At 45.9% G+C, this 144,179-nt stretch overlaps 1 protein-coding gene, 1 non-coding gene and 1 pseudogene across 5 annotated transcripts; 1 reads left to right on the forward strand and 2 right to left on the reverse strand.

Annotated features, from left to right (window-relative positions):
* Nucleotides 1-406: 406 nt before the first annotated feature.
* On the reverse strand, nt 407-114,816 carry TNRC6C (trinucleotide repeat containing adaptor 6C). Of its 4 annotated transcripts, XR_009693085.1 has the most exons (24): nt 114,722-114,816; nt 75,956-76,055; nt 75,206-75,227; nt 52,532-52,858; nt 39,800-42,397; nt 33,894-34,109; nt 31,614-31,780; nt 28,466-28,546; nt 27,163-27,220; nt 25,171-25,313; nt 23,628-23,777; nt 21,168-21,314; nt 18,942-19,061; nt 16,078-16,161; nt 15,646-15,874; nt 14,700-14,870; nt 12,887-13,078; nt 12,302-12,445; nt 8,901-9,017; nt 6,854-7,048; nt 6,061-6,131; nt 5,395-5,534; nt 2,866-3,467; nt 407-1,676 (listed from the first exon to the last, which is right to left on the reverse strand). XR_009693085.1 is itself a non-coding variant. In XM_061144704.1 (23 exons), exons 2-23 carry the CDS (start codon nt 76,016-76,018, stop codon nt 3,107-3,109), a joined length of 5,796 nt encoding a protein of 1,931 aa, XP_061000687.1. In that variant the 5' UTR covers nt 76,019-76,055; nt 114,722-114,816; the 3' UTR covers nt 407-3,106. The 4 variants fall into 4 exon arrangements, 3 of the variants coding, with proteins under 3 accessions (XP_061000687.1, XP_061000689.1, XP_061000688.1); XM_061144704.1 differs by having other exon boundaries at nt 407-3,467; XM_061144706.1 differs by lacking the exon at nt 33,894-34,109 and having other exon boundaries at nt 407-3,467.
* On the reverse strand, nt 55,404-56,283 carry LOC133056163 (protein N-terminal asparagine amidohydrolase-like; annotated as a pseudogene).
* A 26,825-nt stretch (nt 114,817-141,641) lies between the features above and the next one.
* Nucleotides 141,642-141,766, forward strand: LOC133058205 (small nucleolar RNA SNORA11). The gene has a single exon (XR_009693308.1). It is a non-coding gene; the product is annotated as a small nucleolar RNA SNORA11 (small nucleolar RNA).
* Nucleotides 141,767-144,179: the final 2,413 nt, after the last annotated feature.

Raw genomic sequence — 144,179 nt, forward strand, 5'->3', positions numbered from 1 at the left:
TATTTTGATGCCCAAACTGGGTCACAGGTGAGAGCAAGCAGCAGTCCTGAGCTGCAGCCATGTGCCACGGTTGCCCCCGACGGTACTGGTTCCTGGATGGAGCGGGTGTGTCCAGGCTGGCAGCTGGCGGGGAGACCCTAGGCTCTACTGCACCTCAACGACTTGTAATACGATTTCGGTGTTGACTGCAACATCCCAAAACAAATGGTAAAATCCCAGGTCAGGCGACTGAAATGTGGAGTGTACCTACTTACATATGTAAACTTTCGAGGATAGCATAAAAAGACATAGGGCATTTCTTACACACAGTAGGACAGCTCTCTCTCCCAAAACATACAAAGTGAATATAGATGACATCCCTCTTTGAAAAATAAAAATAAAAAACACATTTATTCGAACAGCCAAGAAAAAAAGAATTGCCATTTATTAAGATTCAACAAAGCATTGTACTTTTGAAAGCAACTTTCGGTGCATTTTCTTCAACAATCACATTCTATGAGGAAAAACATTAAAAGCCACAAACTTGTCTTTTAATCTCAGAGTTAACAGATGTCTTTAATTCAAAATAAAAGGTCAAAAAAAAAAAAAAAAAAACCCCAACAAATCCCACCCTAACAAAAAAAAAAAACAACAAAAACGGAGAGATTCTTTACTTCCATCCCCAATTAAAAAATATCAGTTTTCTACAACTCAATACTAAATGCAGCATGGGAAGCTGTATGTCTGGGTGCACACGGGCACGCACGCACGCACGTATATTTGGTGTACATATGTGGGTATGTGTACATCAAATATACAGAGCGCATGTAATGGCAAATGAGATGCGCTTACTCTGAGGAAGGTCTGTTTAGCTAAATACACTACTGAACTTGAGAAAAAAGTCTTGAACCAGTTTGTGCATAGTTCATGATCCTCTATAAAACCAGCTTTTGTTGATCTGCAATTTTGCAGGAACTTTTTTTTTTCTTTTCCTTTTTTGTCTTTTTTTTAAACTGTTTTTTGCTTTTTTGTTTTGTTTTGATAAAACCATTAAAAAGCTAATTAAAAAAAATGTAATGCACAAGTTTCCTGATCAAGCAGGCAGGGAGCACATGTTCATATATTTTTTTTTTTTAAACATACTTGAGGGTATGTTACACCATTGTCTTTCTTTCTTGCAAAACAATCAAAACCTTGATCATCTTTTTAAAACATAAAGCAATTTTTAATATATAAAGCACTCTTCGAACATCTATTTCCTTTGAGTCCATTATTTGGTACATACGTAACTGCTACACGTTAGAGATTAGGTATCTTTCTTCTTTGTGTTTTTTTTTTCCTCTTTTTTCTTATTTTTTTCCTTTATTTTTTATTATTTTTTTAATAACATCTTCAGTGCTAGGAGTTGGGTGACAAAATACATGAAATGGTGTGGAGCTGTCCCTCGGGAACCCTGGTTTTCCTGAGAGCGCGTCCGCGTGTGCAAGACAGTGACCACAACTTGTCACCTCGACAAAAGGGACAGTCGACAGGAGTCCACGACGATGGCCGGAGGGGAAAACAACACTGTTCAATCCCAGAGCTCTGAAGTAGCGGATCTGCGTTCTGAAAATAGGTTTCTTTACGACAGAAGTCTTTTTTTTTTTTCTTTTTTTCTTTAAATTCCTTTTTAAAATTTTTTATTTTTATTTTAAAGTCTGAAGGAGAAAAAAAAAAAAAAAAAAGGTCTGTAAACAGGTGGGAGCCCTCACCACTGGCTCCGACGAAAGCAGTCACAACCCACGCCCAAGTGCTTGTCTCCGTTCCTCTCGAGGAACCATCCATCCTCTACAAGTATCTATGGCCACAGTTCAGCGAGTTTTTTTTTTTTTTTTTTTTCTTTTTTCTCTTTAACTTTATATCCCAAATGGAAAAATGGTGCAATACTCTGGTAATAATTTTCTTGCATTAGTCCACGATAAAAAGCTGCTAAAGGTAGGTATACATATTATTTCTCCAGAGATATACACTGTAATTTTTTTAAACGCAATTAACAGAGTCCTTGAGTAAACATTTACACATGAATTGTCACCTGCCCTGTCCTCTGAATTTTCTTGAACCTATAGGATTAGTTAGAGGAAGGGCAGGGACACTCAGTGCAAAGTTAGAAGCTAATAATAAACAATAAACATTTGACCAATGCGCCAAAAAAAAAAAAAAAAAAAAAAAAAAAAAAGCACATACTGAATAAAAGGGAAAACCCACAGTTACACCCCTCACACACTTAACACACGAACACAGAAAGTGCGCAGGCACGCACGCACATGCACACACACACGCTTGTTTCAACACACACACACACACACATATAGGCTGTGAACTTAGAAATGTTTCCTAGAGCCTGTTTCTGCGTACTGATCTCAACCTGGAAGTGTAGAATTAGAAAGTGTTCACATTTCATTATTGGCCTGCTGGATTCAAGTATTTGCATGTTTGATATGTCTTTTTTTTTTTTAAACTTTTAAAAAATATTTTTTTTTTTGGGATTAAAAAAAATGACATGAAAAAGTAATGAAACAAGGGTAATGTGCATAGGCGGATCCGTGGGAACAGAGAACAGATCACAGACCGCTCCTTCCGCTCGGCTCCCGGTCGGGGCCGCCGGGACCGCATCCGAGTGGTGGACGCCAGCTCCCCCTGATTACGGGGCCCGCCTCTGGTAATGTGCATAATCGTCACAGGCTCGTTTTAAATAGGCTTTCTCGTCTCCCTCCCTCCCTCCCCACCCCTCCCTCCCTTGATAAAATAACCCTTTCCAGCCCACAATCTGAAAAGTGCCCTTCATGATAGAACTATTCTAAGCAGCTTTTATACTTAAAAAAAAAAAAAATCAAAATGACAACACACCGTACAACGTAAGACGACACCAAATAAAAAGCTGTGAGAAGCATCCTGTCATGATACGTGACGCTGACCCGGCGCGGCCGCACTGTCTCGGGGACAGTTCGCAAGGCCTGCGTGAGGCCAAGGTTCGTCTTCAGTACTGGACAGAGGTACTCGAAAGGGCTGCCGGCGGCTCCGGTCGGGCGGGGTCCTCAGCAACGCCCGGGCTGGGGAGGGTCAGCGCGTCCTCCTGGAGCCCCGGGGGCTAGATGGACTCCCCACTGAGAAGGTCGCCAGGGAGCAGCGTGTTCAGCGGGGTGGGGCTTCCGATGACCCTGCCGTCGTCGCTGCTGGGGGGGCCCCACAGGCTGCTCGAGTACTGGGGGACCCCGCCCCACAGCAGGTCGCTGCCCCCTTTGCCGGCCAGGCCCGGGGCGTTCCAGTGGCCGGCGTCGCTCCGCACCAGGCCGTGGGCGCTGCCCGAGGCGCCCAGCCGTGTCTGGCTGGTCCCCGGGCTGGGCTGCCAGCTGGAGGTGGGTGGCAGTGCTTGCCCTTGGGCTAAGAAACGGTTCACTTCTTCTTCGCCGGCGAACTCGGCCAAGATGGTAGTGTTTCCCAGGACACACCTGAAAAGGCAGGAAGGCAATGGAAGTAAGAGTGGGTGTTTTTGAAAAGATAACACAAACTTGACAAATCTTTACCTAGACTAACTAAGAAAAAAAAGAGGACACAAAATCAGAAATGAGAGGGAGACATTATAACTGACAGCACAGAGATACAAATAGATACCTGAACTCCCATGTGTAACTACAGCATTATTTATAGATAGTCACGATATGCAAACAGCCTAATAGTCAACAAAGAAAAGGTGAGATTAATTAATCAATCTTGAGGACCTTATGCTAAGTGAGATAAGTCAAAGATCAGATAAATACTGCACGATGTATTTTATTTGGAACCCCAAAAAAGCCCAACTTGTAGAAACGTTTGGGAGTAGAACGGTAGCTTCGAGGAGCTGTGGGTGGGGAAACGGGAGAAGCTGGTCAAAGGGTACAGACGTCTGGTGAGACGATGACGAAGTTCTGGGGAGGTAAGGTACAGCCTGGTGACCACGGTTAACCGTTCTGTATTGTTTAGGTCAAAGTCGCTGACAGAGCAGATCTTAAATGTTTTCACTACAAATGGGAAGTAATCATCACGTGCCCTGATGTCCTGTTAGCTCACATGGTGGTGAGCATGTGGCAGTTATAGAAATGTGTCAGGACAACAGGCGCTACAGCTCTGAACTGACACTGCAGTTGAGCACCAGTTCTCTCTCAAAACACAACAAAAACTCAAACACACAACGGACACAGAAAGCAGGCCGGGGGGCCACGCCAGCAGAGCAGCCGCGCGTCTTCCCGTGTCCCCCTCATTGGCCTTCCCGTGCTGCTGCTTCTCTAAAACGGGAGGACAGCTGGAGGCTTCATGTCACAGGCCACCCAGGAAAAGTCCCGCAGCTCACGCTTTACTGCTGCTGTTTCCAAGGCCAGAGCACGAGCTTTTCCCCCTTGTTTTATATTTCTAGCAGCTGTGTGGTGGTGGTATCGAGAGCACATTCTTAAGGACGTGAGTGAGTGGACCACAGAAGGTGGGCAGCATTTAGGACCAGTGCGGTTCTCCCTGGGCTAAAAACAGGAATGACTGATTTCTGGGGCCCACACCTCAAGTGACACTGCTGAGAAGGCCTACTCACAACACCTTATCGGAAGTCCTTTAATCAAGGGAGAGGAGTCGGCTGCGGGGAACACTACTAGGCCCTGGAGCGGGTACCACCATGTCACATGCCTGGGGACATCCGTGAAGAGAAGCTTCTTTCATCCTTGGGTCTACACGTGCTCTCCTGGGGACCCTCTCCCTCTGGGGCTGGGGGTTGGGGGGGAAGGGGCAGAGCCTTGGCACTTTGGCAGCAGAAGAAACTGACATGTCACAAGATACCTCTCAAGGGGTGAATTGTGTCCCTTCAAATTCATATGCTGAAATCCTAAGCCCCGAGATCTCACTGTGCCTGTTTGGAGAGAGTCTTTAAAGAGTGAACTGAGGTAAGATGTGCTTTTGATCAAGAATCCACCTGTCAATGCAGGAGACTCAAGAGATGTGGGTTCGATCTCTGGGTCGGGAAGAGCCCTGGAGTAAGAAGTGGCAACCCACTCCAGTATCCTTGCCTGGAGAATCCATGGACAGAGGAGCCTAGAAGGCTATCGTCCATGGGGATGCTAAGAGTTGGGAGTGACTGAGAGCACACATGCTCGAGGTCATGAGGGTGGCCCTAATTCACTTGGACCACTGTCCCTAGAAGGAGAGGAAGTCGGGACACACTCAGACGGGGCAATGTGAGGACACAGCAAAAGGCAACTGTGTGCAAGCCGAGAAGAGTCCTGGGGGGAGGTGACCCTGCCCACACTCCGCTGGACTGGAGCTTGCTGTGCCTCGGAGGCCCCAGGACCCTCCCAAGACCCAGGCTGAGCACCGCGGGCCGCGGCCAGGGCGGTGCGGGGCAGGGGAGGGACATACATGTGCAGGGACTTCTGGGCCTTGGCAGCTTCCTCCTTGGAGCTGTAGCGGACCACGGCGTTGCCCTGCGTCAGGTTCAGGTGGAATGTGATGAGGGGCCCGTGCTGCAGGCACAGCGTCCGCAGGGTGGAGCCGTCGATCTGAGTGAGGAAGAGGAAGGGCGGTCATGCTAGTCCTGGGAGGTCGTCACGCCGCACTTCAAAGACGAGCTTTATGAAACCTGGGTCCACAGTACCCCGGGACGATGCCTGTCTTAAGAGGGCTTCATATACTGACTGTGATATTAACCTAGTGCACCTTGTCATTTACTATGTAATTTACAGTCTTGGGCATTTCCCTCTAGCTCATGAGCTGGGCTGCCAAGAGGAGGAGAAAAACCTGCTACAGCTCTGACCACCCCCGCACCAGAGCGCTTCACCCCGAGCCTTGCGGTCCCGGAGCCTGGGCACTCGGGCTCAGGCCACATCGTCCTGGAGCCGGTGCAGGTGAGGGCGAGCCGCTCTGGTTATCAGGGTGCACTCTTCAAGCCTCAGAGAGGTGAAAAGTAAACAGTTCACCAGAACACGGTTAAATGACCACCGCTGCCCGCACTGCCTGCGGACCCAGCGCGGCCTCGGGTTATGGACGAGGCCCTCGGGCCTGCATACCCCCACCAGCGGCCTGTACCTGGGGTGTGAGGTTGCGGAGAACGAGCCAGCTGCTTGTCCTTCCTGAGGCGTCGGTACTCCAGGCGGAACCTGCGCCCAGGGGGGAAGCCGGTCACCAGGGCTGCGCCGAGTCAGACCGCTCTCCCCAGCGCCCCCGGCCCCCACACGCGGCTCGCAAAAAGCCTGCGCTCCCAGCCTTCTCACCCCTGGAAACCAACCCAGACTCGGGGTCCCTGCAGACCCTCAGGGGCGGGTGTGGCGGCAGGGACTCGAGAATTGCCCGGAAGTCTTGGTCTCCTCCTCTGTCCCCTGCCCCCCTCAACTTTAGAATCAATGCTCTCAAACCCCACTTGCTGGCAAAACAATGCAGACTCGCAGGCTGGCTTCACTCTCAGGGTCGTAAATGCCCTGTGCACCCCCTCATCCTCGCAGTTCAGAGGGGGCCCGAGGAAGCCCCCTGGGACAGGGCAGTGTGCTCACACTGCACATGGAGTCCCTCATGCTGGGTGAACGGGCCTCTCCGAGGGCCCAGTGCGGCCCCTCAGTGGGTGCCGAGACCCCTGGGACCTCCTGGGCTCAGAGCAAAGCTGTGTATGCTAACACCCAGGGCTGGTGCTGAAACACGGGCAGCAGAGCCTGGGGCTGGACAATCCCCGAGAGTCTCGGTACACCAGCCCCCCTAAGCCCTCTGAGGGTCCTTCTGAAGAAGCTGCAGGACAATACGGTAGGCACCTACCTTCCCTAAGGGGAAAGTGGGTTAGGCACGGACACTCCCACCCCTCGCCCTTCTGGATGCGAGAATGGACGCGTACCCGAGGAGTAAGAGCTGGTCCAGCCGAGGGGACTGGCTCCCCAGGCGGAGGAAGGCTTGGGGTTGGTTAGCCCTGGCGGGGGCCTTGTGGGTGCAGTAGTGTTTCTGGGCACCTTCCACAGTTCGTGAGACAGGGAGGCTTGCGTGTGGGAGGCAGAGCCAGAGGACCACGTCGATTTGATGTCTGACAGCTTACCTAGAAAGGCGGAGAAACGGAGCACGGGTATTCTTGAGACCGAGAAGTCTCATGGGGACTCATGCCAGGAGAGCTCTGGCTGCAGCAGACTGTGGGGCCCGAGGGAGGCACCCAGTCAAGCCCCCCAACGTGAGGACAGCAGGCACTCCTCTGAATTTTTGCCCAGAGACACAGTCTGCCGGTGGCTGTATAGATCCTGCCAGGATTGCTGATACTCAGTTTGCTACATGCGTCAGACATGAGCTCGCCAGAAAAATAGCACTTTTTTGTGGTTCAGTGCTAAAGCTAATTTCACAAATTCTGCTGGGACACGTCTTATCACGTATCAAATTAATCAAGATCGAGGCCCTCACATATATACACGTGTGTGTGTGTATCCTTTGTGCTATTTCTTTAGGTGTCAGTCTCCTATCAGAGCAACACGCCCTTTGACGTAACCCGCCTGAACTTGCATCTCCTAGCACTATCTTCACAGCTTCGAGACTCGCTCTCTGTGCCTGCAGAAGTGGGTGTGGGCCAGGTGTCCCAAGGATTGGCATCTGGGCACCTTGGCTGGGGAAAGCCTGCTTTAAGGCTCTTTGCGGAAAAAAAAACAAACAAAGCCCGCGATGACTGCCAGCCCTGGTCCCTCCTGTGCCCGGGGACCTGCCACACAGACGCCTCGGGAGCCCAGCGTGCCTAGGGCAGCAGGCAGGGTGGTTGCCGTCGCCCTGCTCCTGGGCCCGTGCTGCAGCACCAGGTGGGCACCAGCTCCGTGGGGCGCGCCCCTTCCACCCTGGCCGCCGGGGGCCAACTGCAGCTTCACGACAACAAAGGCTCATCTGAGCACAGGAGTCCCTGATCAGAAAAACTGAAGCGCCAGAAAAAAATGGCCCAAGATAATGGAAGACGGTTTTGTTTGCTCATCTCTTTGGCCAAATGACTGGGAAGTATTAACGGCCTAATACATCCCCTTTGTAAATATGAGAAAGGATAAACATTAGAAGGACTAGAAATAATCCAGAAGCTCTTGCTCTCTTTTTTAAATAAGATGCTAAATTTCAGCGGAACTACTTTCTCCCCGAGGCACTGGTATAAAGAGAATTCCTATAGCATTTTGACGCTGGTTTAAACAATAGCTGGACAAGAAGGTTGGTGGAATGCAGAAACGCAGTTGAAGAAATTTATAAACAAACTCTCTTTACTTAAATTCCACATCTTTCTGCAAACCTGTCCACATTGTATGTGTATCCACATCTCTTTATATCCTTGTCTTGACATTTCCAGGTAAAAATTCCTTCAGAGGTGTTATGACAAATTAATTCTCAATTCTCCTTTAAGCCTAAAAGAAATGTCTTACTGGAAAGACTTGTAAAGCCTACAGTGAGAGAGGAATAACTCAGGCACCGCATGGATCTGAGCGATGGGAGTTAAGCTTGGGGCTTCTGGGGCCTCCTGGTCCCTGGTGGCCAATGCAGATAACAGCAGTTCCCAGCAGCTGCTGCCTTCAAGTCTGTGAGTTTTATACACCCCTGGTTTTGTGGTCATAAGAGGGTGGTTGCGGGGAAGTGGGAGGTGTGGGAGGAAGCAGATACGTTTAGGCAGTAGCTATGGTGTGTCTTGCTCTGGGGAGCTTCTATAACCCCAGGATCTTTGTGATAGGAGGTGTCACCATTCCCACTTCCCGGAGACGGGGTGAGTGGTGCCCGAGGCCCCACGGCTGCTCGGCAAAGTTCGGGCTCACTCTCCATCGCTCCATGCGGCCTCCCAGCTTGGAGGGGCGCAGACAGACCACCAGGAAAAGCCAGGCCATTAGTTTTGTTTGGGGAAAGAAAGAAAAGGCTACCTGCACGTCGAGAGGCCAGGTGCGTACCTGCAACACTAGGAGCGGGCGCAAGGCTGCTGAAAGAGCGACTGTAGCCGGAGGCAGCAAGCGGCCAGGCACTCGAGGAAGGCAGCGTGGCATTCTGAGATGATGGTGGGGAGGACCCTGCAGAACCAAAGGTGGCACTCTAAGAAAGGCGAGCACGGGCCTGTGGGGCGAGCCACTCAGCCCCGGTGGGGGGGGGGGGAGGGGGGGAGGAGAGTCCTAGCGCCCGAGAAGCAATCTCCGAGGCTGTATTTACGGAAATGGTGGGAAATGAGCGCGTGATGGGGCCACGACCACAGTGAGGATGGGAAGACACAGGCGCACTGCACCTTGGGGTGCCTGGGCCTTGTGAAAGGCCCTGGGGAAAGGGCTGGGGTGCGGGGTGCTGGAGGCCAGGAAGCTGGAGGGAAGAGAATGACCACAGAGTGTTTTCAACAACACGTCAGGGTTTGGAAGGATCCCATGGATTTCTTCTTCCCGGTAAGATAAAAATAAAACTCAGGGCCCACCTCCATCTTTTCATACCTCCAACAATACCTACAAAACTGAATAAAATGAAACAAAACTCCAAGCTTTTTGTTACAGATTTTGCTCGAAAGAGATCAGTACTTTCCCTGACTCCTTGCCCAGATTCGTATTTCTCTCTTGAATACAGGAAGACCCAGGAGAAACATGTCCTCGCAACTGTGTCATCGTGAGCCAGTGGGTCTCCAGACTCGCACCTCCTGCTGTTGAGGACCCTGTTCCTATCCTGAGAGGGAGGCTGATGGGGTGGGCCTCCCCCCCCCAAGCACCCCCACTGGTGCTGTTTCCAGGTCACCAGGTCTGTTCTCTGGGGAAAGAAGGAAGCAGAGGAAGGAGAAGGATGAAGCAGGGGTGCCAGTGTGTTAAAAGCAGGCTGGACCAGAGCTCTTCTGACTTGGGAAGTGACTTGGCTGGTGTGTGCAAGCTGGCTGGGGGAGGGGACAGGGGCATGGAGCAGTCTGGTAGTCAAGTTTACCACCATGAACAGAATCTCAAAAGACACGGGGCCCCTGATGCAGGGCCCCAGCTGGGACGGTGCACGTAACAACCTCAGGAGTATCTTTCACAGGGACTGTCAGGTGTGTGGCACCACCCAGGCTTGTGCAGTCTACAACTTGCATGGCTGTTCACGGCGGCCCTGCTGTAACTGACCTCCTCAGAAGAGGGCACCAGAACTGATGATCGTGAGAATGTATCTGCAGGTCTTCGATTTTAAAAGACGTCAGCTCTGCTGACAACCTAACCTTAGTTCCTAAACCCTCTGCTTCTCTTTACCAACAAAATGCAATCAACTCGAGATTCCAAATTATAGACTATTTAACCCAATGTGGTACTTCTTTTATAGTTAATGGTAGAGCACCTGGGTTTTAATAGTGTTCTAGTTTTGACATTTTTAGTGCAATAGTGGAGTCTATCCCATAAAATGATGGCTAATTTTCCTTTTTAGTATCAATTTGTCAGGCAATGGCACAACTGCATTTTACCATCTGGCTAATATTCACCTCATAATGGTTAGCACTAGAAATAACATCCAAACAAATACGGAGCTAACCTGAATTTTTAATACCAAATCAGAGCTTAACACCAATGAAAATAAAAACCAAAAATGTAAATAAAACTCCAACATCTTAGGTACTCAATAAAAGAAAACAGAAAATTCCATTAAGAACTATGTAAAATAAATAAGCCAACATCAAAGAGGTTAGTGGCATTTCTTACTCTTTTTCCTTCCAGGGCATATTTTCTCAATTTTTTTCCCTCTGTATTTTAGATTAAGCTAATCACTCAATACGGCAGCCCTTTGTGGCTGGGCCCTGAGCGAGCTCAGTCCCTGGGGTGCTTGAAGCCCCTCGCGTGCGGGGAGCACAAGTGGGTCCCAGAGAGAGGTGGTCAGCAGGGTCTGGCCGTGGCCGTTTACTCCTAGCCCTGTGGCCGTGGGGCTTTCTGTAACAGGTTCTACATAGAGATGCGCTCCTTTTCTCCCTCTTCTCAGATAACACCAGGAGGTGGGGGCCCTTTCCCGGGCGAGGCCTGGTCTTGCGGTAGAGCTGCCTGGGACTCGCCCTTGGGTCACACAGGGCCACTAGAGGCTCTGTCCCGCTGATGTCCCATTTCTGCCAGGGCCCTGGAGGCGTAGCTTCCCTCTGCCCTCAGGACTCCCCTGCCCTCCAGGACGTCTGTGTTGCATCATGGCACATGCGTGCAAAGGCGGAGGTGGCCTGCATGCCCCAGGTGCCGGGGACCTTGGGCTGGCACTGGACACCGGCCAGGAAGCTCCACTCTGCGCCGAGCAGCCTTGACTCTTTCTAAGGTCTTCTGCCCGGGTGGGCATGTTCACCCACCTTCCACAAGCCCAAACACACCGAGTCACCCCTTCGCTCGGCACAGCCCTGCAGCCACACGCAGCTTCCTGAGGGGCGCTGACCCCCACCACCTCAAACAGGCTCCAGGTCCCATAGCCTCGAGCCCCTCTGCCTCACTCATCCGTCCCCAGACGCAGGGAGGCCTGCAACTGCCCTGCTGAGACACTGCTGCCTCGCCACAGGAATGCCCTGCACTAGATGGGAAGGCGGAGGTATACGCTGCCCTCCAACCTGAGCCACAGGCATGCGTGGAATCCTATCACTTCAAAGAACCACTGACAAGGAGGCCTCTCCCCACAGGCCATATGTTAGCCGGAAACCTAAACTAACGTTTTGGGAAATACCCGAGTGGCCTTGCTAGTGCTGAGCATCTCGGGTAAGCTGGCTATTCTTTCTGCTACTAGAACGCTGAGGAGAGAGGTCTGTCAGCAGGGGCACTCACAGAGCATCTTCACCTGCAGGCCTCCAGGGAAGGCGAGCTACCGCCCTCCTCAGTTCTACAACTGAATCTGCATTTATGTTCTGTAACCTCATGGCTCAGCTCATCACTTCCGCCAACTGGATCCTCAAGCCTAAACAGGGTGTGCCAAGCGTTATAGCATTAGGCGTTTGTGCCAGGAAAAAGGTCCTGGGGCATGACTTCAGTCTTTTTACCAGACATTTTGAGGAAAGGAAAAATTGGCTGAGATGGATGAGTAAATGGCCAATTCACTGTTCAAAGAGATTTCAAGTGGAAACCTTTTCCTTAAAAAGCTTGATGGCTAACATTGTTATTTTATAACACAGGGTGTATAAGCACGGTGTAGTAATAAATCCAGCAGGGACACGGAGCCCAAAGCTATCTCCATTTTCCCATAAGCACTAGGCAACTTCTTACGCTGCATCTGATGGCGAGAGAGGGTTCCCATCAGACGTGCCTGACATGCCCCCGCCTCACCTCCCACAGCCGCCCGCTGCCCCGGAGCAGAATGCCTGCACAGAGGCCATCACACAGATGCTGACGGGGCACCCCCTCACCTCCACTCTTGAGGAGGTAGCGGTTGACATCCTGTATGGTGGTGTTGATGGTGGGCCCGGTGGGGACACTTCCAGGAGTGACGTCGGGGTCATTCTCCGGATCTATGTTCTGAAGTCCTTTCCAGGGAACTCCAGGATGGAATTCTGAAAAATTCCAAACATGTGGGTATTAGAGCACCTTCGTGTTGCTTCATGACAATTTACGGAAATGTTTACAGTCTGCTAATTCAGAGGCACACTTTAGACTTCCTTCAGTAAAGCATCAGCCCTTCGGAGCAAACGAAGTATCAGAACTAAACCAAAAGAGTGCTCACACGGGAGTATGAAGCCTGGACACACTCTGAGTGGACGGAACGCAGCAATCCCTCCCCACCTCTCCTCCACGGATCTGAGGGTTACAGAAGAGCCTGTGATGCCAACGACACCCGCGATTTATCTGTGAAGGGACTGCCAGTGAAAACGCCAGAGACACGGGGTTTGTGCTCCCAGGATCCTGAGCTTGGGTCCTGGCTTCTCTTGGGCCTCATCACTCTCTCAGGCTTGGCTCGAGCCCTGCTGCCGCACGGAACCGCTGCACACTCTTACCTGGGGGCCAGCTGATGCTGGAGCCATTTGAGATTTTATCACTGTCGGATTTGGCACGTGACCAGCTATGGGGAACAGCTACAGGAGGGCTGGCTGGTGACTCGCTGCTCTGGATTAAATCGTACCGGCCGTAGGAGTCGTCGATGGAGGACTTGGCTGGAGGTCCGATGCTCAGACCTCCAGGGATAGCACCTGGAGGGAGGGCAGGAAACAAACAGCGGAGTGAACAGGGCACCCCGGCCCCTGGGCTGGGCCTTGCCCCCACCCCGCCAGCCTCCCTGCGGCCAGCACTCTCCAGGGGAGGTGACTATTTCAGCCAGCCCAGACTGGACCTGGAAAGACACACTCTTTAAGAACTCCTTCAGTTTGTCATTGGGAATTCTCGATAAATGCACACCCACACCATGGGCTCTCTGGGGACAACCAGTGAGCGTCCGTGGTCAGCTGCTGTCCTTGCTGTTGTCCGCATCCCTCCCCTCGTCTGCTGGCCTCTGTGTAGCCTTGGAGGCCTAACCCTACCTCCCCGGGCAACTGAGCGCTCTCCTCCAAGGAAAGTACCCGGATAGCATGTGATAATTTTCCTGTAGAACTAATCATCAGGGAGAATTTTTTTCTTTTTAGAGTGCTTTATATCAAGAGAGAATTATGTTCCCTATCAAATTTCCTTTGTTGTTTATGCTACCAGGAAATTAAGAGCTAAATTCAATGCTTAACAGTGAGATCACCGCCTATGGTTATTAGCGTTTTCTTTTTTTTTTTTTTTTGGCTGAGCAGCTTGTGGGATCTTAGTTCCTGGACCAAGGATTGAACCTGGGCCCAGACAGTGAAAGTGTCCAGTTCTAACCACTGGACCTCCAGGGAATTCCATGGTTATTAGCATTTTTGCTTTTTATCTTTTCTAAGCATTAGATTTTCCTATTGCATTTAATCATTTTATTGAAAAAAATATCCTTCAGACAAATTTTTGGTTGAAGATACAGATATACGTTACAAGTGTGCAGCCATGACCTGTATTCTTTGCTGCTCTGGGGCACTTTTAATTACTTCTCAGTTAGTAGCTAAGGCGTGAAAGTTGAGGCTTCAAGAGATTTGGTCATTGACTAGATAGGGTCTCATATACTCTAATGAATGAAAGATATATTGTTGTTGGTTAGTTGCTAAGTCATGTCCGACTCTTCAGAACCAATGGACTGTAGCCCGCCAGGCTTCTTTCTCTATTACCTTACTGAGGTAACACTGGTTTCTAACATTATCTAAGTTTCACGACCATGACACTGCATTTCAACTTCTGTCCACATCACAGGATGCTCACCACCAACTCTTGGTTTCCACCCACTGCCACACAGTTCATCCCCTTACCACTCACCCCTTCCCCTTTGGTCACCAATACTCTGTATCTCCATGTTTGTTTGGCTTGGCCTTTTGAAATATTTTCTGTTCAGATTTCAGCACTGAATTCTCAGAATAGAAATGCAGTGTAAGAACAAAGGGCTTCCCAGGTGGCACAGTGGTTAGGAATCCACCTGCCAATGTAGGGGACATGAGAGACATGGGTTCGATCCCTGGGTCTGGAAGACCCCCTGAAGGAGGAGGCGGCAACCCACTCGAGTACTCTTGTCTGGGAAATTCCACGGACAGAGGAGCCTTGTGGCCTACAGTCCATGGGGTTGCAAAGAGGTGGACATGATTGAGCATGTGCGTGTGTATGTGCACCCGCACCTGCACCCACACACACACACACGTAACGAAATGAGGAAGATGAGCAAGGAGAACAGACGTGGCCAGACCGCGGGGTTCCTCAGCTCAGACGTACCATGCTTGCTGGGGTTCTGGTCGAGCGGAGAAGCAGCAGCACCGGGTAAGTTATCCATCGGGTTGGGGTGAGTCCATTGAGGGAGGCGTGACTGGGACTGAGACGGGTCCTTCACTGACAAACCACCAGGCATGTCCATGCTGCTGACATTCATGTTTGGGTTCAATCCGGCTAAAGAGAAAAGCACTATTAGGATATGTCTGCTCTTCCTTCAAATGATTACTGTCTAAAGCTCTCCTAGAGAAGCAATCTAAGTCTTTTATTTTTTTTGAAGATTCACATATGTTTATATAAAGGCAAGGACAATCCTGAATTCAACAGCCACGTTCTGTACAATTCATAGGGTGGACCTGAGGGTAAGGGGAGAGGCCACAGAACCCACTGAACATGTACAAAAATAACTTACACGGCAGCCCCCACCTGCAGGGATGATGAAGCTCTCGCCCCAGCCCCCAGGGCTGGGGGACACGCTATAAAACAGCACCACGGTGCTAACCAGCGTGGGCCAAGGTGCTAGTTGAGGGAGGAGGGCGCCAGTCCCGGGGTTGGGGGGCTATGAGAACACTAATCCTGCTGCTGCTAAGTCACTTCAGTTGTGTCTGACTCTGTGCGACCCCATGGACTGCAGCCCACCAGGCTCCTCCGTCCATGGGATTTTCCAGGCAAGAGCACTGGAGTGGGTTGCCATTGCCTTCTCCGTAATCTAAGTCTTAATTCATGGCCAAATATTTAACAAAGTGCAGATTCCACCACAGAGGGGGTGAGCTTGGGCTGGGGCTCCCGCTGGAAATATCTTCAGAAATTTTATGCTGAAAACACCCCTGGGCCCAACAGAACCCATGCTCTGTGTGGACAGCGAGCCCCTCCCTTGGAAGGAGCCCTGAGACAGCCTCGCTCGGGTTCTGCTAGAACGGCGCGCGGTGGGTGCACGCAGGCCCCGACTCACCGAGAGGGTAGGGGGCGAAGGTGCTGGGTGAAGACTGCTGCTCTTTGGTCTGCAGCTCGGGGAGCCCGGGGGCCGGGGGGTGGGGCGGGAAGCTGTCCAGGGCCGATTTGCCTGCAGAGGGGTGCAGAGACAGGGGTGGCGGGGGTGGCGGCTTCACGAGCAGGGCCTGGGCCAGCTGGCGCTGGTGCTGCTGGATCTGCTGCTGCAGGTTAGTGATTGTGCGCGCAACCTGCAGGGCGGGGGCGGGGAATGACACGCGGTCAGCGGGGCTGGGGGCTGGGGGGTGCCTGGGCCCACCTCCGCCCCGACCCAGGTGACCCCGGGGGCTTTCCAAAGGGGAGGCTGCATGTCAGAGCCATCATCAGTGACAGCGTAACAAGGTCAGGGGAGGGGGCGGCCAGCGACCCGGCTCTGCCGTCCGGGGGCCCCTACTTGCTGCTCCTGTTGTCTCATGGGTCCGGAAACGTTCCGCTGGGCCTGTAGCATCTGCTGCTGGATCTGTAAACGTTGGTATGCCTGTGGATGGCAGAGAACCATCAGCAGACTGCAAGACAGCCACCAACAAGGGGTTTGACTTCTGTACATTAGTTTAAGGGAAAAATGGCCCAGATTCGTCAGTCCCCTGACCATGCAGTTTGAGCATATTGCGAGGCATTTTCAAAAAGGAACATGTATTTTTTTTTAAAACCTTTTTTTTCAAGTGTTTATTTATTTTGGCTGTGCTGCGTCTTCATTGCTGTGTGTGAGCTCTCTCTAGCTGCAGTGCCCAGGCTTCGCACTGTGGGGGCTTCTCTTGTTGCAGAGCACGGGTTCTAGGCGCTTGGGCTCAGCAACTGTGGCGTACGGGCTTAGCTGCCCTGAGGCATGTGAGATCTTCTCAGACCAGGGACTCAAACTCGTGTGCCCTGCATTGGCAGGCAGATTCTTATCCACTGGACCACCAGGGAAGTCCTCCAAAACCTTTCCACTGTACAGACATTAAAAAGTGACTCAGTCAGCACCTCTGTTTAGGGCTGGTAGTGAGGTCTGTCAGCAAACTATTTTTCAGTTAATGAAGAGATCAAAATTCTTCTGCTTGATTCATACAAACTAAAAGAAATGAGGAGGGGAAAGGTTTTTTTTTTCCTTATAAAGACGCCAGGTGTCCAGAATGGTTCAGACAGTGTGGCAGGACAGTGCTGAGCAGCAGCCCCAGACAGCGCAGCTCATAAGCTTATAACCAGGAGCTGTGTGTGGTCTCCGTCCACAGGGAGCCTCAAATCCAGGCCTGCGGCACTTCCATCACCCTGACTCCGGCCACAAAGCTGGTGAGAACGGTCATCAGAGAGTCTTCCCACAATGATGCAGAAGGCTGGATCCTTTGTTTCAAAAGTTGGCTGAATATAGCAAATTTTTTTCCTTACAGCATGGATTTTTGGGGGACGTTTGGGGCAACAGGATTTATTGAGATAGGATCCAAACAGAAGTAGAGATTGTACTACGAGAGAAGCCTCATTAATCTGTAAATCAGAGGAATAAAATGCTTAGCTGAATCCTTACAGGCTCTAAAGCTTAACCTTAGGATGCATAAAACATCATTTCACCAATTTTTCTGGAAAAAAATGTTAAAACGCCATACACTGTTTTTAAAATGGAACACATGAAATGTAAACATACTTCAATACTTTCTTGGTGTCTTTTACATTACGGGGGCCAATAAAAATTATGAATAAGGGATTGCAGAACGTCAGTACTGTCGAGAATGAGCTCAGCCTCAGGTCAGAGTCCAGCCGTCCTGCAGTGCACCCAGGAGGAGGGCGCTGCTCTCTTCGGCAGGAAGAGTGCTGAACACCACACATGCTTCTTGGCTGCTCCCTGTCCTCCCCTGAGGTCAGCGGTCCCTTCCTGGCACTGATGGCCCCGGGGCCTTACACCAAAGTCCATGAGGCTCCTTTTTCTTTTTTTTGATGTGGACCATTTTTAAAGTCTTTATTGGATCTGTTAAAATATTGTTTCTGTTTTACGTTGGTCATGAGGCATGTGGGATCTTAGCTCCCCCACAAGGGATCAAACGTGCATCCTCTGCATTGGAAAGTGAAGTCTTAACCACTGGACCACCAGGGAAGTCTCCAAGGCTCCCTTTTCTGAATGGAGTCCAGTCATGGCCTGGAACCCAGGCCCAGGGCGTTGGGTACTTCATTGCATCTTGTCCAGGACACTCACACCCTACCTGGCCACTACCTGGAACCAGACATGCAGACTGGTCAGAAGTGTGTCTAACAAATGCTAAAGGGTCAGGACTGACCTAAGGAAAGGTTCCCCTATAACGAAAGGCTGACATCATGGTTTTGTCTCTTGGAGCCTTTTCTTTTCTTCCTTCATGACTCCTGATAATTTTCTACGAGATGAAGCTGTTGGACAAGATGTCTAAACAAATCAGGTGTCAACATATTAAAGAAAAAACAAACACTGGGTCCTTCAGGGAATATAAATTCAGGATGCATCGAGGCATACAATGCCATGGTGTTTCATGGCAAAAGCAAAGCCTGTTGAAAATTAAAAATACAACGTATGTTAAACTATAAAACTCTCAAGAAGTATTAGGCTACATCAGCCTTTCTCAAGAGGGATTCTGAGAGAATTAAGTCCTAATCTCTGAGGCAGATACTGTACATAATGAAGTAACTTGTCTTTTGCTTCTAGAATGGTATTTATGTATATCATCCTCAGAAGAATTTAGCCAAAAACCAGGAAGTGATTTGCTGGTTCTGTGTTCGGATGAGAAAGGCTGGCTGAGTGCTAACAGACGTGCCTAATTGTCAGATGTGGGAGACTGGTCACGAAGGGGCCGAAGAAGTCACAAAGCTTAGTGGAAATGCCTTTGAGTGAAGAACTTCCTAAATCTTTAATTTATTTAATAAAATATTATCCTATTTATTTGGCTGCGTGGGGTCTTAGCTGTGACACACAGGATCCTCAATCTTTGTTGCAACACGTGCAATTTTTTTTTTTTTTAAGTTTCAGCATTTGAACTCTTAGTTGTGGCATGTGGGCTCTAGCTCCCTGACCAGGGATTGAACCTAAGCCCCCTGCATTGGAAGCTTGGAATCTTAGCCACTGGACCACCAGGGAAGTCCCCTAATGCTTTTAATAGTTTACCAACTTCATGAAAGTCTCAGTGACATTCCCTGATGTGAAGATGAGCATTAAAGTAACTACATTTATCAGCTGGTGTGCATGTTCTGGCTCATGCCAGTAAATGTGTGGAGAATGCCCTTCCCACGTCCTACAACCTGAGCAGATCTACCCTGACTCACCAGCTGCAGCTGATAGAGCTGGTTCAACATCGTCATATGCTGAGGATTAATTGGCGAGGTTAATAGTGCAGGGTTGAGACCAATGTTTTTTGCTGCAAACTGCAAAAGCTGTGCTTGAACCTGTTAACACAAAATGCACCATTAGACATGAACTCTAATCAAACATTTGTCTGTGTAGTTTTTCAAGATTTAAAACTGACTGATTAAATGACAATTGTATATGTCTCATGACTGAACTTCAAAAGCCATTAAAATATTTACAGACATTCCAACATCAGTAGTTAGCACGTTTTAGTGGAGAATGTAGAAGGAAGAAAGGAAGGGAGGAAAGGAGGCAGGGAGTGACAGAAGGCAAGAAAGAGATGTCTTCCTCCAAATAATTTAGTTGCAGATTAATGCTCTAAGGTCCTGGGTTCCTCCAGTCGGTTGCTGATTTTGTCTTCTGTTGAAGTGAAAACGAGCAGGCATCATTCAAGGCCTGGGGACAGTGAAGGCACACTCACTTCGCCATGCCTTCCCGGGAGGAAGTCCGAGGCACACAGGCACCTGGGACCGGTCCCCGTGGGAGCCTGGTAGATGGCTGCACCACTACCTGACCAGAGGGTCCTCGTTGCAGGGTGGGCAACGACCCCTCCTCAAGTTCACCTGCTCAGGCAGTGGTCTCTCCCTGTTTGTGGGACCCCAAGACATTCCTCTGGGGGGCCCAAATGCGCAGGCTCCATGTGGCACAGGCGCTCGTGTGACCTGCCAGCCCTGATCGTGACTGTCACGACCATCAGGACTGACTCTTCCTCCCTGCTCACCAGGAACTTGCTGCTCTGCACTGTCAGGGGCCTGGCACTGGCCAGCTCAGGGCGCCCTGACACATGCTTTGTACATTTATCATAACGTTTACACAAGGTGGTCTTAGGTAGTACATGGAAGGGCATCTTTTACTTTCATAGTCATCTAACATGTATTAGGAAAATGTTGATTTTTCTATTTATGACGGACATGTAAAGTTTCAGGAATAAATTTATCTAACTAAGAAGGCAAGTCAACTTAGAGAAAACACATTAAGAGCCTTCGCTTGAAAGGAAGGCACACAGATGAGTGACATTCAGGACATGCTGGTTTGCAGAGTCTGGGGAAGGCCGCGCTCTGCCTCCAGGCCCCTCTCTCCTCCCACCCCCCCCCTTCGCTGGGGCAGCTGAGTCACTAAGTCCAGGTAGTGAGATGTGAGTGGAAGGGGTCTGTCTCTTGTCTTTCTTCCTCCTGGGATGTGGCTGAGGCAGAGCTGCTGCTTTCTGCACTGCTGCCTGGGCAAGAAGTACCTGTCTGTCTTGCCTGAGGGTCTGTATTTCAGAGCCTCTTTGTTGTAGTGGCTAAAGAGTGTATCTTAAGAGTATATTCTATTTACAAAATTTAACTATTCTTTTACCCAGATTTCAGCCATCTCAACTCGGTGCATAGATTTCAGGTCAAACAATTATAGCGTAATAACTGTGGTGGTGGTGGTTTATTTGCTAAGTTGTGTCTGATTCTTTGTGACCCCATGGACTGTAGCCTGCCAAGCTCCCGCTGTCTGTGGGATTTCCCAGGCATTAATACTGAAGTGGGCTGTCATTTTTTTTTCCAAGGAATCTTCCCAACCCGGGGATCAAATTCTATGACTAACCATTTAGTCTATTATTGAGCCTTCTTATAAGGTGTAATAAGGACTGTAACATTATAATTAAAACCTCTAGTCCAAAGTCTAGAATAATGGAATGTTCTAAAAGTAAACGGTATTATCATGAAAAAAGTTGACACTATGCTTTATAGCTACAAAAAACAACAATATCCGTTTTCTGAATTCTGTTTGCTTTTTTTTAAAGAATAAACTTAACAGTCTGTAACATAGGTACTATTCTATGTTGTCCTGTTTAGTCTGTCACTGAAGCATTACTCAGTCCTTCACTGAATCTAAGAAGTTTCTTTTACATCCTAAGCTATTTCCCTCACCACCTTGCTCCCCCACCAGTCTAGGGCAACTCGGTGGGTCCATCTGAATAATCTTGTTGCGAGCAGAACAGACGCCCAGGCACTGGTGCATGCCACTGGCCCAAGCACTCTAAGAGGAGGGGGCCAGCCCTCGGGGAGGGGTCTGGGCACGCCTCCCCCGGGGCAGGGGGGTCGGGGGGACGGGTGCACACGCGCACACGTGAGGGCTGCCCGCTCTCCCTGCGCCGCGGGCGCCGGTCTGACCTGAGGGGATAGAAACTGAGGCACTTGAGCACGGAGACTGGGCTGGGAGGAGCTCAGGGGCGGCACGGGCGGCTGCGGCGGCTGCTGCATGGTCCTGGCGGGCGCTGCTCCGCTGCTGCCAAACATGCCCAGATTGCCACTCGGTGTCTGCGGACAGGGAGGGAGGGGTGGTTACACCGCCGCTGCGGGAGCAGGCAGGGGGGCAAAACTGCACCTGCTTCCTGCCACGCGCAACTCGCACCAGAGGGAAGGCTGAACAAGGGCTGTCCACAGCACGTCCCAGAAGAAGGGTCCTTGACCCAGGTGAGGGGAGGCCCCCACAGGACAATTGCTGCCCCCCGAGCTCATAGCAACAGCAATACCAAGGGCCCAGTGGCCAGGCCTGGTGCCATGACCAGGGCTCCCATGCCCCTGTCCCAGAGGTCTCTTTCCTGCCCCCTCTGTCTTCCATTTTTGTTAGTATTATTATTATTATTAAACTGATGGGACTTAAAAAATAAGAAGTGCTATTCACAGACTTATGGACACAGTGGGAGCAGGAAATGGTGGGATGAATTGACAGAGTAGCATAGAAATATATACATTACCATGTGTAAGACAGACAGCTAATGAGAAGTTGCTATATGACACGGGGAGCTTAACCTGGTGCTCTGTGACAACCCAGATGGGGTGGAATGGGGTGGGTGGTTCAAGTGGGAGGGAACATATGTGTCTCTATGGCTGATTCATGTTGATGTATGGCAGAAACCAACACAACATTGTAAAGCAATTATCTTCCAATTAAAAAATAAATACATTAAAAAAAAACACAATACACACTCAAAAAAAAAAAAAAAAAAGAGAGAAGATACAGATTAAGATCATGATTTTCAATATAAGTGACATTTCTTTTCCACCAAAAGCCCCATGATCCAAAAAGTGAAAGAGAAGTACTGTTCACTTATGGCTGCTGAGAAAAAGGACTGGGGGAAAGGATATTCAGGGAGCTTGGGATGGGTATGTACACGCTGCCATGAGCAAAACTGATAACCAGCAAGGACCAGCTGTGTAGCACAGGGAACTCTGCTCAGTCTTACGTGGCAGTCTGGACGGGAGGGGGGCTGGGAGGAGAATGGATACATGCATATGCGTGGCCGAGCCCCTCTGCTGTCCGCCTGAAACTACCACAACATTGTTAATCAGCTATACTCCAAAATGAAATAAGAAGTTAAAAAAAAAAGAAGAAATGCTTTTCAAATCGGGTACAGATGACAGAAAATCCATCTGCAAAGCTCGCCTACATCTTTAAATCACAGAAGCCACTCAGAGCTGGTTTTAGGTGACCTACGACAAGCCCATCATGTTCAAGGGCGCTGCAGGAATACTGAGTCCCGCAGGAGACCGGCACGCAAGTGCATACAGGCAACCGTCTGTGCTGGGGTAATGGGCAGGGATCACTAACTGGAAAGAAGACATTTTCCAAATGGAAATAGTTCTGAGTTCAACAAGACCTCAAACTGAATACATGCACAAATTCATGTCGGTGAGTTTGTTGTGTTAAATACAAAAACTATATTGAGTGCTTCTTTCCGTCTCCTGGCTGAGTTATCTGACTCTCGGGGCTGCTGGCCTGGCCTCTGAGTCCCCAGTGGCAGCTGAAAACCTCCACTGCTGACTGGTGAGCCTCATGAGCAACATGAGACGGCGGTGGGGATTCGTGGACTGGGGTGCACTGAGAACTGGCCTTGGCCACCCCCAACCTCACAGCATTGCTGGAACAGAAGGCTCAGAGCTGTGTGTGTGTGTGTGAGCCTCAACCGGGAGGAAATCAAGGACAGTTCCAGGGACGGGAAGGACATGCACTTGCTTTCATGTCACTTCATCCCAGGGGAGAGAAGTGACACGAGGCAGCCATCGTTCAAAACCCCAGGTCCTGCCTCAGGGACGTCTGACAGTGACTTGCACCTTTTCCACGAGTGTCAAAGGCAGGGAATGATGCCAAAATCACTCTGAAAACCACTGAGAACCTGCAGGAGGTGTCATCTCTACTTCGGGGGAAAAGGGAGAGTACGGCGTTTTCCTGCAGATTAATAATGCATTTAAGGTGTCCACGATCAGGAGAGACAGAACAGCACTGCCTGGACCTGTGACTAGATCAGCAGCTAAAGACCGCTCTGTAACCCGCGTCACTTCACGAGCAGTACATTAGGACCAAGGGTGTTGAACTCAAACACATTTCAGTTACATGTAGAAATAATTTTGAAGCGTTTCCTGTAACATGGTTAAATTTCTAGAGTTGGATTCATTTCTTGACAGCAGTATGTCACTTGAAAGGAAATCCTTGTCATAGCTCAGTTCCCTTTACACGTTCAGTGGTATTGTCACATCCGGGTATTAATTAAAGACAAAGTTCATGTCTCAAATACACTGATTTAAAGGCACATAAACAAGACCCCAGTGAGCCTCTGCCAGCAGCCTTACCTGTCTAGAAGAATTCAAGTTTTGCATGCCCAGCCCTGAGGCAATCCCGCCCAGGGCCTGATTGGGGAGTGCACTGTTGGAAAGGGGGAGCTTCAGGCTTGGTGAAGGCAAAAATGGTGAAGTCGTGGGCTCTTCCACGAGGCCGCCATCCTGATTGGGGAAAGAAAGCGTGAGCTGTGGGCAGGGCCCGTCCACACACAAAGCACAAGTTCCCAGGACGCAGACAGGGATGTGGATGAATATAAAGAAGTAAAAGATCGAAAACGTGTAGACGAGAGGATGGAGAAATGGGCAAAAGGAAGAGGGGAAAAAGAAAAAAGAGAAACAGGATTAAGACGCTGTTTTCATTTTAACAATTATTTTACAAACACACATAACAGCTTACATAGTCTCATCACTACCAGCCCTGCCTATGGGTAGGAGTCAGGAGAGAGACAGTGTAAGTCTTACTGGGAAAACACTTTAACAACCATTTTCAAACAAACAGGCTCCTTTGAGAACTTACTAACAAGGCTCTAGATATATACTAGGTTGAGATCTGCTGACATTCATCTGTTTTTGATTTCACGTGGCTTAACCTAATAATAAGGTAAATTATAAAACAAAAACCTTATTTTTTTTTTTACATTTACTAAGGCATCAGGTCCTTTGTAAATTTACCTCATCCAACTTCACATCAAGCCTAGAGTATTATTTCAGATTTTAAAGGTACAAAAACAAGTCAAGGTCCCACACTTAGCAAATAAAAATTCAGGATGCTGAGTTAAACTGGAATTTCAGATAAACACCTGATAATACCGCAGAATAAGTATGGTCAAGAACGATTCATTGTTGTCTGAAATGCCGATGTCCCCGGGCACAGTGAGAACTCCATTGCGCGGAGCTCTGGTTGGGGGACGCTGCTAATCTGAGAACAGAGACCAACTCTCGCCTCTTCTGTGAGCCTGCTTTTTCTGTCTGTTTGCTTTAGAGTTGTCTTTCCTTGCTTCTATTTTTTCAAGGTCAGACATTTTGATTGAGCTTAACAGGACACTGTGTCCCCTCTGAGGTCACACCAGTCTGGAGAAGGGGCACCAAGCAGGACAATACTGAGGGGAGTGAACCGGCGACTCTACTTGCTAAAACATCTAAGGTGATTTTCCCGCACCTGTGGGTTTTCTGAAGCGGCTCATCCGAGCAAGGCCCATGCCCAGCCACTTCTAGACCCTTCTTCTGAGATTAAACATGTAATCCATCATTTCCAATGGGAAGAACTGTGCACATAAGACCATAAAAGAGAAATCTAATGCCTCCCGTCTACAGGACAAGTTCAAGCAGCCAAATTTACCCACTGGCATGAAAATCAGTTTTCAATTTCAGTATTTTTATTCATCACATCATATGAAATACTTATAACACTAACTCTTTTGAGTCAAACATTCATATATAGTATAAAAATGGTTAAAAGTCACTTAAATATTACAGTCCAGTAACTTTCTAACCCAACACAGTGAAAATGAAAAACACGTCTTGTTAAAAACAAAAAAGCCACCTAAACTCATACCTTGTCAAGGAAGGTGGGGCGGTCCACGGAAGACTCTTTGGAGATCGGTGGGCGGCAGCCAAGGGGCTTGGTGACCATCCCGTTGTAGTCGGTCACTCCCAGTCCACGCTTGTCCACGTCCACCTTCTTTTCCAGCAGAGCGCCTGGGGCACAGCAGACAGAGGCGGCATTTGAAACCAGACGCCCAGGGGGTCGGCTACGAGTGCTGAGCACAGACAGGTGCCAGCCGACACTGCAGGGAAGGAGTCAAGACCTTCACCCCCCAGAGGACAAGGCCAATCGCGGAAGTCTGTGGTCTGGCCCCTGCTCCGTTATCAGCCACCTCTGCCCCAAGGGGGCTAGGCCCTTCCTCTCCCCTGGGACTTGTTGCCCCTTTACCCAAAGAGGGCCTTTCCCCAGCTGTCCCACCTCATACACACCGACTTCCACCTGCTGAGTCCCTTCCAGCTGCAAGGACCTGCCCAGATGTTGGGGACACGACAACGCAAACCAGACAGGTCTGTCCTATGCCCCTTTGATTCAGAGACTGGTGTCTGTTCAGCTGCCTCGAGCTTGGCACTGCCTCGCAGCTCTGAGGAGGCAGGACTAACTCCCTACAGATCACACCTGGTCCCTCTGTCCTGGCAGCTGACACCACACATCTGGTATTTGCATACAATTATAAAGTTTGATCCTCGTTATTTGTGAATTCTGAGCTGGTGAGTTCACCTACTTGCTAAAATATACTTGTAGCCTCACATCAAAACTTGCGGTGCTTTTTGGTCATCTGCAGACACATGCAGGGCAGAGAAGAATCTGCACCCCAGATGACACACACACACGCCTGGCTCAGGCTCTCACAAAGGGACAAGTGTCTTTCTCGTGGTCTACGTGGGGCCAGGTTTTTGACATCTCTCTGCCTTCTGTTGGTCATTTCAATGGTCCCCAAGCCAATGTCCTGAGCACAAGAAGGTTGCATGGCGCCTGCCTTGTTCAGCTGATGAGCAACAAGGGGGTGCAGCCAGAAAAGGGAGAGACAGTCACCATCTGTGTGTAAGCCTGTGGGGAGGGAGCTAGAGTAACATCTACAGTGTGAGATGAAGCTTCAGAAAAGATGGAAAGCAGATAAATTTCTGGACTCACAAGATGATGACTTACTTCTCTCTTTTTTTTTTAAAGCATCTTTTTTTTTTTTTAAAAAGCTTATGGCACTGGTGTGAGTCGAAAAGTGAACAAAATCTATGATCATTATTAATTACCCAGGGTCAGGTCACCCTTCTTAGCTAATGTTTTACTATAAAGAAACATGGCTGGCATACGATTATTCATGAGTAATATGTATTACACAGAAACACAGGACTTCCTGTGGCGGTCCATCCATTGCCGGGGGGGGGGGGGGGGGGGCAGTATGGGTTCGATTCCTAGTCGGGGAACTGAGACCCCACATGCTGTGGGGTGTGGCCAAAGAGTAAAGAAAAGGAAAGGGAAAAAAAAATACAGCTTAACCCTCCTCACAGCCCTCCAAACCCAGAAACACACATAAAACAAGGTTAACGCATCGACTGGTTGACAAAAATGCTGTGGCCAGAGGCTTTGGACAACCTCATCCCCCTATATCCCCAAGGAGCAAGGGTTCAGTACATCCTGGTTTAGTACTTCGGCTCACTCAGCAGGAACCAAGCTGGGCAAGTGGCCCCAGCACCTTTCTCTAAGAGGGTCACTATCTCCTCCCCTCAAAACAGATGAGGATAGTATCAATTCACCTATTTGTTGCAGAAATGAAAAAAAAAAAAAAAGAAACAGGAAAAGCAGACACAGTTCCATGTGGTGCTTGGCCGTCTGTCCCCGGAGACCACCAGTCCTGAAGGACTGGCCCCGCGGCAGGTGTACACCCTGTGGGTGACCCTGTCTCTTGAGCACGTATTCAGCCACTGACCCATGACTCAGAACACTGAGACTCAGAAACCCGCATCTGTAAAACAAAGCGTGCTTGAGGTGCGTCCTGGCACTTACTCATGGCCTGATCGAGATTCATGTTGTTGCTCTTCAAGGCCTCTTCAGCCGGCTCTCTCTGCGGAGGGAAGCGGAGTTCTCATTAGGAGGTGCGGTAACAGAATGGAAAGCTTGCAAAGAGCTCGAGCACTGTTAATGCAGGGACGCGACTGACAGTAACTTGACGTTGTTCCGTTTAGGAACCAGAAATACTTTTCTCATTGTGGTTAGAGACAAGTGTCTTCTAAATAAAAAATCCTTGTCACAAGAAAACATATTGATTTTCAGAGGGAAGAAGACTTTAAACCCCGAATGTCCACTGCCAGGGGATTCCTGTCACTGACTCTGTGGTCAGCAGGGTGACCTCTCCCAGGGCAGCCGCAGGGACTCACGGGGAGAGTCAGATTCCAGGATGTGTCTGTTGTCGACTACTTTTCCCCAAAAAACATAAAAACAACATAACACAACACAAGTACTAATAGATGCACTTTGATAATCATCTCTCGGATTGAAACAAACTAGTCTTGGTGGAGACCAAGCAGGGCTCGGTGCTGAAGGACCACGGGGCCGCTCTGGGCCCATCACCTCGCAGTGGGTGGGGAGGCTGGGCCCCGGGGCTGAGCACATGCGGGGTCAGGGGCCTGTATCCTGTGAGAAGTATGTGGTCCCCACTTCCAGTCTGGGGCTGCTCCAGACCCATCCCAAAGGGGCACCCATGGCAACCAAAATGTAAATGCTCATTTGAGTAAAGATTTGGAGAGAAGACATTTGAAGAGACAACAGGGCAGATACAGGAGGTATCGTTCATAATCTGAACGCTTCCACTGGCTCTTGGGAACTGAAGAGATGGGGAGGCATTTTCAGAGGAACACCCTATACACAGTCTAAAACTCGGGCACCAAACAGGTGTGCTTGGGTTTCTTTATCTGGACACAAGGTTTCAGTGCTTTATACCAAGTTCTCCCTTGAGATCTCGGTCAATCTTGCAGAAATGAATGAAAACTCACTTTTAGATGAAAAGAAAATAGAAAACAGGATAAACCAATGAAAATTAAGTCACCCATCGTTTTTCATTCTAGAAAAAGGTTCTCACACCTTTCTAGACAGAAAGGATGTGGATCTTTGCGGTAGTTCAAAGCACTAATCCCTCCCTAAGCAGGAGTGCCCAAGTGAAAGGGGGATGTACGAGTTAGGTTTTGCCAACAAGTTCATTCCCCAGAAGTCGTCCTCCTGCGTTACACATGACAAAAGGTGGACACAGGACACAACAGGGCCGTGCAGGCCAGGACACACGGCAGCAGCAGTAAAGGGAGACGCCAGTCACCGGGAAGCCCATGTCTGTGAGTTGTTTGATCAGCCGGGTCATGATCCAGGCCTCGTCCTGCTTGCCAGATGTTTTCATGCCCTAGAACCAAGGGTGGGAGGAGAGAGTCCATGAGGCAGGTTTTACGGTATGGTTTTAAGCTACGTTTTATTGGAGGCTAGTCCTCGACAATGCTGCTAGTCTCTGCTGGATAGCAGTGAAGCAGCTACACGTATTCGTGTGTCCCCCCTTTCCTGGGTTTCCTTCCCACTCACGTCACCACAGAGCCCTGAGCGGAGTCCCCAGTGCGGTGCAGCAGGGGCTCGTTAGGCACTTATTTTACACACAGTATCAACAGGTGCATGCGTCAGTCCCAGTCTTCCAGCTCCTCCCACCCTTCCTTCCCTCCTTGGTATCCACACACTTGTCCTCTCTGTCTGCATGTCTATTTCTGCCCTGCAAACAAGAGCATCTGTGACATTTTTCTAGATTCCACTTAGAAGCGTTAGTTAATACATATTTGTTTCTCTCTTTCTGGCTTACTTCACTCTGTATGATACTCTCTAGGTCCACATGAGCCACATTTTAATAATGCATTTCTTCCAGAAATGGGAGACGCCCAAAGTTCATGTTGATCTACAAGTCACAGCACCCCTGTGTTAACGATGAGCAATGCTGCGCTCCCCATCGCCTTGACAGCATCTCGTGGCTTGTCCTACGGGATGCCTCAGGGTGTGTTCGCAGTTGGCATGTGTGTGCAGTTTATGGACTTAGAAAAAGCAAGATAATGATTCTTTTCCCCCAGAGGATGCATTTCGTTCATCACAAATAGGAAGCGCGTCCATTATCAGATAAGCATGCTAGGTGCTCCCTTGAACACGACCCTGTAATAACCATATAAAATCTACTAAAAATTACATGGCTTGTGCCCTTTTATAAGCTTTGTTCTAAAAGATGACAAAATACAGGGTGTTCATTCCAACAGGATGAAAAGGCAACAAGATGAAAGGAAGGAAAAAACCTGTTAATTCTGTTAACTCATGGCCTGCGGGGTGGAGAAAACGGTGAGGGGAGGGTGAAGACAGGAGGAGGGAGTCGAGCGAAGAGGAAAGAGTGGTGGGGTGGAGAGGGGGCAGTGGGGACTGTTGGGGGGCTGGGCGTCAGGATGTGACCCCTGGACAACCTCCTGCTCTCCTGCAAGGAGGAGGAGCTAATGATGCATTCTCATCTCGTACAAACTATCCTTCACAGTGCTTTCAAAACTGGGCCTGGGACGTCCCTGCTGGTACAGTGGGTAAGAGTCCACCTTACAGGGGACTCAGGTTTGATCCCAGGGGCCAGGCCAGGTCTCTGATTCCAACCGCCAGAGATGGTTCCAACTCGGAGGTGATGCCTCTTGGCCCCTGTGAGTACCTTCCATGGGCTTGTGTGTCGAGTTTTTAAATTTTACTTTACTTGGGGAGGATCCCACATGCCAAGGACCAACTCAGCCCAGGTGCCACAACTATCGAGGCCTGAGCGCCTAGAGTCCTTGCTCTGCTACAAGGGAAGCCACTGCAATGAGAAGCCCGCTCACTGCAACTGGAGAGTAGCCCCGGCTCGCCACAACTAGAGAAAAGCCAGGGCACAGCAATGAAGACCCGGGGCAGTCAGAAAGAAAGAAATAAAGTTTAAAAAGCTTATTTAAAAAAAGAACCTGAGGTAAATAACTTCAGTCGTGTCCAACTCTGCGACCCCATGGACTATAGCCTGCCAGGCTCCTCGGTCCTGGGATTCTTCAGGTAAGAATACTGGAGTAGGTTGCCATGCCTTCCTCCAGCAGAGTCTTTCAGACCCAGGGTTTGAATCTATGTCTCTTATGTCTCCTGCATTGGCAGGTGGGTCCTTTTCCATTAGTGCCAGTCACAGGACACAGTTTGTGGGGTGACTGTAAGCTAACATGCTGGCTTTTCTCAAGGGAGCAGCCTCTCTGGAGGTGATTTTAATCCTTCCCACGCGGCCAGAGCCAGGTGTGCCAACAACACACAATATTTTAATTCACCAGTTCGGTGTTTCTGGTCCTGTCATTAATTGGATGATTTGCCAGCCAGACTGTGAAAAGACCTAATTTGAAGCCTGACATCACAACTACTCTTTATGAGCAGAGGGCCCTGGTTTTAGTTTCTGGGTTCTGCTAACTACCAGTTGAGTGGCTTTCAAACTGGAATTGTTTTAAACGGGTAATACATTCACACGATTAGAGAGCAGAAACGAGGGGCACAGGGAAGCCTCTTCCTCCTACTCCATGCCCAGTCTGCTGAGTTCTCCTTTGCTTCCTCATCCTTCCAGACAGTTCTGAATTCTACAGAGGCTATTATGAGTGCGTGCATGACTCACATCCATTTTTCTCTCCTCTTCCTCTGCCCCCTAAAATCGGGGATGTGCTAGACACAGATTCTGTGCCTCGTCTTTCACTTGGCGATATATTTTGGTGATCTTTTCATATGAGTGTTTTTAAAGTTTCTTTAAAAATTTTTTTTTAGTTTTTCATAATATGGATGTAGCATAATTTAACTAGTTATGCCATCAATATACATTTAAGTTATTATTATAATTTTTTTTTTTTTTGCTGTCCCATGACAAGTAGGAGACACAAGGGATGCAGGTTTGATCCCTGGGTTGGGAAGATCCCCTGGAGAAGAGAATGGCAACCTACTCCAGTATTCCTGCCTGGGAAACCCCACGGACAGAGGAGTCTGGTGGGCTACAGCCCATGGCGTCAAAAGCAGTCCAATAGGACTGAGCACGCATGCACATACATATTCAACATGCCCCATTATATGTTAACATAACAATATTTTTTTAATGGGAAATAATTATATTTTCTAGAACATAAATTTTTGGTGAGACAAGTGGTACTGTCACACCTGGCTGGACCTCTCTCCACTGTGCAGCTTCACGGAAGCATCTGGTTTCACCCATCAGTCCCGGCTTTCACGCTGCTGTGACAGCAATCCCGTGTCATGCTCTGCACTCGGCAGAGACCTCCTGAGAGGGCATCAGGACCCCCAGAGTCCTCAGGGCACTCTGAGAGCCTTGGCTCCCTCTGTCACTAACTGGAGAGACCACCTTGACACTGCGCAGGGCTTAGCGTTCACCCCCCGACCCCCACCCCCGGGGCTGCACGCACCTTCTGGAGCCCTTTCTTGGGGGCATTCCCCCAGGAGCTGCAGGAAGAGGGGCTCTCCTGCGAAGCCGAGTTGTTCCACACGCCCCCATCCTCGTCCTCCCACTGACTAGCGCCGAGGTTCGCGTCGTCCCCGCCGCTGCCCCAGCCTTCTTGCATAGATTTTGAAGCTAGAAAGAGAGGGAGCAGGAGTGTGTATCAGTCACCATTCCCAAAGCAGACAGGGGCGCCCTGTGACACCATTGAGGGGAGGCAGGACAGAGGGGTGTACAGCACCTACCTCTTACTCCTCTGTCCTCCCTTACACCTAAGAATTTCATTTTTCCTACTGGACATGTAATGTACATGTACATGTGTGTCTGTTTTTGTCTTCAAACTCCAGCTATTTGTAATCTGTGCTGTTCCAATGCCCTTAACCCATGAGAGATCACTTTTAAAAAACATTTATTTATTTGGCTGTGCTGGGTCTTAGTTGTGGCACGTGGGATCTTCCATCTAGGTTGGCGACACGCGGAATCTTTACTTGCAGCGTGAGGGGTCTAGTTCCCTGACCAGGAATAAAACCTGGGCCCCCCCGCATTGGGAGCGTGGAGTCTCAGCCACTGGACCACCAGGGAAGTCCCTAGAGGTCGTTTTGAAACATGGACATTCTAACGATAAATCCTGGGGGCTACCGAAGGTGGCTGTTGCTGAGTGACATGAGATGCTGGTAAAAGGCAGAGTCCTGAAAATGATCACGGTCCTCCAAGGCATGTGGTACATCACGTGGTACGTCACGTGGACCAGTGCTCCCCCAGTGTGACCAGACCTGAGCCGCCTGAGGGTCCTGAAAAGTTCGGCAGTCTGTGGTCGGGCTTAGCAGCCTGCAGTCTTGACAAGCTCCGGGGAGATGCTCCCAGAACAACAGGAGGGACACAGCCAAGGGCTCAGGCAGAGGCAAGCTGAATACTGAATTTCGATTTCAGGATATTATTTTTTTCTCCTTTCTTAAAATACAAAATAATCTTTGGTGTAAAAGTCACCCCAAACTCTCCTTCCTGGGGAATCTGAAGAAGGCCAAAGATCAAGTGACACTACAGTTAGCTACAGTCTGTAAGACGATGAAGACTCGAGGCTTACAAGGTGGCCAGGCATGTAATTAGGCCTCTGAGGTCAAATGATACAGATACATGGCCTCAACACCTGAATCTACACACCCCGGAGTTTCCTATCCTTCGGGCTTCTAACAAGAAGTGACAGGAATGGGATACACAATCCGGCGGAATGGCTGGCATACACAGCACGCTACCCAGTGCTGACAAAGTAGCAAAACACCAAAACAATAAAGTTGCATTTTAAAGATCTTAATAGTGTCCAAAAAAAAAAAGCACTTTTGCACCCCTGTGAACAATTAATGTTACACTGGACTTAAATCAGTCAACTTACATTCATACTATTGTCGTTAAGTATCATATTGTAAAGCAGCCACACATTACAGAATTCCACTTGGTGAACATGATCTGGACAACAGTAAGGATGCACATTTTATGTGTACTTATTATACTTTCTAAGAATGGGAGGAAAACACAGCATGTTGTTTTTTCTTTTTAAAAAAAGAAAAGAAAGAGAGAAAGCATAAATGTGGAGTATCCAACGCTGAATTTTGTTTGCTAGGCAGCAAAAGCAAGGCAAGTGTCAAACTGTGGAGTAATATATTTTTCAAAATCCAATCTCAGAAAGAAAAACGACCTGCCTTATCCACCTGCTCAGTGAAAGAGCAGGTTTAAATCGTCTGAATGACAGGTAGGAGAATTCTGCTGAAGAAGCCTGGAGGCTACTAACCATCATTTTTTTTTCCCTTCTTTTTCTTTTAAAAGGAAAACATGGACTTCTCCCAAAAGCTCCTTTTTGTTCATTTATCAGACAGGGCAAATATTTCTTTATAGTCTAAGTTTAACATTAGTCTTAAAATGTGGTGGCTCAGACGGTAAAGAATCCACCAGTGATGCGAGAAGACCCGGGTTCAATCCCTTGGTCAGGAAGATCCCCTAGAGAAAGGAATGGCAACCCACTCCAGTATTCTTGCCTGGAGAATCCCATGGTCAGAGGATCCTGGCAGACTACAGTTCATGGGGTCGCAAAGAGTCAGACACAACTGAGCAACTTTCACTTAAAATGTAAATAAAATCAGGAAGTGTCCTAAAACACTAATTCTTTAAGCTAAATGAGAAGTATGCCCCTAAATAGAGTACGTGGGCCCACTTCCAAACAGCCGACCCAGGGCGGGCAAGACGCTGGGCTCACCTGGTTTGCACAGGGCTGGGGCGGCAGCGGGGGCGCTGGCCCTCCCGAACGTCAGCGCCGGCTCGGTGGGCTGGTCCCCCCATCCGCTGCCGCTGCTGGGTGGCTTGCCCCACGCTGCTGTGCCATTATCAACCAGGGTGGACGGGGATGATGACTCCCCCCAAGAGTTTTCAGCCTTCGAATGAACGTTAGGCATTTCTCCCCAGCCCGACGAAACTGAAGAGGGCACGGGGGAGAGGGAAGACAACAAAAGTGAAACAGAGAGAGAGAGAAAGTAAGAATGGTGATTTCAAGTTCAAAATCATCTTGAGATTATCTTTAGGATGGCTTTTAGGAGAAGGTGAAAAGGAGACAATATTAGATCTAATCAGATTTGTCGGTTTTTTTTTTTTTTAAAGTTCAGTCTTCTCACTCCTGTCCCCTACTCCCTTAAAGCTTTAAGTCCTTTATATTAAAAGCTATTCAATTCACACCATCTGCAACAAGACAGAGTTTTAAAAACTAGTTTAGAACTAAAGTTTAAGGAGTAGCTCTTTTGCTTCTGGTGTTATATGTAACAACCTAAATGAAATTTCACATTAATCTCTTATAAAAAATTTACAAGTTGCAACATTTTTCTCACTTATCTTTTGACCAACTCAAAGACACAGGCCTGGGCAAACAAAGAAGATAGAAGAGGAAGCGTGTATAGATAAAGTAACAATAGAGCACCCAGATGGTTCTTAAGTACCAGCAGTGCTTTTGGAAAGGAGTTGAGATATTGGTGTTAAAAGATGGGAACCGAATGCAGGAATTACGGAGAAGGGTGGTTCCAACTAACTGAATGCAAGCATATCTCAGAATTCTTCTTTCATTCCTGCACCTCATCCAGTTGCCATAGCATCCTGAACCGGGACTTGTACCAGAAATTAGGACGCAATTAAACTAGGTAAGGTTTCCTAGTGAATCCGGAAGGCTCTGGCGTTACTATCTATGAGGCACAGATGAGGTTAAGGGACTAGGCCACAGGAAGGATCTCCGCACCTTCTTTACACTTCAGTAAAACAAACATTTCTCACGTCATTCGCAAACTTCATTTTTCCAAATCAACCCAAATGCTGATCTTTGTGCCTTTGCCGGTAGGCTCACATGATAACTCTGAAAAGTCACGCTGAAAGCTCACATCAGCTGTAATTTTCATATAGACAGAGCTTCTCACAGGCAGAACTGTGAAGGCTTTAAATACTAACTGAAGGATAGAAACCACAAATAAGCCAATCACAAAATTTAAATTATTTGGTTAAAACATGGATATTACCATCTCGGTTATGAAATAAATTAATTTTCTGACTAAAAATAGCATGGAATCAGCTCCCTTGATGCTTTACTCTGATAAAATACAACAGTAATGATTAATGACAAAACTACCTACCACCTATGAATCATTAAAACTACAAGCTGTATAATGAGCAAAACATTATGTGAATTATTACCAATGTCAGGGAAAGTGTTAATCGCTCAGTCGTGTTCAGCTCTTTGCTACCCCATGGACTGTAACCAGTCAGGCTCCTCTGTCCACGAAATTCTCCAGGCAAGAATACTGGAGTGGGTTGCCATTCCCTGCTCCAGGGGATCTTCCTGACCCAGGGATCGAACTCGGGTCTCCCATACTTCAGGCAGGTTCTTCACCGACTGAGCCATCTGGCTAAAGGTACTATCAGGGAAGTTAGCCCTAATCACTATTGTTGGCAAAGGCTAACTCTAATATTACCTGTAATTACACAGAAAACAATAATGCATGTTGGGAGAAGCAGTTCCACAAATCGAAGGAACAAAATTAGGAAAATTAACATAGAAGACAAAAATTAAGGAAGTTTTGGGAAGCTGAAATAATTCAGGTGTTACTAAAAGTCAATCAGCTGCAAAGATAGTGATTTACTGTCAGCAATTAAATAACAAAATCAACTGAAAAAGGCAGGCACACAGGGACTTCCCTGGTGGCCTGATGGTTAGTACTCCACTCTGCCAATGCACGGGGCACTGGTTTGACCCCTGGTCGAGGAACTAAGATCCCACATGCCCCACAGTGTGACCAAAAAGGGTATAAAGGAGAGAGAGAGGAAAAAAAGGCAGATACACAGCATTTCTCTAGATTACTGTGTTCCAGCTCCAGACTGGGTTTGAACTAGATCCAAACAATCCAGTGTAAATCCTACACTGCATTTTGTAAATTAGTATTGGTTTTCCTCAGGCTCATCAGAAAACTAACTAGTATTAATATAATAAGAATGGGATGAAATGATTGTCCTGTAGCATTTACTTTTACAAAACTGGACACACACACAAAAACCTATGTAATCAAGAAACCTTATTTTGCAAGACAGAGATCAATATCCTTAAGCAGTGATGATCAACAACTGAAAAGCAACTTAAAACCCAAACTCTGAGGTTGGTGAACATTTTGTAAAACTAGTGAAGGTCAAAAGTGATGCTGCAGAATCTGTAAAAGACCTGCTCTGTAGCAGAAACCTCATCAGACATTCATCGGGTATGCACTTTGTTTGGAGGGGGAATCCCAGTTGATCTGCGACAAGCAGGCAAGTGCTCAAGCCAGGAGCTGAGCCACAGCCTAGCAGATGCTGTCATTGCTGATTCCATCTCTGATCCCAGCAGCCTGGGTACCACAAGCCCCGACCGGAAGGGCCAGGGGCTGTATGTGTGAAAATGAATGGAGAGGACCCAAAGGAAGCAGCACCTTGTCACTGTTATGAAGGGAACCGAGGGAGGTGTGACTGCTCCTTCTGTAGCACAAAGAACAGCTAGTCCCCCAGACCGGGACAGGGACAGGCTCAGATCATCTGTGGCTCCTGAGAGGGATGGACTCTGCTCTCACTGCAGAATAGCGCTCGATTCAGGACAGACAAGTATCACAGGTGATGTGGGGCAAGGATAATGCCTCAATGCAGCTACACCGTGTTGTGGCAGAATATGAGACTAATGTCATCAGTGAAAAATTACCGAGTAACCCCATCATCCCCAGTGATACAGTATGTGCGCACCGTCTCTGCGCAGGGCTCAGCTGTTGTTGTTCAATCGCTAAGTTGTGTCCAACTCTTTGTGACCCCGTGGACTGCCTGCCAGGCTTCTCTGTCTATGGGATTTCCCAGGCAAGAATACTAGAGTGGATTGCCATTTCCTTTTCCAGTAGGGCTCAGTACATGCAAGTAATTCCTCTAACTTTTTGTCTGTCTCTGTCCAAGTGGTTGAAATAAAATTCACAGCTGCTTTCACACTATCATGACAACTATAGACATCACACATGTGCATAATGCCCGGAGGACGAAAAACAAGCAAGAACTCAGAAACAGTCACCGTGGTGGATGGGGCATGTTTGCCTTCTTTTATGTTTAGTGAGGCTGTGTGCAATTTGTTAAAAAAATATATTATCTATAAATATTTTTCACATACAAGAAAATAATTTTGGCTCTTCCAACCAAACAGGAATGCCTTTATCCAGGGTGAATCTCATATTCCTTGTCTACTAAAAACCATTAAGAGGAGATTCTGAGGGTAACATATGCAAGAGGAAAAAAAAAAAATCAAAATGCACGTGATGTTGTCCCTGTTTCTGTGGGGTGTCATGGATGTCCTATGTTCAACAAGTGGCAGCAGGCAGGTATGTATGTCACATCTGAGACCCCCACCACCTCCCCACCACGTACGTGTGCCCTCAGCAAGCCACTTAATTGCCGGTTTCCTCTGTAATACGAGGCTCCGGCAGCCATCAGGACCACATGAGATGAGCGTAAGACGTGCCGCATGTGGTCGCCCGGTGCTGCCAGGCCACGCTTGTCGCCAGGACCCAGGCACCAGGCACATGTCAGCAGGAGCTTTCTGAGAGACACGGAGCAGGGGGTGAGGGAGCTCTGACCACGACCCAAGGAGAAGTCATGGGAACGAGGACTTCCAGAAGAAAGACTTGGGTGGGTGTGACGTGACAGCTGTGTTTCTTAATAATAATTTATTAACTTTTGGCTGTGCTGGGTCCTCACTGTTGTGTGGGCTTTTCTCTAGTTGTGGCAAGAAGGGGCTACTCTTGTCATTGCAGTGGCTTCTCATGTTGCAGAGACGGACCCTAGGGCATAGGTTCAATAGTTGTGGCCCGTGGGCTTAGCTGCTACACGGCATGTGGGACCTTCCCAGATCAGGGATCGATCAGGGATCAATCTTGTCTCCTACACTGGCAGGTGGCTTCTTTACCACCAAGCCACTAGGAAAGCCCAGAACCCTACCATCTTAGACAGAATCTCTCCTCTCGACCTTGGCCCTCTGCTCATTGCCCTTCTCCCACAGCTGTCCCTGCTGCCCCATCTCTGGCTGAGACTCAGGCTTCTGCATTCAACCTCTGCTGTCCTCTCCACGGACACGTGCCTCCCGTGTGCTCCCCGAGAAGGCAGTGCACCTCGCCGTGACCTGCCCACCTGCCCGAGCTCTGAACCCTCCTTGCTCCTGCATCCAGACAGTTTCCCAGTCTGGCTGTGGTCTCCATCTGCGCCCCTGGCCACTATTCCTTCTCCTACCATGCCAAACACGGCTGAGCTCAGCTCTTCTCCTCCAGCTGTGCTTCCCACTAATCCACTCTTCATCTTACAGCTGACGTGATTCTCTAATTAAGCCTGATGGTTCAATCTGCTTCATCTTCTCAGTGGCTTCCCAGACCTCTGGATACACCCCAGTTCCTTCAGGGGGCCTAAAAGAACGTGCCTGCTCTTGCCGTGGTCTCCTTTCTCTGCAAGGCCTTCCTGCCAACCCCACCACGCACCCCCAGCACCAACTACTCTGAAGTTCTTTCTGTTCCTCAAAGATGCTACCTTCCCTCCTTGCCTCCAGGTCTTCTGTGCTAGTGCCTCTATCTGAGCCACTCCTCTGCTAGTTCTCTAGTTACAAAGGCCAGCTGGACTGAATTCTCTCTCCCACGGTTGCACGTGTATTTTCTCAGTCACAGTTCACGCTCCCTGAGGGCAGGCTCTGGTCTGTAACAGCTTCTCGCCTCTTTTACTGCAGTATCTAGGGGAGAGCCTTGCACAGGGCAGGGACTCAACACACAGATTTTCATCTAATTTTAGCATTTTTCTTTCCACTGAAATCAGAACATGATTTGTACTGTATAATGCCACATAAAACCGTTTCAACCAAAAACGGTTTTACTTCATTGTTAACCACATCAGAAACACCTGTGGAGCTTTAAAACCGGCCAGTGGGCAGGCTTCCCATCTGGAGCAACACCCCTGCATCTGAGGTGTCTCTGAGACTGGTATCTCCCAGCTCCCTAAGCTCCTGGATAATTCTAACGAAAGCCCTCTGGGGTTGAAAACCACTGGTTTATCTCATAAATAAACAAAGACTTTGTAATAAGTAAACACAGGCTAACACAGTGGCCTCCAATCTTTCTAAAGAGGGTATATTTCTTCTTTCCTCTCCTTTCTCTTCAAAGTGGGTAATATTTCGCCCCCCGGGACTGAAAGCTATCAGAAAATCCTATTTTATTTTTTTCTCTTGGATTGAAAGCTATCAAAAGTGTAAATCCATGGCTGATGCATATCAATGTATGACAAAACCCACTGAAATGTTGTGAAGTGATTGGCCTCCAACTAATAAAAAAAAAAAACTTAAAAAAAAAAAAAAAGCTATCAAAAATCCTACTTTTTTTCTTTTTTCTTTCTCTTAGATTGAAAGCTATCAGAAAATCCTACTCTATTTTTTTCTCTATAGTATTATCTCTTCGGATAATATTCAAATACGATCCTGTGAGGTGAAGGACACGGAAATCAATTTAATGTCATCTGCTACAGAAACGCTAGTTGAGTGTGAGTGCAGATGTAACCAGAGTTTTTCTCTGCCCTCTGAGGGCACACGTAGCGGCGTACCTGGGCCGAGCAGCGGCGATCGGCTCAGCTGGGCGCCGGCCTGGTGCGCCGGGGGCGCCTCGGCCGCGCTTGCGCTGTCGCTCGTGGTGGTGGTGGCGGCGGCGCCGGCCGGGGCGCTGCTCTGGATGCCTGGGTTGTTTCTGTCCCACATGTTTACAGTTTTATTGTTGTAGTTGCTCGGGTCGCCCCAAGCTGAGGTACCGTCATCGATTTCCATTTTGCGGCGGATGGATGGCGGGGAAGGCTCCTCCCAGCCCGTGGCCTCGCTGCTGTCCTTCGGTTTGACGGGCACCGGCCCCCCGATCCACCCCGTTCCTGTCTGTTTCACGGAAGCGGCTCCTCCCCAGTTACTCGAGCTGCTGTCTGGGGGTTTGCTCGCCCAGTTCTGTTGGGGGCCGGGCTTCAGAGACTCTCCCCAGCTTGTCCCTGGGTTCACCTTCGCGTTTGTGCCATTGCCCCAGCCGCCGGTCCCCGACCTCGGAGCCTCGCTCCAACCAGACCCTGATCGACTACCGTCAGCATCCCAGCCCGAGGCGTTCTTCTTCCCCTCCCCCAGGTGTCCGAGGACCGAGGGCGAATCCGCCCAGTCTCCCCCGCCTGCGCTCCAGGCTGGGTTCGGCTTGTGTCCGTCTCCCCAGTTCTGAGATCTGGGTTTCTGAGGCTCAGCCCAGGTGGCGGACTTGTCCTCCTGATTTACGGTCCCGCTCCAAGCGTGGCCACTCTTGGCAGCAGCAGCATTATTAACAGCAGTAGAGCTTATCGCCTCCCCCCAAACCCCGGGGCCGTTTGGCGCTTTGTGGCTGCTGTCTCCCCAGCCGGCGTGCGCTGGCGCAGCAGCAGGCGGTGAGCTGACCCACCCCGATACTGAAGAGGTATTTGTACTGTTCACGCTGGACCCATCGTTCTTCCCCCCTGAGTGTGAAGGCTGAGTAGCTGCACACCCCCAGGCCTCTGTCCCATTGTCGTTCTTGCGCTCAGACCTGGGGGACTCTTCAAATTCCCAGGCAGTGTTTTGCTTCACTGGAGTCTGTCCCCACCCAGTGTTGGACAGAACTCGTGGGTCAAGGTCGCTCCTTGGCAACTGGAGGTGCCCTTGCTCGAGAATCCCTTTGTCTCGCCGTCGGCCTTCTGCTCCATCCCGCCCAGTGCTTCCTTCGTTGTGGCTGCCAGAACCCTCGCTGCTGCCTTCACTGGCCGACGTTCCAGAGGACGCAGCTTTGGCCCAAGAGTTCACGTGCTCGCTACCAGGCTGCGCTGCAGGATTCTGGCCGCCGGCGCTAGGACTGTCCCACCCTGTTGATCCTTTCCCATTGATGTCGCTACTGGAATGCTGGTTGGGGGGCTTCCCCCAGTCCCCGTTCACCCCATTGGAGGTGCTCCGGCTGGGGTGGCCCCAAGCTCCCGAGTGGAGGTTGCCCACGCCGCTGCTGCCCCCGCCCCGCCCCCAGGCGAGGATGCCAGGACCGGTGGGAGGTCCTGAGTCCCACGCGTTGTTCCCTCCGTTCCCCTCCTTCTGCACAGCGCTGCTGGAGCCGTTCTGCTTAGCACTTAATGCTGAGTTCACAGTGTCGCCATTCCCCTGACTGAACCCGGAACCGCTGTTTCCTGTGGCCGGGTTACCTGCGGACAGTCCCCACACAGAACTGCCGATTCCTTCGCCGCCACCCCCACCGACTTGAGAAACTGACGATCCGTTAGCACCAGGAAGGCCTTGCAGGTGGGGCGGGATGATGGCCCCCATGCCGACAGCCATGCCCCAGTTCGGCAGTCCGTTCGTCTGCACTGTGTTGAGAGGGTTGGGGGAAGGGTTCAGGGGGTTAGTGTTATTTGGTCCATCAGTGTTAAGGTTCTGAGGTTGTACGCTGAAAGACACATTCTGAGAAGTGGACGTTTGTGGTTCTGTGCTCTCTTGCGGCAGCAAGTTTCCCCAAGCACCTAAAGTGCCCGCTGGGTTCCCGTTCTGGGTGCCCATGCTCTGACCTATGGCACTGACCGGACTGCAAATACTGGAAGGGTTGCCTGTCGCCACAGTTCCTTCGTGTCCGAGTACAGGCCAGGCAGCTGGGTTGGCGTTGGGATTAAGGTTAAGATTAATGCCAGCGCTGGAGTTGGAGGCACCCCAGCAGTTCTGACTCCTCCCATCTCCGATCATGTTGTCCATTTTCCCATCCCCGCCGCCGAGGGAGCAGTGAGCCAGGCCCGAGCCGGCGCCCGTGGCTACGCCCCACACTCTGGCGGCGCCTCCGTTACCGGTCGCTCCCCCCGCCCCAAGGGCACTCTGAGCGGACGGGTTCTGGACCAGCGCGCCGTTGGAGCCATTATTGCCGCTCGTCTTCTTGGCCTGTCCAGTGAAGCTGCCCTGGGCGCTCCCTGTAGCCATGCTACTGTTCTCTGAGCCACAGTTGGAGGCAGAGTCAGTGTCGGTGGTACATTCTGAGGCGGATTCCGTCTCTGCTCCCGTGAGGGAAGGCCAGGCCCCCGCGTCCGTCCTGTCGCTTACTGCCTTCTCCCAGCTGCAGCCGGCTTCGCTCCGGTAAGGGGGCTGCTGTCCCCAGTGGGAACTTTCATAATGCTCCGCTGGGCCGCTGTGACCGAGATCTGAAAAAGAGGAAACAAGTTCAAAGTTAGCTTCTCCTCCTGCTTGTCAATCAACTGCTCAAACTAGTCTTGGGGGCATGCTCTTTCTTCTGAGTTTTCAATTCTGAATGACAGATGCTAAAAATGACTTCAGGAAAAAAGTTATTTGTTTTCTAAGTGCGTGCTAAGTGGCTTAAGTCATGTTGGACTCTTTGTGACCCCATGGACCATTCCATAGCCCACCAGGCTCCTCTGTCCATGGGATTCTCCAGGCAAGAATACTGGAGTGGGTAGCCTTTCCCTTCTCCAGGGGATCTTCCCAACCCAGGGATCAAACCCAGGTCTCCCACATTGCAGGTGGATTCTTTATCAGCTGAGCCACTAGGGAAACCCATTTGAAGTATGCATCACTCAAAAATAAAGTAATAGAAAAAAATTAATGTATTTACATAAAACCTCAATTAAAAATCCTTGAGTTTCTTTAAATAGTAAGATACATAGATAATTGCAATTAAATATTTCTTCTTTTAGAACTTTTCCATTATGTTCTTTGCAAATTAATTTCAACAAGAAAAAAATCTTATTCATCTTGCACAGTAAAACTGGGTGTCCCCTCAAATCTTTTATTATTTGATGGAACCAAAAGAAGAGGAAGTATGCAATCATCACTATTACTAGAAAAAATACACTAAAGCTCATTTCAGCCTTAAAAAACCTCCCACACCAGTGATTTCTGTTGCCTGATTTAAATGGAATGTAATGAATTTAGAATAATGGTCTAGATGATTCTAAAGTAGGCAGGTAATTCCAGGTGAAAACCACAAAGGGAAAATGAAGGAGGGCAACATAAAACTTTAAGTATCTAAATTACCATAAAACAATAAAGTTTTTTATTGCCAAATATTAGGGGTTGGCTCTACAATTCTGGTTTATGACTATTTCTCCTGTTGGTTTTGCCTATACTATAAAAATTAGCTTGTTTACTTGCTAAGTCATGTCTGACTCTTTTGCAACCCCATGGACCCCCACTCCCTTCTCCAGGGGGTCGTTCAATCTCAACCCAGGGATTGGACCCATGTCACCTACATTGGCAGGCGAGTTCTTTACCACTGAGCCACCAGGGAAGCCCCCAAACTAGTTTTCGCTGTGTTGTGCTGAGTTGCTCAGCTGTGTCCGACTCTTTGTGACCCCATGGACTATAACCCACCAGGCTCCTCTGTCCATGGGGATCCTCCAGGCAAGAATACTTGAGTGGGTTGCCATGCCCCCTGTCAGGGGATCTTTCCAACCCCAGGGATTGAACCCAGGTATCTGACATTGCAGGTGGATTCTTTATCATCTGAGCCCAAGATGCGCCCAAGGGAAGCCCAAGAATACTGGAGTGGGTAGCCTCTCCCTTCTCCAGGGGATCTTCCCAACCCTGGGATTGAACTGGGGTCTCCTGCATTGCAGGCAGATTCTTTACCAGCTGAGCTACCTGGGAAGCCCCACGGAGAACAGTATGGATGTTCCCTAAAAAACTAAAAATAGAGTTGCCATATGATCTAGCAATCCACTTCTGGGTATATATCTGGAGAAAACTATAATTCAAAAAGATACATGCACCCTAATGTTCACAGCAGCACTATTTATGGTAACCAAGTCTTGGAAGCAACCTAAATGCCCATGGACAGAGGAATGGATAAAGAAGATATCATTTATCACTTATATGTGGAATCTAAAAAACTGATACAAATGAACTTATTTACAGAACAGAAATAGACTCACAGACATAGGAAAAAAAACTTAAGGGAAGGGGGGAGGGGTAAATTAGGAATTTGGAATTAACAGATATATACAACTATACATAAAATAGATAAACAAGGACCCACTGTATAGAACAGGGAACTAAATTAAACTGTAACAGGAAACACTAACATGACGAAGAGCAGTTCTGGGATGGGGAGGAGGAAGGGAGAAGATGGACTAAGATCCAGATATAGTGAGTCTGCGGTGCTTGCTAGACCTCCAAGCGGATCTGTCCACAGTCCTGGGAGAAGCAAGCTTCAGGAAGCTCAGACGTGAATGTGCGGTTCATCAGCGCACTCTGTGTAGACTCTTGCGTCCTTGCAGGTGCTTCATCCAGCCCCTTGAAAGGCCATCACTGCCACTCTTCCTCCCTCTTCACTCCTCTCCATCAACCACTTCAGTTGCCTGATCAAGTGGGGACTACATTCGACAAGCACTGGGGAATCTACGGGTTGTCATCCACTCAACAGGACCCTTTTCTCAAAGGCAAGAATGTGTCTGCAAGTGGTGCATGCCAAGAGAGCAGTGTTCCTAACTCTGAGGGGAGCTAAACATTCTGGAACTCGGTACAGCCAGCCGGAAGGGAGTTGAGAGAGAGAGAGAAGGCTAGAGGAGAGGAGATAAAAGAGGGAAGGAGGTGAAAGCATGAGATGAAATATCCTCCAGGAAATTCCCTGGCAGTCCAGTGGTTAGGACTTGACGCTTTCGTTGCCACCACTCTGGGTTCAATCCCTGGTTGAGGAACAAAGATCACGAAAGCTGCTCAGCATGGCCAAAATAAAGAAATAAACAAGATCTCCCACACCGGCCTTAAGGGTGTTTTACTGAACGGGCATGCACACCTGTGCTTTGGCACAGAGGGGTAAAGAAAGGACAAGGTGTCACTTCTACTAAAGGAGCCTAAAGGAGAGGCTCAACTCTCACCAACGTGTGGCACAGCTCGAGTTCACTTTCAGGTGAGGACTTCTGTCCTAAGCTTGCAAAGAGGGCCACTCTTAAATACAGAGCTATTTGGAGGGGCTTAAAATGAGGCTAACAAGTGAATTTACTATATACATTTATCTAAGTGTTATTACTATGTAAGCCACTGAAACACATTTTTTCTACGTAAAATATTTTTAGTTGTAATGAAAACAGTGGATAAGGAGAAAAAAAAGAGAGACAAACATAGCAATATCTTTCATTGTAATTAAACTTTGAGAATACCGAAATGATATAAGGATTTTTTTTCCCCCAAGAAAATAGCACTTTTGAGGGTGCTGACAGGATCAAAATGAACATTAAATATGAAAATAAAATGAACACAAAACCAAAAAGTTAAGGATAAATGGTAAGAGTTACTCTGTGCCACATTTCTACAAGTTGATTCCCGATCCTACTCCCTAGTGTCTCCAGTTCTGGTATTCCTAGTGTCCCAGGAGCTTCTTTACAGAGTCCCCTCTTCTGATAGTTTAGGGCCCTGGGACAGAGGCCGTTCCTATGAAACTCTAGTCACAGTGACCTCAGATGACAGTTCCCTGATGACAGCTCATATTGTGCTGAACATGCATGTTCCACGATCCTGCCGATGAGCTTACAAACACCGCACAGATGCACAAGAACGTTCTGTACCAAGACAGGTGTGATGCACAAAGGTGCCACTCTTTGCTTCAGTATTTTTTTTTTTTCCCCTTTTTCCACTTTATTTTGTTTTCTCATTTTTTTTTTCCTTCTAAAAAAAGCATTGAAATGGGAATCAATTGTGTCGTGTACTTTAATATTAAAAAAAAAAAAAAGTCTGGGGACGTCCCAGGCATCTGATGGTTAAGACTCCATACTCCCAATGCACGGGACTTGACTTCCATCCCTGGTCAGGGAACTAAGATCCCACATTCCATGTAGTCCCCCCACCCCCCCCCAAAAAAGTTTGAACACAAAAATGCATTTAAAAGCTGGAAAGGACTTGAAAACTGGAAAGCAGAAAGTTACAATTTTAATGCAATATTTATGGTTTTCAAGGATAGACTTCAGTTGATTTGAAAATACAACTCACCACTGTCTTCTTAAGTGGAGTGGTAAAGGCCAAACAACAGAAAACAAACAGCAGAACCTACACCTCCAACATATGAATGAATTAACCTAAATCCACTTTGGAAAAACTAGGCTTTCCCCACTCCTCACCATCCTTTCCCTACTCAGACTCCTTTAAAACCTTCTGGGGGCTCTGAGGAGTACAGTTTGACTAGTTCTGTTCTGGAGAATCCCTGAAGTCTCTCCTCTCCTGTCCCTCTTCATCATCAACACCATCATCATAATTACATCATCAGCATTATCACCTCTACCATCACCACCATCACCACCACGTATTATGACCTTAGAACTTATCCCCTAAATGAAAATGTTTTATGTCTTTAAAATTATTATTCTCTTTATCTTTAAAGCATACCATTCTTCTTGGTAGAATTTATGACCTTGAAAATATTTGAGTAACATGGTTTTCATAAACCAAAATCTCTTGACTGTGTTATCAATTAAAAAATTCATCCTTTAGTTATAGTCTAAAAGACTATATGAAAGAAACTGAAATGATTGACTTCTGTGAGTAGGCATTTTGAAATGAATGAAAGTTCTGAAATAAACCAAGCCTGAATTCTCTTGTAGGTTATTTTACATTCTCCAGCATAAGTCCAGGAGCTTTAAAAGGCTAAAATACATGCATCTGTTGGGCAGCAAGTTTGAGAAAGTTTATAAATAAGAGTGTTCATATTCCTAAAGGGGGTAAAGAATCTGCCTGCCAATGCATGAGACCCAAGAGACACAGGTTCAATGCCTGGGTCAGAAAGATCCTCTGGAGTAGGAAATGGCAATCCACTCCAGTATACTTGCCTGGGAAATCCCATGGACAGAGGAGTCTTGTGGGCTACAGTCCATAGGGGCGCGAAGAGTTGGACAAGACTAAGCACGTATGCATACATGCACACATATCCCTAAACATCACATATTTCACAGCATTTTGAAGTCCCAAGTATTTCCATACACATTAGGTTAACTGAACCTTACAAGTTACATCTGTTTTACAGATGGGGAAACAGGCTCAGACCAAACTTGCAATGGCCAGTAAAGATTGAATGGAAACTTGTATCTTCAGAATAAAATTCTAGTGCACCTTCCATTACAACTTTCTATCATCAAACTAGTTCCACTACATAAAAACCTTAAAAAAGAAAAAAGTAATGAAGTTCTGTATCATGTTAAATTCTTTTTAACTGCTGTCTGAATAGTTCACATGTTCTAAAAATAGGTGTCTATAAAAATCTAAGTAACAAACTGTCTCAAGTGATTAAAAGGATTCATAAAAACTTTCTTCTTTTGCTTTTAAATTCCAAAATGTTGCCATAGAAAGATAAAATTTTCAAGAAAAAGTATTTGACAAAGAACTTTTAAAGCTCCAGCAAGCGAAATTGTAATTAGGTATCAGGTTAATCAGGTAGGGAAGTGCCGACAAGATTTATTCAGAAGTGTGCAGAAGGCTTAATTTAGTGCTAACCCTAACAAACGGTATGGAATTCATTCTTTCTCACCACAGTCCTTTTAACTGAAATGGCAGAATAATAAACTACATCATAAAGTAATTCCAAATGCTTTCTGTAGTTGAAAACACAAGTGTACTATGCGTACTGGTAACACATACTCGGACAGTGGGTTTTTCAAGGGGCGGAATCCACGTAACCAGTAACCACTGTTTTCAGCCTTGGAGAACCGCAGCCGCCTCCCTTCACTGCCTTGACGGGGTGTAAAAATCTCGTGGAGAAAGTGTTCTTGGCTCAGAATTCCAGCACTGGACAGACTCGGAGACATCTTATCCGTCCACTTCTATCCTTGCAAGGGATTATGAAATGCAGAACCGAGTGAAAGGCTTACTGAAAACAATAAAGTGTCCACAAGAAAAATCTTGATGGCCCTGCTTTTTCTCCAAAACGCAGGATGAAGTTGCTTCCCCGGGGTTCAGTTCCTGCGAGAAGCCCCCGCAGGGGAGGGAAACTCCCCGATCTGGGAGGCGCAGCCGCTGTGGGCTCGGTGGCAGCTCTCTTTTGCGGCTCCGCGGGCCGCGGGGGCACAAGTACCTGCGAGAGGGGCCGCCCACCCCTTGAGAGACGCTACCTTAAGCGCCCGCCACCCGGGCGCCCGCATCTAGGGCGGCGCGGGCTCCCCGCTCCGCCGGGACACCCGCTGTCGCTGCCGGGAGGCTCCCCCGGCTGCGCCCAGCGACCTGCAGGCGCCCGCAAGCAGGACTGGCGGTGCCCTTCCCACCCCAGGAGGATTTGAAAGCTTTGATTATCTAATTGCAGCTGACACTAAACCGATCTTCCTGCCTCTCAGCATTCTTTCTATGGTCACACCGTTTTCACTGCAGGACCCGGTTGCGGCAGCACGAGCGCCACTTTCCGTCTGTTTTTGAAAGTCAGCCAAAAGCGAAAGGGCGCGCTGCGGATTGGCTGCACGCAGACAAACCGCTGCCCTTTCCGATTCCTTTGTTTTCGGTTCCTCCTCCCTCCCGCTCTTCCCCCGGAACGTCTGGCATACCGACACTAGCTATAATTTTCTAAATGAGCCCCATATGTAAATTGGCACGTGTCCAACTTCTTAATTACTTTCCTGCTTCTATCTACAAAAGATCTAAGTAGCGAACACCACCGCATATTAATCAAAGCCTCTGTTTATAAAGCAGCCACCAAAACAATAGACTGCCTTTAGCACGGCCAGAAAAGAGGTTTTTAAAAAGATAAAAAAGCTCACAAGTGTTTCAAGCTGGAGTTACACTGCAGATAGGCAAAAACACAGTCTGAATAGAAAATTCACATTTTTCCAGAAGCTTCATATGGTGAATCAGTGCATTTATATACTACTCACACCTTACCAGGTAACATTTGTTGCCAATTGGCTGGATGGGAGCTCCCCTCCAGAATCAATACAGGAACTTAAAATCGATTTCCGTTTGCATTATTTTATTAGAAGGCCAATGTTTTATTTCAGGACAAACTTGTTATTTATTTATTTATTTTTTTATTTTTTTTTTTTCAAACTTGTTATTTAAAGAGAGCACCTGGATCCAGGGCTAGGCTGGCCTGTCTGTCTCACAGGAGCCCCTCCACCCACCGTGAGTGGATGCCCCAATGATGGGGGGCGGGCTGAACCCTGCCCCCCAGTATGTGTGCTGCCTAATTGGGTCTCTACCCTCTGGAGCTGCCCCAGTCCCTGAAGCCTCCTGGGGTGTCAGACCAGAATCTCTGTAACTGAAATGCTCCCAGGCCCTCTTCCTCACAAGGCTTCTTTGCAGGGCTCCCCTCAGTTCCTTTCCAGTCCACACAGATGTCTCAAGGCCTCTTTTTCCCTGGCTACTCTGGGCATGCCTGTTTGAGAGCCATGTTTTTCCACAAGGGATGTGACCCCTTAGGAGTTAATCTAAATGTGGAGCCAGAACATCAGCAATTAACAGGAATTGTCCACCTGAAAATGCCTTTTTTGAATTGGAAGCCCAATGTAAAGAATCTGTGCTTAAACTTGTTGAAGGGCGTCCCTTCAGCATTAGCATTACCAAACCTTATAAGGAAAGTGGCGCCAGGAGTCAGCTGTGCATGCTAGAAAGGAAGTCTTGGTTCCCTGAGAACACATGATAGTGCTGGCGTAAATAACGCTACAAAAGCTACAAAACCAGCGGTGTCTCTCCAACAATGCCCTGGGCTGACATGGAGATGGCATGGAGCTAACACAAAGAGGGGCCGGTAGAACCTGAAATCTGGTTTAAAAAAAAAAAAAAATGGAGAGCAATTTATTCTTTTTATTTAAAAAAAAAAAAACACGTTTTTTTTGGGAAGTAGACCATTTTTAAAGTCTTTACTAAATTTATTACACCGTTACTTCTGTTTTACATTTCGGTTTTTGGGGCCATGAGGCATGTGGGACCTTAGGTCCTTGAGCAAGGGTTGAATCCACACTCCCTGCACCGGAAGGTGAAGTCCTAACCACTGGACTGCCAGGGACGTCCCTGGAGGGAGCTTTCGATTGCTGCCCTCTGGTGACCTGCGAGCCAGTGAAAGTTCAGCCTGTTCTCAAACACAGGTGGTTTTTTTATCATCACCTTCACCCACGTTGGTCATGAGAAGTCAACAATGCCGCTGGCCACTTGGACCGGCTGCAGAGGCAACAGTTGATTTGGGTGTGTTTCCATCACCTCTGCAGATCATGCCACTTAGGGCAAAGAATAACTTCTGAGCGTTAGGCTGGTAGTCAGTATATATTATCATATACTCATATTCTTGGGGAAAAACACAGAAAGTTAATGTGCTGGGCTGAAATAACTCCTAACTTTGCTTTTCTTATCATTAGAAATGGTCTGCTGTTAAATTCTTAAGGATCAGTCACTTCCTAACCCCCTGCTTGGGTAATTCAATCTCAGTTCTGTTGACCCAGCACTCATACTTTTAAATTTAGTCTTAGAAGAATGCAATCATGAATCAAACCATGCTTTTCATGTTAATGTGGAAAGGCTACAGGAGTGAAAACCCTAACACAAATAAACACATAAAAATCTATGTATTACTTTAAAAAAAGTTATAAGAGCTTTTACTTCAACAGTATTTAAAAAGTTTCAATGTGGCAAGAAAATGTGGAACCCACTAATAGAATTTCAATTGGATACGAATGAATTTATTAAGTAACTTGCACCATGAGAAAGAAAAGTTTATGAAGATTTTGTGAGTTGTTTTTTAGTTGCTGCTCTGTAATAGCATTTCAAAGGTACAAATATATTTGCAGCATGTTTCAAAAGTCTCACAAGTTCCACATTCACAGCTAGCATCTGAATTTACCGAGCACTTACTATATGCAGGCCCTGTGCTGAGTATGAATCAAATACCTCAGTTTTTCAATATAAGCTTCTTAAATCAAAACACCAAGCTATACAAGTCTGACTATACAATCTCTGTTAAGACTGGTTAGAAGACCATATTTCAGTGTGGAGAGTAACCGTATACTTGACTATTAAACTGATGGCAGTTAAGCAGATGGGATTCTATTCAACGATTACATTTGATCATTTCTTCTCTTACTAGCTTTTTGCTGACAATCATTGACCTACATTCTCTCTACTAGGAATTTAGCAGATGAAAGTCAAGACTATTTGAAGAGACATGGCGAAGTTCTCTAAAAATATTTTTTCCAAATAAAACCACAAAGTCATGGTTTTGAGAAATGGTGCTGCAAATAAATACTTCAATGTCACACTGGAATTATTCCCCATATTAAAAGGCAGCACATGAAGGGGAAAAAAATTGTGACATGTTTCTTTTAAATTCTAATCTAATACAAGAAGCCTCTTTGCGTCTCTAATAACAGATCTGAATTTCACTACCAGGCTAGAACCAGTGCCAATTGTTGAATTACCTGAAACAGAAAAATTTAAGAAAATAACAGAGAATCATGGCCATTGAACACATGGACTTTGCTCCCTTCCAAAAATTTCCCTAAAACTCCAGTAAAGAAAATTTTTTTACAGTGCTAATCCATGAGATCAAGCAGAGGGGAACAGAAGAGAGGAGAGGAGAGATGCTGACATTCTGAGGCTGGAAAGCAAATGAGCAAGTGGCCAGATCTCCTGCAAGTCCAGGGAGAGCTGGCGTTGAACTGCAGGCCAGGACGCCAACGAGCAGCGCAGAGCCCTAGACCCTGCAGGGGTGCAGCGGGCAGCGCTGCCTCGGGGTACTCAAATACGTCAGTTAGAAACAGCCACTCCCCATAAAATGCTATTACCTCCCTGCACAGTATGCATGCGTGCAGTATGAGATGTCCTAATTACCTGGGAGAAAAGGGTTTCACTATCAGTTTTCACTACAGGGCTCTAAAGCACCTGCCGTGACGGATTTATATGGATTGACGAAGACCTTTAGTTTCTGGTGAGCAACAGACTTAGCTGAAGTAAAGTGAAAGAAAGTGAAAGTCGCTCAGTCCTGTCCAACTCTTTGTGACCGCATGGACTATACAGTCCATGGAATTCTCCAGGCCAGAATACTGGAGTGGGTGGCCTTTCCCTTCTCCAGGGGGATCTTCCCAACCCAGGGATGGAACCCAGGTCTCCTGAATTGTAGGCAGATTCTTTACCAGCTGAGCCACAAGGGAAGTAGCTAATGCCATCTGCAAATACATGAGAAACAAAATAAATAAGAAGGGGAAATAGAAGTAAACCTTAACATCGAATTGAAGCGAATGTATCATCGAGCTCGCTTTGCTAAGTGTACAGTAAATATGTCCATGTTCATTACTGAGCAGCAAAGGTGAAAATAGCAAACCAGTTCTCAGGTAGAAAGAGTGCTCTGGTTCTGGGTGGTTTACCTGGTTGGGGCTTACTGGGGTGCGGCTGTGCTCCGGCTCCAGGCAGCGGGGGCGGGCTCAGCCCTGCAGGCCCAGCGCCCTGGGTGGGACTCACGCCACTCAGGGCCCCCGCGGGCAGTGGCTGACCTCTCTTTAACAGCTGCTTCTGTTCTTGCTGGCGGAAGCGTGGAGGCACCTCGCGAGGCAGGTAACGGGCTGCAGCTGGCTGCTGGCCGCCGGCAGACGCACGTTTGCCATTGCTGCCGCTGGAGAGGGTGCTGGTGGAAGTACTGGTACTGGTGCCGGCAGGTTGGGGCTGGCTTGAACAGGTCTTGGTAGGTTCTGGCACTAGAAGGAACAGAAGGAAAAGACCCTGACTCCTTAGTATTATCACCGCCTTCAACCCAACCCAAAGTAAACAGAACACAAAACCTAGGAATGACAATGTAGAGCTTTGGAAGTGAACTACACCAAAGTCCAGAGTTCCAGGCTTCAGACCCACTTTTCCTATAAATGAACCTGTAGCCCTTGGCCAGTTTCCTCACCAGAAAGGCAAGCCATCAGGCTGGGTCAGAGCCGCAGGTCTCTAGCATGAGCGGGAGTCAAGTTAAAGGCCCAACTCCTGGGCCTCAACCGGGAATTCACTTGGTTGGGAGGGAGAGGAGGCTGCCAGTCTGCATTTCTGGTAAGTTCCCAGGAGAGGCTGGTGCCCTGGGCCCTGGGCCCACACTTTGAGAATCACTGCTCTCGGTCAGCATTTCTCAAAATTAAGAGATCATCAGACGTCCATGAATTTTTATATACACTTGTTTTAATTCTGAAGAAAATTATATATATGTAACATTATAAAAACCACTATCATCCCTTGCCATCAGCCTGCACTTCTCATCTCCCCAGTGAGCTCCACCGTCCATCCCGTGACCCCATTGTACACAGTATCCGAGAGGCCTCTGCCCACAGTTTTTCTGTCGCCCTGCACAGCAGCCCCTCAACTCTGGATGAAGCCGCTGTCCACTCGCTCCTCCCTGGCTTGGACTGCCGTGCAGTCTGAAATCACCGAGAACTCCTGGGCCCTGACCTCAGGGCAGCCTCAGTGCTTCCTGACCAGCTCATGGTTTCCTGGGTCTGCCTGGCTCTGCTACTGCTGTCGATGACTCACTGAACAACCTTCCACTCTTGGGCGATAATGCCTTTATCTCCCGACCCCAGAAGATAAACCTGACCTTACGCTCCAGAGAAATAAAGGCCAGCAGGCCAGAGCTGCAGGTGTACACATCACACTGGCGTCTGCCCCACACTTCCCCCAGGCTGGTACTGTACTTCCCCGATCGCAAGACTCACATTTCTTCACATGTTAAAGTCACTTCACCAGCACGTGTCTTACCATCGATGGCATGTCCCTTTCTCAGCGGCACATGAGATACTGGGGTCCCTCACAGTCTGTGGCGTCAGGACACACAGATGACTCCCCCTACAGCTCTGGGCCCATCTCAGGGACTCTGTGTCTTCAACCCATGACACTCTCCAGAGCAGACAGGCCCGAAGATGAAGGCTGGGTCTTCCAGTAATTCTTTGTTTTACAAATATTTATATTTTTTCTTCCAGCCAGACAGTAAAGAATCTGCCTGCAATGCTGGAGAGCCAGGTTCATTCCCTGGGTCGGGAAGATCCCCTGGAGAAGGGAATGGCAACCCTCTCCGGTATTCTTGTCTGGAGAATTCCTTGGACAGAGGATCCTGGCAGGCTACAATCCATGGGGTCGCAAAGAATTGGACACAACTGAGCAACTAACACACACACACTTTTTTTTTCTTCCAGAGATTAGTAGATGGACATTGCTGAGTCCACAGGAGAAGAGAAATCCGGCCCCCGTGTTGACGTGTGGAGTAGAGGAGAGCACATTTCCAGCCAGTAACCTGCCCAGGGATGCGACCACCCCACCACCAGCTCCTCCTGGTCGGCACGTGAACAGGCCGACAGCGGCACTCCTGCTCGCCTCAACCCCACACCCCCCACCAGCCACCTCCGACCGGTCCCCTCTCCCAGTCCCCTCTCCCCCGGCATACTTCCTAAAGTGCTGCTTCCTCACCTGCCCTGGGCCCTTACCCAGCTCCTCTCACCCCCCTCTTCCTCCTTGATGCTGAAACCCTACACCCCCCGAGCTAGGTTGTCTGTATCGGCGGTGACCACTCTGACCCCCAAGCCTCTCCTCCTCAGCCTTCATGACACTGGGAGTCCGTTCTCAGAGTTCCTCTGACCTTTGCAGCCACTCATTCCTGCTCCCAGGGACAGGCTGCTTCCTCCCTCTCTAAAGTTCCGCTGCAGACTCTCATCCTGGGTCATCTGTCTTCTCCTGCTTCATTCATCAATCCTGTGGTGATGGTCTAAGCCCTGGAGGGCTACTGGGTATCAACATTGATACGGACATTGATGTCTTAATGAGCACTTCAAAGTCAGCTTGTCCCAAACACTCATCAACTTTCTCACCTCAGCAGTGTTTTAGGGGTTCTTCCTGACCCAGGGATAGAACCTGCATCTCTTGCTTTGCAGGCAGATTCTTTACCGTCTGATCGACAAAAATAATGCATAAAGCAGTTGATCATATATCTCAGATTCAACAAAACTTGGTAATTCCTAGTCATTCTTTAAATATCAGATTAAATGTTACTTCCCTTGAGAACCTTCCCTGACTCACCCAGGGCAATCTAGGTGCTTCTGGAATATTCACAGTTCCCTGTATTTGCCACAGCATTCAGCATGGTATATTGCTTAGATGAACATCCATTATATATTTATTTATTTATTTATTTTTGCCAAAATAAGATTTTATTTTAAAGTCTTCTGAAAAACACTGAGTAAGGAGAGATACCTAAGACTCAACAGATAAAGATTCCAAGTTCACATTCTTCCCTGCCCCCGCCAGTGGTCTTTTGTTGTGTCAGAGAGGTGCTTTCTTTGGTAATTCCTATTTTTAGCTTCCGGGGGAAGAGATCTTTTCCCATAAGCCATCTTCATTTTTTTTGTAGAGTAGAGCCTTGTTCCCAGGAAACAGTGTGTTAGCTGGAGAAGGGTGTTTCTTTAAAAACATCAAGGTAGATCTAATATGTTCAACAAAGTGGGGGGGGGCTCAGCCAGGGGTGATGTGGAAAGGTTCTCTAGTATCTGCTTATCCTCTTGCTGCAACCAGAAATCCACATGGGGAAACGGTGTCCAGGAATACGGTCCTATACGAAGTTGCTCTGTTTTTGCATCGTAAATGCTAATCATTGGTCCTCCTGTTAAAGCTCGGGCGGCCCGCAGCTCCTCCTCCGGACCTCGGTCTTGGAAGGAGGCTCTGTAGATCTCCGCAGTTTTGACATTGACAGCAATGCCGTAAATTACTGGGAAGTGGCTTTCATTTTCCTCCCGGTCATTTAATTCTGTCACACACAGTGTCACCAAATGAATGTCGTCTTCCTGTCTGTCAAATTCACTAAGGAGCTGATGAGTCAGTTTCTGTGACAACTGCCTGTCGTCATTGAAGCCTCCCACGAGGTGCACTTCCAGCCTTCCACATCGAGTGTGGTCGGAAAAGTATTTTATGGCGTTCATGATCAAGGGGACCTCAGCTTTTGTGTCGCTTCCGTCACAGTGGGTCAAGCAGGTAGCCCCATTACCTCCAGAAGCGGGTGGGCTCGGACCAGGTCCCCGGCGGACTGCGGCAGCCGCACTCGCCGCCCGTCCACGAGCAGCGGCATCGCGGAGGCGGCCGGCCCGGCAGGCCCAGGGAGGCAGCGGCCTCCCCACCCCCGGGGCCGCCCCCCGCCCCCAGCCTCGGGCCGCCCCGCCCCGCTCTGAACATCCATTATATATTTATTTTTAAAGAAATACATTTTTTTCTGACATTCTTTTAGCTAATTAAGGTGGCAGCATTACCTAAGTATTTACCTAAATGAATGAAAAGCTTATGTCCGCACACAAAAACCTCTACAGGAATGTTTATAGAAGTTTTATTCATAATGGCCCCAAACTGGAAGCAACCAATATATTCTTCTATAGGCGAGCAGATAAAACAGACTGTGGTATATCCATACAATGGACTGTTAGTGTTAAAAAGAAATGAGCTCTCAATCCATGAAAAAAGAAATGGAGGAACATTAAATGCATATTATTAGGTGAAAGAAGCCAGTCTGGAAAGGGCACATGCTCCGATTCCTACCATATAATATTCTGGGGAAAGGCAGTACTACAGAGACCATCAGGCCTTCTTCAGTGGTTGAGAGGGGCTTGGGGTTGGGGGGAGGGAGGGAAGGAGGGGTGCGCAGGCCGAGTGCGGGAGTCATTTAAGGGTGGGGAGTGACACGGTGGTCCTGTAAGAGTGGGCACGCGGCGTGATGAAGTGGGTGCACAGTGGGTAATAGTGGGATTCTGTAACAGTGGACATGCAACATTAGGCATTTGTCAAAACCCATCAAACTATACAACACAGAGCGTGAACTCACAGGAAAACTACTGGACTTTAGCTAATGACAATGTATCAATACTGGTTCAACAGCTGTAACAAAGGCGCCACAACAAGGAAAGACATTAATAATAGGGGAAATAGAGGGTGGGTTGGGGGTGGAGAGATGCAACATGTGGGAACTCTATTTTCTGCTCAGTCTTTCTGTAAACCTGAAACTGCTCAAAAAAAAAAAAAAAAAAAAAATACAGTCTTATAGTTAAAAAGACAAAAAACAAAAAACAGAGTTCTACCTGCTCTTGTTCCAAGACCCCATTTCTCTTTTGTCCTAACAGACACTGGCTGGCCGGCTACTATCAAAGTCAAGGTGCTTCCTTCCACCTGCCATCCATCCAGTCTGTTCAAAGGCCGGAAACAAAGAAAACCTACCTGAACTCAAAACCTGGAGGAAACAACTTGCAAGGACTCAGAAGCAACAGGAGCCTAGGAATCACCCCGTCCTCCCCTTGCCCACACAGAGCCTGAGAGGCCCAAGTCTGCACTGCCCATATTAATATGGCAGCCACTAACCACATGAGGCTACTGAGCACTCGATGTGTGAGCCGAAACGTGCTGTCGGTACATTTCACATCCATTTCAAAGAGTCAGTGCACAAAAATCTCATTGATTTTTATCGCGATCTTGCATTGAAATGATAAAATTTTTGGAATATATTGAATTAAACATATTAACTGATCTCACCTGTTTGTTTTTAATCTTAAGATGTTGCTACTAGAATTAATTAAATTCCTTATGTGGCTCACGTGGGTCACCTGAATTTTATGTCTATCAAATAATGCCAGTCTAGAAATAGCACTGCCTTCTTGAAGGAGATAAAATCTGAGTTGGCTTCTCAGAAATACGTTAAATGTAAATAACCGTTTCCATGAAGGATCATCGACTGTGGCAGACAGATCACAAGCTTTTTAGGTGAGAGGTTTTCCCTTATACTCTGTACTAGTGGAAGTGCTAGCACTGTGTCTCACCAAAAGAAAAACATCACTAGATGTTTGCAGAGTAACAAGTGAGAGCAAGGGCCCAGAGTACAGAACAAGTGTGGTACTCACAATTTACCCAGAGATTTTTCAGATCTTTGAAACTATCAGGCAACTAACAATCTCAATTGATTGAGAATCTAAAAATCTGGATCTGTTCTTATAATAGAGAGAAATCAAATGGTCAGGTTTTGACTATCCACACATGCTCTTCAGAGCCAAATTTCTCTATCTATCATTCCCCAAAGATACACGGCTAGGGTGTTGAAACAATCCTGATGTTCCTCTTCTCAAATGGGCCCGGATCTAAGGGTCTCACAGGCCAGTCCACCCTACACATCACTATCTTCACAGTAGAATGCCTTGGGGCTTCCCTCGTAGCTCAGTTGGTAAAGAATCTGCCTACAATGCAAGAGACCCAGGTTTGATTCTCAGGTTGGGAAGATCCCCTGGAGAAGGAAATGGCAACCCACTCCAGTATTCTTGCCTGGAGAATCCCATGGACAGAGGAGCCTGGCAGGCTACAGTCCATGGGGTCGCAAGACTCAGACATGACTTAGTGACTAAACCACCAGAATGCCTTAAGGCAAGGGGAATTTTAGCTTGATTTATATGGATTGGGAACAAATGATTTGTTTTATTTAGGAAAAAAAATTAGAGCAGCAGCCAGTGAATAACTATAAAGCAAATAAAGAACTTCCAGCAAGCAAGCTTGATGTTTTGTTTCCTTTAACAAATCTTTGCTTTTTTTCTTTTACATGAGGGTGACACCTGCTGGTGAAAAAGCAGGATGTTAAATCCTTATATAAGAGAGCAAGTCCTTCAACAATTTTTCTTTCCAAGAAACAGTTTTCTGCTTTCGGGTAAAAATTTCAGAGGATACTGTCACACCAGAGTCCAAATAGTTTACAAATTCCTACTACTGCTTTTCCAAAACAACCGGCCACTGTAAGGGCAGGAAGTTCAGACTGTCCCTTGAGTGCCCTGGGGGACTTTGGCACTACACTCTGCCACCTCTAGAGACCAAGACAGAAGGCTGACCCAGCCTGCTTAACTTTTATTCCACTCTGGACTCCCCAGTCCATCTTCTGCTTCTCTAGTCGTTTTCCATGGCCTGAGCCCCCAGTACTGCCATCTGGACCCCCTGGGCTTCCTTTCACTATGCTATCCACACCTCTGAATCATCCCAAACTTCGGTCTGGTTTCCAGACTGCCTAAAGTTGCAGGCTCAGAAAGCTGACGGGTTCTGTTCCTACTTAAGTGATTCAAAGCCAAGCTCCTCCTGCTGCTAACGTTCCTCTTGTAAGAGGAACCATAGTCTGCCCAAAGCCCCCTTACCCTGTTTCAAGCTTTCCCGGCCTCTTCCAAACCCTGATACCCAGCCCTTCTCTCAGCCTCTGACTGGGACTCCAGGTACCGAGACCAAAGCTACTCATGCATTTACACATACAAAGGCTTTCCAGAGCCTAGCTCTGAACCCTCCAGTAGACAGACTCCCACTGAACTTCTTCCAAAGGCAGACTCCCGCCTCCCCATGCCCTTTGCTCACATCTTAGCAGGGGGAGACAACTGATGAACAAGATGCCTATTAAGGTAAGTGGTCACCAGAAGGTGCTAAGGGCTGTGAAAAACAAGAAAAGCTGGGCAGGGTCAACAGGGCTAAAGCTGACTTTTCTCCTGTTGTCGGCTAAAAATTTCACCCCCACAGGTGTCAGTATTCTCCTTTACCCTCTCTGAATTTACTTATTTGGGAAATATTTAATGAGTGCCTATTTTGTGTCAGGCATTGAGTGCATTGAGGAAAATAAATAGATATGGTTCCTGTAAGATACTAACTTAAACATGAGGGACAAAAGAACCTCACTTGTATTAGGGACTCAGAGAAATCTCTGCTGAGGAAGTGACTGCTAAGCTGGGCCAGGGGAGTGTGTCTGCAAGCTCACTCCCAACCAGCCTGGACTGAGCATGGGAAGATCTTGAAATAGGAAAAGGCTTCTGTGCATTGAAGGCCTGAGACAAGGCTCGTGAGGCTGGAGTTCAGCGCCCAGGGGAGGGCTCCTGGAAGCCAGGCTGGAGAGGCAGGTGGAGTCTTTGTACATTCTGGACCCCATCACTTGGCCACTGGCTGGAAGAGCACTCCGGGGCAGCCTAGTGGAGGGCAACCCCGTGGTGTTCCTGTCCGGGCTTCAGAGCACGGACAAGCTTGGAGAGTCCAGTTTTGGGCAGAAGTTCTCTGAGGACAGGCTCCTTTGATTACAAACTCAAGGAGAGTCCAGGATGCTGTGACTGCAAGTGGTTGTTTAAACTCCACAAGCAGGCAACCTTGATCAAGAACCGACTGTACAGGCTCAGAGCCAGGAGTTGTGCCCGACAGCACCTCTGCGTCCCATTCTGCACACCTGGGGGGGGGGGGGGGGTGGTTCCTGCTAGGATCTACCTTATGCTGCTCATCAGACACTTAGCAGAGGAGGGTGGGGTGCCCGGCGCATTGAGGCGTTTCCATCTTATTACCCAAGTCATACTAAAGACATTCTTTTGTTTAAAAAAAAGAAGAGAAATTATTTGGAAATAATTAAGAAGTACAAAAAGGCATAGAGACCAAATGGTCAACAAACCTCCATGGACCCAATCTCCAGCTTAAGAAGGAAGAAAATGTCGCTGAGTCCATCAAAGGTTCTTCTCTCCCTCTCACGGCTGCACGCGTCACCTCCCCCAGGAGGTCCCAGCCACGCACGCCTTGGAGTTTATCCCTCCCATGTGTGGCTCCTCTTCAGATGTGGTGTCATGGCTATGAGCGCAGACCCATCTATTTGAATCTCAGCTCTGCCACTGAGTGGCTGGTGAAGCTGGGTAAGTTATTTAACTCTCTGCCCCTCAGCGGTGCTGTCTGTAAAATGCAGGAAGGTGGAGGATGAAGTGAGGGTAACAATCAACACCTTACTGAGACGTTCTTTGAGCAGTGAATATTAACATGTGTGAAGAGCCCTTTAGAACAGTGTTGGACACAGAGCAAGTGCTCTATGAGTATGTTATGTTACAGAAAAAGTTCAATGACACTTGCTGAAGATGGTAAAGCAGACTCGATTCAAGGTCGCCACATCGGGGCCATTGCAAGGGGATTTTACAGCAGAGGAGAGACTGGCTCAACTAAGAACACACTGTGAGTGAGTAGGAGCTTAAGAGTAAGGAGCTAATGAACATCCATCCTGGCATTTTAAAACCCTTACAAAAGCAGCAATCAAAGGCGCCCCCCTCCCTGACCAGCACACCAGCCACAGGCCAGCAGGGGCCGGTTCACAGCTTCAAGGATCCAGCAGTGACCTGAGTGCCCTCTGTCCATTGCTCCAGCTCCAAGTGTGAGCACCGCCCTGGAGATGGTGGAGGCTTTTGCACGGGTTCCCGGTTCCCAGTCACTGTCTTGGTGGCAGCTTCCTGAAACCTGGGCTGCGGCAGTGACATAGTGCTCTTGAAGTCAGCGGGGCCTGCAGGGCATTCTGCCTTTTCCCCTGGGAGCAGCTCCTCTGGAGGGCCCTCTGGGGAGTCATATCTGCCTCCCAGCCCAGGGCACGCCATCCCTCCAACGACTGTATAAGCACCCAATTCTTTGCACCTAAACTCATTTCTGCTTAATATAGCTAGAGTGGTTTCTATACCCTTCAATTCAGCTCTGGTGAAGAGCACATTTTTTTTTTCCCCCCAGCAAGCAGTACATTTAAATCTTTCACTCACCTAGACAGCATCACAGTATATGCTATGAGCTAGATATTCAACAAATGTTCCCTTCTAACAGCATTTCCTATAACGGGACTTACCTACATACCCCTGGATTAAAGTCTCACAGGCTACCTTCATTAGTCTACAGTAAACTGACAAGCAGTCAGGCAATGGATTAGAGAGGTATATTTTAAAAGTAAGCTTTCATAGGTAAATGTTAACTAGAGGGACCTTTTAACCTACACATTTCAACACGTCTTGTTTCTGAAATTTGGATGCATCTTACAATTGGTGTATAAACTTAATACAGTTTCCTCATTCACCGCCAACCATCAATAAGGCATTGTTAAATCCATGGTGGCAGCCCACTCCAGCACTACTGCCTGGGGTCCTGTGGGCGGAGGGGCCTGGTGGGCTACAGTCCACGGGGTCGCAGAGAGTCGGACACGACTGAGTGACTCCACTCCACATGCCCTATATATATATATATATTCCCCCCGCCGCCCCTGCCCCCGGCCATGCTGCTTAACTTGTGGGATCTTAGTTCTCTGGTGAGGGACTGAACCTGCACCCTAGGTGGTGAAGGCTTGGAGTCCTAATCACTGGACCACCAGGGAATTTCCATTATGTTCTACCTATAATTGATGGTATCTTAGTACTTAAGAGAGATAAGTTTTTGTATGATAAAGCAAAGAATTTCTCTTATGCACAGACACCACACAATGACAAGAAACGGAAAAATATTTTAAAGCTTTGCATTAATTTCAGCCATTTCGGAATATATACTCAAAGATTCAGAGTTTCTTAAAATTTTAAATTTAGTGAAATACGTATGTTAACTGTTTGCAAATCGGACTATGAAAGAGAACTATTCTCCTGTGCTGAAACAATCAGAGATTTCAAGGAACATTTTCATTATTACAATCACTTCTGCAATCTACACAGCAACAAACATTGCAGGGACAAGTTCCCTGAGAACAATGAGATGCAAGCTGAAGACAGCGAGAGCAACGAGGGTCCATCTGCCGTGTTTGTCGCAGTCCCGGTGGGGTACAGAGCAGTGGCCTTCTATTTGTTCTGTTGATGGCTTCTGGCTGATCTGTCACCATGGCAACTTTAGAGCCCAACTCAAAATGAGCACAAACTCATTAGCTACTAACTACATTAACTTAGTGTCTGCTGCTAATGAGAAATGCTGTTCAGAGATATTTTCTATTCTAATGTATTACAGTTACCTCTCTAAAAGGTATTAAATTGAATTAAATGCTACTCTTAATATATCAGACTGGATAATACAAATGTTACAGCAGAATTACTTTAATAATGACTATTAACAATAAGAATCATTTCATTAAAAGGTTACCATATTTTGGTCCTTGGATTCTTCCATTCTGAGAAAATGTATTATCAGTCATACAGGCAAACATTTCTAGGTTCTTTTAAACACTGGCCAGATGATTCAGAAAACTGAAACAGAAAACTTTGATAACAGCCTGTTAAAGCCAGGTAGCCAATACAGCAATTAGCACATATTGGCTTTTCTTTTAATTCATTAATTCTGGCTGTGCTGGGTCTTCGTTGCTGTGCAAGGGCTCTCTCTATTTGTGGCGAGCAGGGGGCTACTCTCTAGGTGCGGTGTTCGGGCTTCTCATTACCGAGGCTTCTCCTGTTGTGGAGCGCAGGCCCTAGGCACTCAGGCTTGACAGCACAGGCTCAGTAGCTGCAGCACCCAGGGTTAGCTGCCCCGAGGCATCTGGACTCTTCTCAGATCAGGGGTAGAACCTGTTTCTCCTGCACTGGTAGGAGGATTCTCAACCACTGGACTACCAGGGAAGTCCTGGCTTTTCTATAATATGGACCATTGCTTTCCTTAATATGGACCATCACTTGAAACACTTCTCAAAGAGGCGACACACAGGACTGACACAAAGGGTAAAGAAGTCTGGGGAGTGGACAAGCTTCTAAGTCTGACCTCCTGTCTCTCCATGCAGAATCATCCCAGGCAGAACAAGCTCTAGGAACAAACAGTGAATCTGAAATCGCATAAAACAGAGGTTTCCATGGGATTATGTCTCACCTGTGTTCTCCCAGGACATGCATATTGCCTTGTGCAAAAGGGTTGCGTGCATGTGTTTTAATAAGTTAGTAAATTGTGGGAATGAATTTATTCACAAAGCAGAAACAGACTCATAGACGTAGCAAACTTATGGCTACCAAAGAGGAAAGGGGGCAGAGGGGGAGATAAATTAGGAGTTTGGAATTAGCAGATACAAACTACTATGCATAAAACAGATAAACAACAAGGTCCTACTGTATAGCATAGGGAACTATATTCAGTATATATCTTGTAATAATCTATAATGGACAATCATTTGAAAAAGAAAAAAAACAGGTATAACTCAATCACTTTGCTGTACACTTGAAACACTAGATCAACTCTTCTTCAATAAAATAAATTGTGGAATAGCAATTGCTCATCTTGAGCTGCTTTTCTCCCTCTGAGTGCAGAATCCTACAACCTGCCAGAAGAGGGAGCCCCAGTTAACTACTCCAACACGTAGTCAGAGAAGGCAGGGGAGCGGGAGGGAAACCCGACCACACTGACAACCCTGACCACACTGACCAAGCTGACTTCTCAGTTTGAAAAGCCTCCTGACTGCTCTCAGGAAAAGGAACCTTCCACCCGTCCACGTCCTGGTCCTCACTGACCACTTTCGTCCCCATCTACCACGTCTCCTCCCCTTGCCGATGGCTCCCAGGCCCTGCGGCCTTCAGTCTGTTTGGGGTCCAGCCAGCCTCTGTGAGAATGATGCTCCCTCCGTACGGGGAGCCCTCTGCCCTCTTTACTCTCCCGGGCCTAGGTTCCCAGTTATCCTTGGGATCTCAATGAAGCAGCACTCAAGACGCCCCTCCTAATCCCAGCTTCACCCAGGTTTCTGCGTTCGGTGCTCTCATGATCAACAGTCCTCTCCTTCGGGGAGGTCAGTCACGACACCTGTAGCATCGTGACTGATGCTTACATCCACTCCCCACAAGACTCTAAGTCCCAGGAGAGTGTGAAACATATCTATTTTCAAAATCTTTTTCTCCCCACAGTGAACAGCATGGTGCCAGGCAAATACAAGGTGTTCAATAGATACCTGCTGGATCAAATTGTTACTAGCCCAGTTGGTCTCTGACTTCTGCCCATTCTGTCAACATGACCCCTTCCTTCCTCCCTACTCTCTCCACTCAGCATCTGGAGGTTGGACTAGGCAGTGGTCAAGCTGCACCCACTGTTTCTAGCCCTCTCTCCAACTGTTTAATCCATCTTCAATCTGGCACTTTCAGGGATCTTTCTAAAATATAAGCTCATGCTGTCACTCCCCTACTTAAAACTCTCCAGGGGCTCTCTTTTTTGGTAGGACAGGCTCATGCCTGACAGATGAGACAAGCATCCCACCTCGTACTGGTGTCCACAGCTAAGCTAGAGGCCAAGCAGGGGAGTGGTCCAGCTCCAGCAGGTATTTATCTCACTCTTAGTCGGTATTGCCCTTTCCCCCAGTTTTCTCATTTGTTTTTAAAATGATAACCTTATTTTAAAGATTATCTTTTCTTATAGAAATATAAACATTGGGTGAAAAGATGATCAAATGAATGCAACTTAACATCTTTTCAGGTAGAAGATGGGGGATAAATAAAACACAACACCCAGAACATTTTATTGCATTCACTTGCTTATATATCCATTGCTTATGTAGTTAACTCTATTAGTATCTTTATTTGAGAACAGAGACCTTATCTCTGCTGTCTGCTAGGTATTTATAAACTATCAAATTAATTAATGAACTTGATAACTCTAGGCAATATAATGTGACTAATATTTAGCTCATTTATTAATGCAATCTTTAGTAGGTATGTCAAAAGCTGAGTAAAATGTGATCATACTACAAGTGCATATTTACTGATATAACTATCATATAAATAACTGCACACACAGAAAAAAGGGAAAATGACTGAGGTATGCAGAAAACTAAGCTGCACTGATGGGACTTTCTGTCCAACTCTAGAGGCCAATTTAATATTATAAACCAATCTAGAGTCAAAAAACAAGTAACTCAGAAAGTAGCGGCAAAATATTAGAATATGCATTCACCAAAGAAGATACACAGATGGCAAAAAAGCACATAAAGGTAATGTCCAACATCATTTGGGAAATGCAAATCAAAACCACAAAGCGATACCACATCTATTAGAAAGGCAAAAACTGTGAAGACTGACTTTCCAAGTGTTGATGAGGATTCAAAGAACTGTGAAATGGGACAATCACCGTGGAAAAGTTCTGCACCCATCTACCAGAAGATCCAGCCATTCTACTCCCAGGCATTTACCAAAGGGAAATGAAAGGACATTCATTCATACAGAGCCTTGCACATGAATGTGCATAGGCACTTTATTTTATTATGGCTAAAAACTGAAAACAACTCAAATGTCCATGACAGATGAATGGATAAAGAAACTGTGAAAAATTCAAACACTGGAATACTACTCAGCAATAAAAGGGAATGACCTCCTGATACCATAACAGAGATGGCGCTGATACAGTAACGGGGATGGCAATCATGAGATCAGGCTGAGTGAAAACAGCCAAGGGTGCAAGTGGTATGAATCTGTTTATGTAACAGTCTAGGAAACCTTCTGTAGTGACAGAAAGTAGACCAGTGTCTGCCCAGAGACTGATGAGAGAGGATGGAGAGGTGGTTTGGGAAAGGGCACAGGGGTACTTTCAGGGATGATGGATGTGATCTTGATTTCAGGAATGGTTTCACAGGTGTGCACCAGCCAATATTTATTAAACTGTTCTCTTTAAATACATGCAGTTTACTGTGTGTCAACTATAACCCAATAAAGCTCTTGCAAAAAAAAAAAAAAAAAGGAAAAGAAAGCAATCTGGGTAAACAAATTACTTCTCAGAAAGCAGATTGCAAGCTTCCCTTAGAGCTATAAATTATAACTTTATGCCTGGAGACTGTCTTTTATGTTTAATGTGTCAGGGAAGTTATGCTAACCAGAGATGTGGACTTTCACGTCACTTGAGGCCCATGCAGAAGATGCAGTTAAAGGGACTTGTAAGAGATAACACAAATTATCACTGGGTTTACTTCCTTTTCTCCAAAGTTTGATCAAGAAAGTATATGTGTGTGTGCATGTATGTGTGTGTATACACACACACACACACACACACACACACACATATATAAATAAAATCCCTTAAGTTTTTTTTCCCAATAATTTTTATCTCTTTAAATTGCCTACATATTTAGGGGAAAAATACCACAGCTTAATACACTTTCCTTTGTTCCCATGAAAAAATGTTCATGCATTTATTATATCTTCCTTTCCCTAGGGATTTAATAAGTAAAATTAAACAATTCCTTTAAACATAGAATACCACAGCTGAAGAATAACATAGCTAATGTTAAAAATCCTGTAAGATATCATTCCATAAAGACCCTCACATAACAAATCTTTTAGGAATTTCTTCCAGCCTTATTTGAAAATGTCTTAAGTTATTTTTTTAACTGATATAATACTGATGATAGATACACAATACCTACATCTCCAGGTCCTTCATATGGAGAAAAATATATAATTGACAATCAGAAGGTGAAGATTCTAGTTCTAGTTTTGTTACTAACTAGCTGTCAAAACTTGTACAAATCATTTCAACTCTTTGAATCTCATTTCCCATCTAACACAGGAGTTGGATAATCTCTAAGGATCCTTCAAGCTCTTTTATTAATTTTGTAGATAGAAAAGTAAAATGCCATATTTTATAGAAAATATCATGTTGACTAGACTTTCAGATGCTGCTTTTTAGAGTAATTCATAAACTCAAAATGGTATCTGCTTTGGTAACGTGGATGTAGACGTGAATACATGTAAATTCAAGGAATTTGGCCAATTTTATTAACTAGGAAAACACAGATCTGCTGCTTTATAAATACTAACTGCTGATTATTGTGTTTGATCCCTGAAAGACTGAGCAAATGGTAATAAACTGCCTCAGCTAAAAAAAAAAGTGCCACCTAACTGGTGAGGTACAGAAACGTGGGTTCATTTCTGTTTATTTTTATCATATCTGACTATGAAATCAGAAGACACGCTTTAAACCTCAATTCTCACCACTTTTCATTCGTGTTGAATGAAAGGGATTTATAAATATATGTTTAGGGAATTCCCTGGCAGTCCAGTGGCTAGGCCTCTGCGCTTTAACTGCTGACAGTGCAGGTTCAGTCCCTGGTCCGGGAACCAAGATCCCACTAGCCTTGTGGTGGAACCAAAAAAAAAAAAAAAAATCAACATAAGGCACGGAAAGAATATGCTTTCAATTGATTTACATTAACAAGAGCATATAAAAGTTTGCTTAAAATTAACAATTAGAAACTGAATGCATGGTGAAGCTGAATACCTGATCGCAAAACTTATAGTCCTTTCGAGCAAGATTAGGAAACTAATTAAAATGTATGAAATTTTAAAAGTATATGACTCAAAACCATGAATCATTAAACATGTGGAGTTTGAGCCATGTTGGGTCATCAAGATATTCACTTTTATACATGATATAATTAACTTTGAACTTTTCATATGAAACCTTATCTTTCTATTTTATGAACTTGAGAAAATCTGGCTAAAACCACTAAATTAAATTCATTTTGAATTTATGAGTATAATTATAGCTAATCCTTTTTAAAAAACCCTTTAAATCCATGAAAAAACCCACAAGACAATAAGAAAATTTAGGCTCATAAGGTCATCACATCATAAAGCTATTATTTTCTCTGCCCAAATTAAGGGCAGTGCCTCAAATAAAGAAGAGATTAATGATTAGTGAAGCAAAACCCATTATAAACTGTCTAAAACTTAGACATTAGCTACTCTACAGTAAGGATATAAGACACAAGCTAATGGTGTTTCAAAACAGGATGATAAAAATACAAACAAACAAAAAAAGAGGATTATATCTGATTCCCTTTCCCCAACTATGAGAACATATAGGGTCTCACTAAGGCATGGTGTTCAGCTGACTCTTTGATTGGTTACCAATGCAAAGACAATGTTTAGCAGAATTTACAAAGGACTGCTTTGTTTCTGAACAGACTTATACGGAGGTTTTCAAGTTGCTTAGTGCAGCTCCCTGAGGGGCAGGAGACAGGGAAGGGTTTAATCCTGGGAGAGTCCATATAAAATACACATTTATGTATATATAGAGAGATGCCTTCAAGGATGGTCAACAAAATGTTAACAGCTAGATATCTCAACACGGAGGGGCTTCATGTGAACTTGAACTTCTTTTTAGAAACAATGAGAATATACTAATATTACCTACATTTTTCATCACAAGAAGAAACATAAGGAAAGGATGATTAAAACTACCACCACCGAAGACTAGAAAGCACTAGAGGAAGAGAATTCCAGTCACAGACACAGGCTCAGATTCCTAGGAGAGCAGGGTACTCAGGGGGACAGGAGGAGGAGGAAACTGGGGAAAGGTGAGGGTGGATCTGCTACTTGCATAAAAAGCTCCAGAGCTGCACCAAGCAGACACACCAGGGTGAATGCGGGGCGCCAATACCTGCAGCACAGTGTTTCCTATGAACCGACTCGCTTGCCTGAATCGTAAAAAGAAAATGACCTTAACAGAGACATTGCTAATCAGGATTTGGAAAAACAGAGACAAAATTTTACTTATAATTTTGTAAAGCAGAATTTCTAGGCACCGAGTTTCCAGACGGGAGTAGGGGAGGAGAAGCAGCACACTATATATTAGATTTAGCAAATGAAAAAACTTCCAGTGAGATTCCATTCTTCATTTGTCTTTTAAATGAAGATTCATAGTTCAAGTTCAATGGTTATAGCTTGATATAAAAAAACTTTTAAAGCATAATTAAAGCTATAATGAAGACTGATCTATCAAGAATGGATTAGGCTCCTCTTTCTAGGAGAAAGCAGAAAGGTATAATGCCAAATTCAGACTTAAATTGAAGAAAGTAGGGAAAACCACTAGACCATTCAGGTATGACCTAAATCAAATCCCTTACGATTATACAGTGGAAGTGACAAATAGATTCAAGGGATTAGATCTGACAGAGTGCCTGAAGAATTATGGACAGAGGTTCGTGACATTGTACAGGAGGCAGGGATCAAGACCATCCCCAAGATAAAGAAATGCAAAAAGGCAAAAGGGTTGTCTGAGGATGCCTTACAAATAGCTGAGAAAAGAAGAGGAGCTAAGGCAAGGGAGAAAAGGAAAGATACTCCCATTTGAATGCAGAGTTCCAAAGAATAGCAAGGAGAGGTAAGAAAGCTTTCCTCAGTGGTCAATGCAAAGAAATAGAGGAAAACAATAGAATGGGAAAGACTAGAAATCTCTTCAAGAAAATTAGAGACACTAAAGGAACACTTCATGCAAAGATGGGCACAATATAGGACAGAAATGGTATGGACCTAACAGAAGCAGAAGGTATTAAGAAGAGGTGGCAAGAATACACAGGACTATACAAAAAAGATCTTCTTGACCCAGATAATCACGATGGTGTGATCACTCACCTAGAGCCAGACATCCTGGAGTCTTAAGTCAAGTGGGCCTTAGGAAGCATCACTATGAACAAAACTAGTGGAGGTGATGGAATTCCAGTTGAGCTGTTTCAAATCCTAAAAGATGATGCTGTTAAAGTGCTACACTCAATACACCAGCAAATTTGGAAAACTCAGCAGTGGCCACAGGATTAGAAAAGGTCAGTTTTCATTCCAATCCCAAAGAAAGGCAATGCCAAAGAATGCTCAAACTACCACACAACTGCACTCATCTTAAACGCTAGCAAAGTAATGCTCAAAATTCTCCAAGCCAGACTCCAACAGCACATGAACTGTGAACTACCAGATGTTCAAGCTGGATTTAGAAAAGGCAGAAGAACCAGAGATTAAATTGCCAACATCCGCTGGATCATAAGAAAAGCAAGAGAGTTTCAGAAAAACATCTACTTCTACTTTATTGATTATGCCAAAGCCTTTGACTGTATGGAACACAATAAACTGTGGAAAATTCTTAAAGAGATGGGACTACCAGACCACCTGACCTGCCTCCTGAGAAACTTGTATGCAGGCAAGAAGCAACAGTTAGAACTGGACATGGAACAACAGACTGGTTCCAAAATAGGAAAAGGAGTACGTCAAGGCTGTATATTGTCACCCTACTTATTTAACTTATATGCAGAGTACATCATGTGAATGCCAGGCTGGATGAAGCACAAGCTGGAATCAAGGTTGCTGGGAGAAATATCAATAACCTCAGATACGCAGATGACATTCCCCTTATGGCAGAAAGTAAAGAACTATTAAAGAGCCTCTTGATGAAAGTGAAAGATGACAGTAAAAAAGTTGGCTTAAAACTCAACATTCAGAAAGCTAAGATTATGTCATCTTGTCCCATCACTTGATGGCAAATAGATGAGGAAACAATGGAAACAATGAGAGACTTTAATTTTTTGGGCTCCAAAATCACAGCAGATGGTGACTGCAGCCATGAAATTAAAAGACACTTGCTCCTTGGAAGAAAATCTATGACCAACCTAGACAGCATATTAAAAAGCAGAGACATTACTTTGCCAACAAAGGTCTATCTAGTCAAAGCTATGGTTTTTCCAATAGTCATGTATGGATCTGAGAGTTGGACTATAAAGAAAGCTGAGTGCCGAAGAATTGACGGTTTTGAACTAAGGTTTTGGATAAGACTCGAGAGTCCCTTGGACAGCAAGATCAAACCAATCCATCCTAAAGGAAATCAGTCCTGAATAGTCATTGGAAGGACTGATACTGAAGCTGAAGCTCCAATACTTTGGCCACCTGACGTGAAGAACTAACTCAGGAAAAGACCCTGATGCTGGGAAAGATCGAAGGCAGGAGGAGAAGGGGACGACAGAGGATAAGATGGTTGGATGGCATTGCTGACTCAGTGGACATGAGTTTGAGCAAGCTTTGGGAATTGGTGATGGACAGGGAAGCCTAGCATGCTGCAGTCCATGGATTCACAAAGAGTCGGACACGACTGAGCAACTGAACTGAACTGATAACATAGGTACGTGTATAACATATAAAGAGTTCTTTGAAAATGAAATAAATCAAAACTTAAAGAGGTGAAGTTTCCGTCACTGAGAGAGTTCAGTCGAACACGACGCTGAATAGTGGAGACACTGCTGTTTCTGCCGTGTGCAGCGCCACAGAGCACGGCACTGACCGACTGACATGGTCCCGTCTGAGCTAACTGTCAAAATGAAATCAACTCAAACTTCTACTGTGCTACCCGACTCACTGTATTATATCGCCTTATTTATAGCTGTAGCCTCTCACATAAGAGTCTTCCACTCCTGGACTCACTCAAATTGTTAAACTCCCTCCTACATTCCAGTGCCTCGGCCCTGGTCCTGCTGGTGCTGCTGTGTGGCGACAGCAGGGTTCTCTGACTTCTGGTGACTCTGCAGGGGGCGCCGTCACATCTGGCCAGGAGGTCGAGACCTGGTTCTGGAGCATCCCTCTACCGATACAGGACTGTTCTGGAGCACGATAGGTGCTGACAAACAGTTGATGCGACAAACAGGTGAAATGTCTGCTGCGTGCCCCTCCTGGATGCTGCAAGTTCAGGAAGATTCTGGGCATGTCAGCCCTGCCACTGACAGTTTACATGGTTTCGGGGGCACCTCTCAGAGCTTCAGTTTACCCGTGTGGACACGGCAGACAGCACCGACCATGGCTGGAACTAATTCACAGACAGGGTATGTCTCAAAGCTGTAGCCAGTGAGGTGCCGGTCTCAGGCCTCCGAGGAGCTGGGGGCGTGAGAGGGCCCAAGGCAAATGCGGGCCTGCCCCTCTGGCTACAGACTCCAGAGCAGGGGAAAGACAGGAAAATGCCAGACGGTTTGCAAAGCAGGTCTGTGCTCTGTGTGGGCATCCGTACTATTCGTATAGTGTATTTCAACACACGGTCAGGCCCAGCCTGTGCTATTTGACACACAGGTCCGGTTGGAAACTCAGAACCACCACCTCACAGGCAGTTTATTTATTAATTTTTTTAGGCAGTTAATTTTGAGTGGAACCAGTAATAATGGAGAGCCTGAGAAAAATTTAGACCTTGGCGCTGCTAATATTTATTAATGAATTACCTAGCAGCACTGTTATTTATAATTCAAAAAAGCATTTTCCCCCCCATTGTTTAGAAGGATGTTAATAATCATTATGTTCTGTTCTGAGGCTGGTTATAGTTAGTACAGTTACTGATAAATTGTACCCAAAGGAGCAGTATTTCAGAGAAGATAAAAGGAGAAGATAAAAACCCAGTAGGGTTTGGAGTCAGCAATGAAAATACTCATCAGAACAGTAATAGAAAATAATAACTCTGTAAAGTGGCGGGACAATGTAATTCATGATCACTGTACAATCATAAGCAATTTGTTACTATTTCAAGAGAAAACAATTATAGTGACAACAGAACATTGTCAGCCGGCACTGAATCAAGTTGTAAAAACTTCTCAAAATGTTAAAAAAAAAAAAAAAAGGAAACGGATAATTCAGAGCAATAATTTTGCACTTTAAAATGATAATGTTAAGAAACCATTATTTCTTTTTCAAGATCATAATTTCAAAACAACCATGGACCGAAGCCTTTTGGGCCCTTCTGACCAGTGTTTTGTAAATTCACACAACCACTGAGAGCATGAGAGAGAAAACGTCCTTTTTGAAAACTATGCTGTCTTTAAATATTCATTTACATGAAATCCATCTCTTACCATGGCCCTGCGGTGAGAGCTCCGAGGCAAGCATGCTGGGGTCAGATGCCCAGGCTCCCTCGAGGCCTGTCCTCGCACTAAGTCTCGGCCAAGAGCAAGCCACATTAAGTCACGCTCTCAGCCATGGTTTCTTCATTGTCAACTAACACCTGCCCTGTTCGATCACAAAGTTCAAATGAGATGACGTAAACTCTACTTGGAAAACTACAAATGCCAGGCAAAAGTGGAGCACGTGTCTGCGCCTACAATTACACGTGAGCGTCCAACAGAAACAACAACTTACAAGTAACCACAGCCAACCTCTAGCAAGCTCGAGCTCTGTGCCAGGCACCGAGCCCTGGCCTTGTGGATCTCACGGCAGCTCTGCAAGGTGTGAAAACTCACCCCTCACCCTTCTCACGCTAAGTATGAGATACCTGAGGCTTAAAGAGATGAAGTGCCTTGCTCCAAATTAGACGGAGCCGGTGACTGCGAGTCCCGCGTGTGTGCTCCCCAGCACTGGACAGTCTCCGAGCACGTCAAGCACCAAGCGAGGAGGCTCCAAGCGAGGAGGCTCCGAGCGGCTTCCCTTCTGCTGGCCCACCAGCACGGGGCAGAGACGCCCAGGGTACTGTGAGAACCACATGCGTTCCTGCTCACACCCGTCAGGACAACCAGTGCCAATTCCGGACTTGGAGAATAAAAAGGAAATCTTTCACACATTAATAAGCAAAGAGAGAAGAATATAGAAAGAATATATCTCCTTTTATTATAATAGTTGGCAAAGAGAAAGTAGAAGCTTTAAAGAAATTCAGTATCCTTTGGTTGTTTACGCAAACTGGATCAACATTATTGGGTTAATCCTTGATTGGTGGAAATCAAATCAGAAGGAAAATCATAAAGCATTGTTTAGAAAGCTAATATAATATATATATTTTAAAAATTATTTTCTTTTAATTGGAGGATAATTGCTTTACCATATTGTGTTGGTTTCTGCCATGTATCAACTTGACTCAGCCACAGTCGCCCACAGGGGACATACTCACCCTACAGGGACATGCGTATGTCCCTGCCTCTCGAGCCTCCCTCCCATCTCCCCCTCCACCCACCTCTAGGTTGTCACAGAGCGCCAGGTTTGAGCTCCCTGTATCAAACAGCACATTTCCAAATTTTACATATGGTAATGTGTATATTTCAATGCTCAACATCTCATTGTTAGGGAAATGCAAATCAAAACTACAATGAGGCATCACCTCACACCCTTCAGGATGGTTGTCATCAAAAAATCTACAAACAATAAATGCTGGAGAAGGTATGGAGAAAAGGGAATCCTCTTGCACTGTTGGTGGGAATGCAAACTGACACAGCCACTATGGAGAAGAGTACGGAGATTCATTAAAAAAACTAGAAATAAAACTACCATATGACCCAACCCCACTACTGGGCATATTCCCTTAGGAAGCCATAACTGAAAAAGACACATGTACCCTAATAAAACATGCTGTAGGCATTTTAGATTAAGCATATGCTAACTAAATGCAGATGTAAAACCAGGAATAAGCAACGAATTTCACAGTGAATTGTAAAAAATAGATTCAAAGGCAGGGTTAGATTCTTTGTGTTTAACCACCAATTTTTTAAAAAGTCATCATCATAAACTTTGGTACTGCCATAAAATTTACCCCCCAAAATAAAGTAAACTCACCTTTGGTTTTTTGATCAGCAGCCTGAAAAAAAAAAAAAAACAAAAAAACTCTTTAGGAATAATGTGTAGGATGTACATATCCATATGAAAGTGTATAAGCAGACTTTAATATTAGAAACTTTAAAAACAAGTTTTTGCCCAGTTCCTTTATTAAAATTTATTACTGGGAAAAAAATGTATAATTGTCTACATGTTATTACGTGCCAATATTGACCCAAAGGCAAAACAATCTATCTGGAAGCTCATTTAAGCTCTATATTTTAATACAGACTAAAACATAAACAGTTTTAACTATAAGGTACATTAAATCAGGCAAGAATAAAATAGACAATGTAATTTGTACCTAAAATTCCAGCCTGATGGTAAGATTTACAGTATGACTTTAAATTGTAATATTTACTAGTAAAAGCTGTAAAAGAACACTTGCCAAAGCTGCAAATATTATTTCTAGCTTTTCTAACAAAGTCAGTTAAAGGGCCTTACACATGGTTGTTTTGGACAGTTCAGTTTAAATAAAATAGCATGGCCATTCTTTACTACCAGTAAACACAAAATCCTTCAAAACACAGCTCTAATGCTTCTTTTAAAAGACATTTTGTGATTGTCACCCTTTATCTATGTCACCAGCACTCTAGATCGAGCATACCGAATTTCAAAAGTAATAAACTGAACCTCTGTAACGTAATGGCTATGATAACGCAGTGAGACAGAGGGACTACAGAAACAATGGACTAGGAACTCTAGCCAAACCTTTTTCTGAGCACCTTCCTTCTTTTTCTTTTCTTCCTGCTTTTTCTTTTTCTTTTCTTCCATCAAATGTTCCTCTTTTTGTGTTTCTTGTTCTTTCTCCCTATTAAAAATAAACAAAAGTGGTATTAGCCTAATGTCCATTTTAAATCAATGATTTAAAATGAAGAAAAAAAAAAATTAGCTGCCAAAAGTTGCAAGTCAAGCAGAGTTCCACGCATGGTACGAAGAAGGATATTTTGAGAAGAGGCGTTAGACATGGACATTCACCCCCCCTGCCCCGCTCCAGGGCTCCACTTCTCTTCAGTACCAGAACACACAGCCATTTGTGGCGGCCATTCACTCGGCCCACATCTGTTGAACACCAACCTTCTATCAGGCAGTGTACGCAGCATTAGAGGACAAGATGGAGAAAAAGACATAGTCCCTACAGTCCAGCTCCAGACCAGGATTTCTGTCTCAGGGACCACTGTCATCACACCTTCTGGATTAAAAGTGCAGACTCCTGGGTCCCACTCTAGAACAACCAAGTCAGAGTCTTTGGAGGTTATTCTTACGCACACCTTGTCTGTTCGACAGACCAATTGTTTCTTAAACAGAGCTCCCTACACAGCATGGGGAACAGCTGGAAGGGTACGCAGAACACAGCCCCGAGCAACTCCTGAAGAGTCGGGCGGCTTATGAGCTACAGCTTAACGTCGCACACGTGTCTGGCTGGCGCGGGGCGGGCTGCTGTCGGTTATCAACTCACCGCCTGTCAGCTCCAGATTCACCCTCCAGCACAGGCCACGCAATGATGGATGTGTTCCCTTAAGCCCTTCTTCCCTGTGAGCGCCACGCAGAAGTTTCCCAGTGCAGGGCCCTAGCGGGATCTGCAGGAGCAAGGGGCTAGCCTGCTGTGAGGTCAGCATGTAGCCAGGAGGACCCCTGGGGAGGAGGGTCCAGTGTGTCTGTGTGATGGGCTACTGGCAGCAGCTCTCCCTGGCTGGAGGAGCGCTTCCTGCGACCACCAACTGCCCACTGGCTGACCTGGGCGATGCTGGGAGCTGCTCTGCCATCCAGGGGGCTGCACTACCGCTTCTTCAGTGGGTGTGAGCCCCAGCCTCGGGGAGGGGCCCCCTCCAGTTGGGCCTTCCTCAGGCTCTCTCCCTCAGCCCTAGCTAGCACACAGTTTTCTAGAGTTCCTCTCTTACCACAGTTTAATTGGGCTTCCCCTGGTGGCTCAGTGGTAAGGAATCTGCCTGCAATGCATGGAGCAGCAGGAGACATGGGTTCGATTCCTGGGTCAGGAAGATTCCCTGGAGGTAGGGCATGGCAACCCACTCCAGTATTCTTGCCTGGAGAATCCCGTGGACAGAGGAGCCTGGCGGGCTATAGTCCATGGGGTTGCAAAGAGTTGGACGTGATTGAAGAAACTTAGCATGCACAATTTAATTATTCTCATAACAAACATTCCCTGTTGATATTGCCATGTAGTCTCTGCCTCCTCACTGGGCCGGGACTGACAGGTGGGAAGGAGAATTTAACAGAATAAGGAGAAGGAACAACACACACACAACAGCCTCAGCACAACACCGCTATCCACCCATCACTGTTGTTTAATTTCTTGATTTTGAAGTTTGTTTTTAACTTGTAAATGTGCTTACGACTACTGCACGCATAGGGGATCTCAACCTAGCGTCAGTCTGTATATATCTGAATATCATCATAAGGAAAACAATTGAAATCAACTTGATGGGGGGGCACTTTGTCGTTGTGCTCAGCTGTGTTCAGCTGTCTGTGACCCCATGGACTGTAGCCCACCAGCCTCCTCTGTCCATGGGGTTTCCTGGGCAAGAATAATGGATCCTGCATTTTTGCAGGCAGAGTCTTTACCACTAAGCCACCAGGGAAGCCCACTTAAGAGATCAGTCTTCCTTTGAAACAGTGGTTCTTGGCCTCTCATCAGAACCACCCGCGAAGCGGATTTCCCTGGGGGTCCAGAGGTTAAGAACCTGTCTCCTTAAGGCAAGGGCTGTGGGTTCGATCCCTGCTGGGGAAGGGGAATTAAGATCCCACCTGCTATGGGGCAACTAAGCCTATGAGCTGATGAAAACCCAGGGCAGCAAAAAAGAAAAACAAAAAGCAACTTTTTTCACAGAAGGAACAACTGCCACCTCCCCCCCCCCCCCCCCCACTTCCAATGCCAAGGCTGCAACGGTTTTCAGTGAGATCAGGGAACAGAACTCAGTCATCCAGGAGTTTTAAAAGCTTCCAGATGACTCCAATGCCCAGCCAAGGTTGAGAAACAACTTTTAGAAGGAGGTCAGTACATTTCTCAAGCTTGGGAAATGTTCATTATCTCAGGTAATACCTTCTAGGAATCTTTTCATGTTAAAAGGTGCAGAGACACTAAGAAATCTGTGTTTAAGTATTCTTACAAAGCACAGTCAAGCTCCGTGAATGGTGCATTGGTGCTGTAATCACCACACTGTTGCCTCACGTCTAGGGAAAAAGGGAACAAATAAAAACTAGGAATGTCATGGCTGCTGAAGGAAAGTTACATGGCTCAAAATAGCTTGGAGTTAAAACTCCCCCTCCAGGTCCTCCCCAGCATGCTATGCAAAACAAGGAACTCTCTCACCCAAAGGGGGGGAAAAAATGGACATTAAGGTTGGTTAAGCCCAGCTCCCAGCCAGTCCAGCCTCTGGCCTATCTCCAGGATTCCTTCTCCCAGCCATTTGAGAGAGAACTACTCGGAACAACCTTGGAGAAGAACAGGCTGTCTTTCCACATATATGCCTGTATATACTAGTCTTCTCTCGGATTAGTGCAGCACTCACTAATCTGACTGCTGCCCCTTCTCGCCTCATTAAAGGTGACCTGTTCCTGCAAAGTGCCGTCTCGGTCTTTTCCCGAACCTCGCCTTCTCTAACTCCCTTATCCTACACCTGCCCCACCTGTGCATGCTTTCTTAATCTACAGCGTAATGAAAGCCTTCAATTACCTTCTGATATTAAACTTAATAAGGTGGGCAAGTAGAGCTACTTTTCAAAAAAGCTATAGAATATGGAATAAAAATGATTTTTGCTTAATTTTATTATTCTGAAAGTTAAATTAATTAGAACCACCTATTCCCATAGCAGTACAGTTCAGGGGCTTCCCCTGTGGCTCAGGTGGTAAAGAATCTACCTGCAATTCGGGAGACCTGGGTTTGATCCCTGGGTTGGGAAGATCCCCTGGAGACGGGAAAGGCTACCCACTCCAGTATTCTTGCCTGGAGAATCCCACGGACTATACAGTCGCAGAGTCGGACATGACTGAGTGACTTTCACTTTCATAGTATTGAAATAAAGGTTGGAAATAAACATCTCATGTAGCCCTGAGATACCTTACACTTTCTTGCCTGAAGTCATGTTTCTATGACTAAGGCATGATTCAAATGTTTGAACTTTTAAGAAAATGTCATCTAATATCCCCCCTAACTAGCACTACTTTCTTCTATCTCCTGGTATATAATTTCTGCTATTTTTCATTAATAATTTTGTAAAAAGCATTGAATCTCATTTTTATTTAAAAAGTAATACATGCTCATGAGAAAGCATAAAGAGTACAAAAGATACATAACAAAAAGAGATTCTTCCTTCTCCAGGGTCCACAGGCTCTCTCCATGGAGATAACACAGAGTTTCTTTAAGAATATTCTCTATGTGACTGTATAGTCGTGTACCTTTAAAAATGCTTGGATCCTTGTATCTTGACTTATCAATCTGAGATGTTAACAGTTTAATGTCAACAGTGATGGAGGCAGATGCGGTTCTTCAGGACCCCACTCTTCCACCCCATCACTTGTTCAGTCGCTGGGTCGTGTCCGACTCTTTGCGACCCCATGGACTGCAGCACGCCAGGCTTCTCTGTCCTTCACTGTCTCCTGGAGTTTGTTCTAGTTCAAGTCCATTAAGTCGGTCACTACTATGAATTAAATCAATGAGTGGCATTTGCTTTAAAAGCAGTGTGTTAATGTTCAATGCAAAGCTAGGTAGTATACTGTGAGGACATTTAACCTCCTGTGTAGCCGCTTTTCCCAGAGTTCCTAGTTGTTTTTCCTTTCCTCTTGCTCTATCCTCCCTACAAAAATTCTGTTTTTGTTTTTTACACATCCGCTCTCCTCCAGTTTAAAAACAGGAGCCCTCTCCTCAACTGCATTGCCCGAACTCCCTTCAGAGCCTTGGTCCAGCTCGCTCTGTGCTGGGAGCACTCTGCTAGAGTTTTCTAAGATCCTCCAGTCATTTCATTTTTTAAAAAATTTAAATTGTGGTAAAATATACATAAAATCTGCCATCTTAAGCCATTTTTACACGTACAGTTCAGTAAAGTTACAGTCATATGGTTGTATAACCCATCTCCAGAACTCTTTCCATCTTGTAAAACTGAAACTCTGCCCATGAAATAACTCTCCACTATCCCCCCCACCCCCAGCCCTGGCAACCACCCGTTCTATTTTCCGTTTTTATTAATTTGATTACCCTAAGTACCACATTGTGGTTTTGATTTGCATTTCCCTCCTGATAGTGGTGTCAAGTATCTTTTCACATGCTGCTTGGACCTTTGTATCTCTTTCTGGAGCCTACTTTCACTATGGCTTAATTGTTCCTTATATGTAACTCTGAATCACTGTGTCATTTCCATCAGTGCAGTGGGAAAGGAGGGGAAAACAGACTAAGCAGACAGAACAGTGTGTGCAAACTCATCACTGCCCATCCATGAATGCTGACCTGAACTTACTAACTCCGTCATCCTGTGACTTCCCTTGTCTTCCTCCTTGAATGATGCCCTCAATTATGCTACCGTTTTGTTTCACTGATGGCTTGGCTGAGCATAAATTCTAGGTGGAGAATCAAGTTTGAAGGCACCACGCCCCTGCATTCCAGCATCTACTACCTATTTAAGAGATGTCTGATTTTGTTTTGCTTTTTAGTCCTTTCTAGGTGATTCCTCCCAAAGCTTCCTGTCACCCCCAGGATTCTGAAATTTCATGATGATGTGCACCTCAGTGTCTTTCTCCCCCATTATTTGTGCTTAGTATTTGGCTGATGTTTTCAATATAGAGGTGTTACTTTCGGTTCTCCGATTTATTTGAAAACATCTTCTGCTTTCTGAACAACATATTAAGTCTATTAGATGGATAATCATAATTTACCTTTATGTTTTCTACTCTTTTTTTTGCTATTGTTGCTGTCAATTTTTTACGACTAGATCTTTCAAGTCCTTCTACTGAGTTTCCTATTTCATGATATTAAAATTTTACTTAACTTCCTTGTTTTTTAGTTCCCACAGCACTGTGTTCTTGTTTTATAGATGCAGGTCATTTTTATGCTAGCTGAGGAGATTAATAATTAGGTTTATCTGAAGTTCTTCCAATTTTCTGCATTGTTTGTTTCCTTTCTGGATACCACCTCCCTTAGGTTCCCTTTGATGTGAATCTTTTCTCAATTGTCTGGTCATCTTTAGTTTGACCATTCAAGGTATCAAAAAACCAATTAGCACACAGGGAGCTCAACCTGGTGCTTGGTGACAACCTAGAGGGGTGGGATGGGGTGGGAGGTGGGGGGGAGGTTCAGGAGGGATGGGACTATGTGAACCTATGGCTGATTCATGGTGATGCATGGGGAACCTGGTGGGCTGCCGTCTATGGGGTCGCACAGAGTTGGACACGACTGAAGCAACTTAGCAGCAGCAGCAGCAGGGCAGAAACCAACCCAACGCTGTAAAGCAATTATCCTCCAATTAAAAATAAATAAACAGATTCGTTTTGTGTGTATGAGCTGGACTTGCTTCCTCATGGGCTTTGCTTTAGGAAGACTGGTTGGGGAGCTGGCTAGTTTGCTAAAGCAGCCTCAAAAAACAAAACATGCAGCCTTTCCCCTGATCCTAAAGGGTGTTTTATTCAAATTATTAACTACCAGATCTTAAGCATCCAGAACTGCCGACACATTAGATGTCACTATTCTGCATTCTGACCATAACCTCCTACGCTTACTCCTGTTTCCACTACACCCATTCATTATCTTTACGGAAACCTCCTGTTCCCCGATTTCCATTTCCTTGTAAGCTATTTTCATCTGTTCCTTTCCTAGAAAGCCTAAACCTTAAGATCATCTCATATGTTCACTACACAACTAGCATATGCTATTTACTGTGGTAGGTAGGCATCAGGGACAAACAGAAGGGCTGATTCATTTAACAAATACTTTTTGAACAATGGCATTATAAGCCCCCTGGGATCACAGCAGTGACAAGGAGGGGGGTCATACACTTTTCAGGATATTCATATAAATAATGCCTCAAACAAATGATGACTATTACAACAATGATATGCACACAATGCAATGAGAGCTTAGAAGTCTGCTGGGTGATGCCCTCCTGCTCATGTTATCTATTAGAGCTAAGGCCCTGCTTTTAATGAACACTGTGTGCTTCCTCCTGTACTCTGGGCTCTAAGTACCTTGGTGGCAGGACTGTCTTCTGTCTCTGTGGCACGGAGAAAAAAAGCCTGTCATCATTCAGGACATTGCTGGTACCAATTTCTCATCCATAATCTCAGGTGAAAAAAAAATTTTTTTAACACTTTATTTATTTGCTGCATCGGGTCTTAGCTGTATCATACAGGATCTTGCCTTTCGATGCTCGGACTCGCTGGTTGCAGTGCACCCGCTGAGCTGTTCTGTGATGTGTGGGATCTTACATCCCCAACCAGGGACTGACCTCGCGTCCCCTGCATTGCAAGGTGGCCTCTTAGCTACTGGACCACCAGGGAAGTCCCTCAGGTGAAATTTATACTGGAAGAACATCTTCGATAAGTATACTTTCTTTCCCAGGGAAACTTTATTTCCTGAAATGACCAAGTAATATTCAATACATTTCTATCTACCTTTTGAGGCTAGTAAGAGATTATAAACTGTATTTTTTCTTTTTCCCCTGTGTGGAGAAGTTGTGAGGTGGATTTATAAGTCAAGCTGTATGGGAAATAAAGAAGAGGGATGGCCAGGTTGGGAAAATTGCATTTTTAAATTTTAATTAAAAAATATTTATTTGGCTGCACGGGGTCTCAGTTGTGGCACAAGGGATCTTTATCTTGTTCCCTGAACAGGGATTGAACTTGAAGGCCACTGGACCACCAGGGAGGCTGCTTAAGTTAAATTTCAACTTAAAACTTTCATTTAAATATATATGGTTTTACACACAAGTGCAAATGTAATCTTATGCATTTTTCCCAATATAAACTTTGCTTTTGTTTCTCATTTGCCTGGCACCCACTTACTCATTCTTTCTTCTCTCTCCACACCCAAGTCAGAGGTCCACTCTCCTCCACCTCCCTTCCAGATAACCCATGAAGCCACCGAGTTCATATTCTTCTGAGCCTTTCATCATGTTCATGTAATTATATGGAATCACATACATTATCCTTTTTACAAAGGATTTTAACTGATCATTGTTTTGTAATACAGGTTTTTTTGCATCTTGTTTTCCTCATTCAACGTGTCTCTCTCTTTCCTCATCCGTTCTCCCAACTGACAGACCTGGTCTATTTAAGTGATGATATCTCATTATTACTTTATTTTGCATTTCTCTGGCTATTAGTGAGACTTAGCACTTCTTTTCCTTTCTTTTTAAGAAAAATTAAAAAAAAATCTTTTATTTTTGGCTGCATCAGCCCTTAGCTGCACCACAGGGGCTCTTCACTGCAGCACACAGGTATCTCTCCAGCTGTGGTGCGTGGGCTTAGTAGCCCCACAGTACATGGGAGCTTGGGCTTCCCAGGTGGCGCCAGAGGTAAAAAAAAAAAAAAAAAAAACCTGCCTGCCAATGCAGGAGGTGCAGGAGACCCAGGAGTGATCCCAGGGTCAGGAAGATCCTCTGGAGGAGGAAATGGCAACTCGCTTCCAGTATTCTTGCCTGGAAGATTGTGTGGGCAACAGAGCCTGGTGGGCTATAGTCCATGGGGTTGCAAAGAGTCAGACCTGACTGAGTGACTTAGCATGCACATGTGTGAGATCTTAGTTCCCTGACCAGGGATCGAACCCACAACTACTGCTTTGAAAGGCAGATTCTTAACCACCAGACCACCAGGGAAGTCCCTAATCCATCATTTCTGATGGCTACATAATATACCATGGTGTGAATGTTACCATATTCTACTTTGCTTTAAGTCTTATTGAATGTTACAATACTGCTTCTGGTTTTTTATGTCTTGGTGTTTTGGCAGTGAGGCATGTGGAGTCTCAGCTCCCCAACAAGGGATCAAACCCAAACCCCCTGCAGAGGAAAGTAAAGTCTTAACCACTGGACCACTAGGGAAGGCCCCCATATTCTACTATGTTATTCCTCTCTTCATACACATTCACTTCTAGTTTACCATCACCACAAGTAACTCCAGCTTAGTCTACCTGGCTTCTGCTACAGAAAACAGCATTGCTTTGATTTAGGGGTACAATGGATGCTTCAGTAACAGTGGAAACTAGGCAAAGAGAAGTCTGATATGGGCTCAACTTCAGGACCCAGAGCAAGTCTGAAGGGCCAAAGTGGACACAGGTTATCTGTGTTTTGTGTGGGGAGACATACAGTAATGCGTCCCTAGTCTACTGAATTCTATTGGAAAGAAAATATTTTTAATAATCTGGATTTTCAAGATGCATATTTCTTTTATTCTCAAGTAGTTTAGCAATCACCAGATTAGAAGGCTTTGGGTGGAGAAACAAGCCACTTACATTTTGGAAGCATCTAGAAGAAGAATGGAGAGGAGGTAGGAGACTGCCTGTAAGTGGAACCTCTGTAGGTATCAATCATCTCAGTATTCCCAGTTAACTACATCTTCTCCCAGAGAAACGTGGTTTGAAAGATGAAATTATGGCTGGAGATGTAGCTACCCTATGCAGAGGTATTCTAGGTGGAAAGCGTTCCAAATTCCAGTGTTTTATTAGTTGATTACTGCCTTTTTGCACAAACACAAAAGAGGGTGGGCTTGTTTTGCCTGGGAGGTTTAGTCACCAGAAACTGTAACCCAGTTTCACCTGTAGGACACATCACAGTTTATGCTCTGAAGTCATACTGGTTGGACTCCAATGTCATGTCATTAAAATATTCACTAATTCAGTGTGTGTGTGTGCACTAGCTAATTTAATTAGAATTTCCTGGCAGTGTTTATGTTAGGAATAAATGTTATCAGGCAAAATTGAAAAAGGAAGGGGAAGGAAGTGGTATCCTGTCCAGTCGTCACAGAAATATTTCAGGTTCTTAACTTTTCAGCATGTGTTTGAATACCTGCTATCTGTAAGACATACTCACTTACCCCCTTCTCGGCAGTATGAAGAGGATAAGATACACACAAAACAGCCTTAGACCTTGAAGGGGCATAGACTCTAACAGGAAAGTGACAGTGTATCCTTAATACTCGACAGAGTATGGAAATAAAACAGAAAAATGGAGTAGACAGCTTATGCTTGAGATTCAAAGTCACAGAACCAGGTTCTAAAGTAGGTCACTGGCATAGGAGGTCAAGAACCTGGAGGCTCGAGTATGGGCTGGACTGCATAAAAAACCCACACAGTTGCTCAGCATGACCCCAAGACGTGGGGTGGAAAAGGGTACCACAGCTCTGACAAATATTAATAGGAGCAGAGGGTGGAAGGAAGAATTTTTATTTGAGGATCAAAGAATAATGTAGTCAGGGAGACTCTAAGGTCTCCTGCTGGTCACACCTTTGTATGATGCCCTCCCCATGAGTGTGGGAGGAACCTATGGCTTGCTTCTCCCCATTAGAATATGGCGAAGGTGACAGAATGCTGCTTCCTTGACGACATTATAAAGCTCCATCTGTTTAGCAGACTTGCCTTATTCTCCCTTTCAGGGCTCAGCTTTGAAGAAACAGCTGGCATGAATCCTACTGCTGCAAGGAGATGAATTCTGCAACAGCCAGAGCGAGCGTGGAAGCCCACCTTTCCCCAGTCAACCCCTCCCTCCCATGAAAACCCAGCCCTGGCCTGACTGCTAACCCATGCTAAGCCTCCTGACCCTCAGAAATGGTGAAATAATAAATGTGCATTGCTTTCAGTTTGTGGTAGTCTGTTATGCAACATAAAAAACTAATTAGGTCATGCTTTAAGACTTTGGGGGCCAGTCAAAATGGAATAAGCCCACCACAGCCTCTCTGCCACTGATTACAACAAAAAACTGGGTGAGGTACAATATTAATACGAAAGAAAACCCAACTATGAAAAGTAAACAGAAGCGAGTCAGCCAGGCAGAGGAGTCCAAACTCGGGGAGTGGCTGTATGGGGTGAGGTCCCCACTTCCCCTTCTTTCACTGCTTGTTGGTTGTTATTTTGACCGAAGGTCGGCTCTGGTCACAGCGCTGTGCTGTGGCGGCCCAGGCAGCTGATGCCAAAAGAACCTCATCCTTCTGAACAAAGAACTAGGAAAATGAGCTCCTGAGAGCTAGAGTGTGGCAGACCAGAGAGCCATCAGCTGGAGGAGGCCCTCAGATTCTGTCCATAAACTTTCAGTTCTGGTTCACCCTCAAGTCCTGCATGTACGTGACAGACCCCAAACAGGAGCAAAGGTTTGGAAAACTGAACTACAACTTCAACTACACTTCCCGCTCCCCGCAAAGTCCTTAACTAACCCAAGAGACACACGTGTGGCCCGGCGCAAGGCAGCATAGCATAGTGAAGGCTTGGGAAACTGAACGACCTTCCAATCACTGCCCACACAGGGTGAGACAGGCTTTGTGGTCTGAACCTAACTGGCTTGATTGCCTGCTAAACAAAAACAAAATAAAGTAAGTTAACAACAACAACAAAATCAACATGCTCCTGAGGAGTTTAATAGGACTCAAGGTCTATACAACATGTCCAGAAGGTCCAGGATAAAACTCAAAATTACTCTTCATACAAAGAACCAGGAAAATGTGGCCAAACTGTCAGGACAAAAGACCAGGGATGCTAACTCCCAGGTGACCTAGCTGTTGGAATTATCAAAGCCTTTAAAAGTTATTTTAATTATGCTCCAAGAGGCAAATAAAGGTAAATGCCCTGGAAACAAATGGGAATATAGATGTTCACAGCAGATAAACAGAAACTATAAAACAGAACACAGTGGAAATTTTATTTATTTATTCACTTATTTTTCACTTTTTGGTTTGCAGGGTCCTACTTCCCTGACCTTGTCCTTGGCAGCGAAAGCGCGGAGTTCTAACCACTGGTCCGCCAGGGAATTCCCTCAAGTGGAAATTTTAGAACTGAAAGACAAAATATCTGAATAAAAAACTTCACTAGATGGGCACAGTGAAAGAATGGATAAGAGGAAAGAATTTGTGAACTTAATTTGAGCACAAGAAATGATCTGATCTGAAGAACAGACAGAATAAAGATAAGAAAGTGGAGTCTCAAGGAGCGGTGGGATAATACCAAATGACCCAACACTCATGTCATTTGGGTTTCAGAAGTAGAGGAGAAAAAGACTGGTGAAAAGTAGAGAAGAAAATAAATCTGAGAAAATAATGGTGGACAACGTCCCAAATTTGGTGATATATATAAATTTACAGATTCAAAAAGCTGTGTGGACTCCAAATGAGATAAGCTCAAAGAAAAACCACACTCTGACAAATCATAATATTTAGTACAAGCAGCCAGATTCAAAAGGATATGTGCTGCATAGTTCCATTTACATGACAAACTGAGAAAAGAGAAAAATCAGAGGAACATAAAACAGAGCTGTGATTGCCTGGGGCTGGGGATGGAGAAGATATTACTACAAAGGGACAAAGCAAGGAACTCTTTGGAGGATGACAGAGCTATTCTGAATCTTGATTATGATGGTGGCTATATGCACCTATAAACATGACATATACACTGCATGGATTCATAGAAACTTACATAACTGTGCATCAGAGAGTGAACTGTACTGTATGCAAACTTTTTAAAAAAGTGAATAAAAACAAGAATAAAAAACAAAAGCAACAAAAATAATGACTGTAAATGGTCACAGGGAGCGGAGAGAGGCTCCGGAAAATGCTGAATCCCTCTCTCATGCATCTCCATCCCCCTCCATTCCTGGCCTAATGAGAGATGGGGCTTCAACAGAATGGAGGTGGGGACATGGAATGAGCTGGGAGAGTACAGAGCTAAAAATAAAGGTCTTCTTCATTTTCCACAGACCAGAGTACCATAAGGTCCAGAGGGAAGCTTTGGAGGAAAGGATGAGACACTGATTGGGAATGCCGACTGCAGGAACCTTTATTTTGGAAGGATGCAGAAGCATCACTGAGATCTGAGCAGAGGCATGGCAGAATCAGCGGGCCTCAAGGTATTCCAAAAGAACTCTGACATTATTTTCATTTAGTGCTAACATGGACTTCAGCCCCAGGATTTCTCTCAACACTTACTATTGTGGCTAAAGCACCAAACCAGAACAAATCCAGCAGCACCCTCAGTAGGAGCAATTTGACTGACCAGACTTCTGATAAACACACATGTGGTGCCTGCCGTCTAACCACTGAGACGTAGCCACTTCCCTGTCCCACCAGCGCTTCCCAACATCTGACGATCTTCTTCCACTGGCTTTTTATCACAGAAAAATGATGTCCCTCATCTGGTAGGCTTTTCTCTGAACAATGAAGGTGATTAGCTCCATCCGGTATTTTTGCCACTTCCTTTACTCCCCTCACTGGAAACTGTACTCCAATTTTCCTGAGTGCCAGTCCTTCTCTCACTCTAACGTTTAGAACAGTGGCTCAAGAGAGGTGTCTGGCCAGTCCAAAAGCACTGCATTTCCTGGGCCATGATGCCTAGATTCAGGGCAACTCTATGTACCTCACAGGATCACAGGAATGGAAGTTCAAGGCCTTGACCACAGAGGGCCTGGAAATGAAGCTGAGGCTGAGGGAGAGAAGCTAAGAAGTGGAGTGAGAATTAAGTCTTGGTAACATACATCCTTTGAGCCCAGAACAAGTCCCTCCTGTGGCCTACTACCTATGAGTCCAATCAAGACACTCTCTGGAATGTGAACCCTGAACTGAGGGGCAAGCAGCTGAAGCAGATCCATCTCAGAGACCGCGACCTCCAGACCTGCCCACAGCACTTGCCACCTAGGCTCTGCAGGCTGCGGAGAATGGCTTCTCAGCTTTTCCTCAATGATGTCAGCCACCTCTTATCCTTCCTAAGTCCTTCTTCCACTCCCTCCTTAATTTGTAGAGTCACTTTCTGTTGCATGTAACCGAAGAATCCTGATAAATACAGTTTATCAACAATTTAATTTAGACTTATAAAAGTGCTGACTGGATCTAGCGCTATTTAATCATGATTCTCAAAACTAATCATGTTCAGTAAACATTGTTAACCACTACAAAAGCTGCTTTAAAATTACTATATCACATGTCAATTACAAATACAGAAGTCAGAAGTACCTCTTTTTGAGGGGGCCAGGCCATGCAGCATATAGGATCTTATTTCTCCGACCAGAGATCGAACCCATGCCTTCTACAGTGGAAGTACAGTCTTAACCACTGGGCTGCTAGGGAAGTCCTTAAGTACCATTTTGTGACAACCTTTTATTTCATTTCTGAGTTTAAAGTAGCCTCAAATTAAGTCAGAAAACGACACAATTTTTATTGTTGCTCCACTTTTATCATCAGTTTTTATAATGATACTTGAATATGTATAGTTTAAATATGCTTAAAATAATAGACACAAAGCTCCAACCATCTCACAGATACAGATGTCCCAGCTGGTACATTCTGGTATGTAAGCGACAGTGAAGTGAAAGTCACTCAGTCATGTTGACTCTTTGTGATCCCATAGACTATACAGTCCATGGAATTCTCCAGGTCAGGAAACTAGAGTGGGTAGCAGTTCCCTTCTCCAGGGGATCTTCCTGATCCGGGAATTGAACCAGGGTCTCCTGCATTGCAGGCAGATTCTTTACCAGCTGAGCTACCAGGGAAGCCGGAAGAGACAGTGGTTATTAATAATGATCGGGATTTCACTGAAATTTTTACAATAGGCACTATGTAACCAATGACAAGCACACTTGACCTTCTGACTACTAAGGAACGCGGGCTGGGGAACTGCGCTATTGACTTACTGCCACCCAGCTTCACACTCAGTTTTTTGCCAGCTCTGTGAAGACTAGGACCTTTAAACACTTTCCTTTGCCAGCTGGCAAGATGTTAAGCTTCTTCAATAGAGGGTGCTAGAGAGACACAGCAGGAAAAGAGTTTTGCTCTTGGTTGACTCCTACAGCCCCCTCACTCTGCTGCTCTGAGGAAATTCCCAGCAGCTTCCCCCCAGCCCAACCTGCCCCTAAGCCTCCCAACCACCTCATGCTCATGACTTTTCTGCCATACCTGAGTCACAGTTGTACCCTCTCCAGAGGTCTGGACCTCAGCCAGGAAGCTCTCACTGGGCACCCCACCTCAGCCCTGGGGGCAGTGGTTACTCCTCATACCACCATGCCTACAAAATGTAAAGCTTTCTCTATTTCTAATTAGCAAATCCCTCATTATTCCAATCCCCTGTTAGAGTCATTATTGTTTAGTCACTAAGTCATGTGACTCCATGGACTGAAGCCCACCAGGCTCCTCTGTCCATGAGATTTCCCAGGCAAGAATCCTGGAGTGGGCTGCCATTTCCTTCTCCAGGAGATCTTCCCAGCCCAGGGATTAAACCTGTGTCTTCTGCATTGGCAGCAAGATTCTTTACCACTGAGCTACCAGCGGTAAAGAGTTAGAAATTCCTGTTAGAGTTAGGAATTCTTTATATTAAACTTTCCCTGTTCACATTACCACTTGGTTTCTCTCTCCTGACTGATAGAAGAATCCTAAATTAGAGACTATTTCAATCGTGTCTTCAAACTGGAGACTTTAATACTGCCACACTAATGAATAAGTAGCATTCACAGATATGCCTCAATAACAAATAAAGGACACTGAATATAAAACTACAAGTTAAATTTAATTAATAACACATAGACCTGAAGTATGAAACCTGACAGGTGGGAAAGAAAACTCTATTTGTCTGAATTTGCCTAATATCACTTGCCCAGTAGTTTCTTGTTTGATACCACAGCATTTCTATGTTCTAAAGACTGTAATCCACCTGCACAAATTCAGAAAAGGTTCTCCTTCATGATTAGGAAGCAGAAAGAACAAAGTCCCGGCACCAGATAACCACTGGCCAGTCACTGAAGTATGAAACAGAGGCCTGGGATGGTTATCAGTGAGAGAACCAGACTGCAGATCATTTCCAGGGTAAATTGTATTTAAAAATGTTACAGTTCTGTGAACTGAAAGGACTGTTAACTGTGGACTCAATTTTGGGAGCCACTAAAGTAACCTGTGCTCAAAGTTGGCTTCTAATTTGGGAGAGCAGGCCAGTGCACAAGACCTGGGTGGAAATAGCTTTATGACGATCTGCACAAGGGAAAAGTCGGCTATAAAAAGAGATGATACCACTGTCACCATCTACTCAGTCCCCGACCCAGAAACATTTGCGGAGCCAGGGTTAGTATGTGAGGAGAGCAGGAAAGAAGGTCTCAAAGGTCTGTGCTGGAGTCATGAGCCTGCCTAATCAGGCTCTACAATGAAGCCCACGGCAGGAGAGAAACTCTGGGAACAACTGTATTTGTGCAGAAAAAAACACAGGTACTAAAAGGACTGTTAATATTTCACATTAAAAATGTGAAATGCAAAGACTCATTTCAGAAATGATTAGGAAGAAAGCCTACCTGAAAAATACCAATTATTTAAAGAATTAAATTTTCTATCTTGTTTTTTAAACATACGCTAGGTTCATATGACCAAAACCAAACAAACAAGAGTCTAGACAGAGACCCTATGGGAACCTAATTGAGAAGAAAAGTGTTCTGTAATTTGCCATGCTGCTCTTATGAAATAATCAGGTCTAATCCTTATTCATTCAACAAACACAGAGCAGTGAACTGTCTCCTAGACCCTGACTTGCTCAGTTCCGCACTTTGAATACTAAGAAGTACTTAACTAGTCACAGACTGTTGTTTCAGTACCTTAAGCTACAGCCTGGGAATCACTGTCTTAAACCAACAACTCTAATACTCAAAATACGTGAACATGTATGACCTGGGTGTCCAATACTACGTTCACATATCAATTTAAAAGAGCAAACGTTTCCTATTACTCTTTCAGTCAGCTCACTGCTAGCTGCCACCATTTTGGCTTTCTGGTTTCTTTTCTTTTTTTTTGATAGGGAAGAAGTAGATTTACACTAACATAAATCTTGTAAGAAGTAGAAGTGGGCAGGCAAGGGAGCTCTGCCTCTGATTCAGAGTTCACCTCCTTCAAGGACTTTAACGGAGCCACATCTGGTAATGAGTCAATATAGGTGCTCAGAGCTAACCTACCATCTGTCCTAAAGTGAAGGAATCAGCAATTCACTAAATTATGTTACTAATAACGATTCAATTCCTTACTCTGTCCTTTACGGCTTCTCATTAACCATAAGAACATGCACCAGTTCTGCAAAGGAAGAACTTTCCCTAACACTCAGGTGCAAAAACAAGTTTTCCAGGAGACACCTCCCCCAGGTGACAGAGTCAGGTGCTGGACGTCCTCTCTTATGCCCCAGAGCATGCACACAGCCGAGAGCGTGATGGGAAAACTCAGGGAACTGCCCAAAACTCAGCAATTCTCTCGGCAGCCAAGGCTTTGGTCCAAGTATGACCAAAGTATGAAGGTTTCTGATGGTTTTGCTGAATCCAAAGATAAAACCTAGAAAATCAAACAAGTCTCCATAGATAACCAAGTTCAACTGAAAAATAAATACTAAGGCAGCAGCAGACAGTTTGAAGTTGCAGTCTCTGAAAACACTAATGACAGCAATAGCTGTCATTTCCTAAACATTGGGCTCGGAAGACTTTTTCAACAGTTGACCTCAATGACTCCTCAAAACAACTCTAGAAATCGACATGACCTGTGTCTTAAATAAGAGGACCCTGAAGCTCAGAGGATCCCGGTGAGGAGCCCAACGTCACACAGACAGGAAATGACTCTTAAGCACACACTCATTCATCAGGCACAACGCACCCCAAAATAGCACACGCGCTTTGCTGTATGAAACCCAAGAGTAAGAGGAACGCGCTTCAGTTTTAAGACAAGCTGACAGTAAGCCTGACCCTACTTTTTGGAAATTGAAGATTCCAGTTAAGATGATCTCTTAGATGACACATTAGTTATAGTACTGGCGCAGCTGCTATAACTACAAGACCCCAAAATACAACATCCTAAAGACAATTCTCCGCCATGTCCAAAGGCTGGCCAGACATCTTTGCTCCATGAAATTATCTAGGGACCCAGCTCTTTTCAATACTAGAAGAGGAAAAGAGGCACTGCAGAGCAAATCATTTCTTTCTGGTTCATGCCTTCGAAGTTCATCATTATTTCTGTTTATATCCAGTTAACCAGAACTTATCCATATCCCCATTTCTAGACACAACTATGGCCAGGGAAATCTAGGTGTGCACATCTAAAACTTCTTTCAAAAGGAAGGAGATAATGCCTTCCTGGGGGAAAATTAACAAGGTTCCCAGTAAATCTTTCAGAATGAATCTGTTACAAAAATACCAAATTTTATCCAATCTAAGATGTTTTCAAATATAAGATGCACCATTATTTCTTATGCACTAAGAAAGAAAAATGATGCCAATTTCAGAGATGTTAAAAGTGGGAAAAATGTGTTTCTCAGAATAAATGAAATGCAGTGTGCTCCTGAAACAACAAATCAAACCGATCTATCCTATGAAATTACTGGACAAAAACCAATTAAATTTTAGAAAATAAATTATTATAGTTGCTATAAGATCATGCTTTATGATGATAATATAAATATACAAATAAATACAGGGAAGCCATAAGTACACTTCATAAATTAAAAAAAAAAAAAAAAAACTCAATTCTATGGGAAAGTCAGCTACTTTCGGAACACATGAATATTTTGGAACGCACCATTTGCTAAGAAGTACGGGGTGCCGCGAGAGCATGTGGGGAGGAGGGGAGGGTGCTGGCCAAGTCAGGAAAGCATGGGCGGTTTTCTGGGGAGGTAAACTAAGCTCTGAAGGATGACTAGCTGGACTGGCAGGGGAACAGCAGGGATGAAGCTCTATGGTGGGAAGAAATGGAGTCTTCGAGAACAGCAATTCGGCTAGAGAGCCCAAAGCATGGGAACAATGAAGAAATGGCTAAAACAAGTCTGGTGGGATAGATGTGGGTTAAAGTTTTTGGTCTTATCCTCAGAGCAATGAGAAGTTAACTGAAGAATTTTCAGCAAGAGGATAACAATCATATTTGTGCTTTTACGAGCCCATAAACGGGATAAACCCGGGAGAGGGACACACTAAACTGGAGGTGCCTGAGCATTAAACTGGGACGAGAGCTGGCAGCTCAATATAGAATTCTGGATTCAGAGGAGAGATTTGGGCTGGAGAAATATCTGAGGAGCTGTCAGTGCAGAGATAAACCAAAGCCACGGCCAGAGCTAAATTCAGGTCGGAAAAAAACTTAAGGAACGTCAGCATTTTAAAGGTCAGACTTAGGAGGATGAAACTGTCATTCAAATACCCACCCACTATCGATGCATCAATTATTATTAATAACTGGCCACAGTATGTCAGACTGTTTTAGGTAAAAGGATATCCAGTGAACAAGATATATAAGCTTCCTCTTATTAAGGAGCTTACAGTATAGTTAGTAAACGAAAAGTACAAGAAAAAAAGATAATTTCAGTTTGCAATAAATGCTATGAATAAAATTGGCATTGCAACTCAAATTCCATGAGGGCAGTGACATCAGTGATGAGATTTCCAAAGTGAGCAACCACTGAGAACATTCCAGACGAAGCCTAATCTTCCTTTGACTTACATGAGAGTTGCTTTCTTGGGGAATTCAGATATATATATCACAACAGCACACACAAGAAACTGAATACATGTAAAATAGATTCTGCGAGAAAATAAAACATGTTTTTCCCCTACCTAAATATCCAGAGGACTATCCAAAGTCATGAAGCATGTAGCAGCACCAGCCTATGCTGCATGGGACTGGTCTGAGGACCATAGAATGTCCAGGATCTTTGGTTCACAGCCTGCTCAATACCACTGCACCTGACCCCAGTCACCCTAAACACATCTCCCTGTTTCCAAATGCCCCCCACAGGGGTTGGTACCTCCCCTTTTGAGAACTGCTGCTTTAAGGCAACAAAGTGCACACGAAACAGAGATGCACTGAGGTTTCTGTACTAACAAATTCTAGTTTGTAGACACTTCCATGAAGTGGCAATCACTCTTTTTCATTTGATAGGTAACAGCTACCCTTTGAACAACATGGTTTTGAACTGTACAGGTACACTTACATGTGGATTTTTTCAACAAATCCATACTATAGTACTACATGATCTGAAGTTGGTTGACTTGAGGACTGGAACCTCCTACACAGAGGGCCAACTGCAAAGTTACATGCCAATTTTTGGCTGTGCAGAGGACCAGTGAGCCAAAGCCCTGCATTGCTTAGGGATCAACTGTATTTACTGTGTGCCCAATATTCTGGTTCCTGCCTTCACAGAGCTTACATTTTAGAAAATTGTAATAAACACACAATTACCTGAAATGAAGATGATTCAGAATGCGGCTCTTATATTTAAAGTCAACACACCCTAGCCTAGCATCTCTCAGGCAAAAGTACAAAGAGTTTCCTTGAAAATTAATGTTATATTCTCCATTAATTACCTGTAGTCATTTGTAGGCACATGTACCATAGTAGAGATTTAAACATTCAGCACTCAACAGATGACATCCAACCCTGAAAAAACAACTGTGTACTTTCAAATTACACTGAAAAAAGTTTTTACAGTCTGAAAAACAGTAGCACCTAGTGGAAGAGATACTAATTATAACCAAAACCTTTTGGACTCTAAATATGCTCAGAAAGAAAAGAAAAGGAGGGAACTGTGCGCTTTTAATCAGAGAATCATAAAGTACAGGAGTGACTGCCACTGAGAACAGATGGGCAGATGCAGAGAAGAAATTCTAATGTTGGGAAGAGATGTGATAAAGAATAAAGAGTTGGTAAATACTGCTAATTAGTACAGTAACACTGGTATACAGTTGACTAGTCTTAATTTACATTCTCAATAACCCTTGGTTCAGTTCATGGAGTTTTCTAAACTTAAAAAAGAAAAGATTAAACAAGCTTCACAAATGTAACTTTTAATGACAACATAATATTTTCATTGTGTAGATGGGCCATAATTTTTCTTAACAGTTTTCCCTGTTATTTATTTAGGTGTTTCCTTTTTATACTACTTTCATCACTAAACCTCTTTTGTGTAGTTTGTTCTGTATTTGTGATTCTTGTCTTAACAGAGATTTCCAGAAGCAGACTAAAACAAAGGGTATAACTAAGAGTTTCAATACTTATAGCCAAACTGTTATCCAAAGGCATTTTTTTCTTTTTTTTTTAAAGGCATTTTAATAATTTGTATTTTTATTAGCTGAGCATATGTCCTCATAAGCACTGAGTACTATAATTTTTAATCTCTGTAAATCAGATAGAAACAGCATCTCACTAACCTTCATTTACAGTTCTTTGATTACTGTTGTTTAGTAGCTAAGTTGTGTCCAACTTTGCGACCCCATGGACTGTAGCCTGCCAGGCTCCTCTGTCCATGGGACTTTCCAGGCAATACTGGAGTAGGTTGCTATTTCCTTCTCCAGGGGATCTTCCCGACCCAGGGATTGAACCTGTGTCTCCTGTATTGGCAGGTGAATTCTTTACTGCTAAGCCAGCAGGGAAACTTGGTGATTTGATTATTAATGGACACATTTCCCCATGTTGTTACTTAACATGCATGAACTTTGTTTTCTGTGAACTAGCCAATTATATTTTCTGGTCTATCCCTTGGGTTCTTAATGTGTTTTGTCTTTATCAATTTGTAAGAATTTATATATTAAATGGATTAAACTTCTATTAATAAAAGTTTAAACCATTTAATTTTATTATTAAACTGTTGCTGTGAACATTTCCCCCATTTTTAGTTTGTCTTTAAATTTTTTTTAATTGGAGTACAGTTGCTTTACAATGTTGTGTCCGTTTTGTTGTACAGCAACCAAGTGTGTCAGCTCTATGTACACACACGCCCACTCTTTAGACCGCCCTCTCATTCTGGTCATCACGGGACGCTGGGCAGTCAGCTCCCGGTGCCCTCACTGGTTGTCTATCTCACACGTAGTAGTATACATGTCAATCCCAGTCTCCCCATTTGTCCCACCATCCCTTTCTCCCTGGGTAACCGTAAATTTGTTCTCTACATCTGTGACTGTTTCTGCTTTGCTAATAAGGTCATCTGTATCATTTTTTCTCGATTCCACATAAAAGTGATATTATATGCCCCAGTAGCTTCTGATGCCTTCCAAGAGTTGCTTTTTATGTTCCACCTAGCTCTTTTAGGTCTTGGCAGCAGGGGTAGTCTGATACAGCTTGTCTGCCTTAGTCAGAAGCAGGAGTATCTCAAAGGATACTGAAATTTATTCAGTGACTTTCCAGGTAGCAATTAAGATAATCTTATGCCACTCCATGTCTTGAATTCTCTTTAGAAACAGATTTTAAATAATGCTAACAGTGATGAACTATGCTTTCTGTAAATTATTTAAGATTCTCAGATTACATTTATGTTAACAGAAATTTAAAGATAGCTTTGTTGATATCATTTTCATGTTTTTGGTATAATTATGCTAGCTTCACAGCCTGGATAGCCATCTATTTAAAATTCTGAGGTAATTTACATAGTAAATATTAAAAAGTATGAAAGAATTTATTTTTATTTTTTGGCTGCACCACGCAGCTTGCAGGCTCTTAGTTCCCTAACCAGGGACTGAACCTAGGCCCTGGCAGAGAAAGCACCAACTACCAACCACCAGACCACTAGGGAACTCCCAAGAAAGAATTCTGTTAACAAGGTTGAAAGGAAGAAACTTTCTGGAGAGAAATTCTTGTATAATTGAAATTTCTTCTTCATTCTGTTTGACTTTCTGGCTTCTTAGAGGGTTCTGTAACTACTTAAAAGGTTAAACTCTTGTCTCAGCATGAGGTTGAAGCTCAATAAATGTTTCTTTTTTGACCTAAGAAGGTGTCTTTTAGTTTTGCATTAATACCAAGGCATAAATAAGGGCTTCCCAGGTGGCTCAGCTGTAAAGCGTCACTTGCAATGCAAGAGACATAGGTTCAATCCCCAAGTTGGGAAGATCCCCTGGGAGAGGAAACAGTAGCCCACTCCTGTATTCTTGCTGGGAAAATCTCATGGACAGAGGAGCCTGGCAAGCTACAGTCCATGGGATTGCAAGAGTCAGACACGACTGAGCACAGGCATAACTATCTACTCTTCTCAAGTTAGGAAGTTGCTGTTCAATATCCAAAGCTACATTTTCTGGAGATTACAAATCTAAGATATTAGTGGAACTGCAAAGGGGATATTACTGCTCACTCTCCTCCTCATCTTTCTCTCTTTAACATACCTCTAAAAGGAAAGGAAAACCAAGCTTTGTAAGTAACTGAGTGACTGTCCATTTCCTAGGTATCTGATCTTCCTGAACAAAGCTTTACTGCCTTGTGATAATTACATGCCACAGGAGACTGAATTATAAGCACTTCTGGAACCCTGGATAGGGCTTCTCTGTGTGAAGTACAGTAAGTTAAATGGACAATATGATCTTCAGAAGAACAAATCCTAACAGTCTACAAAGAACACAAATTCAATCTCTATTCCATGACTTTTGCTCAAGCAATGATTTTATAGGCTATCCTTGGATCTTTTCAGGATAAACCACCCCTTCCCACACACACCCTACAAATCACACACTGAAGTGATTACTATGGTCATGTCTGTGATAGGGTTAAAACAATACCACCCTCTAGAGTTGAATCACTCCTTTGAAATTACAGTAATATTCACACAAACAGATGACAGCACAAATGTGTGGTAGTGAGGAATAGATTTTGCAGGGCTAAATATAGGGAAGATAATGTGTACCTACAATGTGTCAACTTTATACACTATTTTATTTAATCTGGATAGTGACACTGTAAGTAAGCATTACTAGCCACTTCTTCCAGACGAGCCAAGGCTGAGGAAAAAAAAAAAAAACCTGAAGTCACTGAGCTAATAAAGAGACATTCCCAGAAACCTATCCCAGAGTTAACACTCCCAAGACCATGCTTATACCAGTGGTCCTCAAATGCTGGTTATCAGTGAACGAGAATGAACTGCACATATTTAAAGCATACTATTCAATAAAATTTGGTATATGTGCACACCTGTAAAACTAACCCCACAATCAAGGTAACTCCAGGTAATACCACAAAAAGAGGAAAAAGGATGAGGACCATTTTTCACAAAGTCACATTCACTTAATTTATAGGATTCTCCCCTAAGATCATGTTTTCTACTTCTTTGCATGAGAATGTCTTTTGTTTTACAAAGTAGTAAGAGCTGATGATGGTGGTTTTTATTCAAATATCTTTCATGGCATGACTAAAAGATGGCAACCATATACTGGCTCCCACTTCTGTTGTTAAAACTTTACTTGTGCATGAAGTCCCAATATCTCTTAACCATAATGCCTTTCTATATTTTCAAAAAAAGATTTTAGCCCCAAAAGGAAAGGTTTGATTAAATAATATTTAAGAGATAATCACCTTCCAACAAGAATGACAAATATTTCAAAACCTGCTGTGTGAAGTAGCTACCTTTATGGGCAAAATTATAAGGAAGGCATCCCCATTCCCTTTATCACCATTTTCCAGTGATTACATGGTTTTTAAATTTTGCTTCTCATCTCCCTCCAGTGCATTGTCCCACCACTCCTACCAACAGACTTCAAAACTTAACCTCAACAGATAAGCTCATTGCCTTGATTGTAGGGGTGGTTTCAAAGGTATATACATATATAAAATTTTATTGAATGGTAAACTTCAAATCTGTACAGTTTAATATATGTGGGGGAGGGGGAATCCTTAACAAAGAGGCCAAAAAAATAACCTCATGAGGGGTATTAAGGTATTTGAATCTTCTGATATGTACTATCATTTTCACTGTCTGTAGGTGTTTGTACTCATCTTCACTAACAGCATATGAGTGGAAGATTTTCCTTTCTTATTCTCCTCTGGGTTATATTTGAACTTAGCCAGCTGAAAATGTTAAAAAAAATTCTAGTATCTCTAATTTGCTTTTCTTTGATCACTGGCAAGACTAAGTTTTTAAAGTTTGTAAATGCTTGCTTACCAGTCTGTTTTTATCAATTGTCTTTTCCTTTGCTCCTTTTCCTATGTCAAAAGACATAAAGCTAGTTTTCTTTGGCAACCCTTGGGTTTGAACTCAGGACTGTCTGATCTTATGGAAGGCACACCACCTCTTTGGATCTGTTTTATTTTCTATAAACCCTACAGATCTGTGAATTTTAAACAGCTTCAATTACTTAAGACTTACTCATTGAATGCAGCACATATACAAGATATAATGATGGCTAATAATATTTTTGTCACTAATCCAATTAACACCTTGACTATAAAGAACATTAAATAGCGATGGTAAGATAACCCCAAAATAAAACCAAGCAAAAACAAAACACACAAAGAACAATTCTCATCTTAATAAAAAAATAAGGTTACAATTCTGATAGTAAGTGTATATATATATTTTAACATGCATTGAAGCCTTAAAATAACATTTTCCCACTTAAAAAAAAATTCACAGTACAGCCATAACCATAATCCAGTTTTCAAATGATTTCACTACCCACCAAAAATCCTTCATGCCAATCCCCATTCTCACCTTTAGCCCCAGACAACCACTAATATACTTTCGGATCCCACAGATCTGCCCTTTTTGGAAATATCACATAAATGAAATCTGGCTGTTTTCATTTGACACAATGTTTCTGAGATTCATCCACACTGTAACATATATCCCAACTTCATTCTTTGTATGGCTGAACAGTACTCCACTGTATAGACATCCACATTTTGTTTAACCATTTACAAAATGTTGATGGTCATTTAGATTGCTTCCTCTACTGGTTATTACAAATAACTTTCATGTTCATGTTTTTGAGTGAATATACACTTTTATCTGTATTGGGTAGATATGTAGGAAAGGAATTACTGGGTCATACAGTAAATTTATGTTCAACTTTTTAAGAAACTGCCAAACTGTTTCCCAAAGCTGCTGCAACAAGCAATTCCATCAACGGATGAGGTTCCCCATTTCTTCACATTCTTGTTACTGCCTGTCCTTTTGATTGCAGCCTTTCTAGCGGAGATGAAGTGGCTATGGTTTTAATTTTCATTTCCTCCATATCTAATGATGTTGAGCATCTTATGTGCTTATTAGCTATTTGTATATCTTTTTTGGTGAAATGTCTACTGAAATCTTTTGTTCATTTTTTAACTCGGTATTTTGTCTTATTAATGGGTTACAAGAGTTGTTCTTCATATATTCTGAATACAAGTCTTTTTCAGCTGTATGATTTGCAAATATTTTCTTCCAGTGTGTGGACTGTCTTTTCATGTTCATAATGACATCTTTTGAAACACAGTATTTTTAAAGTCCAATGTATCAATTTATTTCTTCTTGAATCATGCTTTTGGTGTTTTATCTATGAACTCTTTGTCTAACCAAAAGTCTTTAGGATTTTCTTCTGTGCTTTTTCTAACAGTTTTACAGTTTCAGTTTTTACATTTAAGTCTATGATCAATTTTGAGTTCATTTTTGTGTATGGTGTGAGGTCTAAATCACCTTTTCTGTTTTTTTGGCATATGGACAGCCAACTGTCCTAGAACACTTATTCAAAAGACTATCCTTTCCCCCACTGAACTGCCTTGGTACCTCTGTCAAAAATCAGTTCAAAGGCTTGTATCTTAACACTCAGTTCTGCTCCATATGTCTGCCCATGTGCCAGTATCACACTGTCTTAACTGCTTTCACCTTACAGCATATTCTTCTTTGTCTGTTTGTTTTGGCTGCACCACACCACACACAGGATCTGAGTTCCCAGATGAGGGATTGAACCTGTGCTCCCTGCAGTGGAAATGCTGAGTCTTAACCAGTGGACCAACAGGGAAGTCCTCCTATAGTATAAACTTAAATTGGAGACGTTAGGTCCTTCTTTTGTTTTTTGTTTAAATGATTTTGGCTATTCTACATCTTTTGCATTCTCATATAAATTTTAGAATCAGCTTGTCAACTTTTGCAAAAAAAGTTTTCTGTGATTTGAATTGAATTTATAGATCATTTTAGGGAGAACTGCTATATTAACATCATCGCATCTTTCCATCCATGAAGACAACTATTATTTCTTTAATTTCTTAATTATTTCTTTAATTTCTCTCAGTCATGTTTTGTGTTTCACTTTTTTTGTTAAACTTATTCTCAAATATGTAATTCTTTTTGATGCCATAGTGAAACTGTTTTCTTAATTTCTTTTTCAAATGAAATTTGCTAGTTTGCTAGTATACAGAAATACAAACGATTTTCGTATACTGATCTTGTATCCTGTGACCTTGCTGAACTTGTTTCCTAGTTCTAGTAGCTGTGTGTGTGTGCACAGATTTCTGTACATTTTCTATATACAGAATCACACCATCTGTGGATAAGGACAGTTTTACTTCTTTTTTTTCCCTACTATAAAGGGCTTCCCTGGTGGCTCAGATGGGGAAGAATCTGCCTGCAATGCAGGAGACCCAGGTTCTATCCCTGGGTCAGGAATATTCCCTGACTCCAGTATTGTCTGGAGAATTCCATGGACAGAGGAACCTGGTGGGCCACAGTCCATTGGGTCACCAAGAGACAGACATGACTGAGCAACTAACATTTTCACTTTTCCAATATAAATGCCTGGCTCCCCACTCCCCCCTACCCCTGCCCCTATGAATTTTTTTAACCTGCACAGGTTAGAAACTACAATACAATGTTGACAGAAGCAAATCTTGCTCACAAATTTAGGAAGGCATTTATAGTTGCTCATACTAAAATATGAATTAGTTCCTTGTATTTTGTATGTTTTTCCTATACAAAATGTTTTCCTTGATACTGTTTATCAAGTTGAAGAAATTATCATTCTACACCTTATTTGCTGAGAAGTTTTTTTTGTTTGTTTTTAAAGATCATGAATGGGAACTGAATTCTGTCCAATGCCTTTTCTGCATCTATCGCGATGATCATATGGTTCTATCTTTGATTTTACCAATATGGTATATGACACTAAGGGATTTTAGAATGTTAATTCAAACTTGCAATCTTAGAATAAATCCCACTTGATCATAACCCTTTTTATATGTTGCTGATGGGCTTGGCTTCCTAATATTAGAAAGACTTTTGTGTTTACAATGATGAGAGATATTGGGCTGCAGTTTTATTTTCTTATGCTGTCTTTGGCTTTGGTATCACAGCAATACTGGCCTCAGAGTCCACTGGGAAGTGTTTCTTCCTCCTTGATGTTCTGGAAATGTTTGTGAAGGCTTTGGGTTAGTTCTTTTTACGTCTGACAAAATTTATCAATGAAGCCAAGATGAGCTGGGCTTTTCTTTGTGGCAGGATTGTTCATTACTAATTCAGCTTCTTGTTAAATGTCCATTCAGACTTTTGATTCTTGAGTCAGTTTTGGTAATTTGTCTATTCCTAGAATGCTTCATCTAAGGTGTCTAATTTGTGGGCACAAAGTATCACTTTAAGTTTTGTAAGCTCAGTACCAAGTCTTCTGTTCATTCCTGATTTTGGTACTTTATATCTTCTTTGTTTTTTCTTGGTCAGTCCAGTTGCAGGTTTCTCCATCTGTTGATATTTTCAATTAACTAGCTCTTGGTTTTACTGATCTTTTCTGTTTCTATTTCATTGACTTCTACTCTAATCTTTATTTCTTTCTTTTGTTCACTATGGACCTAGTTTGTTCTTCACTTTCCGGATTCATAAAGTAGAGGTTGAAATTATTGCTCTAAGAGCTCTTTTTCTAATACAGACATTTAAAGCTATACATTTCCTTCTTAGCACAGTTTAGCTGCTCATCATCACATGGATTTTGATAGCTTGTGTTTTCTTTTTTAAATTCAGCTCAAAGTATTTTCTGACTTCCTCTTGTGATCTCTTCTTTGACCCATGGATTACTTAGAAAGCTGTTAATTTTCTATATACCGTTGTTGTTCAGTCACTAAGTCCTATCCGACTCTGCAACCACATGGACTGTAGCCTGCCAGGCTCCTCTGTGCATAGGGTTCTCCAGTCAAGAATACTGCAGTGGGATGCCGTTTCCTTCTCTAGAGGATCTTCCTGGACCAGAGGTCAAACCTGTGTCTCCTGCATTGGCAGGCAGATTCTTTACCACTGAGCCACCAGGGAAGCCCCCCACCCCCCACCCCCCGCCATGTACTGTACATGGAAAGAAAGATGGAGCCAAGGAGGACGCCAAAGATATAGACTGGAGCAACTGGAAGGATGTAAGTGCTCTCTCAAGTGAGACAGGGAGGAGTGCAGGCAGAGTGGACGTGGGGTGAGGATATGGAGAAGGCAACTAGATATGCAAATACTGAGTCTTGGGAGCAGTCCAGGTTGCAACACAAAACTGAGGCGTCTTCCGGGTATGTATGGAATTTAAAGTCACAGGACTGAATGAGGTCACCAAAGGTGTGAGCTTAGACAGAAAGGATAAAGTTTACACAGTGAACTCAAAGACGGTTTCATGAAGGAGACAGGTGTTAGGTATGTTAGGACATTAAGAATTTGATCTGGAAAGCACAGAAGTAGATTCAAGCTTCTATAAAGCCAGGGGTCGTACCTGGGACTAACGGTGGCATCAATAATAAGATAACGGTATCAAGAGATCCAGGTCTCCACACACGTTACAATATAGACATATTAAGCCAGGCTTACTGCATATATGTTTGCTAAAATTGTATCATTAAATTATCCATGTTATTAAAACAAGATCTTTACCCTCACACATCTGTTTTTTTCCTTTACCCATATGCTTCTCTACCATTCACAGCCATTTAATATATATTTCTTCTGAAAACTGTGACATGAAAGTAAAGAAGCAAAACTATTATCCCTCCAACCAGAGAACCAAATAAAAAAACAAAAGAGAATATGCTTATTCCAAAGCAGGTATCTGGATCTCTTTATCTTATAAGTCTGTAAGGGTTTACAACATTCCTTCAAACACTCTGTGTTGAAGAACCAGAAGACAGACACAATAGAGGAGAAAAATGGGTCAAGTGAGGAAACTGCTTTCCAACTGAAATGTGCGATTCAACAGGAAGTATTAGGAAAGACAGTTATCAAATACTGCTCATATATATCAAAGGCAGCTTACTGCTAGCTTACCCTGTTAATAACTAAAGCACTCTAGTAGCAAGGTGACACAGATTTTTATAAAAATGTCGTCTCACTTTTAATAATCTGAATCAGAACTATCATAGAATCCCTTTAAGCAGGCTTAAAATTTTCAGTAATGTTAATTTTCAAACAATGCTTTAAGAAAAACCTGCTGCTGTGGCAGAAAAGAAGTAATCCATGAGATTTCATGAGACTTGCATTTGTCTTGCCAACATGCTCCTGCCTCAGCCGCATTCTGGATGTCAGAGCTAGAATTCGGGGAGTAAAGAGAATTTACTATCAGGTTTTTCAAACAGAAATAACATTTCTCATGAGCACATCAAAGTTGCTTTTCTTTCAGTATACTTTTAGAACCCAAAATGATTCTATTTGGGGCTCTGATCCCATTAGACACAGGTAATTTATGTTAACATGTGATGGATTTTTAAAATTAAAACAGACCAAATGCCACACATCAAAACTGGGGCCCCAAGACCTCTTGGAGAATTGGGAAGACTGGTGTGCTGCAGTCCGTGGGGTCTCAAAGAGTCGGACACGACTGAGCAACTGAATTGAAGATCTCTTAGATCTTCAAAGGTAATAAAAATCACTGTGTCCGTTTGAATGAGGAGGAACAACTAAACAGCATGGTCACAGCAATCAGGGAGCCGTGCCCTCTCCAAGGTGCCCTGGTTTCCTCATCTGCTGATGAGAATAAATTAGGTAATAAATTAAGTGCCTGAACTTGGCATATGACAAGCACTCAAAAAACTATAGCTATTATGAAGTCTGGAATCCTTTCTCCACTTATGACTTTATATCCTCAGAGCAAATAGGCTTAGCAAAACAACAGTAGATTGAAATGAAAGACAGCACACTGTTCATCCTATTGCCTCAAAATAGACCTTCACTGCCATCTCTGAAATGCAAAGCTTCAGGAGAGAAAATATTAAAAAAAAAAAAAAAAAAAAAACACACAAATCTTAAAAACATGAAAAGAGCAAATTAAAAAAAGGGGGATATGTTATGGGAAAGACAAGTATCAATAAAAAGCAAGAAAAACTGGAGAAATCCTAAAGGCTGAATTCTGAAATCAATGTTCACTAATTTGAGATTTAGTTGAAAGACAACAAGAGAAAACCCCATTTTCTTAGGCCATGCAATCTACATAACCAAAATTCTGCCATCAGAGGTTAAATAGAAGGCATGTGTGTAAGCTAGTTAAATAGCCACATTTAATAACTGTGCTAAAGGAGTACTTACATTACAAGTCAACATAAACTAATTTCAAGAAAAAGAATTTTCAATATCCTTCTAAAATTCGATCTACTTCAAGAGTCCCCCTAGAGGAGAACAGAAAAATATATCTAATATATGCTAACCAGACATTGTGGATTGGCCAGAATGATCCTATTAATTACAACACTCATTTTTCCAATGGCTAATATCTAATGATAGTCACCCTATCTGTGAAAGGCAAATCAGGAACTATACCTAAAGTTCAAATGTCCATAAGAAATATCACATATTACATCTTTAGAATTTGGTGGCAGCACCCAGAGACCTGAAAAGATAATTGCCCATTCCTACAGATGCCCATGGAAAACACGGTGCACTGAGGACGGTGACGATTTTCTGGAAATACTGAAGATTTGTTTTCTTTTTTTGGTCAATATCCCACATCCATAAAGTTTGCAGTATATCTGGGACTGTTATATAAAGTCTGAGTTAAGATTTTTTACGGGGGTGGTACTAAGAAAATTCGATTTCGTTGCGAGTACTCATCATAATTAACAGCAGAACCCTATTATTACATGGCTCATTACATAGTGGGATTTATGCTTGTGAGTCAAATCTCTATACCAGAATCTCAAACAATAAACTCTCCTAAAACTGCTCTATTACGTGCTATCTTTCCCCAATCAGCATTTTAAAAGGACTCACTGTTATGTATTAAATCAAACAGTTTAACATTAGCTTTTTTATTTAATTTAAGGCCTCTCTCAAACATCCCAGGAAGAGCAGTGAGCCCTCTGTGTCTGACCTCTTAGAATTCCTTCTTTCCAACAGCCCCACACCAATCATTTGGTATTGTTTTGTCCTGCTGACTCTTCCTAACACCTTTTCAGTTTGACCCTACCATTATGCTTGTCTAAGCTCGCATCACCTTCCACAGACAACCACAACAGCCATGGTTTTCAGGCTTTCAGTCTCCCCTCCAACCACCCGCTTGATCCAAGTTTCAAATCTACATTTGGTTCAATGTCATGCCCATCAACAACCACCAAAAGTTCCTAACCAGCCAAAGAATGGAGATGCTACCCATATAGCCCCTTCTAAACTTCAAACTCAACATGAAAGCTCTACTTACAGCTAGGTCTCAGGGTTCATTTACTCAATAAAAACACTGGGTTTCAGCTGCTATGGTTAGGTACTTGCCGAGATGGTCCCCAAACATGACTTGCCCATTTGTCTCCTTATAGAATATCCCTTCCATCCATCCAATTGCTACCAGTCTTTCAGGGCCCATTTCAAGTGACGTCCTGCCTGACCACTGTGACCCATGCGTTCCCTCCCTCTTCCGAATAACGGGGCACTCTCTTTCTGCATTCCCAAGTCCCTCTCGCTGAATGACACTATAGGGTGGTACTGAAGGGAAAACAGTGTTTGGTGGTCATGTGAGTGGGAAAGGCTGACAAGGCTAAGGAAGATAAAAATTCCTTCTGCTGCTGGACTTCTCTCATCATTCCATGTGGTAACGTGCAGCTTCACCAAAGGAGACGCACAACACGGCTACGTAATTACACGCCACGATGGACTGTTGTGAACTCAGGAAGCTTCACGACATTTAATTGCTATCTTAGTTTTTCGCTTTGCTGTTTTCACTTGTTTGGTGCCTGTCTCCATCACTAAGGACACCTCAGGGAGGGCAGTGAGAGGTCAGTCTTCACTGTGGCCACTGAGTAGAAAAGGTATTAAATCTTTGTGGAGTAAAAAAAATAAATAAATAAATAAATCTTTGTGGAGTAAAGGAAGGACTGACATGAAAGCAGTGGGCTTTAGAAAGCAGCTCTAACTCTGGCATCAGAGAACCCAGACACACTATTAAGGCCCTGACTTTGGGCAAATTGTTCAACTTCCATCAGCCTCAGCTTCCCAATCTAGAAAATGAACACAATAACAGTACCTACCTTACAAGCAGCTACTGGGGAATGAAAAACACAAAGTGTATTGGTGGGACACAGACCAGAGGAGAGAGACTAACTACAAAGTTATTCAAATAATCCAAGCTATTTATCCATGGGTGAGGGCTGTGAAGTGGACAGTCTGAGTGTAAATTCTGGCTGCACTTTCTACAAGCTGCAGGATCTTTTTACTTTCTTCTCCGTTCTCCTTTCCTCCTCTGTAAAACAGAATTAAAGCAACCATCTTCTGTGAGTGTTATGAGGATTAAATAAGATAGTAATGTCACATCCTTGGCACACTATCCCAGAATAAATGCTCAAATGTTAGCTGTATCTGTTTGAAATTATTTTAACACGGAGACCTGGCTACCTGAGAGGATGCTTCCTAAACCCCAACACACACACACATACACCCTTCTCCACCGTCCTCAGTAACTCCAATGTATTTGCTCCCACAACCATCACTCCTTTCCCTCACCTACCCTCAAAACCTCATTTAAAACATCAGCCTCCCAAGAGCGAAGCCTATTGCTGTAAATTCCCTTCCTACATACTCTTTCCCCTCCCCCTCTGCAGGTCATATATAGTGTGAGAAAACACAAGGTAATCAAAGGAGTAATTCCACTTCCCCTCCCATTCCTGATGTTAACATCTGTTCACAGCAGCAAAGGTTGGGGAGGTGATAAGTTTTGCCTCTGCTGCAATTTGCCTGTTTCAGACCTTAACTTTAATTCCTGGGCACTATCTTAAATTATCAATTTATTAAAAGAAAAATTAAAGAGAAATTATCTTTGGTAATAAAAAATAAAATATGTCTTTGCCAGGCTCAACCCAAAAAACTGATTTTAGTTGTGAGAAATTTTATCCTTAATAAGCTCAACTGTACACATAAAATGAATCTAGCAGAGCACACACTCCCAATATGAACTCCAACACTAGCCAGCCTGCCCATTAGTAAGAGACTCAGCCACAGGCAGGGGTTATCCTGCTACTGAGAACAGTTTGACTTGATATTGTGAAACTGCAGGTTTGCATTTCAGGCCTTCGGAGGTAGGACATTACAAAGATATAAGTGTAATAATTTCTAAAACATTCTGAAGAAAGAAAACAGAGAAAGTCTTTAGATTAAAGGGAAAAAAAGAACTGTCCAGGTGTTTGTATTCCAGGGGATCACAGGGGATCATCTGCATTTATACAAATAGATGATGTTCACAGAAAATACCCTAACATTGCAACAAAGATAAGCTGACATGTCTGTGTACTCTTCCATTTTCATATTTTTGTACAAAAATTGTTTTTAAAGTTTTGTGTCAAAAAAGGTTTATGAGGAAGTAGAGTGCGGTCTGAGCCACAAGGGACCAGTCTAGCCCACGGGTTCTCTTCTCTGGAGGACTGACTCCATGGGACTCCCTCCTCTGGGCCCTGTGTGCAGGACCCAGCAATCCCATGTGTCTTTGGGCAGGTGGTTCCCCAGCAGGAAAGAAGTACCACGAGAAAGAGGCAAACCAGGAGAGGGAGACCCTGGGATGGACAACCCGCTGCTCACTTCCCACAGCAAACGCTGAAAGTCACTCGCCTAGAAGAGACCGATTTCTGAAGCTGCACTCTTGCCCACCCTTGACCATCACTACATCTTAGAAAACCAAAGCCCCAAAGCAGGGCTGGGACTCAGAGAGCCACACTGAATATTAAGAGTTCAAAACAGCAGTGAGCACGGCTTTCCCAAGGCCATCCCTTCTGTTGTGGTTTGCAGCTATGGAGGGCTCAGGAGGGCGCGAACCGCTGTCTGCGCTGCAGCAGGGATGTTTTCTGGCTGGATGCCCAGATTGTCTAGCCCTGCACACAGCTCTATAGGCTTCTGAGGGCTACAGAGGATGAATGTGTTCTTAACAAACAGCTCGCCATCCCTGCAACAGCTTCTTCACTCTCTGAAAGCATCTGTAGCCAAGAAGAGAGTTCACTTTTAAACTCCAAAAATGGCACAAAGGGTCTGAATTTTCACCATGCTTTTAACACACATATCTTTCTCATGTCCCAGTTGGAGAAGTCAAAAATTCATATTTCACTTTTCATTAAATTTTAAGTTACAGTTCAAATACATACTTTGCACAACAGAAAAGCTACAGGATTACTTTAATCAAGTTGTTCAAACAAGTTCACTGGGCAAGAATTACACATTTTCTGGTTTCAATGTCACACATACAATCTCTCCATAAGGTTTTATAGTTATTTCTAATAACAAGCAACCTTTAAATTTTTAAGTAATTATATTCCTGAAGAGAGCTGTGTATAAGTTACCTGGTTCTTTAAATGTTTATGATTGAGAACATCTTAAAGAAAGCTTATTGTATATTATTTTGCAAAGTAAAGAACACTCTTCTCATGAGTGCACAATTATTTAAAAGCTAATTTGCTCAACTCAATACTCTGTAATAACCTATATGAGAACAGAATCTAAAAAAGAGTGGATATATATACAAACACACACACACACACACTCACATACACAACTGATTCACTTTGCTGTATAGCAGAAACTAACACAACACTGTAAATCAAGTATACTCCAACAAAAATTTAAAAACTGATGAAGTTAATTTGTAAAAATGTAACTAGTCATGATTAAACTGGCTTAAAGCAAGAAAACCTGGAAAATGTCCTAAAAAAAAAAAAAAAAGCTGGTCGCTGGTTCTCATTTGATATTCTTCTTGCTTTACTCAAATATATGACATCTTCAGACAAAGTTATTGAGATATTAATTGTCCTAATTAGGCATATAAAATCTAGTCACCTTCACTATGAAGCCAGTTATCAGACAAAATAAACCATGGCTTCGATACTTTTTGAAAAGATTTCCTTACATCAAAAACATCAGAAGACCCTCTGAAATAAAGCTGGAATAAAAGGTAAAACCCATTTAATTTCTCAAAATCAGGAGTAAGAAGCCAAAACAGTTTCAATCAAAGAAAAAGAAAAGCAAAACAAACAGAAACAAAGTTACCTGGTTCTTCCCCTTACAACCTTCCAGGCACTGCCTGGTAAGGGCCCCACCTCCTGCTCCCTCAGCTTACCATCTTCCAAGGCCTTTTATAAACCTGCCCCTTGTCACCTCTGTGTTTCTCATGCTTTCCACACAGGCTTCAGTTGCTCTGGCTAAGTAATCTTTGCTTACTCCAGTCCCAAATCTTAATTAATTCATATGCTATTCTTATATATAGAACAGCCTCAGACTTCATAGCCAATCTATTTTCTTTCTTATAAAATCTTCTCAGATATCATCTTTACACAATAAACCTGGACTCAGAGGTAAATATTACCGAAAACATATGCATACAATCTCAAGGATCTAATTCCTACTGGGGAAGGTTAAAAAAACAAACCATAAAATAGTCTTTAAAATTTCTCTAATTCTCTAAATGTTAAGTTGTTAAAGAAGTTATATGATGTCATAGACATTCTATATGCTCAAATCAAATAACAGAGAAATAGACTTTCACTAGTAATCTCTCTCTTTTGGATTTAAAATTAGCATCACATTCTTGAGTCAACCAATAGTAAGTTTACATTCAGGACCTTATCACCCCCATTTGGAGTTTGGGAAGTAATGCAAACACCCATTCTCAGCTAGTACTATAGGAATTTTATCTTCCATTTCTTTCCAACTGAAAGCTCTCTTCACTAAGGAAAAGGGCTGCCCCCCCTCCAGCCCTGACCTCCTCCTCCTCCAACGTGGTTTTGGAAGTGAGCCAGATGACAGCATTTGGAAAAGCACACATTTATCTCAGTAAAGCCGGCTGTTTAACAAAAAGGTGGAGGAGGTGAGAAATACTGTAATTTAAAGTTTCCTATATCCCCCCTACCCATGGTTCAGTTATATTTTAATCACTGAGAATCAAATGAAACAGTTCCCTCCACTTTCCCTCATAATCAGCACTCTCTGACAACTATTTGTTCCAGAACTCCTAAGCCAACTAAGTATAAACATAAACCTGTTACAAAATAATCTTTGTCAAAGTGTTACAACATATGCCACTTGAAACACAGCAACAACAATAAACACTGTAGGGAGGAAAACCTAAAATCAACACTTATGTGTAACCCAAGTTACTACTAAAATATTTAAATGCTAGACCCAGGACGAAATAGTTTAGGATTAAGTCTTATTATAGCCTCAGTATCAACTTTTATTTAATTTCATATCTTAATAGTAAATCAGATGTACAAGACAATAAGGTCTTTGATTTGAACAATAAGTATGAAAGATAAGAATTGGGCTTTTCAAACTAGATCCACATAACAAAATCAGGTCTGAACATACACATACATGTATACATACATACATACACATACACACACGTATATCTGGGATTCGGATCCTTTCTACTTCTTAATGAAGAACTAGTGCTAGCTTGAAGAAATTATTTTACATCACAATAAGTATAATTTAACTAAAACAATACTTTTACTATCACCACGTTCTGGGCTATCAATTTCTATTGATACAGTGTGAGAAAGACAAAAGGATTCTAAAACCTCCATTCTTATGAAAACACAAATATTAAAAACTTTCTATAGGAGAAAACTCTTTCAGTATTGGTGAACAAAGTAATGACTAATCAGACAATTATCATCTGTTTAAATACCAATAAAAAATTAATTCGGATAATATAACTGGGCTAGTTGCTCTTAAAACCTCAGTTTGCATCATTTCTCCCAACAAAGCATCCTAGGTGTGCCACATTGAAAGGTGTTCAAAGACCTTCACCACTTCCGTGATTCTGGAATAAATTTCTTCAAGGTGCCCTCTGCCAACCAAGTTCATCTGGTCTGGAGCTAAGTTTTATCCTTTATTCTTTCACATACTATTGAAGGAAGTATGGAGTCCATGCACAGAATGGTTGCACCTCGTACACATTTCAAACTGGCCACCGCTGTCTTCTAAGATCACTCAAGCCACATTTCCAGTGTCTCAACTCATCCCCATAGTTACTCAATTCTAAATGTAGGAAATAACTTGCATAAAATAAGCCTCCTGCGGGGTCAAATTACACTCAAGAGACGTAGCAGTCTCTACACAGCGATCATCAAACTGACCACCTACACCGCAGGACACCGCGGTGAACACCGGATTCAGGAGAAAACACGAACCTCAGCAACACAATGGATTAAACCATCCAGACGCCTCCAACTTGCAACTAACTCCTTAAAAACGCTTAAGTTGGACATCTACAGAGCACCATTTTGAGTTCAGAATCTGCAGTTCATGCCTAAACATAACCGAGTAGACCACTCAAATGGAGGTTTGATCTGACAGAGGTAGAGGTTCGAGACAGTTGCACTCATTTCGCTGAATCCCTGAGACAAGTCGAGCGCCCAGCACCGCTAGAGGTGCGGCCAGGATCTGCGGTTCCTCCGCCCCCGCCCCGCGACGTGGAGGCAGCAATCCTGCATCTTCCGTGAGATTCCCAAAGCTGAGTGTAACCTGCAAGCGAAAGATTCTCCACCGAGTTAACGCGCTGGGAACCCTTGGATCCGCATCTGCACATTTAACAGACACGAATCTATTAACGAATCTCATCCACGAGGCAAAGGTGCAGACGAGGCCACGCAGGAGCGGAGGTGGCCCCCGAGGTGCTTCGGTTCCGCGCTCCCAGAGCCGGGCAGCTGAGGTTCGGCTCCCGTCCCTCATGCGCATCGCCCCGCAGCCTGCAGCGCCGCGAGCAGCCCACCTGATTCCAGACCCGCGGAAGGCCAAGGGGCTCCTCCATGCTAGCAGAAGCACGCCCGCGCTTGCTCTGACCCACCCCCCCCCCCCCAAACAACAGCGGGAGAGGCCCCACACCGAAAACGCCTGGGTTCGTGCATGCCATCAGAAATGCAAAACCCGCGCGGGTGACTGCTCCCGGAGAACCAATTCCACCAACGCATCGTTTTACGCACACCACACACGCAACTGCCGTGCGGATCGCACCGGGCACCGCGAGCCTCTCGCCCCGCGCGCGCCCGCACTCGGGCCCCGCGCCGCCAGCAGTTCCTCCCGCCGCCCCGTGCTGCGCATCCTTCCCGCCGGGATCCGCGGCGACCCCTCGCGCTCCGGGCCCGGCCGAACAAAGGCGACGCCAACAGCTCCGCCGGCTGCGGCGACTCGGAGGCCCGGCCCGCGCTCACCTGGGCTCCGTCCCCGGCGGCGGCGGCGGCGGCTCCTCGGAGGGGGTCCGGCGGCGCGGGCCTGGCGGCGACGGCAAAAACCACTCGGGCGGCCGCCCCGGGGCCTGCGGGGCGCTCGGGCGGTGGGGGCCCGCTCAGCGCCGGCGCCGCGGGCTCAAGTCCCGGAGCGGGCGGAGGCGGCGGCGGCGCGGGCGGGTGGGCGGCGGCGCGTCCCGGCGGGTCCAGGTCCGGCCCCGGCGACGCCGCGACGCGCCCTCCTCCTCGCGCCCGCAGGCGGGACGGCGGCTCCGGCGCGGCCCGCGATCCGAGGCGGCGGGGGCTGAGCTCTGCGCTCTGCGCTCGACCGGCTCCGCTCCCTCCGCCTCCGGCTCGGGCGGGCCCGCGGCGGCGGCGGCGGCGGCTGGAGCGCGGCGGGCGCGGGGACGGCCCTGTCAGGGGCGGTGGGGGCGGCCGGGGCGACGCTCAGGGCTGCGGGGCGGCGGAGCCGGCGGCGGCGGCTGCGGCTCCCGGGGCCGTCGCGCTGAGGTGCGGAGCTGCCACCGCGGCCATCTTGTTGCTCTAACTGACAAGAATCCCCCTCCCCCCGCTTCAGCCAGACGGGGCGCTCGCGCCCCCTTCCCCGCCCCGCCTTGGCCTCCAACAGGAAGTCGTCCCGGCCCCTGGCACGTGACTTCACCGTATCTGCATACCGGAGGGCCAACTGACCAATCGGCACTCTGAACACGAGCTCCGCCCCCGCGCGCCCCTCCCCGGCCCATTGGCTAGTTCCAGCCAAGCCACACCCCCTTCTCCCCCCCCTTAATACCCGCCCGAGCTGTCTTTCCACAGACCGCGCGGGGAGCGCGCCAGGGTGCGGTCGGGTACGCGCTCCGCTTCGTCGTGCGCGGGCGCGTGGGAGTCCCTAGGGCTCGCGGTTTCCTTGGGGTGCGTGGAAATTCACGCAGCTTCCTTCTTCGTCTGAGGGTGCTGCGACACCGCATTAGTGCACTCAGCCCCGGGGTGAGGGCCCGGCCGCGCGCGTCCGCTTGGTTCCCCTAGCCGGCCCCCAGCGGCTCCCGAGCCAGGGTTTTGCGCGGTATTTTCACTCGGCGGCGCTGGCCCTGTATTGCAGCGGAGCTCGGCGGCCGCACTGGCGCGCGTCCCGCCCGCGCCGTGCACACGCCCTGCACCTCCCCACCGTGCACACACACGTACACGCGCCGGCCTGGGCCCGGGAGCATCCTGCTCGCTGCGCGCCTCCCAGCCGTCCCCCAGTGCACAACCGCTCCCCCGGGAGCGCCCTGCTGCCAGCCAAACAAGCCTCGCTGTGTAACCGCCCCCGGAGACATCCCGTTCCCGGGAGCGCGAGTATCCTGCCCCCACCCGGCAAACTGCTGTTGGGCCTAACCCCGGACGCTCCGGCTCCCGCACCCCACGGTTCCTTCCCGGCGCTCTGCACCCGGTAGCGGTCCTCCATTCCGCCGCTCTTCCCATACACACTAGTCATTAATCGTGGGTAAGATCAGCAGCGATGTGCAATTTAAAAGTCCCCTTTTAACTTTCGGTTCAAGTCACGAGAAAATATTGAAACCAAGATTTCTCTCCATTTTCATGAAGCGTGGTGGAAGCAGGCCAGCTTTCCGCTTTGTGCAGTGGAGGCTCAGCGGTGCTACTTGAAAGTTGTTCGTGTTGGAGGCCATTCCCTGTCTACGTGTCCCCATCTTGAACAGCAGATAATGACACGCTACTTTAGCAGTGCAATTTTGTTACCGCAAGAGTCTTGCCTTGAAACGTCCGTGGATGAAAGAGACACAACAAATTCCCCTCTCTCCTTTCCCTTCGGGGTCCCGTGAGCTCGGCGCACTCCTTTCTTCTTACTGCCATATTTTAAGCTCCCGGGTAGTCAGAGTCACAAACCGCGCTCTAAAATCTTCTTCAAGTGTCTGTGCTGGGTACTTCCCCTGCTGAAAACCCACATCACTCAGAAGACTCTGATGTCAGCCCGAGTTGACATAGAGACTTCTGCCTTTTCCATTCAGCGTTTTATTTACGTTAATTTTATTCTTGACTTCGGGTGAACCTTCATCCTTTGCAGTTCTCAAAGATAAAGGTATCACATGCTCCAGGAGGGAGCGCAAAATAATAATATCTTCAAAATATTTGGCATCCACTAAGATTGCTAAATCAATGAGGAATTCAGATACCTCAGTGAACCCATCATTGCAATAAGCAGAACTTCTGCTTTTGGAAAATGAACCAAAATAGAATGATTTAATTTTTATCCTTGATGTTGAATTTCTGATTGTAACCTCTCAACTTTTCTCCATCTTTTTCTTTTTACTGTCCCCCTCAATCAGCTAAACCACACAAAATAATTGTCCTCTCTTGTTACACTGTAAACACCTGGAGAAAAGGCCACACTTACATTGATCATAGTTTCTGACCCCAAAATTAGACTCATGTGGGTCTGTAACAGTAGAATTCTCAAAATTAGGACTGATCCAGGAACATTGAGGTGGATGACAGCCATGCGTGTGGAGACTTCAGTGTCACTTCTCAGTGGCTATTTGGGCTGAATAAAGTCTGAGCAACCCCCAGGCAAAGTTGTAAAATGAGTCAGTGCATATTTGGGGTCTGTCATCCTTTTATCAGCCCTGCCACTACCACCTCATAACTAAGGTATGGGTTGCAATCTATAAAAATGGGCAACCCCCATAGAATTACATGTAAAAAGATTAAATATTAAGTGCCGCTCTTAAGTTAAAAAGTCGAGTAGTTAAGGACAGGTGGAGAAGACCTAGCTGGATGCATCTGCGAGAATATAAGAGGCAGGCCTGGGATAAGTGTGTGGAAGGTTTGGAGACGAATTTCCATTCCATTCAAAGAAGAATCATAAGAGTTGTTTATAGAAACTCTAGCTTGAAATGTAACAAGGTCTGTATCTGGTTTAAGCAGAAATCAGGGTGATCACATCCTCATCTCCGTGGATATTACAGAATAAATGATTGCATGGGGCATAAGGTTGAATTAGCTCGTATGTACATACATACATACTCTGTCATGTTCCACTCTTTGCAACCCCATGGACTGTAGCCTGCCAGGTTCCTCTGTCAATGGAATTCTCCAGGCAAGAATACTGGAGTGGGTTGCCATTTCCTTCTCCAGGGGATCTTTCTGACCCAGGGATTGAACCTGTGTCTCTTTCATTGGCAGGAAGATTCTTTACCACTTGAGCCACCTGGGTGAATTAGTTCAGCGGTTCCCAAAGTGTGCTTCCTGGACCAGCAGCATCGACATCACCTGGGAGCTTGTTAGAAATGCAACTTCTTGAACCCCATTGCCAGGTCTACTGAGTCAGAAACTTGGGGGGCATCAAGGTATCTGCATCTTTTTAAAAAATATATTTATTTATATATGGCTCCATCGGGTCTTAGTTACAGCATGTGGGATCTTTCGTTGCAGTACATGGGGCTTCTCTCTAGTAGTGACAAGCAGGCTTAGTTGCCCCGAGGCACAAGGGATCTTAGTTCCCAGCCAGGGATCAAACCAGCATCCCCTGCATTGCAAGGCAGATTTTTAACCCCTGGACCACCAGGGAAGTCCCATAGGTATCTGCATCTTAATAAGCCCTCCAGGTGATTTTGATGCATGCTAAAATTTGAGAATAAAAAACTAATCATAAAGGACACCTTTTCTCAGAGTCCTATTTGCCTGTGATACTTGCTTCCCCTTCACCCCCAGCTACTTCTGACCACACAAGACTGCTTTACTTCCTCCTGAAGCCCCTCCTTCCCTCCTTCTACCACCATTGATTCTGCAAGTAGAATTTGAATCCTAACAGTGGACTCTAAAATCGAAAAGCTTCAAGACTCCAACAACTGATCGCTTTCAGTGAAAATGTAAGGGAGCAGGACTGCTTGTCACCAAGCAGATAGCTACTGACTTGGCCATAAAAAATGTGATGATTGGGACTTCCCTGGTGGTCCTGTGGTTAAGACTCCATGCCTCTGATGCAGGTTCAGTCCCTGGTAGGAGAACTAAGATCCCTCAGGCCACATGGCACAGCCAAAAAAACAAAAAAAGTGATGAACTTAAAGCCTTTCAGACAGGATGGTGTATTGGTTCTCAAACTCTGTTCATAAGAATCACCACAGTAGCTTGTTTAAAACACAGACTCATCTGGGTCTAAGGTGAGGCCTGTGAAGTTGCATATTTAACCAGCTCCTGAGTGGTTCTGGTGCAATCATCCTCCCACTTCAACTGAGGAAAATACTGGAGTGGAGACAAAAGTCTTAAGATGTGAGCCAGGCTGAACCTCAGTGCTGCTGTCACTGGCTGTTTGACCTTAGACAGTTTCCCAGGCCTCATGCTTCTCCTTTGTACTCCTCCGAGTTAGACATTCTCGTTGAACGATGACTGAACCTGGGTTAGGTGTCAGGCGGTGGACTGGGTGCTGGGGATTTAAAGCTGAAAGCCTTGACTTATGATTACAGTATGTACACGGTGCTGAAGAGGGCAGGAAGGGAGATCCAGGTCATTCTGGAGTGCTCGGAAAGACCACCAGGAGGTCTCGAAGGATGCAAGGGGAGCCACAGTTAGATGGCTGCAATGGTCAAGAGCTAATGAAAGGGCACTGAAGTCACAGGGAACAGCCAGGAGAAAGGAGACAGAAGAGAGCACCTTTGCTTGTTCAGGGGACTGCAAAGTGTCAGCAGAGTCAAAACAGCTCACATGGAAGGAGAAGTGGGAGAGGTGAGCAGGGGCTGGATCATAAGGAGCAGCTCATATCACATTGAGGGCATTTGGACTTTTTCCTGAAGGCCTTTGAGTGCTTCTAAACCTTATTGTACCTGGCTGTCCTAGAGATCTCTTTGGGAACATTGTGGATGACAGGGAGAAGAAGGATAAGACAGGGAAGAGGAAGCAGAGGTTGATGGCAAAGTCATGCAGCAGGGAGATGAGAAACTGTGGAAGGAAGTAGAGTGACCCTAGAGGCCAAACAGAAAGGATCCCTTTGAAAGAGAACTGAATTCATTAATTAGTTTGCACTGGGTCTTTGTTGTGGTGCCAGGGCTTTTCTCTGGTTGTGGCACACAGGCTTAGTTGCCCCATGGCACGTGGGATCTTAGTTCCCCGACCAGGGGTCGAACCCACGCCCCTGCATTGGAAGGCAGATTCTTTAACCACTGGACCACCAGAGAAGTCCCTGAAAGATAATTTTAACTGCAGGAGACTCTGGGGGACTTAGGGACTGATCGATAGAGGTGGGACTTTGGGAAACAAGGGTTAAGTCTGGTTGGGTCCATTTGGCATTGGAGGCACTAGGGGACAGCTAGTGGCGTGGTCAGATCTGCAAGTAAAGAGAAATGTCTGGGCTGGAGAAATCTTTCTGGGGTGGTCTGCATAGTGGTGGATGTTGAAGGCAGGGCATAGATGACTAGCTGGGGGTTTTGGTTAGGAGGCAAGATAAGAAGGCTGAGTGCTGAGCCTGAGTGACACCAAGGAGGAGGTGAAAAGCCCTAAAGGAGTTTGAGGAGAGACTACCCAAGATTCAGAATCCTGTGCAACTGAAGAGACCAGGAGGGGAAGGACTGGGTATTCAATGGTGTGGCAGTGAGGCCCACATGGTAAGGACAGGAAGCATCTATCAAACTGGGCAACCATGAGGTCATTTTGTCTTTAGCCGAGGTGGTGGGGAGCCAGGGGCAACAGGCTGGAGAGTGAACAGGAGGGGTGAGCACATGGTTGAATTGTGCCCCCACCCCAACCCACTCCCTGCCATGGGCTTCCCTGGTGGCTCAGTGGTAAAGAATCTGCCTGCAGTGCAGGAAACACAAGAGACATGGGTTTGATCCATGGGTTGGGAAGATCCCTTGGAGAAGGAAATGGCCAATCACTCCAGTATTCTTGCCTGAGAAATCCCATGGACAGAGGAGCCTGGCAGGCCACAGTCCATGGAGTCCCAAAAGAGTTGGACATGACCTCAGTTCAGTTCAGACACTCAGTCGTGTCCAACTCTTTGAGACCCCATGAACCACAGCAAGCCAGGCCTCCCTGTCCATCACCAACTCCCAGAGTCCACCCAAACCCATGTCCATTGAGTCGGTGATGCCATCCAACCATCTCATCCTCTGTCATCCCCTTCTCCTCCTGCCCTCAATCTTTCCCAGCATCAGGGTCTTTTCCAATGAGTCAGCTCTTCACATCAGGTGGCCAAAGTATTGGAGTTTCAGCTTCAACATCAGTCCTTCCAATGAATACCCAGGACCGATCTCCTTTAGCATGGACTGGTTGGATCTCCTTGCAGTCCAAGGGACTCTCAAGAGTCTTCTCCAACACCCCAGTTCAAAAGCATCAATTCTTCAGCGGAGGAGCCTGGCAAGCCACAGTCCATGGAGTCACAAAAGAGTTGGACACAACTTAGTGAGTTAAAAAAACAAAACAAAACAAAACAAAACTAACATAGCAATTGTTCAAGTAGTACACAGGTTGTCTTAGAAGGTTAGAAGGAAACCAAGCTGGAAAGATATGAGAGCATGGCGAGCTACCAGACTAGGGAATTAGAACTTGACTAGTGTGTGTTGGTGAGCTACTGAAGGCTTCAGGCAGGGAATATGAGCAAAGCTATACGAGGGGCTGGTTATGCAGGCAGGACCATTGCAGCATGGATCATAGTGGGAGCCACGACAGTCTAAGCCATCAGTCATTCATTCATCCTCTCATGTATTCTAGTTAATGCTTGTCTTCCCTGCTAGACAGCACTTTCCATGATGGCAGAGAGTGCTTGCTTTTTCTGCTCACTACCCTGTCCCAGCACCCACACAGTGTGGGGCTCACTGCAGGTGCTTACTAACTGCTTGTGGAAGGAGGAAGAGACAGACATCAGTCATGTAGAGATAAGTAGGGTGATGTCCATGCTGAAAGAGCTGGAGGCATTTTGGAGAGAGACATGAACCTGGCCACTAATTAGAGTGCAGGAGATTGGGGGTGTGGAGGGCAGGAGTCAATGTGACTCAGATGATGAGCTGGGCAGTTGAAAAGAAGGGTGGTCCCAGGGGCAGGAATAGGAGGGTCTGAGGAGGGTCAGTCAACATTCAGATGACAATTCATCTTTAGTAATATTTGAACCATGAAATTAAAAGACGCTTACTCCTTGGAAGAAAAGTTATGACCAACCTAGACAGCATATTAAAAAGCAGAGACATTATTTTGCCAACAAAGGTCCGTCTAGTCAAGGCTATGGTTTTTCTAGTGGTCATGTATGGATGTGAGAGTTGGACTATAAAGAAAGCTGAGCTCCGAAGAATTGATGCTTTTGAACTGTGGTGTTGAAGAAGACTCTTAAGAGTCCCTTGGACTGCAAGGAGATCCAACCAGTCCATCCTAAAGGAGATCAGTCCTGGGTGTTCATTGGAAGGACTGATGTTGAGCTGAAACTCGAATACTTTGGCCACCTGATGTGAAGAGCTGACTCATTGGAAAAGACCCTGATGCTGGGAAAGATTGAGGGCAGGAGGAGAAGGGGATGACAGAGGATGAGATGGTTGGATGGCATCACCGACTCAATGGACATGGGTTTGGGTGGACTCTGGGAGTTGGTGATGGACAGGGAGGCCTGGCTTGCTGTGGTTCATGGGGTCTCAAAGAGTCAGACACGACCGAGTGACTGAACTGAACTGAACTGAATATTTGAGTAAACGCATCACCAACGACATTCAGTCTGTTGTAAAAGCAACCCAATGGAGTCTCAACACCATTTCAACCAAGCTCTTGTCCCGCTTTGTTATCCCAGTGGTGTGGTCGCAAGTTCAGATGTCTGCTCTGCTCTGACATTGGGGCTGGATTCCCACTGGTTTCCTTTGGGGCATTAATTAAGAGTCCAGCCATTTCCACAACCATGTCAGCTGGTTCACAGCTTACCCCCAGTGCATGGCACATAACAAGTGCTCAATAAACATTTGTTGTTTGAATGAAATGGTTTTCTGTCCCAGGCATTTATTGGTTTCCCTCTGCCCATGGGTGGCAGGGGAGCCAACATCCAGAGATGACATTGCAGAGTGGGTGAGTGCCAGGGGAACAAGGCAAGGATTGGTACTCTGGGCTTAGAGTTCCACGAATGTAAAGGCGGGGAAGCCAGTTTGAGCAGAAGCAGAGCTCCCTTGGCAGTTCGGGTAAAGGAAACAAGTCTGACCTCAGACACTCAGCTGCTGTTAAAATCAACAGGATGAATAATTATAAGAGTGAAGCCAGAGAGAAACTCACAAGCTGTTGCAGCTGCCCAAACCATGGTTTTCGATCAATTGATAGAGTGAGAGTGAGGACAGGTTTACCTGGAGCTGGTCACTGTGTGAGCCGTCTGCTGTGTAGTGAGGGTGCTCCCCTCCTCCTAGGGAATGGTCCAGCTCTTAAACCAGTGCAGGAAGCTCAGGGAGGTGCACTGTTGTTGACTCTCAAAGTTGCCCCTGGGACATCACCTTTGTGTTGAAAATCCTGCCTCTGGAAATTATCGCTGAAATCTGCTTTATCCACAGTGAAGCTTCAAGGGTCAGGGATCCTGGGAGCTGCACAGGACTGGGACTCCAGCATCTGCAGACAGTCCATCTTCTTGCAAAAAGACTGTGTTGAGTACTGCAAACCTGTTTCTTGCTGGGGTGCCACCCATGGTGAACCCCCCACACACAAGTGTGTGGTGTGTGTGTGTGTGTGTCTAGCCAGAAGTGGGGGAAGGGAGCCCAACCTGGTGAAATCCAGAGGTTGCCAAACCTCTAAATTTGGTGTGTGATGTGATCTGGAGTCAGCCAAGAGGTTGTGGGTATTCATCTCCCGTAGCTTGGGCAGGGTTCCCAGCTGCCAGTTTTCAGACCACGGGTTTACTGTGATCCTGGAAAAACAGGGAAGCTAGATAATGATGTTCTCACCCTATTTTCTTATCATAGCAACTGCTTATTTGTTTATTTTTGTTTATTTTACTCTTTCCAACTATAAAATAATACAGGCTCTTTGTGGGGAAAAAATGCAGAAAATATAGAAAGATGGAAAGAAGAAAAATATCACATTGTCCCAATCCTCAAAGAAGCCTATGTGAGCATTTGAATGTGTTTCCCTCCAGACTCCTATCTTAGCATAATTTTAAAAAGCAGAGACATATTCATGCTCTATGAATTGTTTTGGAATTACTCTCCAGGGAAAAGAGAAACATGTTTAGTCTAGGAGTAAAAAACTTTTTCACATTATAATTTTTTCCTCTTATTACAAGAAACTCTATAAAAACCATCTTAATGGCATTCATACTGTTTTATCAAGTAAACTTGCCATAACTTACATAACAGATCTCCTACTAGATACAAAAAGGTCTTCGATCTAAGTCCTCATCTCTGGTTGGACCTGGGGGCTTGTAATACCATTTAGCCACCAAAGATGATATAACTAGTGCATTTGGAGGGGTCAGCACCATTTTGTTACCAGTATGTTTTTGTATTTATTTGAAAAATTATTTATTTTTGGCTGCACTGGGTCTTATGGGAAAGTGAAAGTTGCTCAGTCGTGCAACCCCGTGGACTGTACAGTCCATGAAATTCTCCAGGCCAGAATACTGGAGTGGGTAGCTTTTCCCTTCTCCAAGGAATCTTCCTAACCCAGGGATCAAACCCAGGTCTCCTGCATTTGCAGAGAGATTCTTTACCAGCTGAGCCACCAGAGGTCTTAATTGATTTGCCTGGGCTTTTCTCTAGCTGTGGCCAGTGGGGGCTACTCTTCATCATGGTGCACGGGCTTCTCATTGCGGTGGCTTCTCTTGTTGCAGATCATGGACTCTGGGCACATGGGCTCAGGAGCTGTGGCTTGTAGGCTCTAGAACACAGCCCCAGTAATTACTGTGTATGAGCTTAGTTGCTCCTCGGCATGTGGGATCTTCCCAGACCAGGGATCAAACCCGTGTCCCCTGCATTGGCAGGTGGGTTTCTTTTTTTTTTTTTTTTTTTGGCAGGTGGATTTTTATCCACTGTGCCAGCAGCGAAGTCCTGGTGTTTTAGAAAAAGCATCTTCTTTGCTTTCTTCCACCTGTTAAAAGATGGGAGCTTACCCCTGAAGAACAGATTTCAGTGGCTGCTGCATCCACAAGCTGATAAAATAAGGAAAATCTTATTTCCATGAGTCTTCATTGTTACAGCAGGTGAAGCCTTGGGCAGCCTCAGTTTTCCTGCTGCCTCTTGGTGATCTGACTTCCTTCTCCAGCCCTGCATGGAGGAGATGCTGCCTGACCTCAGGGCTGACGTGCCCTTAGAAAGCCCATTGGATGCTGCAGTTGTCAGCAGAGTGATGCCCTGGGGACCAGTATGGAGCCCTACAACCCGCTGCTTCTGACCCCCACCATCTCAGCCGAGATGGAGCAAATGACTCCCCGGAACCCCATCAATGACTAGCCCAGGCTCCTCCATCCAGAGACCCACGTCAGAAGAATCAGCACACTTCCTCTAGCCACCGGGCATAGCTGGGCCTTTGTGTGTTGGGGTCAATCCTGGCTCCTAATTGGCAGTGTAAACAATGGGCCTCTGTGTCTGTTCCCAGAAGACAGCGGCATTCTGGGGAAATGACACGCGTTTCAATGTACAAAAAAAAAAAAGGAGCAGAGCTTTACGTCCCAGCAAAAAAATTCTTTGGAGACTCCTGTACTTACCACTAAAAGACCTTATTATATATCGGCCAAATGGCTGCAGCAGCAAGCTCTTTGGGGATTGTGGGTGTGGGGCCAAACGTGCAGTGATGGGCAGCTGGCAAGACTGTACTGGACACTGGAAGAGTCTTACCTGCCACGGAGGTGATGCCCTGAGTCCAACTCAAGTCAAAGACGATAGTCATCAGAGAGAGGGAGGAAGACAGACAGAGAGAGCCAGAGGGAGGGAGCTTCTTCCCCACAAATGGTCCAGAGGACTTGGGAGGCATGATGTGTGGGCTCCCACCCCACGGGGTCCTTGAAAGAGGAAATATGAAGGCACGCGTGGCCAGGTCATTGGCATAGGTAGCAGCAGCTTCCCCAGCTGTTTGCAGCAGAAACTTGGAGGCGGGATTCTCTGGGTGCAGCCTGGGGCTCAGCAGCCCTTGTCCCTTTGTGTCCTAACTCTGGCAGGCGGTGAGGTTGGGAGAGGGGAGGATGGCAGATCCAGTAGCCATGCCTTGTGCGTTGCTGTATCAGTGAGTGTTCTGAGAGGCAGAGAATCAGTGGGAGAAAGGGGGTAGGGGGAAGGGAAAGAGATTTATTTTAAGGATCCAAGTCTTAGTTGTGGCACGCAGGATCCTTTTTTTTTTTTTAATTGAAGCATGCAGGATCTCATTCCCTGACCCCCCTGACCAGGGATCGAACCTGGGCTGCCTGCATTGGGAGCACAGCATCTCAGCCACTAGAAGGAAAGTTCCTATTAAGGAATTTGTAACTGAGCAAAGCCCTATGGCCGTCCCAGAACAAGACTCCTTCTCCCCGAGTTGTGTCCTCTGCCTGCCTTTTGCCTGTAGAAAAACTTTAGTCAAAGAATAAATCTAATCAGAGCAGAAAATGCAGAGAGAAAGGAAAACAGTCAAGCAAGACAAAATAATAATAGTTTAGACGTTAAACAAAGTCAAGGACTTTTAGTTCCTTCTCCAGGGCTATAGATAATATTCTGAACCTCGTCCTTGAGGCTGTTTTGCAGATACTGAAACCCCCACCAGGTGGAAGAAGTCAACTGTACTTGGCCCACAAGCACGGAGACCCCAGAAAGGTTGGAACCCAAAGGTTGATGACATTGACTCCTGATGACCTCACCACCAGCCAATTGGAAGAATATCCACAAGCTGATCACACAACCCATGACCCCTTTCTCTCACCTGAAAGCCTTTGGGGATTTGGGTCTCTTAAGCATTAGCTGCTCTGGACTCCTTGCTTGGCACCCTGAGATAAATGCTGCACTTTTCCTTCACCACAACCTGGTGTCAATGGATTGGCTTTCCGATGCCCAGGGTGAGCACTCCCAATGTTGGTTCGGTAACGGATGGACTCAGGTGACTGGGGTGGGGGTTGCTGGCAAGTTTGAAATCTGCAGCAGGCTGGAGAGTTAGGTGGGCTTCCCCTGTGGCTCAGCTGGTAAAGAATCTGGTAAAGCTGGTAAAGGCTGGAGAGTTAGGTAAGGGATGATGTTCCCATTTCATCTGAAAGCAGTCCGGAGGCAGAACTTCTCCCTCATGGGAACCTGAGTCTTTTTCTTTTTTACTCTGAAGTCCTTCAGCTGATTAGAGGAGGGTCATCTCCTTTACTCAAAGCCTCCTGGTTTAAATGTTAATCACATCGAAAAAAATCTGAAAAATACCTTCAGAGCAACGTCTCGACTGGCGTTTGACCAAACCATGGGGCATCTTAGTGTAATCCAGACAAGTTGATGTGTAAAATTAACCAGCACAGTGGCCCTGGTGCCTGAGGAGGTAGGTGGGCACTTGATATTTTCAGACTGCATGGACCACTGACTAGGATCACCCTCCCCTTGGCCTTGCTCTCCTCCCCGGCATCTACTCCCGCCTCATACCCTGTATGTTTTCCGTAGTTATTTGCTGGGGCCTGTCCTGAATTTGTGTCTGTCCTGTCCTCAGTGCCCAGCAGAATGTCTGACACATAACAGAGAAGTGAAAGTCAAAGTGTTAGTTCTTTGGTCATATGCAACTCTTTGTGACCCCATGGACTGTAGCCCAGCAGACTCCTCTGTCTCTGAGATTCTCCAGATGAGAATCCTGGACTGGGTAGCCATTCTCTTCTTCAGGGGATCTGCCCAATCAAGGGATCGAACCCATGTCTCCAGCATTGCAGGCAGATTCTTTACCATTTGAGCCACCGGGGAAGCCCTCCCTCAATAAATCTTTGTAGAATGAATGAATTTGAAGGGTAGAGATGCCCACCAGCAAATCATTAAACCAAGGGTGAGGTCCTTACATGTGTAGGGTCCTGCCGTCTTATGTTACTTCAACATTACCTTGCTCCAGATGGTCCTTGTTGGATGATAGATTTTTTTTCCTCCCCCCATGGAGGCTGTGAGATTCTGGAGGTTTGGGGCCGTTCCAGTTAATCTTGATTTCCCAGTGCCTGGCACAATGCCTGGCACAGACCAGGGAGCTCAGTAAAATGCTGAATGATTGAATGGATCCATCAACAACTTCATTATTAATTCCTCACAACCTTTTGTATACTGACAGTCTCTGAATTGCCATTTCAATCTTTGCTTCTCATCCCCGCACACCACCCCCACCCCCTGCAACAAGGAGTCAATGTAATTTGACTTTCAGAGCCATTCTGGTGATTTTCTGGGCACCTGGCCACTTTATAGTTGGACCTAAGGCCCATTTCTGCCTGTTGTGAGCACCCTCCTGCATCCCGGGGTTGGACAGACTTTTCACGGAGTCTGTCCCTCCTTAATCAAGTGGAGGGAACTCTCGTGATTTGGAGGGATTTATAGATACCTACCCACCATTCACAGACCTTTATAGCAATACAGATCCATTAGACAATCATTCAGAGAGAGATTAAAATAATGAAGGTGAGAATAAAGTGAACAGACTGTCCTGTTGGAACTCCATTAATCATCATTTGTGGCTTAAATAAGAAAGAGTTATCATCCCAACCCATTAAAGAAAGTTGTCAATTAGGCACCATGTTAGACCTTGGAAAATTGTTCCCTGAAGAGAATTTTAGGAGGGCAGCCATGTCCCTGTGATAAATTTATCACCAGACAGACAAGTATGGTTCCTTGGACAAAGATGGGCATATTCAAAATACCAGACAAAAGATATTCTCCTCAACACAATTCTAAAGAGAATCTGGAGAAGGTCAACAGAGGAGTGGGTAGCCATTCCCTTCTGCAGGGGATTTTCCTTACCCAGGGACAGCACCTGGGTCGCCTTTATTGTAGGTGGATTCTTTCCTGTCTGGTTCACCAGGGAAGCCCTAGGCAGAGGGAGAGTCTTAGGAAATCTAGGATCCCCTGAAATGGTTTCCTGAGGTCAGAGGATCACTCACTTTTTAAAGAATGACCTCATACCTAATTTGAAATTTAAAAAATGCTTCAAGTTGTATTTTTATAACAGCATATATTTAAAAAGCAATGCATTGAAAAATATATCAGTTTATATCAGTTACTATTTTGCAGCTGTTAAATGTTTACAAAAGCTGTGGGTTGAGTGAGAAAAGTGAAATGTTAGTGGAAAAAAGGAAGACATCAAATATATAGATAATATGGAACTTCCTTGGTGCTCCAATGGTTAAGACTCTGTGGTTCCAATGCAGGGGGCAAGGGTTCAGTCTCTGGTCAGGGAACTAGGATCCCACATGCCAAGTGGTATGGTCATAAAAAACACAATATCTAGATATCTAGGTATCCGGATATCTAGATAGATAGATAATATGACCACAGCTACATAAAATTGCCTGCATATAGGGAAAAAACTGAAAGGAAAAGCCCCCAAAATGCTAATAATTGTTGTCTTTGGGTGGTGAGATTATTAATAACTTTTACTTTTTAAAAATAATTTCATATATTCTCAAAATGTTCTATTTTGGGCAAGTGTGAATCCGTGCAGTCCCTGCCAGCAGCAGTAGGCATTGGGGATTTTGAGGTTCAGCTCGGCTTTCCTTGTAGTGATAATAGTCACTCCAGTTTTTATTTAAGGACCCACCCCCTACTTTTAATGACTAACAGTGAGTAGTTATTATTATTATAGGATTCTAGAGAATCTCTGGAGTCTAACCATACATCTCATCCTCCCAGTTATTGGACTGGCAGTGAGCTGGATCTCTGATCAAGTAAAGCCCATCAAGCCCAAACAAGGCTATGCCATTATTTTTATTCGAACTACTCAGAAACCGGAGTCCTTCCCCTTTGAATGTGAAGCTGAGACCATATGAGGGGAGAGTCCATCCAGGAACCAAGCCAAGGGAGTTAAGGGCAGAGATGGGCAGTGACAAGTCTTGATAACATTGTGTGAGCTCCAGGATCAAGTGCATCTAAACCCAGCACGGTCTTCAGTCTCGGGAGTCAACACATTTTCTTGTGCTTAATCCCACTGGACTGGTTTTCTGAAATCTGCAGCTAAAGAACCGCTTTTCCCATACACTGTCTTTGAAGAGCCTCCTGTCTGAACAGTCATCACAGATAGATGACTGCAGGTGAACCTGGGCTCTGGCGGGTTCCCAGTAGGAACAGGTACCTGAGCTGAGTTTTGCAGGAATCTTCTGAGTTAAAGCTTGGAAGCTGTGAGCATCCCCAGAGTACATGGTGTGAGGCAGGAAGCAGCATAGGTGTGGGGGCCTCACCCCACAGGGAAAGGCTTGAATCCCTGATGTGTTCCTTGATACCCATGCCCAGTGACTCCAGAAGCCTGGATGAGAGACTGCAGGTGCGAATACAAGCCAGGAAGCTCTGAAGGCTGCATGGGGGCCTTCAGGAGCGCAGCATCTCCTAGGACACAGCATCTCCTCTTCTAGAGTGGAAAAATTTATGCTCTGTCAGAAAGGAATTCTGCCTGATGGAAGGTTGCATTTTACTGTTGTTTGGTCCCAGACTGCCAGATCAAGCTTCAGAGAGGGAACGATGGGGATAAAAAAAAAACAAACCTGGCACTAAAGTGCCTGGGGAGGAAATTTTGCAGTATAGGGGTGGTTTTGGACTCACGAGAATATACATACCGCATTATCAGAGTGGAGCAGGGGAGGGGAGTCTGACGGTGAGGAGCTGGAGTATATTTTTCTTCTGCTTCTGGCAAAAAAAAAAGTGTTTGCAATAGAAACGCCATTCAATAAGTAAACAAGTAAATAATGAATAAACCATCAAACCCTGCTTTGGGTTTCCACTGACAATCAGAAAGAGAAGCAAGTTCAAGCAGATTATCAAAAATGATGGTTAAGAAGGGAGGTACCAAGCGAAAGAGGAAGATGTTGTCAGAGGGCATGAAGGCCAGTCTAGAAGCATCCCTGGGTAAATACTGAGCGGAAGGGGGATGGCTGGTTTGATGCAGACAGATCAGAAGGGAGGACTTTAGGTTGAATAATGCCCTGGAAGATCTAGGGATTACAGGCTCGGAGGTGATTTCCTGAGGGACGGTGCTCAAGTGCCTCATTTTATTGAAAATTGGACCGTGTGAAACAGGGTCAAATTAAGGGACCTTTCTCAGCAGTTACCTGAGGGGCCTCTTCTCTCTAATTACCAGGATTGCACTGGTAAAACCACCCCCATTGTTCGGTCTGGCTTCTGAAGACGCTTGAATGCAAAGCACCATGTTTATCTGATATTCTCTGAAGTAGTTAATCTACCAGAGTAATGAAATGGTGGTTTATTAGGTTAATTGCTGCAGCCAACAAAACCAAACTAAAACCAAACCAAACAACAACAACAAAAAAAAACCCCACAAAAAAAGAGAAAGCCTCCCAAACTGCTGGGAACATACATTTTGAAAATAGCAGGACTTCCCTGGCCATACAGTGGTTAAGACTTCGCCTTCCAGTGCAGAGGGTGGGAGTTTGATTCTTAGTCTGGGAGCTAAGATTCCACATGCCTCCTTGCGAAAACCCAAATCATAAAACTGAAGTAATATTGTAATAAAGTCAATAAAGACTTTTAAAAGTGTATCAATTTAAGAAAAGAAAAATAGATACATGATTGTGCAAATAAAATTTAATTGTTGGGCCCTAATTTTCTTCCCCATAAATCAGTGTGATGACTAGATTACATAGAGCCTTCTGACAGCAAACAGGAAAAGTCCTCTGTATTTTTGAGCTGCTCTAGAAGTACAGACTGCCCGGCGTGATGTCCATCTTTCCAGCCTCAGGATTAACCTGGAACCACAGTCCCCACTTCCCTCCTCTTCTAATTCACCATGATTGTAAAATGTACCATCCACTGACAAGTCTCTCTTGACATTGATCATAAGATGTACCTCTTCTTTGAGAACATTATAAAGTGAAAAACATGTTTATTTTCAAACGGAGAAAATGCAGTCTTAAAAGGTATGATTAATTTTTCTTGTCTATTTTTGTCCGTTTCTGCCTCTCTTCACTGTTTCTGTTCTCTCCCTCCTCCGTCCCTTTCTCCCTGGTTTCAGCTTGGACACTTACACCAAGGAGGGATGGGTAGGAAAGGCTGGCCCACACACTTTCAGTGAAACAACCCCTGTTTGCCTGGAGACCTGTTCAGCACTGATGACCTCTTCTGGGAAAACAACCTTCCCAGCAGAAAAACAGAACTTTGCTATCTGGTTTATCCGCCCAACCCCCACCCCAAATCCCTCCGCCCCTTGGCCTTGTGTAACAGATTTCCCTTCTCTGAGTCTCCTGTTGGAACAGTGGAAATAAGATCCTGTTTCAGAAAAAGAGACACAGAAGTACAGAACAGACTTTTGAACTCTGTGGGAGAAGGTGAGGGTGGGATGTTTCGAAAGAACAACATGTATATTATCTATAGTGAAACAGATCACCAGCCCAGGTGGGATGCATGAGACAAGTGCTCGGGCCTGGTGCACTGGGAAGACCCAGAGGAATCGGGTGGAGAGGGAGGTGGGAGGGGGGATCGGGATGGGGAATACATGTAACTCCATGGCTGATTCATGTCAATGTATGACAAAACCCACTGAAATGTTGTGAAGTAATTAGCCTCCAACTAATAAAAAAAATAAGAAAAAAAAAAAAAGATCCTGTTTCAAAGGTTATTGAGACCCGTGAGTATGAGAGGATGCATTTAGAACTTCACAGAAAGCTTCGGACATGTGATAGCTGTTCAATAAACATCCAGAGGGACTTCCCCCGTGGTCCAGTGGTTAAGAATCCACCTTCCAATGCAGGGGACGATGGTTCGATCCCTGGTTGGGAAACTATTTGAGATCCCGCATGTTGCAGGGCAACTAAGCCCATGCGCCACAGCTACTGAGCCGGCGCCTCAATGAGAGAGAAGCCGGAGCTCCACGACGAAAGATTCTGCGCCCTGTAAGTAAGACCCGACGCAGCCAAAGAAATAAATAGATGTTAAAAACGTTCAGCTCCTTTCCTTCTCGTGAAACTCTTTAGGTAACTTGGAAGATTTCCTTGCTGGCTTGACATGCAAATAGACTCTTTAAATGGAAATAGATTGGATTTCTTGGCCATCATCTCTCAAGGTCGTGGAGACCCAAGTCCTGTTCTCCGAATATCAGAAAAGCTTTTGGAGTTTGGAAAACTGGGAGGAAATCATGAGAAAGGGAATAGACTAGAGATGCCAAAAAAACCCAAAAAAGGCCAAAAAAAAAGATGCCAAAAAACCCAAAAATAAGGGAAGTATGAAAGGAAGGATGCTGTGACATATCAAAGCCCAGGTAAGAACTCTCTCATGGATGTTTGCTCTGGGTTGTGAGAAAGGAAGAACAGCGCTTCGCTGGTGGTCCAGTGGCTAAGACTGAGTTCCCAATGCAGGGGGGCCCAGGTTCAATCCCACATGCCATGACTAAGAGTTTGCATGCTGCAACTAAGATTGAAGATCCTGAGTGCTGAAACTAAGACCTGGTAGAGCCAAATAAATACTTTTTTTTTTTTTTCCAGAAAAGCAAGACCAGGGAGATTTTCGCATGCAACCCTGCCTGATGCCAGCCAGCTTGCTGAAGCTGGTTTCACTGAGAGCATAAAGGTGGCCTAGCGTGGTGGTTTTCAAACTGTGAGAGGAGGTCCACTCGGGGGTGAAATACAGCTCGTGGGCTGTGAAAAATACAAATAGTATAATATAGAAAAAATTACCTTAGAAATAGGAAAACTGAAGAGAAGAGAAAAATATCAGTGTGGGAGGCCTCTATGAGGGCTAGACCTTTGTGACATGATGCATTTGTCTTGGTTATTTATATACTTGTCTCTGTGTGTGTTTCTGGGGTCACATGGTGTCATCTGTCTATTATGGTGGGTCTTAGCCAAGGAGACTGGAAAGCCCCTGACCTGGAGAGCCCCAGGCAGAAAGGTGTTGCCCAGGAAGGAGTTTTGGAAGTGGTGGAGGAGCAGAGGGGAGAAGGAGGGGGGAGGAGGAGGGGGAGGGCAGTGCTGGGAGTTGATCTGGAAGTTAGGAGTCACCTGGGTGGCTCCCCTGACCACACTAAAATGACCAGCCTGCCCGGAGAATGACACTGCCTCTAGGCACTAGGTCTGCAAGTGCCTTTGGATCCAGTTCTCAGGGGTCTTAGGTCTCTGCTGGACTCAGGTTGCGTAGCTACCTTGCAACCTTCACCACCACACTGGTGATCCCAGAGCCCTGATGGGACCTCACTGAGTGTGTGTGTGTGTGTGTGTGTGTCCACACACATGCCCAAAGGAAGTCTTTGCCAGGGGAACTGGGTTCCTGTCTCCAATAGCATATCTGGGAGCATCTCCATCACCAGCCTCCCCCAAGATCTGGGGAGCCGCACCCATATTCCTCCTGATTGCTACTTTTTTTTTTACTGACTCTGCTCTGATGAGGGGGCTGGAGACAGAGGACAGCCAGAGAAGAGGGAAAATTCAACTGTGCTGGTGGGATGTGGGTGTGTGGGGTGGGCAGGCAGGAGGTGGGGGCTATGGCGGCCTGATTGGAGGTGGGCACCTGGCTATCAGTTCTGAGAACCCCAGCTCCATCCAGCAGCAGAGCTGTTGACTGTGTGATGAATAAGGGGGTAGGTTCTTCTGGAAAAGGGTGGGGTTGCAGTGGTTCAGCCCCATAGGGGCAATTCTGTGAGAGCAGTTCATGATGGCCCAGAGATGCCTGAAAAGCCCCCTCCCTGCCACCCCTTCCCCTGCTGCTTGGATCCAGGCAAGCCATGGGCACTGCTTCCCCCAGTGTTTTGGGTCCAGACCTGAAGGAGGCGGGAAAAGGTGTTTGGCCAAGGGGACCTTTCTAAGGCTCACGAAGCACCTCTGCCTGCCTAGTCACAGCCTGACCCCGCCTAATTCCTGAGCCCGGAAACAAGGAAGCCATTTGTCCAGGTGGAAAAGTGTCCAGGGAGAAAGGGGGAGTCTGACCTCAAAAGGGAACATCTGTCCCCCGACTTATTTCCTGGAACAGGAATGGTTTGGAGCAGCGTGTCTCCGTGGATCCGCCCCCTGCACTGCGTTGATCAGAGGGCCTCAATGCCCGTCCACCAGGGTCTCCCTGCTGGTGACCCAAGTGCCACGGCCACTGAGGAAGGCTTCCGTGGCTGCAGGCGTGGAGACCTGATACCCATTCAGGCCAGGCTCATTGAGTGTGTGTGTGTGTGTGTGTGTGTGTGTGTGTGTGTGTGTGTGTCCACACACATGCCCAAAGGAAGTCTTTGCCAGGCAAAAGCAAACAGGAAGGACACTTCTGTGTGTTCTATTCTCCAACGACCTTTTAAATATGTGACAAACAGTTAAAACAAAAGGCCATTTAGCTTTTATGCCTGCGATTCGTGGTGTCTATTCCACTTAATTACAGTGATTTAAAAATATCTGCATTTAATAAAAAAAAAACCTCCTTTCCCCCTCTTCTCTGTTCACCACCGCCCCCCCCCACCCAATCCCAATCTTTCTTCAGGCCACTGGGCTAACGCAGTAATTATCATCTCCACCAAACCAGGCCACAGCATCAAACGAGCACAAAGAGACTTGGGAGGAAGGGAGCTGGTGGCCGAAGTAACAGGGAGGTGGGGGAGGAGGGGCAGAGGAGGGAGAGGGCTTGGGCAGGTCGCTTAACCCAGCTGGGAGGATGGTGCTGGCAGCGTCTTACTGGAGAGGCCCCTGAATTCAGATCCTGCCTGGCTCCCCTCCCACCATATCCAGCCTCCTTGTAGGTCAGGATGCTTGAGAGAGAATGGTCCTGCCTCTGTACCTCTTTAAACTTGGAGCTGAAAATAAGCTTTAGCTTTCAGAGGTGCTTTTTCCCAAAGCTGGGAGGGAGGCAGGATCAGAGAATGAGTTCTCAGTGGGATGCAGGCTGCCCTGCTGGGCCTCGCTGCCACCCGCAGGGACCAGGCTCAGATAAAACCCCAGGGGTCAGACCCCTTGCTGGGGGGTGAGGGGGAGAAGAGGCGACCCCACCAGACTCGCTGAGTGGAGGCTCACCAGCCTTAGCACATTTCACACCCGCTGGAGGAGGGGGTGTGCTTGCCAGCCTGCATCCCCCGGGAGGAGAGGTGGAAGGAGACTCAGGAAAGCCAACCTCTGGGGGCGCGGTGCTCCCTCCAGGAGGAAGAAGACCTTTCTGCTGTTCCTTGAATGCAAATTTCTATCCCACCCCACTCCCTGTTCCTACTGCCCTCCCCGCACCCTGCTATTTTTTCTTCATCATTGCTACCAAAACATCATGTTTATTTCCTGGAAGAGGGCTGTGACTGCTGCTGTAGCTCACCGTCTACGGACGGCTTGATCGGTGCTGGCAGAGAGTAGGGGAACATGGCCATTGCATGGTCGGGGCACCTGGCCTGCGTGCCAGCTCTGGGACCTCCCGCCACATGGCAGGTTCTACACAGGCAGTGCGTGACACGGGGGCCAAGTGCAGTGGTCTCGCTTCATTTCAAACTCCTTTGGCCCCCCTCCACCTTGGTCCTCCTCCACCGCCCCATCCCAGCCTCCTGCCGGCCCCTTCCGAGACCCTTTCATTCTGAGCTGAGGGCTTCCCGCCACATCCTTCAGCCTTTCCTGGAAGGTGCCACGAACCTCTCTCTCTCTTTTTTTTCATGAACCTCCCTCTTGAATTCACGCCAACCTGGATCTCCCTCTAGGACCCGTGTACCCCCATCCCATCTGGACCTCTGTCCTGCCCCATATCCACATCTGCCTGGAAAGAGATTTCCGGATAGCGCCCTCCCATGGATACTTCTAGGCTGCCAGCTGCCCCAGGTCCTAGCCCTTCTTCCACTGAAGTCACTCCGCCATCGCCATTATCTGCTGACCTTGCTTCCCTTCTCTTTCCATTGTGGCAGTGCCCTGACTGTGTCTCCAACCTCACGCCCCTTGTGCGACACTTGTGCCAATGCCCTGACCTCCCCCCTCCCTGCTTCCCCCACTGTTCCCCCCATTCTCTGCTCTGGCCACAGCACAGCTGGGCTTCTGTCCCCAAGAACTGCTCCCCTCCCCTTTTCTGCCCCCTCCCTAATTCCTCAACTGTCCCTGAGGTGGTCGGCCACTCCTGGGCCTCCCCAGCTTTCCAGTCGGCCTGGACCTTACTCCTGAGGCTTAAGACTCATTAGCACAGCCTTTCCTCACCCAACAGACAGCGGCTCACCTGCCCTGCCGTGTCCCAAACTCCCGCCAATGGAGTCATCAATTTTCCCAGGCAGCAAGGTGCAGTTCAAGTCAATGGGCCTTACCAGCTGTAAGACCTTTGGCGTGTCCCTGGCTTCTTGAGCCTCAGCATCCTCACCTGTAAAGTAGAGGCAATGAGCACTGTCTCGTGGAGCTGGTGCAGGTACGTGAAGCCTGCCTGCTGCCTGCAGAATGGCTAGTGCAGGGGCCAGGGCAGAGGATATGCTCAGGGAACAACTGTACCTTGTCTCCTTTTATGGCACCAACTCACAACTTTGCATTACAGGTACTGGTGGTAATGTATGTCTTCACCTCCAGGTTTCCAGTCCCCGAAGAGAAGGGACCAGGTCTCGTCATCCTTGTAGTGTCAGGAACTTTTGATGGAGTGCTGTTTAGTTGCTAAGTCGTGTCCAACTCTTTTGCGACCCCATGGACTGTAGCCCACCAGGCTCCTCTGTCCACGGGATTTCCCAGGCAAGAATACTACAGTGGGTTGCCATTTGCTCCTCCAGGGGATCTTCCTGACCCAGGGAACGAACCTGCATCTTCTGCATTGGCAGGAGGATTTTTAACTGCTGAGTCACCAGGGAAGCCACTTTGTGTGTTGTCGATATTTAACATGTGACATTGAATTGCGGTGATTCAAATCTGGAAGTGAAAGTCACTCAGTCGTGTCTGACTCTTTGCAACCCCATGGACTGTCCATGGAATTCTTTATGCCAGAATACTGGAGTGGGTAGCCTTTCCCTTCTCCAGGGGATCTTCCCAACCCAGGGATTGAACCCAGGTCTCCCACATTGCAGGTGGATTCTTTACCAGCTGAGCCACAAGGGAAGCCCTAACCAAATTTTGGTGGCAAGGAGTCTGTGGGTTGAGTTGACCTCAGAGTGTTCTGATGGGGACCTCAAGTGGGAACTGACAAATGTACCCAGCCTCTTACCACCAGGAGCAGGAAGGGCTGCACTGATGAGGCAGCCAGGGCAATGCTGGCTATCAGCCAAGACTTGTCTCCTAGAAGGGCAGTGTGAAACCTCAGACCTTTCTTTTGGCGTGTGGACTCACAGCTAATTGACAAGTGCATGTCCTATGTGTAGCTGCTAAGATTTTCCATGACGTCAGCAGGACCCAACAATATCCTGGGTTGTTCCAGAGCTTCGGGGCATTGGCTCCTGAGGACCAGTCATTGGCAGTGGAGAGCTGACGGATCAGTGTGAAGGCTCCTGCTCTTGGCAACCTAGGACCTGATGAGAATCGGCATTGTTCAGCGCTGAGCACTGGGGCACTTAATAAATGTTTCTTTATGAAAGAATGAATGCATGAGTGAGTGAACAAATGAATGAAAGGACAAAGTAGGACCATGGTTATAGTGCGTGGGTTCTCAGTAGCTTTAGTCATGTCCGACTCTTTGCCACCCCATGGACTGAAACCCACCAGGCTCCTCTGTCCATGGGATTCTCCAGGCAGGAATACCCGGAGTGGGTTGCCATGCCCTCCTGCAGGGGAGTCTTCCTGACCCGGGGATAGAACCCTCTTCTTTTGAGTCTCCTGCATTGGTAGGCAGGCTCTTTACCACTAGCGTCACCTGGGATGCCCCTAAAGGTTGTAGGATCAATCCCTAACTGTGCCAAAGAGCTTTAGACCTTTCTAGAGTTTAGTCTGTGCTATGTGGTCCTCTGAAGGCCTTTCACCAACTGCTTATTCATTCATTCATATATTTATTGAGCCCCCACCATGGACCAGGCTCTGAGATGGAGTGGGCTTCAGCAGCCCAGCTCATCACCTCTGCAGGAGATCGTCTCCAGCATTGGAAACATGGATGGAGCAACATCCCTGGCGGTGACGACTGCCCATTTTCCTTCTCCCTAAAGCACTCCTGCCTGGCATTCACTCCCAGAGAACATTTTGAGAGCAGTGTGATGTTCTCAAGTTTTGCTCTTAGGACGAGGAGCCCCAAGTAGGGCAGGGTGGGGTGAGTTGGATTGGAGTTCTGGCAATTTCAAAATCTCCAGGACTGATTGATCCATCCATCCCTTCGTGAACCATTTCTGAAAGAGACTGTGGGGTCCGAGCATTACGCCATTCTTGCTGGAACACGACCGGCCCCACGCTTCCTCCGCTCGATGCCAGGCCTGCCAGGTGAATCCCAGATATTGTCGGGCTCTGCTGACGTCATGGAAAATCTTCGCAGCTCGTGCACAGGGGCACACTCGTCAATTAGGCGGAGAGCTGACTGCCAAGAGAGAGAGGCTTGCGGTTTTCAATTGTCCTTCCAGGAGACAAAGCGCCCTCTCCCCTGGCCTCTGCGGAGGATTCTTCCACAAATGGTGCTGGGTTACCCAAGTTCCAGGCTATGCAAGGCGCCCCCGCCCCTGTTCCGATGTGGGGAGATGAAAGTCTGGGAGCTGCTTCTATTTGTTCCGGCACCTGTGCCGGTGCGGCTACCTGGGCGGAAGGGAGGCTTGGGGATGCTGTCGCCCAGGTTTGCTCACTCGTCGGGAATAGAAATGACAAATGGCTCCCGCTGGGAACCCCGCCTGCCTTCCTGCAAGATCGTTTATCTCGGCAGCGGGTGATTTGCATACCGACCGGGTGGGAACCCGCCTCTCTGAGCACTGCCCTCCCCTGCGCTCCCCTCCCGTCTCCTCCCCCTCTCCTCACTCCAGCCCCGCTCTGGACGGGGCTGCCTGCCCCACGGCCAACTTGAAAGTGTCAAAGTGTTAGTTGCTCAGTCGTGTCCCACTGTTTGCGACCCCGTGGTCTGTCCATGGGATTCTCCAGGCAAGAACCCTGGAGTGGGTTGCCTTTCCTTTCTCGAGGGGATCTTCCTGACCCAGGACTGAACCGAGGTCTCCTGCATTGCAGGCAGATTCTTTACCATCTGAGCTACCAGTGGGACCCTGAAAACCCTTGAACGCCTTTCAAAAGGCTCCTGTGAAAACAGTTTCTAGGGGGGCTTGGGGGCTTGGGACACACCATTTGGAGGTTCTGATAGATTCAGCCAGGAGGAGGAAAGGGGGAGAGGATGACTCACTGCCTGCCCAGGCGCCAGGTGCCCTGGACAGACTCGCTCACCAGCATGTCCCCTGAGAGCAGATGGCCCAGAGAAGCAGGATCTGAATTCAGATGTACTACAGGTCACAGGGAGGCTGAGGGAGTCAGGGAGTCGAGCACGGGTCGCAGTGACCAGTGACGAGCCTGGCCCTGGAGGCTGTGAGCAGGTGGACGGTGGCCAGAGGTGCTATGCGGGGAGGCTTGCCCAGTCTGTGAACCAGACCCTCCTTCCCCTTCCTGCTGCTTCTCTGCTTCCTGGTAACCTCATCCTTCCACCTGCCTGGCACCGCCACAAGCTCAGAAACTTCCATATCCCCCCACTGCGCAGGGCCAGTCACTCCGGGGTGGCACCTGCCCATGGAGACAGTCACTGGCCAGTTTCCAGCCTCTCGGGTGAGTTCCTGATTGAGGGTGTCCTTCCTGGTTAAGACCAGGGTAGAAGGGTTCTGAGGGTGGGGGAGGCTGGGCAGGCTCAATGGGGCTGGGGTTTCCCTGGGGAGTATGTTCCCGATTCAGGGCCAAGGCTGCATCAGAGACCCACTTGGGCTCTGTGTAGCTGTGTCTAGGCCCTTCCTGCAAATCCCTTGACAGTAGCCCCGGGGGAAGGGTTCTACCTGATAACTCAATGAGGGTCTGGGGGCCTTTTGTGGACGTCCCTTCTACCCCAGGCCTCTGCTCCTGGGATCTCAGCTCTGTGCTGTGTGGCAGGACGTTGCCTCAGGGTGCCCCTCAGCCCCCTGTCCCAGAGTGGGGGTATGGGGTAATAGAGGAAACTTTCCTGGACTGTGAGGAGTCCTGCGAAATCCAGGATCAGGGGCATACAGTTCCAAGTGTGGCAAGAGGGCATGCAGTATCTGTAAGCAATCTGAAAACAATGACCACACTGGCAAAAGTGGCTCTGCTTTTTGTCTTGTCTTGTGTTTTGCTGGGCTTCCCTGTGCAGCACGCATAATTCCCTGCCCAGGGATGGAACCTGTGGCCCCTGCAGTGTGAGCTCAGAGTCTTAACCTCTGGACCACCAGGGAAGCCCACTCTGCTTTTTACTAACATCATGAGCCTGTGATTCCCAAAAATGTCCCTGAAAAAATTTTTGTGGGTCTGAAGTTCTAAACAATGGCTGTTACTGTTGGGTTTTAATAATATATCTGTAAGCTTCAAATTAGCACTTTTTTATGACTTAACCTTTGATAAACATCCCATTCTTTGTGGGAGTACATGGGGAAAAGCCCAGTGGTGGTGTTGGTTTCCACTGCTCATGTTCATTTGGGGAGTAAGTTCATGGGGGTTTGGGGGTCACTGGCGATCACTTTGGGGCAGTTTGTGTGTCCCACCCCCGCGGAATTGCATTTTCCTGTGTTTAAACAGATTAGAAATAAACAATGACAGCATAGGGATCGCAAGGATGAAGAAACAGAACTTGACTTCCTTCAGCTCAGACATTGTGTGACTCCACGTCAGTGTTTAAAATTTAAAACAGGGAAACAGTGTGAACTGCGGCAAGAAGTATTTATTTATGAGTGCCGATTTTAGTTCACACATGAACTGTTTTACTGAATTTGCATAATCTTTTTAAGATGAGCATTTCTTTTTCTTTCAAAATGATTTCTTAAAATCACACATCAAAAAAATGAATGGTTTGGGGTGTGCTCAGAGTCGGGGGCCTGGGCTTGTCTCTGTGCAACACACCAAACAGGAGCTTGGGTTCTTTGTGAAGAGGGGTGCAAAACTTGTGTGGCCTTGCTATGAACAAATACCCAACACACGTCCCCCGCCCCTCCACGAGGCTGCTGGGCAGGGCCAGTGGGACATGGCTCAGTATTGGAAGAAAAGCTACCAGATGTAGCGGGGGAGCTTCCCAACTAGACCCTGTCAGGTCTACGTGTGGGTGGGCCATGAGTGGTCTTAGAAAGGCTTTAAACCTCTCTTTTTAAGCAGAAAGAAAAAAAAAAAAAAAAGATTCCAACTATATGCCATTCTAGAAAAGGCAGAACTATGGAGACAATGAAAAGATCAATGGTTGCCAGGAGTGTGCAGAGAGGTGAATACACAGAGTATTGAAGTTTCTATGAGGGTGAAAATACTTTGAATGACATTATAGTGATGGATATATGTCATTATACTTTTGTTTAAACTCATAGAATGTGCAACATTACTCATTTAATTAAAGTGAACCCTAAGATGCACTGGGGACCTTGGTAATTATAATGTGTCAATGCAGTTCATCTTTGGTTTGAAAAAAAGGGTACCACTCTATTGATAAAGCTTATGCATGTGAGGGGAGGGTATATGGGGAATTTCTATACCTTCCTGTCAATTTTGTTGTAAATCCAAGACTACTTAAAAAAAGTTCTCAAAGAAAAAAATTTAACATTCAGGGTAGAAAAAAAAAAAAAAAGAAAAGAATGGCTGTTACACATTTTATTACAGTGTTATTTCCTAAGGCTGCTGGAACAAATGGCCGCAGATTTGGGGGCTTACTGGTGGTGCAGTGGTAAAGAATCAGCCTGCCAATGAAGGAGAAGTGGGTTCAATCCCTGGTTGGGAAGATCCCCTGGAGAAGGAAATGGCAACCCAGTCCAGTATTCTTGCCTGGGAAATCCCATGGACCGAGGAGCCTGGTGGGCTACAGTCTGTGGGGTTGCAATGGGTGGGACATGACTTAGTGACTGAACAAACACATCACACAGATCTAGTATTTCTGGAGGCCAGAAGCCTGAAATGGGTGTCACCTGGCCAAAACCAAGGTGTTGGCAGGGCTTTGCTCCCTCCAGAGGCTTTTGGGGAGAATCCCATGCCTCTTCCAGCTGCTAGAGGTTGCCTACTTTCCTTGGCTTGTGGCTCCTTTCTTGTCTTCAGAGGACCTCAGTCTAACCTCTGCTTTTGTCCTTATGCAGCTTCTTCCTCTACACCTAAATCTCCCTCCGCCATGTTCTTTTTTTCTTAAATAACATTTTTAACATCACTGCAAGTAAGTGCTTAGTCACTCACTCGTGTCCGACTCTTGCAACCCCGTGGACTATAGCCTCTGTATTTTGGATTTTTCAGGCAAGATTACTAGAGTGGTTGCCATTTCCTTCTCCAGGGGAACCTTCCCGACCCAGGGACTGAACTCGTGTCTTCTGTGTCTCCTGCACTGCAGGCAGATTCTTTACCTGCTGAACCATTGGGGAAGCTATAAATTAAAAATCACTATATTTATTTATTTATTGCCTGCCCTGCACAGCATGCGGGATCTTAGTTCCCCAACCAGGGATTGAATCTATGCCCTCTGCAGCGGAAGTGTGGAATCTTAACCATGGACTGCCAGGGGAGTCCCTGACTCCCTTTTTAAGGACATATGTGATTGCTTTTAGAGCCCACCTGGATAATTCAGGTGAACCGCCCCATCCCCCAAATCTTTAACCATGTGTTGCAGTCTTTTTTGCTATAAAAAGTAACAGTTTCTAGAGATTAGGATGTTTGGGGGGGAGGGTATTATTCAGCCTACTACAATTATCCCCAATAAATTTGTTGTATAGAGCAGGGGTTAAAAATCACCCAGTCTGGATGTGAATTGAGGCCTGAGGGCTGAGGCCTGGCACTGCAGAAAAGGTTGGTGGAGAACAGGTTCTGACTCGGGGGAGGGGAAGTTGCATTTTGATGCAAGTCAAGGATGTGTGTGTGGGGGTGTGTGTACACACATTTATATATGGGTCCACGGGTCTGATTGAGTGGTATGTGGAGGATTGGTGTGCGGCTGTTTGTAGGGCTATAAAAGCTGGCCTGGCTTCAGGGTCAGGGCCACTGACGCTCGGCTCTGCGAGGACCTTCTTGTTCTCATGATCATCACCTGACGTGCATACACAGTATAGACCTGCTCTGGTCCATAAGTTATTGAGCGCCTACTATGTGCTGGCACTCTTCTGACCCCGGAGATTCAGTAGTGAACACACGGACAAGCCCTGTGCTTGTGGGGTTTGTATCACACACGTATGTGTTTGTTTATTATCTGTCTTGCCCACAGAATGGATGGTCCTTGAGGGCAGGCACTTCTGTGAATTAGCCACATCCCAAGTGATAGTTCCAAGATCAGTACCCTCGTAGCTCAGTCGGTAAAGAATCTGCTGCAATGCAGGAGACCCGGGTTCAATTCCTGGGTCAGGAAGATCCCCTGAAGGAGGAAACCCACGGCAACCC

This window comes from Dama dama, chromosome 5 (assembly GCF_033118175.1).
Source record: "Dama dama isolate Ldn47 chromosome 5, ASM3311817v1, whole genome shotgun sequence".
NCBI classification, from domain to species: Eukaryota; Metazoa; Chordata; class Mammalia; order Artiodactyla; family Cervidae; genus Dama; species Dama dama.

Excerpts from the sequence above, each read along its gene's own strand:
- TNRC6C (XM_061144704.1), bottom strand. The coding sequence starts at position 76,018 with ATGGAAGAAAAGAAAAAGAAAAAGCAGGAAGAAAAGAAAAAGAAGGAA. Across the intron at positions 42,398-52,531 it reads CCCCAGTAAGCCCCAACCAG|ATCTCGGTCACAGCGGCCCA; the intron begins GTAAACCACCCA and ends CCTCTTTTTCAG. Across the intron at positions 31,781-33,893 it reads CCCAGCCCTGTGCAAACCAG|CTTCAAAATCTATGCAAGAA; the intron begins GTGAGCCCAGCG and ends CTCTCTTTCTAG.